The 143,866-nt window shown below is 40.2% G+C and overlaps 8 protein-coding genes across 10 annotated transcripts in view; 3 read left to right on the top strand and 5 right to left on the bottom strand.

The window, feature by feature from the left end:
• The first annotated feature begins 22,691 nt into the window (after positions 1–22,691).
• LOC133984322 (divergent protein kinase domain 1A-like) lies at positions 22,692–24,245 on the top strand. 2 transcript variants are annotated; one of them, XM_062423542.1, is made up of 4 exons: positions 22,692–22,820; positions 22,957–23,064; positions 23,144–23,320; positions 23,433–24,245. In XM_062423542.1, the coding sequence occupies exons 1-4, from the start codon at positions 22,707–22,709 to the stop codon at positions 24,243–24,245; spliced, it is 1,212 nt and encodes a 403-aa protein (XP_062279526.1). In that variant the 5' UTR covers positions 22,692–22,706. The 2 variants fall into 2 exon arrangements, with proteins under 2 accessions (XP_062279526.1, XP_062279527.1); XM_062423543.1 differs by lacking the exon at positions 23,144–23,320.
• Positions 24,246–24,794: 549 nt separating this feature from the next.
• On the bottom strand, positions 24,795–30,677 carry LOC133984323 (large ribosomal subunit protein uL18). Its single transcript, XM_062423544.1, has 8 exons — positions 30,565–30,677; positions 30,005–30,074; positions 29,799–29,914; positions 29,363–29,497; positions 28,815–29,017; positions 26,052–26,229; positions 25,113–25,201; positions 24,795–24,937 (listed from the first exon to the last, which is right to left on the bottom strand). The coding sequence occupies exons 1-8, from the start codon at positions 30,565–30,567 to the stop codon at positions 24,838–24,840; spliced, it is 894 nt and encodes a 297-aa protein (XP_062279528.1). The 5' UTR covers positions 30,568–30,677; the 3' UTR covers positions 24,795–24,837.
• A 6,114-nt stretch (positions 30,678–36,791) lies between these two features.
• Positions 36,792–75,762, top strand: LOC133984731 (EVI5-like protein). The gene is made up of 28 exons (XM_062424191.1): positions 36,792–36,962; positions 43,791–44,014; positions 49,589–49,778; positions 53,501–53,725; positions 53,862–53,936; positions 54,075–54,200; positions 54,320–54,463; positions 54,996–55,085; positions 55,341–55,438; positions 56,606–56,666; positions 56,764–56,817; positions 57,872–57,904; positions 58,348–58,484; positions 59,340–59,460; positions 59,565–59,705; positions 59,936–60,094; positions 60,509–60,655; positions 61,114–61,209; positions 64,843–64,938; positions 67,024–67,303; positions 71,112–71,246; positions 71,521–71,621; positions 71,668–71,905; positions 72,529–72,726; positions 73,384–73,763; positions 74,313–74,450; positions 74,585–74,750; positions 74,986–75,762. The coding sequence occupies exons 2-28, from the start codon at positions 43,860–43,862 to the stop codon at positions 75,162–75,164; spliced, it is 3,963 nt and encodes a 1,320-aa protein (XP_062280175.1). The 5' UTR covers positions 36,792–36,962; positions 43,791–43,859; the 3' UTR covers positions 75,165–75,762.
• Positions 75,763–90,296: 14,534 nt separating this feature from the next.
• LOC133984733 (glomulin-like) lies at positions 90,297–98,226 on the top strand. The gene is made up of 18 exons (XM_062424193.1): positions 90,297–90,335; positions 91,107–91,232; positions 92,211–92,321; positions 92,402–92,510; positions 94,004–94,247; positions 94,512–94,602; positions 94,726–94,892; positions 94,998–95,051; positions 95,145–95,175; positions 95,262–95,351; positions 95,698–95,739; positions 95,848–95,921; positions 96,385–96,469; positions 96,585–96,694; positions 97,551–97,614; positions 97,711–97,846; positions 97,963–98,057; positions 98,149–98,226. Exons 1-18 carry the CDS (start codon positions 90,297–90,299, stop codon positions 98,224–98,226), a joined length of 1,746 nt encoding a protein of 581 aa, XP_062280177.1.
• Positions 98,227–98,468: 242 nt separating this feature from the next.
• Positions 98,469–99,986, bottom strand: LOC133985363 (protein SPO16 homolog). The gene is made up of 5 exons (XM_062424985.1): positions 99,921–99,986; positions 99,585–99,678; positions 99,237–99,408; positions 98,679–98,758; positions 98,469–98,596 (listed from the first exon to the last, which is right to left on the bottom strand). The coding sequence occupies exons 1-5, from the start codon at positions 99,984–99,986 to the stop codon at positions 98,469–98,471; spliced, it is 540 nt and encodes a 179-aa protein (XP_062280969.1).
• Positions 99,987–100,259: 273 nt separating this feature from the next.
• Positions 100,260–126,069, bottom strand: btbd8 (BTB domain containing 8). Of its 2 annotated transcripts, XM_062424718.1 has the most exons (19): positions 125,911–126,069; positions 125,196–125,313; positions 122,238–122,417; positions 120,231–120,355; positions 119,686–119,803; positions 117,684–117,773; positions 116,910–116,990; positions 116,725–116,821; positions 115,853–115,941; positions 114,653–114,755; positions 113,977–114,159; positions 113,723–113,893; positions 110,597–110,726; positions 109,517–109,578; positions 108,268–108,811; positions 107,575–107,656; positions 105,694–105,806; positions 103,687–105,597; positions 100,260–101,319 (listed from the first exon to the last, which is right to left on the bottom strand). In XM_062424718.1, exons 2-19 carry the CDS (start codon positions 125,297–125,299, stop codon positions 100,820–100,822), a joined length of 4,683 nt encoding a protein of 1,560 aa, XP_062280702.1. In that variant the 5' UTR covers positions 125,300–125,313; positions 125,911–126,069; the 3' UTR covers positions 100,260–100,819. The 2 variants fall into 2 exon arrangements, with proteins under 2 accessions (XP_062280702.1, XP_062280701.1); XM_062424717.1 differs by having other exon boundaries at positions 101,262–105,597; positions 125,196–125,309.
• Positions 126,070–129,403: 3,334 nt separating this feature from the next.
• Positions 129,404–139,431, bottom strand: ephx4 (epoxide hydrolase 4). The gene is made up of 7 exons (XM_062424617.1): positions 139,133–139,431; positions 137,384–137,469; positions 135,217–135,374; positions 132,405–132,533; positions 131,924–132,027; positions 130,925–131,073; positions 129,404–129,644 (listed from the first exon to the last, which is right to left on the bottom strand). Exons 1-7 carry the CDS (start codon positions 139,373–139,375, stop codon positions 129,404–129,406), a joined length of 1,110 nt encoding a protein of 369 aa, XP_062280601.1. The 5' UTR covers positions 139,376–139,431.
• A 1,622-nt stretch (positions 139,432–141,053) lies between these two features.
• Positions 141,054–143,866, bottom strand: part of brdt (bromodomain, testis-specific) — a 10,808-nt gene continuing 7,995 nt past the window's right edge. Inside the window, exons 15-19 of the mRNA XM_062423788.1 lie at positions 142,952–143,015; positions 142,761–142,861; positions 142,403–142,593; positions 142,004–142,223; positions 141,054–141,898 (exon numbers count right to left, since the gene is read on the bottom strand). Coding sequence (XP_062279772.1) covers positions 141,833–141,898; positions 142,004–142,223; positions 142,403–142,593; positions 142,761–142,861; positions 142,952–143,015 — 642 coding nt within the window. The 3' untranslated portion in view covers positions 141,054–141,832. The remainder of the gene's footprint in view (positions 141,899–142,003; positions 142,224–142,402; positions 142,594–142,760; positions 142,862–142,951; positions 143,016–143,866) is intronic.

Here is a 143,866-nt window from a genome sequence, read left to right on the forward strand (position 1 = left end):
TATATGTATTTACTTCATTTTTTGTTAAGTTTCTTTTTCATATTACTTTTTTTATGTATTTACTTTTTTTTTGTTAAGTTTCCTTTTCATATTACTTTTTTATATGTATTTACTTTTTTTGTTAAGTTTCCTTTTCATATTACTTTTTGTATGTATTTACTTAATGTTTTTGGTTAAATTTCATTTTCATTTAAGGTTATTATTTTTATTCAATTTTTTTGTTAAGTTTCCTTTTCATATTACTTTTTTGTATGTATTTACTTCATTATTTTGGTTAAGTTTCCTTTTCATATTACTTTTTTATATGTATTTACTTTATTTTTTTGTTAAGTTTCCTTTTTTATATGTATTTACTTTATGTTTCTGGTTAAATTTCCTTTTCATTCAAGGTTATTATTTCTATTAAATTTTTTTGTTAAGTTTCCTTTTCATATTATTTTTTTATGTATTTACTTTATGTTTTTGGTTAAATTTAATTTTCATTTAAGGTTATTATTTTGATTCAATTTTTTTGTTAAGTTTCCTTTTCATATTACTTTTTTGTATGTATTTACTTCATTATTTTGGTTAAGTTTCCTTTTCATATTACTTTTTTGTATGTATTTACTTCATTATTTTGGTTAAGTTTCCTTTTCATATTACTTTTTTATATGTATTTACTTTATTTTTTTGTTAAGTTTCCTTTTTATATTACTTTTTTACATGTATTTACTTTATGTTTCTGGTTAAATTTCCTTTTCATTCAAGGTTATTATTTCTATTACATTTTTTTGTTAAGTTTCCTTTTCATATTACTTTTTTGTATGTATTTACCTCACCTTTTTGTTAAGTTTCCTTTTCATATTACATTTTTAAATGTACTTACTTTATGTTTTTGGTTAAATTTCCTTTTCATTTAAGGTTATAATTTGTATTCATTTTTTTGGGTTAAGTAACTTTTTTTGTATGTATTTACTTCATTTTTTGGGTTAAGTTCCCTCTTCACAGTACTTTTTTTGTATGTATTTACTTCATTTCTTTGGGTTAAGTTTCCTTTTTATATTACTTTTGTATATGTATTTACCTCACTTTTTGGTTAAATTTCCTTTTTTCATTTAAGGTTATTTTTATTCAATTTTTTTGTTAAGTTTCCTTTTCATATTACTTTTTTAATGTGTTTTTATTTTATTTTTTGGGTTAAGTTTCCTTTTCATATTGCATTTTTATATGTATTTACCTCACTTTTTAAATTAAATTTCCTATTCATTTCGTGTTATTGTATTTACTTTTTTTTGTTAAGTTTCCTTTTTATATTACTTTTAAAAATGTATTTACTTCACTTTTTTTGTTAAATTTCCTTTTCATTTAAGGTTATTATTTTTATTCAATTTTTTTGTTAAGTTTCCTTTTCATATTACTTTTTTATGTATTTACTTCATTATTTTGGTTAATTTTCCTTTTTATATTACTTTTTTATATGTATGCACCTCACTTTTTAAGGTAAATTTCCTTTTCATTTAAGGTTATTTTTATTACATTTTTTTGTTAAGTTTCCTTTTCATATTACTTTTTTTTATGTATTTACTTTATTTTTTGGGTTAAGTTTCCTTTTCATATTATTTTTTTGTATGTATTTACTTTTTTTTGTTACATTTCCTATTCATTTAAAGTCTGTGTAAAGTAAGAATAAATATGTGTTCTGAGTTTTACATACCATAGAAAAGTGTGTTGTTAACCACCCTGCCATATTTGAATGATTAAAAAAATCGCCAAATATATGAAATTAGTCTTCAAAGTGGTGTAAAAATCAGCCTCTTTCTCTGCTCCCAAACGCTGTGGGAGTGGCCGCCGAGTTCGCTGAAACCCCGCCCCCTACCAAGGGTCACCTGTCAATCAAAGTCACCACCTCTACCAGAAACATGGACGCTATGTGTGAGAGCTTCCTGCTGCTAACTCAGCTGCTAGCTCGGCAGCTAGCTCGGTGGCTAACTCGGCAGCTAACTCAGCTAACTGGCTAACTGTAGACTGTAGTAGTAGTAGTGTGCGCTGAATGTATTTATACCTCTACAGCAGCAGGGGTGGGTTTGTGCCATAATTTAATGGGCAGGATTTTCAGACCCGCCCATTAAATCCTGAACACAAAAATCTTGAAACACAGTTTGTGAAGCCTAGCTCCACAATTCAAATCTAAATGGTTGAAATGCTTTTTACACCTTTTTTAGAAATACATTTATGACCTATTCCTTTTCATATTATTTGTATATGCATCTACTTCACTTTTTTTGTTTAAGACTCCTTTTCATTAAGGTTATTGTTATGTATTGTATTTATCATTTACTGTCTTGCACTTTGTTTAATTTTGTGGTTTAACTTTTATTTTCTTGTTTGTTCTCTGTTTTTATTTACATGTTTTTTGCATTTGTATTTTTTCATTTTTTTTTCATCTTTTTGTTTCATTGTTTTCCTTCATTGAGCTTCATTTAATCTTGTTTAAGTTTCCTTTTTTCCATTAAGCTTTTCTTATTTTTTAAATTACTTTATTAGTACCTTTCAGAGCTGACCAAAGTGGAGAAAACCCTAATCCAGACCCCCATTCATATCAACAGTGATTTTTGGCATGGCCAAGCAGTGTAAAGCCTAAATAAAAATTAAAAATAAATAAATAATTGAATTGTCTCTATTTACTTTTTAAGGTTTTTGTTTTAGCTAATGTTTTGACTTTTGCTTTAACACATCATTGTATGTTCAAATATCAAAAGGCAACAATAGTTTACCAATAGTAGACTTTGTCATATAATTATTTTTATATTTTAGAGCAGAGGACTTTGTATAATTTTAAAACTTGTACCAGCATTGCAAAATATTTCACCAAAAGTCAAAAGATGGAAGATGTTGACCCTGTCAGCTTCCTGTGTCACACTCACACATGGGCAAAAGTATGAAGATATTTTGGAGCTATACAGGATTTGATTTCTTATCATATTTATCATAAGAATAAGAAAACATAATGTCACATGATGCAAGTAAGTAAACTTGACAAACAAAGCTTTGAGAAAAAAAAGGTAGTGGTGCATGATGTGCATACTCACAGTAGTTAAGTAGCAGGTGTAGCAGCCTCAATTATATTTCAAATTTCATATATTTAGTTGGACAAAACTCCATGGCAACCGCATTGCTGAACTGCTCTAAAAATGTTGCTTTCATTAACTATATAAAACAGCCTATTGTATACTTTTATAATTTTTCAGTCATTTTTATTCACTGTTTATTTATTTTTGTTTGTTAGAGTTTGTTCAATAACAGTAAACCAAATCTGAGTCCATAATCAGACATCACTCAGTATCAGACAGAAAAAGTACGTTAGAACACAGCTGTAGATAATGAATGGTCATAGTCCTGTAATGGCGTTATAATGACTGAGTAATATGTCTAATCCAGGGTCAGGGACTGAAATCCCCCCATAGCCTCACAGCATGTGACACTGTGTGAAACAAGCTGTGCTAAATTAGGTGTGATCACGTCGCAGCCACAGGGAAAACACAAATACAGCTTTCAGATGACTCACCGCAGGAAACAGACAATACTCTATTGATCCCTGAGGGAGTCAAAAATACTGAGAGCTTCCGCAAAACTCTGAAAACATTTTACAGACAAACCTGAACTGTTTTTCCTATGTCAGTCTCACAAATATATCAAGGCTGTTTATCAAACACATGTTCTGTTGATTTAGATACAAATATAGTTAGTATTGTCCAAGAAACAATTCATACAACTGCGTTTAATCCATTTGTAAGAATTTAATAACATCACAATGACAATAAAGTTACAGATTATAATTACAAATGACAACTTACATGTTATTTATTTAGGAGGGTTTGATTTTCAGGCGTTGTAATCTAGGAATATGAGCAAAATCGTGTTTATGAAGCAACAACATGGAGTTGATCTCTGTGATAAAAACTGTCAAAATGAAGTTGATAGTGTGGATATATATTTTTCTTTCATAAACGGATGAGCATGCAAAGATGTATGGAGGTCACCAACAACCCAAAGGAAACACAAATTGATTATTGCCTGAGATAAGAAGTCTCCATGTATCAGAAATGATTTTTATAACATCACAGAGATGTGGAATAACATATGTAAGAATTTAACATTCAGATTCAAACCTGTTCTTTGTCTTAACCGGTGGTATGAGCACCACTGACTTGTAATCATCCTCAGATTGTTTCCAGGACACAGAGAAGCAGGTGCTTGGCACAAACTGAATAAATGAAAAGCCTTCAAAGCCATGAGCCTTAAAAAGAAGAGATAAATGAGAGCGGTGCAAAAATGGGGAAGGAATGAAGGAAGGATATATTTGTACCAGAAGCAGATAGTGTAACAGTCTTTTTCTAAAAATGTCGTTTTTGGATGTCATGGCCTCACTCAGACGGAGGATGAACACAGCAGCTCAAGTCTCTTCTTTTAACCATTTAACAAGAGTGTGGGTGCTGTCTTCTTACCGTAGATGTAATCTCTGCACAGCAGTATGCAAGATGTAAAACATGGGGTCACATATTCAGTTGGCTTAGCATAGCTTGAAAAGGTAGAGGCCCCGTTTCAGCTGGTGGTTCACCTAAGCCCTTCTGCCAGCTTCTCCATTGTGGCTTTGCGCTCTTCTGCTTTCTGCTGTGAGCGGCGCAGGACATTGCGCAGTTCCTGAAGATGGTCCAGCGTTCCCACCAATTCGCCTTTCACTGTTTTCATCTGACTCTCCAGCATCTGCGTGTGATGGAGGGAGTTTCTCCTGTACCGTCTGCTGATGCGCACCTTCTCTTCTAGGTCCTCCACTGCAGTAACCAACCAGAAAACGCAGTCACAAACCACAACCAGCAACAAGTCTTAAAAAGTATGTAAAAGTTTAAATTAGAATGCTGTTTGGGATACATACCCATGTTCTCCTGGTAGCCCATGCTCTCTGAACCAGAATCTGTCTTCTTGTCCAACAAGTCCTTGGTCTGCTGCAGCATTTTCTCCATCTTGACAAGTTCAGCAGCTTTGGTGTCACTGTCTCGACGAATTTTCAGCAACTCCCTCTCTCTCTGAGTCGGTTCACCACCACCCTTACTCATATTAAATGTTAAAAATCTTAAAAGGACGACCTGGAACTCAATACCACAAGACCTCCGTGAACGTCAGATACAAGGATGATGCCTCTGAAAGTGATTTCAACATCAGATGATGTTCCACACTTGAATCCTCTGAACAGTGTAAGCTTCTCTTCTCCTCTGCTGCTGTGCAACATGAAACGCTGGTTTGTTTGCAAAAGTACCGTAACTGCTGGTGATACAAGGCTTTTTATAGGCCGTAACCCCAGCACATGTCTGGAAGTCATTTGAAAACAACCAACTCTCAGTACACACCATTACAATTGGTAAGTCATAAGACTGTCTTCCCTAAGCCCTCGAGCAAAATTGATATTTTAATTTGCATATCGAATTTCGACACTTACTCAATGATGACAAAGTTCTTCTCATCTTGACTCTTTGGATGATTTAAAAGAGGTAAAACATCCACCATTGTCACACCTGAAGAAGAACTTCAGGTAGAAACAATGTGAAATCATAGCAAGGTATACATGACATAATATGAGTGTGAGCGTGATACTTTGAGCATCTAAAACAAGCATGTGGAAGAGGTTAGTCAGCGTGTACATCAGTGGCCTACTTAGAAAGTAAATGAGGAGCAGTCCAGCTTCAAGTGAAAGAACTTAACAAAAGTCATGCTTATTCCCACATGCCATGCCAACATTCATGTCTGCTGGGTGAAGATGATGTGGTTTATTCAGATGCTTCTAATGATAATTTGGGGTCCAGCACAAGGAGAGAGTCTTGTCTTGTATAATAAGTAGTTTGCAATAGTCTCCTTTTGACACACTCTACTTTGCAGATTAAGACTTTAAGCTTTAAGCATTCCCTGACCACTCAGTGGGGTTACCCAGGGTAACCTTGGTCCAGCACACGGTGAACCCACATCCCTGGTGTCCAAAATGAGCATCCCCGGCCTGATCACAGCAACGATCTCTCTATCTCTGGCTCTTTCTCTCTCTCCCCCTCTCCTTCCTTGTGTCTGTACTTGATTGCAGGAGTGGAGACAGATGCCCAGAAGTCAGGCCACCAGCTGCCATCAATCATGATTAGTCCCACATATATACCTGGTTTTGCCCACACCTCATCACCAGATCGTAGACTCTGTTCACTCAGTCAGTCATGTCTGTAGCCCATCTCAAATTGGTTCTGCCTGAAGTCTGCATTTTGTTAAATACTGTTTTCTCTGTGTTTGCAGTTTTGCTTCAGCCTGACTCCAGCCCTGTCTCCAGCCCTGTCTCCAGCCCAGCCTGGCTCCCCTAAGCATTCCCACGGCCCTGCTTGGTCCAGCTTCACACCACAGTCTCAGTCCCAGTTTCCAGACCTTGCCCCAGTCTCCCAGCTACGTTTCTGCAATAAAACTCTTTCAAATCCAGTCACAGCCTCCTGCCTCAGTGTTCTGCACTTGGGTTCCCTCACCTAGCCCCTTAATGATAGTAAATTATTTACGACTTAATATGCAGTTAACAAAGTAGCAAATTATACAACGTATAAATATAGGAAAACCAGAGAAATGAATTTGAAAAACTCAGGCTCTTTAACATAAATTGAGTTCAACTAAACAAACAGCAACTAAGGACAGAACTAATCATAACTGACCTAACAAATTAGAAAGAAATGTTTTATATAGACTAAAGCTGGCCCACACAGACACACACAGGTCATCAGGAATAAAAAATGAACCCTATGGTATGTATAATATCAGTATAAAACCATGAAAGAAAACACAGGTGCTACATAAATGAAGCAAATATCAGATTGAATGATGTTTCACTAAAATGTGTGCACAAAAAAAAAGACTTTGACGTCATTACATGAAATATTTGCAAGTTGACTGTGCTAAAAAGAAAAACTAATCAAAATCATATAATATGGATTAATATCAAACTGCTGCATTATAAAGGTTTCAGATACCATTTGATACTTTAAATCTATTTTGCTGATAATAGTGTTCTAAGTGTTGAATTCACAGAGATAGAGCACGTTTATGTTTCAAGCTTAGCAAAGTGCTTAGTCACATGTGCAAGGATGTACCCAACATTTAAGAAAATCTTGTGCACATAAGCGGTTGGGTAAAGCGGAACATAGGGGAGTAGCTAATCTTGTCACCCTCTTACATTAAATGCATCATTTCAGCAGTGGTACTAATCGACAGTGACACTTTGCACTGCTCACAAATGGAGAGCGGACTGCAAACCAGTTTCTGCATGTCCAAAAATAAATACAGAGTGGTGAGGCGCAAATACAGAAGCTGGTACAAAAAGGATGCTGCATTCTCAGTGACCCCAACAATGAGTTCCAGTCACTCCAGCCAATGCACCCGGTCTCCCACCCCTCACACACTTTAATGTAGTATGTGAATTGCAGTCTGCAGTGACCCTTCATTCATGACTTTATAATGAGAAAAACCCATCATGAAGTAATTAGTTACAACTCGTAAGTCTTTGTAAAGTATCATAGTTATTGTAATATTGCATACATTTACCCATTAAGTATTTACTTATTAGGTTTTAAGGATAAAAACTGCAAAAAAACATAAATAAATAAGATTCTGTTGTTAGTCCAAACCTGTTAGTCAATTTGAGAGTACCATAGAAGGTACTAGTTTTGCACTGTTACAGGGTTGACCCTTTTGTTTACAGTTGAGTCACAGATTGTGCATTTAATTTGCTGCCTTCCTCTACTAAGAGTCACTCTTAGGGCATGTACTTTCATTAAGGGCATATTGTGAAATGGTATTTTCCTGGGGCACAGTGAATGTTTTTCTGGCCTGAGCCTGCTTAGTGTTTTGATGACTGGCTATGAGCTGCAGTAGGAGGAGAGGCACAGCAGAGGGAGTGTGACTGGCAATCCAGCTGGGTACTGCAATTATAGTGTCAAGATTTACTGAACAAATAGCAACAGGGAGCCATCAGTTCATTTGCACGCTGCACACTTGACAGTGCTGTACCTCGACTGATTAAAATAGTAATATGCACTGATATGCCCATATATCTGGTGTCAAGCTTAATCATATGTACTGATTAGAAATAGAAGATTCTCTCAGATAGCTTATATTGTACTTTAATGAATAATTGGTGTTGGGGACTGTGCTCTAAGTTTTTTACTTCTTGTGCTATTATTACTTTGCCACACGTCCCCGCATGAAGGTCACATACCTCCTGGGCTTTCTGTGGCTTCTTGTCTCCTCTTCAGTGTGACTAGGACTTTCTGTGTCTCTACCTCACTTCCTTCAGGCTGGCCGCATGCAGAAACACAAACAAAATAACTTTTATTCTTGCAAATGTTGCACCCACGAATTACACAAGACACAGGATGAACATAATTGGATTAAATTAGAATGCTAGGTTTGTGATACAGACCCATGTTTCCTGGAAGCCCATGCTCTCTGAACCAGGCTGTCTTCTTGTCCAACAAGTTCTTGGTCTCCATCTTGACAAGTTCAGCGGCTTTGGTTGTCACTGTCTGGGCAAATTTTCAGCATTTCCTTCTCTCTCTGAGTCAGTTCACTGCCACCCTTTCTCATATTGAGTATTTGAAAGAAGAAGGATAGTTTTTATCTGAAAAAATAAATGAAAACAAACAGTGATTTGGCTGGTCTTTAGTAGCTTTACTGTGTTTAACTGCCAACTGATTCTAATACATATAGCTACATTAAGCTTGTAAAATAAAGTATAAGAAATGATTTCTAATTAATCAAAAGTTATTAAAAATCATTGAACTACAGTCCTTATGATCAGTATTTTTTTAATAGAAAATAGATGAACCCAAGGTGACCAGATTTCTGAAATGAAAATCGGGGACATTTTCAATGCGTCGGTGAAAAATCATTAAATATTATCATTATGAAATAAAAAATGGGGAGAAGTACTTTTTCATGTATTTTAACTAGCTTTTATTACACAAAAAGACCAGGTTAATAAATCATAATGTCAGCAGCCACAAATGTAATGTATCAGTAGCGCACAGCAGTGTCAAGAACACAAATATAGAATAATACATGAGAAAAAACATCTCTCTTCCAAAGTTAAGTGTCATGTGCAAAGACAGCTGCCAGAGCAGTAGCTAGTAAATATCATCAAGATGTAATTAATAATAATTACGAAGTCAAAACATAAAAAAGAGGTAAGTGGATCACATAATGTGTGCCACTGGAAACTGTGGGCCTGGCCCAAATAGTACAAAAAAGTCACAACAAGAAAATACATCTCTAGTAAGAAGGCTGTACACAAAAGGTTGCAATCAAACAAAGAACAAATGGGTGACATCACCAACCAACCATCCACTGAGGAAGACAAAAATATCTTAGTCTTGTTAGCTTGAGTTAGGATGGATTTTTTGGTCAAAAGTTTCTACTCACAACTGAATACTGAACTGATATTTATGACACAAAAGGTGGCTATCAAAAAATGGGTGACATTACCATGATCCCCTCATTCATCCACCTCCACCTCAGGAGCCTGGGTAGAATAAGAGCAGAGGAGAACATGAGAAAAACTGCAAGAACAGAGCCAATAGTAATAGTTTACTACTGTATTAAAATCAAAGCCTACATTTATAAAATGCACCCACAAAAGTCACTCATCACTCTGTTATTTACTTCTTTATTTCTGCCTTTCCACACTGTTCTCCTGCTCTTTTCCTCTTCTCTCCTTCACTCTGTTGTTTACTTCCTTATTTCTGCCTTTCCACACTGTTCTCCTGCTCTTTTCCTCTTCTCTCCTTCACTCTTTACTATCAGTCTATCCTATACTTGTCTTCTCCCTAATCTACAACAGAGCAACATAGAGATAATATTGTAATCTCATGGTAATCTAATATAACAAGTTACACCTTTACTAACAACAGTGACATAAAAAACAGTGACTCGGGGCATCAGCTAATCAGATGGTCTGCATTTATGACTACTACAGTCATTGGTTACCCACACAGCCCGACACAAAATACAGCAGTTAGCCTAACACACACAACTATCAACCATTGACTTATTATTAATTAATTAATTATTTTTAACAGAGTCTCACGTCCCTATGCCTACAGGAAAATCATATGTTACCAAAGCAGTCTTCCACCTCCCCCTCTTCCAAAACAGAGCCACATACAATGTCATCACCTGGTAATCTCATGCTAACGTTAACGTTACAGCTTCACTAATGACAAATATGAAAACATTGTCATAATGGTAACGTTCACTGACTTTTATAACGTTACGTTAGGTCTTCAGTTCAGATAAACAATACTTACTTTAACATTACATCACTTCACACACACACACACACACACACACACACACACACACACACACACACACACACACACAGCCAAGTCTATTGCCAATTCACATAAAATAAATAAGTTCATACACAACATACCATTTATCGCTGCCGCTGGTCTTCTTTTCTTTACTTTTTGCCGCCTCTAGATGTTATTGTTGACGCTGCTGCGTCTGGTCGTACGTCCTGATAACGTCTGTACGTCATACCACGTCTTCTCTCGCGATGCGTTAAATGGCTACCGTAATAACTGGTGTTTGAGTCTGCGCGGATTTTTCCCCCATTCAGTGTCAAAATCAGGGACATTTTCGGGGACAGCTTTGACCAGGGACAGGTCACCCAAAACGGGGACTGTCCCCGGAAATCGGGGACGTCTGGTCACCCTTACAATAAATTCAGTGTTACGTTTTACAAATTAATTACTTCCTAATGATTTACTAACTACTATCACTACTACTGAATCCTTCTGTGCTAATTACAATGTGTAATATCTGTATTTACAATGACGCATTATCCTGCGCTGCATTTACATCGCGTTGGCCCAGACGTGAATGCTCGCTGTTGCTACGGCAACAAATGATAGCTGGCGTTAGCATAATGCTAGCTGGTTTAGCTCAATAGTCTGACGAACTCACAAAATTACAATTCAACAAATGTAAACAAAAACTACCAACAGTTATGACCCTTACATTACAACCTTAGCTATTGTGCTGTCACAGTCTAAATAGTCCAAATACGAAAAAGAACGGCTTTAATACCTGTGGAGCTATGTTACCATTATGGCCAGTTGTATCCACTCACATACTGACCTACGTTTATCTTACAATAGGCTACACGTCCCCCAAACAATGAAACGAAACATTATAGAAACATAAAAAGAAATGAATTATTAAGGGTCCAGTAGGCTACTGGTAACATTTGTAGGCGCTTTGGTGACATTCGCTCACCTGAAGAAGAAGAAGAAGAAGAAAGAAGAAGAAGTAGCTTTACTCTGTGTGTAACTGCAGCGTATTGCTCTCTAGTGCATTTAAATTAAAATGTGTGTGTGTGTGTGTGTGTGTGTGTGTGTGTGTGTGTGTGTGTGTGTGTGTGTGTGTGTGTGTGTGTGTGTGTGTGTGTGTGTGTGTGTTTGGGGGGGGGGGGGGGGGGGGGGGGGACCAAACAATGAACTATATTTGATGAGGAAAAAATTAAATGTCATTAAATTATATGGGACCTATTTCAGGAAACAAACACCTCTTCCTTCAAGGCAGTTCTGTTAAAAGAACGTCCCATAAAAGGTTGCTGTGTTAGATTGTGAGCGAATACATTTGATACACATATCTACAATGAAGCCATTGTGCTGATGTGCTCCGGAAATTCCCATACATGCACATGACAGATTTTTTTTTTTTTAAAAGCATATAGCATTGTTGATAACATCCAAATCCTCGATCCAGCTGCTCAGTGTCCACAAGCCTGTGATTGTGTCTGTGCTCTGCGTGCAGCGTGTTTTGCTGTATTGTGGCATACCATGAAAATCTTCAGGCTCTGGTGCTTCCACTGAGGTCATGTGTAAAAGACCAGAGCTGTTCCTATGGATGTCCCTCACCTCTGCTATGCCTGCAGCACTTCCATTTGACCCAGTTTTTAATTTAAGTCCCTGTTTATAATGCTGTGGTTAAAGACCTTTTAAAGAAAGTACTCGGTCAGCAAGTTTACAGAATGGTTAGTCACATTCATTCAGGGGGAAATTGTAACAGACGTTCATACACATATACACAAACATACAACAAATGTAATACGTCAATGCATATTGTAGTATTCCTACTAACATAAACAACTATACAACTCATGACTTCTATTTGTGGCACTTGGTCTGTATGATTTATGTCACTTTTCCTAATGTCACTTTGCACTAATCTAAAAAAAATTAAATACAAAAGTACTTTGCTGCTCAACAGTTAAATTTGTCACAAGTTGTTGTTTTCAGAATTCATCACATTTAGAGGAAAGGAAAGAGAGTGGGACATAAAAGGGTCACACTGAATGATACCTCACCGTCTCCATCTACATCCCATCTCATTTACATAAAACACACTGAAAGCAATACATGCCATCTGCTGTGAGCGATAGCAACATATTTCCAGAAATGCTGCTCCATGAATAAATTTGCATCCTCCCATATGGAACGTACAATGTGTTGAGGGAACTTCCAACCTGCAAACCAGTTAAATCTACATCAGACTGGAGAAACTTAAACCATATGTGCCTCCTTACCAGAGATGAGTGAGTTTAATTGGAGAAATTCAGGTTCATACGTTTCATATCTCTCTCCATCTTCATTTCTTGGTATCTGGTGAGCATTGTGCAAATGAAGGAGGAGGTTTCGTATCATCCACAACATTTAAGAGCAGGATTTCATGGTTTCGAAACTGAAATTAAGCAAGGCACAATGTGATAACTACAGTTTTAAAACTGCAATACAGAACTCTCACCATGAGAGGGAAGACTAACAACACGTATATTTTCCGTGTCTCTGCTCTTTCTCGTCAATGCAGATTTGCAGGTTTAATATAGCGACGTTGAAATTTTGTGAATCATTTTCACTCTTAGCCACCGTGTTATGCTTTAGAGTGAGTCATTAAAACCTCAAACATCCACTGTCACCTCATAATCTCTGCTAATGATAATTGCATCACAGGTACAATTTGTTCCAAAAACGAGGAATGTTGACAAGGGAAATGATTTGTGGTGGGCTGTAGGACATACACCTGTCGTTTGTTACCAAGACTACTTATTAGGTTTTGCTGGATGTTAATGGGAGGTCAAGGTAATGAGCAGGTGTGGGCTGTAAGGCTAAATAAGGATTATTGCTGCTGATGAAAGGCAAATTGAATTTAGGCATGAAAATGTGGAATCTATGCAGATGTTCTCCGGTTTGTTAATTCATCTGAAAGGTTATGTTTGAAGACATTAAGATGTACATAATTATCTAGACTTGTCTTGATCAGGCACCTAAACAAGGTTATGAGATTGAATTTTTTCTCCCCCGTATTCTCCATATACTTCAGCCTTCGTCTCTGCATCGGCAAGGTTGTTATTTGTTTGTTCTTATATGGAAATAGAATTTTTTTTTATCTGCCCACTCAGAGCGCCTCAAGGTAATCAGCATTACATAATCACAGGAAACACCTTATCTGTTTCCAGTTTCATTCTTCAAACTCTCAACAATATCTCAGGCACCGATACCAGCTTTGTCTTAATGTTCTCGCCATAAATAATTTCTTTACTCTTGTGCCATTGAGTCTGCTGTATCTAACTGTCAAGGCAAATTGCTCTGCTGTAGTGTTGTCTTATTTGATGGATGATGCTGCATGTGTTGCTCATGTTAATGTACTGTATAACAGAGTGCCCATTATCTTTCCGTGGTGCATTCCCTGGAGACTCAGCTTCGTATCTCTTCATTTGTAAGGTGCCAGCAAGAAGACTCGCATCTCACAGCAGAATCAGGTATAAAACACTCTCTTTCAAAAAAACAGGGTGATGTCATAAACTTCTAAAATTGTACTTTGATATTTATACTTTTCCTATTTTCTATTATGATGTGAATGATATCAACTATAGAGCGTCTAGCAGCATCTTCTGTGAACATAAAGATGAGTTGCCAGGATGTTGTTTCTACTGTTACAAATGGAACAGGAGGAAGCACGCACATCGAATACAGATGTAGCCTAAACTCTGTAAGACATAAATCAAAAAGTGGCACGACACTGTGGTACTGGAGCCGAAAGCTTTCATCCTCCACTCTCCTCCGCTGTTGACTCCAGCTTAATTCCCTCTGAGCCGTGAGAGTTTGGACTCCGTGTCCCTTAAGAGGGCCTCAAGAAATCTGTCCTGTCCTCCAATGAGTCGCTGATAGTCTGCTCCAAATTACTTTTTTTTGTGTGTGTGTGTGTTGTTGTTGTTGTTTTTAAACCAGCAAGGCATTACAAATCTCCCCTGAAGCCAGTTTTCTTCGGAAGTGGGGTAACTTGTGGAGGTCATTTTAAAATTTCTGCACAATTTTTAAGTTCCCTTTATAACCTCAGAGAGCTAGCAAGTGGGTCAGTTCAACATTTCCTCTCCACCTCTGCCTTACATCTTTATATTGTGCTAAATTACATCTTTATCTACAGCTTACTGTTTATTCACTTGGAGAAAATGACTTATGGAAAATGTAGTCAGGCTTAATCACATCCAGAGCTCTCATTATTTTATGTATTGTAGGTCTATTAGTGGAACAAGTTGTAACACGATTTTGACATATTACCACCATGTTGTTATGATGAATGTTTTATAATTGCTTATTTACACAACCACCTGACAGGGAGCAACATTATCATTCATTTGGAGTCATGTTTCTGGCCACCTGATGAATGTAAATCCAATATATGCTTTCCCTTCAGCTCTATCTTGGTTTCTACCAAGTCCTGAGGGAAATATCCTGGTATCCTCATCCTGTGGATGGCATATCTCATCTTGTGGATGGAATTTACATGCACATCTTTCAGCTCTATTTGGTCTATATTTGTCCTATTTGCACTATAGATGTTATCATTACTGGGGTTTTTTCTTTGTTCTTGATCAATGCCTTGTTATTGTCCCCCCTCCCCCAGCTTAGATTAACTTTAATATTTAAATGCATAGTTCTCGTTTTAGTATTTTTGTTTTATCCTAGTCTTCTTAAAACCCTTGCTGCTTTTATATTCAAACACTGAGGTCTGAAATGAACAGCATTTCAATTCTCTATATGTCCTAGATCCACATATGGCAGAACTGACAGTAAAGTTGACTTTGACAGATATCTGTATCTTTAATTACTAAATGCTCCACTGTTAACCAGCTAGTTGCTGACTGTTTTTAGCCAGTTGTGGGCCATCAAACCAAAACAATGAGCTGAGAGACACAGTGGACTGATCAGCTGATTGATCTCTGTGGTTTATTGCTTAGTGCAGCTTTAAATTTCCCTATGGACTTATACAAGTAATATGGCCAGTTAGCATTAGAGGTCACTAAAAACACTGTGCTATATTGTGTGCAATAGGCTACTTCTCATATATTAAATGCTGTTTCACACGTGTTCCACTCACATATGTAATATTTGTCCTTAAACGAAAGTGTGAAATTGGATATGTTACATGCTGTATGTAAAATTTACATGTACAATTTGATAGTTTCCCTTGTAGCAAATAGGTCTGCATAGTATGGTTTTCAAAAAACTGCAAATGGGGAAATCAGCCCCTTAAACTAAAATAATCTGTACAGCAAATCCTCCAAAATAGAGGCAAAAAAAGAAGCTGCAGCTGCCAAATAAATACTTCCCTTTAATGAAAGCCTGGCACCCATAAAGGCATCATGTACGCTCTCTTCTAAACAAGCTGTCACCCATCCTCCTCCTGTAATTGGTCAAAACGCCCCAGAAGTGATCATGGCCAGTATGAGCCTCACTTCTCTGCGGCTCAGCTCAGTGTGCCGCTGCGCTGCATCAAGGCGCACATCCACGCACCCGCCGACTGAATTAATAATGTAAAATATTTGGAAATTTTCCAGGGTCAGTCCAGTAGGCGTTGCCTGACACCGTATGAAGTGTACGCCAATTTTTTTTTTTTTTTTTTAATCCTTTCAGCGGCTGTTGTGAGATGTTCTGCATTTGCCATGGCAAGAGATCTGTTTCCATGGGGGCTCTTCAGAAAGACTCTCCACATCCAGGTAAGCTTCTGGGAAATCCCTCTGATCTGCTGGAAAGTCCAATTGGGAATCCACCCCGGCTCTGTGATTGCGTATGCGGGCTATAGGCTGTCTCTACACACTCGGGTGTTTCGGGTAGATATAAGCGACGATGCGACGGACTATTATCTACTATTTAATCATTTGACCTTCATGTGTTGCATATGGATTGGTGATCATTTGCATGGAGGCTGTTACCGTAGGCTATACGTTTCAGACTGAATCATAAAGTCACTTGATGCTCGACGGCTCGACAGGAATCAACCACCCTCCGGATCCCCGTTGCTGTAGCAACCACTTCCATGATGCATCCAGCTGGTACCGTCATACATTCAAGTGAGGCTGCTTCTTAGGCTGCAAAAGTTTGATCATGGCGTTATATAACAAGAGACGCATATTGATTCAACAGTTTATGTGTGACATTGTGTTTCATATCGAGGTTGAGCGAGAGCGCGCGCGCGCGTGTGTGTGTGAGAGAGAGAGTTGGAGACTGCTTTGCCATCACTTACGCTACTTAGAAATTATTAATAAACGTTTAATGCCAAGCATGCTGCATTTAGTATGATGCGATGCCTTGTTGATCCTCATCTGGGAAGCTGTTGAAGAACATTGTGAAACAGTGAGTGAAATGAGGTGAAGTAACATTTCTCATAATTAGAATAAAACTCTGCTCAGGGAAGCCCCCCAAGGACACCTGGAGGTCTCAGAAACCCACAACAGATCATTTATAGAAATTGTAGCTGAACACATTTTCTGGCTGAATGGATTGGTAAAAAAAAGCCTCCCTACACCACCAGACTACTCTGACTGCATTTATACTCTAAAGCAATCTATTTTTAAGCCAGTCTACTATTTGCCTCACTGAATTTGGTCAAATATAGTCTCATATCAGCTGCCACGTTGCTTCCTGCCTGTGCCTGTATGTTACACGCAAAAAAAACTGTCAAGTGTAGCGAATAGAGGAAGAGACAGCCAGTCTCAAGGGACAACCACTGCATCGCTCAGTTTTTCTAGGCCACCTCAGCCTTCCAGTGACAACTTAAGAAGTGTCATTCAGTGATCCTTGGAGAGAAGCTATTTCCACAGAAAATACAGAAACGGAGAAATGCACGTAAGCCAAGGATTTATTTTTGGGATTTGGTTTTAGTTTTCATAGTTTATACCTTACAATCTAGTACAGATCTCCTCTCAACACGTTTTAAAATGTGCTTATATCATTCTGCAGAGATGCTTCAAACACATGCACACTGTAATTTCCCAGCTTGGCTGTAATTTCCCAGCTTGGGATCAATAAAGTATATCTATCTATGCATTCAGTTTAAAAGTAAGGTGGGTGACAGAATATAATGCCAAATAAGTACTGTACTGTCAGTCAAGCTGGTGCTGAATATTTCCAACTGAGGCTGATCTATATTGTATTAAGAGCTTTACTCTTTCTGGAAATTTCACTTGATATTTCCACAATTACCAAAGTATTTAAACAACATTACTTACTTTGTCAGACTTACTTCATACTATTGTTGTAGTTTGTTTTTTTACTCAGGAGCCCTGCATTCATATCATGAATGAAATGTCATATTGTTATCGTCTATATTTTAAATTCAAAATGACCTACGTGTACTGTTTTATATAAAAAAGTAATCAGCCTTATGGACAAACAATGTCTCCAAAACCTGACTGACATCTGACAAAGACTGTTGCATCATGTACTGATTGAGGATTTATGATGATGGTAAGCATATTTGGTCATAAAAAAAGTGGACAAACTTCCAGCTGTTGACAATGACGTGACATGCTGGCCATATGTGCGTGACTTTTGCTATTTCCTCATCACGTAGACAGTAGAGTGAAAGAGCCTTGTAACTGCAGCTTGAGCACAAACGAATGTAAATTTAAATTTGATGTGTGTTTTGATCAATTTAATCAGCTTTATATAAATATATATAGTTGAGTTGATTCTGATTGCATTTATGCTTGGAGATAACCCTCCAGCAGCCCTTCTCTACTTGGATCTCTTTGCACACTATAGCTCTGACTTGTTGGTTCAGATATGGGAGCGAGTTTCCCCTAGCAGGAAGCTGCAGCCCCCGCAGGAATAACATGTGTCTGCAGTTATTGCGTGCATTGTTTTTGTGTTGACACCCTCCTCTTGGTGTTGGACTGTTAGATTTACAGCATCACCACAGATGGGAAAGAAAGTGCTGATAAAGTATGTGTCGCAGGATTTAGTCAGCATGGAAATGCGTGCTTTGTATGTGTGTGTGTGTGTGTGTGTGTGTGTGTGAGAGAGAGAGTGGTGGGGGGGTTTGCCTCCTGTCTGGACTGTGATGAGTCAGATCTTTGTAGTGTCTGTGCAGACAGTGTGGCATCCTTTTTTTCCCTTTCAGACAGTCTGTGTTGTGTTACAAGCGGAGAGTCATGCCGGGCTTCCGCTTGTGCCCGACTCTCAGGTGGTCGTTTCCATCAACGTTATACCTGCATCGCTGTTTGTGTGTATTCTGCACGGCTGTTTTTATATCTGCCAGGGATATTGTTCACTCTCTCAGCCCTCTTTAGTCTCATGTTTCTTTGTTTTCATGGCTTTCTCTGCCCATTAACTGGCAACCTCTGAGGGATGGCTTTATAATCATCCATAATGGATGAGTGGCATGCAGGCTGCAAAAACCAAGTGTCAGAACAGTAATGTGCTGCTCTTAATCAGCTTTAATCTCTTCTCTGCCTCAGTGGTTCAATAGCGAGTGCTGCGTTGGACCTGTGTAGTACGTGTACTCTTAATATCAGTTCAGCTGTACATTCAGGGTTAATATGGTTTGAACTCTCCAGCTCTCTAACAGGACTGTGGGCAGGTTTCGAGGAGTCCAACCAGAACAGGACAGGCAGGATTCTTTCCGCCCACCTCAGCGTACAGCCACAGTTTCCCAGTCAGTCTCTAATTAATAGCTGTCACAGCAGCCACAATCAATATCGCCTCATTAGCCATGTTTGTGTAACTCTCTCCCTCCTCACATAGGGTCAATACATAATCCCAGAGATAGAAATGCATCGTCCGGAGCTAAAAAACGAAAAGCCACAAGCTATCGATTAGAAGGCAAACCATACATTTGTTTCTCCGTGGAGTGTTATTTCCATAATGCTTCTGCTGTTGATGCATTTCACCTACAGAAAAATCAATGGGAGGTACTCACTTGTGTGGTCACTGCTGTTACATTTTCTGAGGGCCAGCATGGTCAGGTTGGGGGTAAACCAATCACTGCGTAAAAGATGTAGGAAAAAAATCTGATTTGAAATGCATGGGTTAAGTAGCTTAGATCATTTTCTATTTCTGTTGGGGGATTGGAAGATGATTTGTAGCCACATAAAATATATATTATTGATTTTGTCATTAACAGCAATATTAGTTGTCAAATTGTACATTAAGAAGTATCAAGGAGACATATAACATGTTTGATTTTTTTGAGATTAAGTGTTGTAATTAAAAGAGGTGTAAGTAAAGATGTGAGAGGCAATCAGGACTATACTCAGGATTTTAGAAAACCCCTCATTACTGGGGTTGTGTGTCCAAAAATGTAACCTCACCCATCTAAGAAGTTTTGACTAGACACCATTAAAATCTTTGAGTTCAGCAACTTTCCTAAATAACAGTTTACTCATATTTTACCGTATTATGTACAGTACTCTCCATACTGTACATAATACCTTTATTATACTTTATTTCAGTTAACACTACTACCTAGAAATTGTCAAATTTAAAGCTGCTTCAATCAATATCTTTATATTAATAATGATTCAAGTGATAATGTGTATGAAGAGTCAGCTGGTAGTGATGAACCCACTGAGCATTATCACCCGACTCCCCTGAACTCTACAGAGCTTTTAAGCATCTTTTAGCTCATTGCTTCCTCAATGGCAGCTACGACTCTGTTGGCAACGGCAGAGAAATATGCCCATATAGTCTAAAATAAGATTACAGGTCATTGCATGGAGACGAATGAGATTAGAGAGTGGCATATAGAGGCTGTTTGAAATGATTTCTGCATTATCTTTGGTGTCAAAAGCAGGAAATAGATGGAAAATCCATTTGGCAACAGACACTAATGACAAATAAAAATGTATGTTCTATTTCAATGTTGTAAATAAACCTATTTGTGATTTTTTAATTACGATGGAAGCATGTATAAAGTGACCGACAAGCTGTATTGTGTTAAACTGTGAACTTTACTGAAAAGCATCACACATAGATAGAGATAGAGTGCAGCGTGTTACATAAAGGAAAAAAGAACAAGGAGGGGGAGTGAGATAGAGACTTATGCCAATAAAGAAAATTGGAAGTGAAAGGGGCAGAGGGTGGAAGCAAGGGAGTCCATCACTGTCAAGCACTGAGTGCAAGAATCATTATCAGACAGGAAAGCGGGACTGCTAAAAAGTCAGATTCTCGCTAATGTTCTCCAGTTGGAGGAATGCCATTATGGATCGGAGCAGTCTGTATTTATCGGTTGGGGAATTAGAAAGAAAATCAAAAGACAAGGTAATGAGTCTGGAGTCACTCTAAATGTTCCACTGTTGCTGTGCCAGACCACAAACAACATTTACTGTTAATTAGAGAGCACCTATTTAGAAGCAATTACATTAATGATGTACTCTGTGATACAACTCAGTTCGGAGAGTCTCTCATTTGTATTCCACTTACAGGCCCGTTTCCCTTACTGACAGGCCTAATGACTTTATTGTAAACATGAAAAAGTTTGCCATATTGGCTTTTGTGAGGTTTTGATATCTGAAAAAACACATTTTATATATTTATGTAAATTTAGTGCTGCTTTCCATTAACAGGACTGAGATGACAGGAGACAGTCAATCAACTAGGGGTTAAATGACTTGCTCAACAATAAGCAGTGTTACTTTTTCCAATAATATTCTGTTATTTAGATAAAACTGTATTTTAAAATCATGAAATGCTTTAGCGCAATTTTCTTTTGTCATATTTTTATACAGATTTTGCAAAAGTAACAGCTACAGCTACAACATAGCTGAATGTTAGCATTCAAGCTATTGTCTGATATTCTTTCAGTTTGGCCTTTAAATCTTTACCAATTCATATTTCATTTATTATTATTATTATTAATAATGTGTCAAATGAGCGTGTGTATGGTGAAAAGTGTCGCTCTTAGTAACATATCTACTGAGAATTATCATCAAATTCTGCTGTTTCTCTCGGCTCTTTAGCATATCGGCATCTTTCTGCTCATTGTTTTGGTTTTGCGGCCTGTAAAACTGGATCGTTTTGATGGTTGCTCTCACCGTCCTAATCAGCCTTGCTTTCAGACACAGGAGGCGGCTGTTTTCGGTAAAGAAAAGTGATTAAACCCCCCTCTCATACCACTCAGCACACAATAACAGACACATTTTAGCGGCTAGCTGGAGATAGCTAAGCGTTTTAGCTTCTAAACAGTCAAATATTTGCTCAGAAGCTAAGTCGCCTCTGCTGGATGTGTAAACAGACAACCTGTGTGTTGAAAGTGTGTTCCGCTGTCCCTAAGTGACCAACAAAAAAATCGTGAATGTTCCTTTAAAGTAATATGCCTAAATACAGACCTCACATTAGGTTATGCTTTAAAAGATACAATTGTCTAAAGTATCTATTTATTGTCATCTTATCTTTATTATTTTATTAATACTACAAAACATGGTGCAGAGACAATGTTTCCTGCCAAAAAATGTGTATGTGTAGTGTAAAAATCACAGTATTTTAAGAGCACTGCAGTGATAAGTTTGGGGACTTGTGGGGAACAGAATTTAGTCAAGCTAATAGAGATATCTTCACTTTAATGTCCTTAAGTGGGTCAAGCTCCTAAAACGCTGGATCCTACATTTCACATTATGCAACTCTTTCATCTTCTTGCCTGATAAACTAAATATCCGTTTCTGTCAAACTCCTCGACTTGTGCAAGCTTCCCTGTCAGATATTCTACATTTCAAGCCCGAACTGATATTATTCAACTGATGTCACATTTTCTCAGGCTTTGATTTAAAAAATCAGTGGCGTGGCCCCTTTAATGCTGAGCAAAAATGCTAGTTTGGAACTTGTTATTTCCCCGTTGTGTATTGCGCATTCATCCTCAGACTTAACGTTGCTTCGAAGAAACATGCAGGTTAATGCAAAGGTCACTGCATTGCTAGATATAAAAACAACTAAATAAGAAGTGTTTATGTTTAGGGCTCACTGTGTGCTTTTCAAATGAAAGACGCGACTGATGAACCGGCCTCGGGCGACAAACATGACTCGTATCCTCTAATTAATCTCCATCATGATGTTTGTCATCTGTAAAACACTTCTTATCAGGCTGGCCTCAGATCACCCTGCCCATTATATTGTGCCAGAAACATCCACAGATAGCACACTGCACTGTAGATAATTTAATAAACTAGAAGCCAATGCAGTTTTCTGTTTAGAGAAGATAGGACATTGAGTTTGAGTTATGGACTTATTGAATTTAACACTATTTCTGTCATTCTTTGCCGGCAGTGATATAAATCGTTAAAATGTGTCTCCCAACAGGCCAGATTCTCTTACCTGCATATGAAGTACCTGTTCTTCTCCTGGCTGGCAGTGTTCGTGGGGAGCTGGATAGTGTACGTGGAGTACTCCTCCTACACGGAGCTGTGTCGTGGGCACGAGTGCAAAAATTCAATAGTGAGTATATTATCTCCTATAGCCATCCATCCATCCAGATTTTTCAATAAAAAAAAGTGTTCTTGACAAGTTTATAGCCCTGTTTTTACAACTCATACACCTTGTGCAGCTCACCCAATATCCCCATTGTGTTTAGTGTGACAAATATAGAAGAGGAGTCATTGACGGCTCAGCATGCAGCAGCCTGTGTGAGAAAGACACGCTGTACCTGGGAAAGTGCTTCACCACCAAGCCCAACAGCCAGGTCAGTATTATTTTTAAACGGGGACATCGAGATTGATAATTATCCAGCTTCGTCTCATACCTTACTTTGATTATTTTAGGTGTACTCCGGCAGCTGGGGAGACCTGGAGGGCGTCATTAAATGCCAGATGGAGGAGGCTCCTCATTATGATTTGGGAACTGAGATGGAGCCGAGGAAGGAGGCTGTGGCCTTCAACAAGCCCACCAAGGGGACTTCTGTGGAGAAGTTCAGAGAGATGATTTTCAACCACCTGAAGGTCAGGAAGTCCTCATTAACCGGGAAAAAAGTGCAATTGAAGTTTTAAAAAAAAAATCTTCTAGGATCAAAACATAAGAGGTAATAAAATAGCGTATTTTCTTTCTTTACAGGCCAAAGCAGGGGATCAGGCCAACCTCGCAGACCTGGCAACTCAAGTATTGTCTATAGCAGATGCCAACAAGGACGGCCATATCACATTGCCCGAGGCTCGCTCCACGTGGGCTCTGCTGCAGCTCAATGAGTTCCTGCTGGCATTAGTGCTACAAGACAGAGAGCACACGCCTAAGTTACTGGGCTTCTGTGGAGACCTGTATGTGATGGAGAAAGTGCCGCACTCTCCCCTGTACGGCATCAGTCTACCCTGGATCATGGAGGTGTGGATTCCTGCGGGTCTGCGCCGCAGCATGGACCAGTGGTTCACCCCCTCGTGGCCACACAAGGCCAAGATCTCCATCGGCCTGCTGGAACTGGTCGAGGACGTTTTCCACGGCACCTTCGGGAGCTTCCTCATGTGCGACGTGAGAGCCACCAGCTTCGGCTACAACGACCGCCACGATTTGAAGGTGATGGACGCACGGTACATCGTTCCAGAAGCCATCTTCCAAGAAGGCATTAGGCAGCAGCGTTGCAACGTGGACGAGGACTGTCTCTACGGGGCCGACTGCCTCACTTCCTGCGACCTCACCAAGCACCGCTGCACGCCCGAGGTCACCAGGCCAAACTTAGCCAAAGCCTGCGACACACTCAAGGACTATATTTTGAGGGGGGCACCGTCTGATGTGAGGGAGGAGCTGGAGAAGCAGCTGTACGCCTGCATCGCATTGAAAGGTGCAGCAGAACAGATGGAAATCGAGCACTCGCTGATTCTGAACAATCTCAAGACTTTGTTATGGAAGAAAATTTCTCACACTAAAGACTCCTAACTGACACACACTTCAGAGGTACAAAAAACAATATCTGTCACCTTTTAGTTCCAGTAAAATAATGGACTCATTTTGGCATGGAACAGGAAATTATGTAGATAATATATTCTATTTAACATGTATCGGTATTTTATCTTGAAGCAAATAATGTCCCTTTCAGCTTTAATCATGTGTTTCCTAATGTATTTGAGTCAAGTGACAATTTTTTAAACCCTATCAATGGTTAATAAATTTGACTTAACTGGATAAGTCTGACCAGTGAGTGCTTGCTGACACTTGCAATCATTCGTGTGCATTGACTTTATCTCAACTTTCCAGACTTCCTTTACTCATCACTTAACACAAGACTCACTTTTCATGGGTGGGAGGTTTGTCAATTTGCCCAAATATTAGTGTTTGACTAGACACTGTACACTGATGTTTCTGGCAAATTGACAACTGTACACCAATTTCCAGGAACAACTACCAGATAAATGTCAACTTAAGGGTGAGGCCCCTGACATTGTCAACAATAATACATTAAATATAAAAAGTACACGTGAGATTTGACTCTTTTTTTCGATATTTATTAGAACAAATTCGGACCAATGCCTTAATCTTCATCCTCCTTCTCCTGAGCCCGGAGGAAGCTGGCCTTCTTCTGAGCGACACGGTCTTTCCTCTGGGCCAGAGAGAGCTTGGCACGGTTCCACCTAGGTCACAAAAACAAGCACGATTAGCATATGTCCTTTTATAATAAAACAGGTGTCATTAGGCTCAACTTTGATTCCAAGCTGTATTAGTACGATAGATTTATGGGTGTACAAGTCACAATAGTGGGTGAATATAACCTGCAATCTCTATCTCAATCAGGATTTATCATCTTACCTCTTCTTCTTCACTTCTTTGGGTGGCTTCTTTTCATGGACTGGGTTCTCACGAATGGTAGCATGAGCCTTTTTGTACATTGCCTCAATCTGAAAGAAAGATGCAGATAAATTTAGATGAATGAATTTTCGTTGTTGTTCCAGACTTTGGTCTTATAGCTTTAAGATTAGCTTCTGTGTTCTCAGGCGTGTCATTTCCCTCCTCAGACCGCATCATTTTTTACGAGCCTGTATCTCATGTTGCATGATTTAACAAACAATGTGGGATGCCGTTTCCCCACATTAGTCAGAGGAGCCATATTTTTCTCTGCCTATTTGATGGCCAAACCTGCTCTTTTCCACTGTTAACAGCTGGTGTGGCTTGTGGCCCAAATCCCAATACACAAAAAAGCCAATCTGACTGGCACACAGTTTGGAAAAAAATTTTTTTTTTTTTTTTTTTTTTTTTTTACACAAGGCCTGGTGATCTGTGCTGGATTTGTCAACATCTTTAATCTGATGAAACACTTCGTCATCTGCATGAGACAATTATGATACGTCTCAATCTTTATCTGAAGAGACAAACCTCACATTAAGTATGAATTATTGGACAACGAGTTATGAATGAGCTATGGCTGCTTTCAAGCTGGTTGTGGAGGCCAGGATGCATTTGAAATTGTAGACAATGCATATTTTACATTTTACAGACAACCGCATCAAATTCCAATTTTGTGGTTTTCTTTTTCTTCAAATGCGATGGTGTGACTGCACCATGACCCTGAAACTAATGTCAATGTGTGAAATCTGCCACTAATGACAAAGTAATTTCCCTTGATAATTAAAGCATCTTAGCTCATGAACCAATAATTATTAGCTAGAGCCATCTCAAGAATGCCATCTACCTCCTGACTGTTTTTTACATGTTGGAAAGGCAAGTTAAACACGTGTAAAGAGCACTTGCCATATCGGGTGTGACTCCGTTCTTGATGAAGCGGGAGAACTGCTTCTTGTAGGCGTCCTCGTCCTCCTCCATCAGGTAGCTCATGTACTCGGACACGTTGATGCCCATGATGTGCTTGCGGTGGACCTCAGCGTTGAACTCCTTGCTCTCTGTGTCATACCCAGGGAAACGTTTGGTGCTAAAAAAAAGAGAGAAACAAAGCATACATAGGTAAATCTTCCAGTTCAGTGCACCGTAATATTCAAAAATCACCTTGCATAACCTCCAGATGTCTTGTCAGAGGATAATTAATTGAGGGGATAATGAACATAGCACTGCACTTTGACATGTGCAATTAATCTTTCCCCACTAATGTGCCGTTAAAACTGCTTTACATGAAGCTGCAGATGGGTCTCATTTACACCTGCAACTGAAAATAACGTGTAGCTTGAGATGTCAGCAGGAAACATTTCACACTGCATTCATGCCGGGTATTCATTTGTTCTTCTAAACTCTTAACTGTCTAAATATAAGGGGGGAAAAGCAGGTAAGCAGAATTAATGCCAGCTGTTGGATTGCCAACTGCTGTATTCAACGTTTTTTTTAATCTAAGAAGAAAGAAAAGGGATATGAAAAATGACCAAACATATGAGAACTGAAAAACATGCTTTATCCAGCTATAGATAGCATTTTAAGGCTAGGTAGAAGCAAAACCACTGCAAATTTAACCTGAACTGAAACCTCAATTGATCTTTTGGAACCAAACGATTTACATTAAGTTCACTTTGAGGTATTCAGAAACAGGACTGTCTAAAAACCATGTGTTAGTATTTTTACCTTGCACTGACTATTGTTTGAATGTTTTAATGTAGTACTGCCACTTTATACACACACAGTACCAGACAAAGGTAAATCAGATGAGTGTATTCCACATTCCATTTCCTGTAAACTGCACTTAGAGGAACAAATAGCAAATGTAACAAATATGAAAGCTGTGCAGGGTTTTTTTTTCTGAAAAAATTCGTACCCTCATTGCCACTGTTTATGACACACATCTGACAGGATGTATGGGCCAACTGATTCAGAATTCAGTCTTTTATGCCGACAAGTTGATGACCAATTCAACATGTGATGGCAAACAAACTTGCATTTGCGCAGTTGATACTATGCTCTACTATTACCACTCTTATATTAGGAAGATGCAGTAAAACTACTGAACAAGCACCAAACTTCAGTTGGACATATTTATTTATTCAAGCCTGCTGTCAGAGTTTAATCTGTCACTGTTAGACTCCAGCCTGCAGTGGAGATTCATACAACTAAGTGCTAAACCACAACCACCACAGAGCTTTACAGATTGTAAACATCCACATCCAAGGTGGGCAACCTGCAGTCAATCCAGGCTGGGAGAAAGAGTTGGTAGAAAGCTACGATTTTGATATTCCACACAAAAATCCTTAAACAACTAAAAGCAGCTAACCATAGAATAGATGAAACCAGTGATGGATATCTGACAAAGCAGTATGTGCACAACATACATTCACATCGGGTTATAGATGATAAACTCACTACAACCTAACTTTCATTCGCCACACTACAGTGGTAATATTTCATATCGGGTTCAATTAGGACAGGGTGCCTTCAGAGACATTCACTGGTCATGGTAGGAAAGGCACAGGTGTCACTAACATTGACCTTAGCTCTGTTCTATTCAAACGTCCCACTAAACCATGACAGTGTGACAGAGTGCCAGCAGGCACAGCACCAGGACCCTGAAACTGAGGCAGCTAAATGGAATTTAGTCATCATTAATGTATTATGTACACCTGTGTTTCCATACTGTGTCAAAATGTCTACCAAGAAAAACAAAAAAGGTGTAATATCATACCGGAAGAACAGAGCACCAAGGAAAAGCACATGGATACATTATAAAAACAATATTTTTGTAGCTTTTACAGCTGAGAATTTGGCAACGATTCAACATATCAGCCTAGGTATGTCGTGAAAAGATGGCCCATCATTCCCATCATGCATATTTTAGGATGAAACCACTTTTCTTCACAAGAGATGCAGCACCACACACACAGCACTGCCAAATCCTAACATGTTATGGACAAAAGAGGGATCCCCCAAAGAGGGACGGCAGGGTTTTCCCCCGCCTTTGTATTTACTGGCTACTTTGTATTACTGCCTTTGTTAAAAATGACGGCATTTGTTGTGGATGGAATGAAAAGGGCGGCGCAGTACTTGGATGGTCTACAGAGCGCACATGCAGGAGTAAGTGTAGTTCATCTTTAAAAACGGCAGAGGTTGCAAACGAGTGTTTGACTCAATGACAAAATAATGACCTATTTGAGATGAACTTGTAGTGTACTGTGAACTTACTACACTGACTCAGAGGCTAATGTTAGCGGAGCAGCAAACTCCAGCAGTATCAAACTAGACCGGCCGAACAACACACACGGAAGCGTTTAACTCAAACCAACTCTGAGGTGAAGAAAATAACTGGGCTCAGAAATGTTTGCCAGTTATGTGTTGTGTTGTATTTCAGTGGAATAAGGTGAATGGTTTGGCACACAGTACACTGGAGCAAGAGAATAGATTCTGAATCAGCACCCAGGTATCATGATAGTATCAAATTTGGAGGTAAGCATATTGTTTCCGGCCTGTTACTCTACATCTTTTTACTCTATCTGGGTATAAAATTTCAAATCTGGCTGTCAAATCATGACTGTTTTTTGATTAAAGCACACAAACTGTACGAGACACATGCTGGTTGGTTACCTGTGAGGGATGGACAGACCGCCATCTACAGCCCCCTTCAGGGCACCAAACACCTTGTTGCCTGTAGTGGTTCTGGCCAGCCCAGCATCCAGGTAGCAGGTGAAAGCTCCTGGCTGACCGTCAATGCTCTCCACGTTGAACTCGTCACCGGTCACCTCGACCTGGCCGTCGTACACCTTATCCAGGCCAAACTTGTTGAGGAGCTAAAAGGACAGAACATAACATTTACTTAGACTGACAAGATTCTTCAGTCACCACCTCTTTTACACAAAATTTACTTTGACAGCCAATAAGATAATAATTTGCACTAGGGTCAATATTTCATTAATAACAGTTTTGGTACACCCTAGTGCCAAAATTCACCTTTACACACACACACACGTCAATAATTTGCATATTTCTTCCAAATGTATTTTCTTTCACCAAAACCAACTTACATTTATAATGACTCATATTAAAAACCAAATGAAGCTGTCATGCATTGAACATTTACTACCTGGCTGTACAACACTGAAAACTGGGGGTTCAAAAGGGACCAGTATACTTACTCTACGGGCCACCAGCAGCCCAGTGCAGTAGGCTGCTGCGTAGTTTGTCAGACCCACAGAGATTCCGTATTTTGGCAGCTCGTGTGAGTAGGCCGCGCAAACGATCATGTCACCCTCAATCTTGGCATAGGCGATCTGTAAATAATGATGGATAATGATAAATTAACAGTCGTGACCCTGTTTACATGTACAAATTAGACAATGCAAAGATCAGATGCATATAAGAGACTTTGTTAATCCCACATGTGGAAATTACCTTGCCACAGCAGCTCAATAAAAATGGCTTATATACAGAAAAACACACATTGCACTCATCCATAACAATTGCTCTAAGGAATGAATGAAACGTCACTCAAAAAGTTCAGATCTTGCAGTTTCTAAATGAGCGAGTAATGTCTCTCTGGAGAAAAACTGGGTGTTCTCCGTGCATGCTCACCTGGCAGACGATGTCCCTGTTAGAGAAACGGACAATCATCCTGTACTTAGGTGTGTTGTACTTGTTCTTATCTTGGACGACCAGGCGCTTGCGAGCAAAGAAGTCAGTCTTTCCCTCTGGAAGGAACGCAAACCTCAAATGAGTCACAAAATAACTGTATACCCTAACAACTTAACATGAATAAGACACTGTCACTGTCAACTTACCTCTCCTCCTCCTGAATTTGACTTGGTACCTCTTGAAGTAGGCCTTACTCTTTACCACTTTAACAAAACCCTGTGGAAAGGATATGAAAGCACTCAGCATTAGCAATCAACATCCAAATGGAACAAGAGCATCCTAACGCTACTTTCCTGCGTAGTTGTGTTAAATGAGCGCTAGTTAGCTGGACTGTCAGTGTAACCGGCTACACCAGGCTAACATTAGCTTGCTGAACTATTAGAAAATGAACGAGGAGTTAACAACCAACACACTGGCTAATAGTAAGCTTTAATAAAAAGGAAATTCAGGGGTTGTGAACGTTACAACCTAGTGGTCACAAAGTGGTGAACATATCACAGTGAGGTAGTTAACAGGTGACAGGAAGCAGTGAGTTTGTTGAGGTAGCCATTAGGCCACGTTTAAGCAACCCCTGGGTTAGCACTAGCGGGACAGAATCTATGTTCATCTCAACATCAGCGACATGCTTTCACACATCTGACACCACAGAGCACACGCTGGGTGTGTTAGATGTGAATGTAGACACATATTGGGACGGATTACAAACCATTTTGCAGTCTTTTCGTCTCCTTATGAAGGAGCCCGGAGCCAAAGACCGGCGGTTGACTCCGCTGCACTGGAAAAAGGAAGATTCACGTGCGCATGCTCAGTAAATAGCGTGTGACAGGATGAGCCGCACAGAGGCCATGCTGCATAGGATTCATCACTCTGCCCCCTACAGAGCTGGGGCGGACACTCACCCATATTCAAGCCATTCTCAATATCATAATTATGGGTAAATATCACATTCATTCTGTGGCGATATTTGATTTCAGAACCCCTAAAAATAAATAAAATATTATGTTTTTTTTTTTTTTCTAAAAATCATTTTATACAACTTTATTTATTTTGCCAGCCTGTCTGTCAGAGATGGGACAAACTTATGCTAGAGGTTCAAATGGTTTTATTAACAGCTTTAATGTACTTTGGATAGTTCTGTCATTAATATTGTCTTTCCCTCAGGGTTCATTAACTATCTTAGGATCCTCTCTATAGAAATCTGTGATTGTTTATTCTGAACCATTATCATCATACATTATAGTAGACCACTCTACTATGTATTAATATTTATTGTAATTGACGTTATCCAGTGAAATGAGTAGTTTAGCAGGGGGTTTGAACACTTGCAGGGCATTGTATGTCAAATTCTAATTAGGAGCTGAGCCCCCCTAAAGGTCTGATACTAGAATCAGCCCTGCATTCATTCATGTAAATCAGAACCCCTCACTAACTTGTGTGTATAAATTAGTTTTATCTTAACAAATATGAGCTGATACACACTAGCCAGTACAAAATATTTGTCGAGCTATGTCTCAGTTTCTAGTGTTTTGACCAAAATTGTGTTTTTATTTATTTATTTATTCCATATTTTGCCACCACTTGGGTCATCTGTGGGATTAATTGATAAGATCTCTATATATTATTATGGTACAATGTGTATGTTTATGTTCAGATAACTCATTCACTGTGCAATAACCCTGTACCACTATAATGCCCACTCTACCTGTTTTAGCCCAAATTCAAATGTGCAATAAAATTTACTCATTACTGTGTATCAGAACAGGCCGTATATACTATACATAACCAGCAACTACATTTTGTTATTAATGTTTTTTTTGTGTTTATTTTAAACCATTAACTATTTAATATGTATTTCTTCACTTCTTGCACTCTTTACTTCTTTGCACAATTTGTGTCTTGTTTATAATTCACAGACACGGTTTCACCTGTATATAGTCAATACTATATTGATACTATTTCTGAAGACTGTTGTATATTGAGAGCCACTAAACTGGAATCATATTCCTTATATGGTGACATACTTGGTCAGTAAAGATGAGCTGTGATTTAGTTTGGCTGATTGTGACTCAATATATTGACTCATGGAATTTAAAGACATTTTGTATAAAGTATATTTATTTTTATTTTTATTTATATGTGCACTGCATTTACTTTATAGGTATAGGCTACTGTTGTTGTAGCCTTGCTTTTGTGTCAATCTGTGTCTGTTTCTTGAGGAAGGTGTTCCCAAAGGTCTAAATAAAGTTGGGGGGGAAACATTTTTCAAGCCATTCTAATTGCTGTATTATGCTGTTGTTTTGTTTTTTGGTTCTCTCAACTCCTTTGGCCTAATTTCATCCAAACAATAAGACATTTTAGCTCATTTAGAACAAGTTAGAAATAATACGATTAGAAAGAATTTCAACTGTTCAAGATTATTCTAACCTGTCTTCAAGGAGTTCAATTTATTTGAACTCTGGAAGCTCATTTCTCATCTCAGAGGAACAAGGCTATTCTTATATTTCTCAGAGAGTGACAGAGTTCATCTCTGGGGCACCAGCCATGGGAACCACCTGTCCTGCCTATTTCAGACATGAAAGAAAAGGGAAAGCACAGGTGGAAATAATGCTGCCTTCAAATGGAGCTTGTGAGGATATATTTTAAGGTTGTATGTAGGTTAAGTACACTGTATGATTGGCACTGGTTCAAGTCATCAGAACACTGTTGCTAATGGTTAATGATTTGGTATTTTCTGCATTTCGCACAGGTATCCTTGTTAGGACATTGCAGGACTTCCATTAACTGTGGACCGCCTAAACCCAAACCAATTCAGAAAGTTAATGCAACAACAGTAACAGAAACAAGTTAACTGGTGAAAGTACAAATCAGTTGAATGTTTACCAAGATAAGCAAAACTACAAGGGAGGATAACAGAGAAAAATAGAAGTGGGTTCCATGAGTTTCAACAGTTTTTAAAAAGGGTATGTCATGTTAATTCAGCTCAATCTCCATTTCCACATTAATAAAATGATGAATACCACATCAGCGGTTCTATCAAGTGGACTCTTCTCAATAAACAAAGTGAACACGACCCCACAACATTGATGATGGCTCTCCTTCAGCCATCAGTGACTCATATGAATACTAAAAGGGCCCTGGAGCCTTTGTACACCTCAATGGAAAGCAGCATTATTAATTACACCAGTGCTTTTTTCTTCTAAAAGTGGTCTTAATAATCCTTGTGCTGCAGCCCACACAGCTGAAGTATCAGTTGATTAAATGACACCTCATCTCTCTTTAGTCGGCTTCACTCAAGCTCATTACAGCGTTTTTCACAACAGATGTTGTAACAACAAATTTCTTTCCTCCCTTCTTCTTTTACTTTCTTTCAAAAAAACTGATAACAATCATTCTCTTCGTGGTCTGTCTGCTGATCCTTCCTTTGCAGCTTTGAAATGATTACTTTCCTTTCCAGAAATCACACCTCACTTTCTTCAGAAAATGCACTCTCACCAAGTATGGTGGCCAAGATCTCTTACATGCCTAATTGAATTGAAAAGGAAAAAACAAATCAGTTAGGAATATCTTAGTTTATAAGGCCATGATTAGCAAATTAGGTACATTTTAAGGGGTGGGTGTTCCTTCTAGTATATGAAAACATTTTTATTATTTGTTGTATATCCAGTCTTTGTGATTTTCATACCTTAAGGATTGTGTTAAAAAAACAGGCGTTCTGTGTCAATCATGCAGTGTACTTAACCTATTAATGGTATCTGGCCCTGGCATGCAGAGAGTTTCGTTGTTGATGGTATTTAAAGATACCACAATACAAAGGTGAATGGAATTTCACAGCACTGAAAATCTCTACAATGATGTCACCTATTCTCTTACCTTCTTAAGGATTATGAGGGTAAGCATTATATACATTTCAGACTTAGGACCAGTTGATTGGAGACAAAAGCTTTGTCACCAATTGAGAAAAAGGCTGATTTTTGGGTAAGGTTGGGTTAGATTATTGTGAGGGGTAAGCAAGTAGCAGTGATGGTTAGGGTAAGGGTAAGTCTCCAGAAAATGAATGTAAATCTATGTAATGTGCCCTAAAGTGACTGTGGCCTGTGTGTGTGTGTAAAGTGACTCTGCTACAGTTAAAATCCCTGCATTTAAAATCCTACTTAAGTAAAAGTATAGCTTTGTCTATTTGCTCATAATGTGAAAAAAAGTTAAGTCTACTTAAAAGTTCTTGAAAGTAAAATAAAATCAGTTGCTGTGACAGATATCAGTAAAGTCCTCACACATTTATTTACTTACTTTTTACATTTTTCACTAAAGTTTGTTTTTTTGTGAAATATTGGAAAGTTGGAAAGTTTGACCTCAAATAATTATTTATTAAGTGGAAATTTGTAACAACTCAAACATGTATAACCACAACTACACACAGGGGATAAACGTCGTAAGGTATGAGTACTACTGGTTTAACATCTTTTTGCATTTATAAGCTCGTTATATGTTATTTCATGTTGCATTCGTAAAATAAATAGTATACAATACGATACTTCCCCCTGAATTATATCAAGTAGCATAAAGCGTAACTACTCAAGTACTATTACACAAAAACTGTACTTAAATCCAGTACTCCAGTACAGTACCACATAATGATTTTGGCTGCTACCAGCTCAGCACACAGCCACCACAAATCATCACAGTGGAATTATTCCTAAAGAGCTGCACTTTCTAGTAATATTTTTTGCTGGATTTCATTTGATCTAATTTTATTCTTTCAGGGCCTGATTGACTCAGACTCCTTCTTTCAAAAATGTCCTCATTACTGAGAATTACTGTTTGACTATGTGTCAGTAGCTATCTAATTATTTGTGTCTGACAGACTGAGATGTGATTGTTATGACGGTGTATCAGATTCAGAGGCCTATGGTCGCCACGGTGTTGCAGAGTTGAGCCTACAACGTCAGTTGCCTTTTTTCAGCTACTTCTATGTGCAGAGGAGTGTCTAACAATCAACAAAAGATATGCGTCATTGCTGCAATGCAAAACCTGAAAAGTTGGTTTTATGACTGTTTGGTATGTGAATCAAGGCAGTCGTCTTTGTACTTTTACACTGATGTGGTTAGATCATTATGAGTTTCTATTGACTGCTCTCACTCAGTGACGCTGTCAAGAGTAGTGAAGCCGTCTCGAGTTAGTTTCTTGTCAGCTTTAACCTGATGTATTGTATATGTACTAAGGTTTATAGGTTCATTTTGTGAGGACTAACTACATTAAGTAAGAAGAGAGGTTTCATAAGTTATTTTTCTGTTTCTACAATGACAACGACATGCCTTAACTGAAGTGCTGCTGGTACTTGTGGGACGTACATGTTTAAACCTCCAGTCTACTCCGACAGAAGTATTCCTTCTCTCAGCGATGAACTTCAGGTAAGACATTTCGAGGATCAGATGCTGATTAGATAAGCAGTACACACAGAGAGATGCAGGAAGCTTGAGACTTTTCTTTGACTTTAGTACTCATAAAGTGCTGGGCTGAAACACAAACATGGTACATTTGAAAGACTGGAATATTTCTTGACAAAGTAAATCTTAATGTGAGGTTGTATCTAATATATGTGGTGAAAGAATGAATAAGATAAATCAGGCTGAATCTTAGATGCTCACATTTCTTCATTTCTTGCCTCCTATTTCTTTAAGTATCACTGCCCAAACAAACTTTGTAGTGAGATTAATGTGACATATTGAAACATTTAAAACTCTGAAACTATTTTAAAACCAGTTTTTCAAATGTTTTAAGACATGTCACGTTAATGTTTGAATTTGTAATGAGACACTGACACTCAGATGACCCCAATGACACATTCCTAGCTGCCTTTCCAGGGATAGAAAGTACTTTTGCTTCAACAACTGATTTTTAAGGGTTTTAATGTGTTTTTAGAGTTCATTAGTATTAGCAGTAAATCCACTTTTACTGACTTAGATTTTTGATGCTGTATCGTGCTCAGCTACCTTTGGAAAGGGGTAGAGTAGTCACAGTGATGCTGTTATAGTCCAACCAGGAGGACTTCCATCAAATTGTTTTTAGTCTAACTTTACCTCGAAAGAAAAACTGTGTTTGGTAAATGTGATAAATATGATTAGGGTGCCACATTGGATGTGCTACAATTACCAATACATAGCCTAATAATAGGACAGCTATTGTACACTAAAGTAATCATACTGCAACCTGTATGATACAAACACATCCATATTTTAATCCCTGCACTGGTCACGTTCATGTTATCAAACCAGACTTAACATTGTAATTTTGCATACATCCTCCTCTGTTACATAATTGAGTTATTCATTGCACATGTCACATTTAAATTTTACACTTCTGACCATTTTTTGGTCTGTAGTGCAGTCCATATTTCATTTGTACAGTCAATATTTCATTTCAAGTTTTATATCCCATTTCAAAGCGATTATTATCCTATTCTGTAAATAGATTGGACTACTTTGTTTACTTTATTATTTCATTATTATTATTATTACCTTACTCTTGTTATATTTTTATTCTTCTATGTTGTGTTTGTGGGACCAAACGCCAAGACAAATTCTTTGTACCACTAATAAACAGATTGTAATGATTCGGCATAGCTTATAGAAATACACTTCCTTTTAAATAAGATATAACAATAGCCATTACACCCGTGAGGTAATCAAAACTACCTCCCTTTTCCTACCAGACAAAATTAGTCTTTATTTAGAAATATTTCCTTGTCCTGTATGAATAAAAAGAACTAGTCTGTGTTTGAAGTGCAGTTGCTCATCGTGAACACTTGGTGGTAGTGTTGCTTCAGGTTGGGGCTGGTGCGCATGCTCCGTGCGATGTAAACACTCGGTAGGCCGCCAGTGCTCGAGCCGCTCCGCAGACATTAGTGTACACGTATTACGGCTGCATGGGCTGGACCGGAGAGGCGATGGGAAAGAGCTAACTTAACGGTGGAAACCTAGCCAGGCTAACTTGACAAATATAGCTAATGTACTCGGATAAAGTGTGTTTTTCTCATAATAGTCGGACTGTACTTTCGTGCATGGGAAGCAGACGACGTTTGCTGCTGGTGGTTAAACTCGCTTCAAGGTAAGGGATGTTCTAGTTTGTTTTTTTCGGGCTCTGTCTAATCACTGGAGCTAACAGTAACTCACATAACGACTCCTTGTTATCAGTGTTATCTGTTCAAGTGAATGGTGTGACATTTCCTCGAAGCTATACAGAGTATGTCATTACTTAGCTCCTATATTTTCTTAGTCCCAATATCAGCTTGTGTTACAGTTTGTCACTTGTGTTAAATACTTGTGTTTGAACTCCCTAATTGGCTTGAAAAGGACTCCAGCTATTGTCTGGAACGAAGATATTCTACAATGTAAATGCAAAGTGATCTTTTTCTTCTGCTCGATAATGTCCAATAAGCGTGTAAATGTAATATTACTGCATTGTCGTCGACGTTGGAGCAGTCTGGGATAATTCCACTGCATACTGTTGCGTTTAATGCTGGCTCTCCATTTCAGCCTCATAACAGCAGCGAGCCATAAAAGGAAGAAGGGGACTTCTCCCGTGTCTAATGCATCGGTCCTGTGCTCACCGCCTGTAAATCAAAGTGTTTGTGGTAGTCGACAACATGATGTCTAGCCTAAGCAAAGGATTTAAAGCGCTCAGCAGTCCCACCGGCTGGGTTAAAGCCAAGGATATCTTTAACTCAAACTGCAAGTTGCGGCAACAACACAGCTCTGTGACCACAGATGTAGTGGACGATAAACCCATCAAAGTGTAACACCTTATAAAACTGCGGAAGTCCAACTTACTGTACAACTTGCTGCACTTATAAGCCCCATGCTGATAAATAGAACCTATGTTAGGATGAGGCTTTAAAAGAGAATAGGCCTGTGCTGCAGTGGATGACTCTACTTTTTTTTTTGGGAAACTTGGCAAGTAAGACTTGATAGAGTATCTCAGCATGCTGGTGCATTAAAGTGGGGAAATTTAGATGCCAGCTATTTAAAGAGTGGTGCAGAGAAGAAATACCCAACAGCGACCACAAATGAGTAATGCTCCATTAAATGTGTACCACTGGTCAGGTGTGAGGAATGTCCGCTTTCATATTGAGTTTCATGATTGTTGCACATGTAGAAAAAATGTTAGTAGATAAAAATAGTTGAGTAGAAAATGTCACTGTAAATATAAGGTCACAGGAAACAGAAATACCCATGTGAAGTATGCGATTGCGAGTGTGTTAAGTTCCTCATTAAATGAAAGTGTTCAGTTTCAGTTGAGACTGCAGGTACTGATTGTTTTCATTATAGATAAACGTGTTGATTATTTTCTTGATTAATCGATTAGTTTTTGGTCTATTAAAGGTTGGAAACTGATGAAAAATGTGGATTATTGTTTCCCAAAGCTCAAGATGTTGTCCTCAAATTGTGAATTTGGTCCTGACCAACAGTCACAACTCAAATATATTAAATTTTCTGTCATAGAGGACTTTAAAGAATACATTATTGAAGAATTTGGATATTTTCTTTAAAAAAGACTTCAAACGAATCAAATATCAAAATAGTTGCCAATTGATTTAATTAAACCAGTCAGTTTCTGTCATCTTAATTTAGTCACAGTTCCTAAATGAGCAAGTTTAGAAACACTTTAATGAGTCAGACTTCTTTATGTGTAAATAGGTTTAATGGGCGGTCATGGCTAGTTGCAAATGTAACTGTACTACAATACTTACATTTGAACAACTTTTAGACTTTCCATCAGATAGTAAGTTGCATCAGTGAGAATAGAGATGTCATGTCAGAGGATACACTTGTCAGGACTTGTTGCAGTTAGAACAGAAAGCTTCACAGGCTTCACTGTGACCCCCGACACTCAGTGTAGACCTGGAGACGCTGCAGGGGCATTATGATAAATCTTCAGTGAGAGTAAGAAAAAGGGGAAGATATGCACATGTTTGTGTTAGGCTTTGTATCTGCTTTTCAGCTGTGTTGCTTAGTAATTATCATCATCATCATTATAATTTAAATGACACAAAATGGCTAAAAAATGTCGTTCCCTGTTTCCCCAAATCACAGCCTAATCACAACCCCCATGACCAAGTCATAAAGGACTAAAGAAACCAGAACATATTCCCATTTGAGAAGTTGGAATAAGAGATTTTGGCCTTTAAAAAAGCTCTAAACAATGAATTGATTATCTCAATAGTTGGTGATTCATTTAATAGTTGGCAATTGATTGACTAATTGTTGCAGCTTTAAATGAAAAAGGTAAATTTTTGAAGTAATAAGACATGGACATACCCAGATAATGTTTGATGTAATATTATGATACAGTATCAGTGTTGCGTTGAGACTTGTAACATTAAAGGCATTGCAGTGCAGTTATACAACATTCTATTTATCAGACTTTTCTAGCTGACTGAGATAAAAAGGTTTGCACCGATTTACTATTGTTTGCCCATAACATCCATGTTCATCTTTGTTTTTCTTTCTCAGAAACCTTATCATTCACCTCTACTATAGAAAACCATAACAGTCAAGATATGATGGCATTATCATTTAAAACACAAGAACTCTGAACTACAGGTTTTTTACGTTTTAATGCACAGGTGTTTATTAATAACATTAATGATGTCTCTGCTCCACTGTTGCTTCTGGTTAAGCATTGCCAGTAAGCCATCATGTACATTAAGGCACCCTTATTCAACCATTCACTATTCCCTGTATAATAAACACTAAATAGTTCACTCAATAGTGAGCAGCAAATCGAGACTTTGGACACTAACTAATTGTCATCATTCTGCGTCGTCAACATCAGCTGTAGAGTCGCGATGGTATTGTGTACATCTTTAAAACGTGGAGCATTGCATTGTGGGATTGTTAACAGAAAGGGCTCTATATAGTGGAGATATTTACACAATCAGCATTCAGACACTCAAATAAATGGCAGAGGGTAAATGTAGAGTGCTGTATAGTAAATAGGGAGAGATTGCAGAGTCCTGCAACAAAATGGATGGAATTAAATGAAACTATTATTAATGCTATTAATAACAGCAGTGATTTCCTTCCTGCCACATATCAAAATGTGTTCAGTGAAAAAAGGCTGGTAATTCTATCAAACACCACTCTGTTACACTTCATATCCATAACTGCTGAAAATCTGTTTAGGTGCTACATATGAAGCTATAGACTGTGTTAGTTAGCAGATATTTAGAAGCAGTGTGTGGGAGGCCGTCTGCCAGTTACTGACAGACAATGGAGATTACACTCACTTTGATCTAATGCTTTGTAGTTGGTGGTTTGAGCTGTCACTCCCACAGAATAAACTAGTCAAGGCTGAGATTTAAGAGCTGGCGTTATTGATTGAAACTAGGCTGAATCCATCGCATTTGATTCTCTACACTCTTATAAAGCTACTTTTCAGATAGCAGCTTTTGTAGGGTAAATGTAGAATATTAGCCAGCTCTCATCATGAACAGCCTTCAGCAAGACCATTGAAATGCTGATTGTACACTGGGAAAATGTGAGCTTCCCCCTGCCTGTGTGTAGTGAAGTGAAAGGCCTTTCTACCCCAGTGTGAGTGTTATTGTAAGTCAAGGCCTGTGTTTTAGTACCCTCACACAGCACATGGATGGCATGTTTCCCTGAAGACGGCCGAGCTGTCTCCTCCTGGGCCAGACCATTTAGTTCTGGTTCATTGGTAAAGTAGAGTAAAGTTAAATTAGTCTTATTTGTCACCTGAAATAACAAAGAGGATAATAATGAACAAAAGTGAATGTTGTGGTTTTATTTGTCCTGTTGTAAAAGTTTTGAACCATGTTTCCGTCTGCTCTTTTTACAGCAGAGTGAGGCATCTGTTGGGTGCTGTGCATTTTGAATAAGGAGAAAGGAAATGCTGCTCTGTTCTGTCTCCGGTCTCTCTCAGTTCCCCAATCGTCTTGAAGTCGTTTCACTCAGGCTTTCTTCTCGCCTCGCTTTTGGTTTCATTAGCTATGCGCGCCGCATCCGAGGGCCCCCTTTCAGTTCCTTGGCAAACAAAAGCAGAAACAATCTCTGTAGCCAGGATTTATAGGGAAGCCTCGCTTCAGTTGGCCGGGGCCTTGCTAGAAAGAATGTCTTCTCCGGCCACCTGGACATTGGCATCTCTCAAAGCGCGGCCTTCTCCCCCTGTCTGTCCCGACTCCTGTTGATTACATTTTCGGGCCTGCTCTTTTTGCTCCCTGAGTAATGCCAGCCATTTCTACTCTGCTCCAAAAAAAAAAAAAAAAGGATACAAGGCACAGCAGGATTTCATTTTTCAAGGTTTTGTGAATCAGGAAATCAGCTAATAAGTTTCTTCATTAATTAGTCAAAGTAAAAGCACACACAGACAAAGCAGGGTCCAGGACTAACTTCCTGGTGCTTTAACATTCTCCTCTGTGCTTTCAGTACACACACAATGCAGCCTGGCTCAGTGAGTAGACTGTAAAGAAATCTTCATGGAAGATGCAACTTTTCAGGATAAGCACTTTTTGTCCATTTTTCCATATAAGTAACACAGCTGATCCTTTTTGATCTTCTTTTGATATGTAATAATTAGTGAGTGCATTGCAGTCAGCTGTAATTGGATTAATTGGATTCAATTGGCTGTAAGGAAGATTAGAAGTGCTATATTTAGTGTGCTGTTAAGCTGAATTTAGTCACAGTATGACTCTGATTTTTTGTAATATAAGGAATTTGTTTTGGATTAATTAAGTGAAATATTTTATTTTCTGCTGCTGAAGTGGAAAATGTGCTGATCCCCATCTGAGTCCATTTAAGCTGCACACAACAGTTGGAAATTGTTGTTCTATGCAGGATAAATATACCCCTGCAACTGCTGTTATTTGTGTTAATAACAGTCTGAGTGGGTAAATACAACCTGAAGTTTCACATGTACTTGCTGGTTGTGTGAGCGGTGTACTGGAAAATAGATTATATTTTTTTAAAAACCCTAGTACAAATATCAAAGTCTGACCTTTTAATTGTCTAATTATGTGTAGTAGATAATGGTTAGACGATGGTCTGTGTGGTAATGCAAAGTCAAACTGGAACCGTCATTTTCAGCTTCATTACATTTTTCAGTAAGCATGTAGCTGTTTATCTGTAGTGCAAAAATAGCCAGTAAATTGGAAGTAGGTGAATTTGCGGAAGGGTTTTTAAAAAAAAAATCATCATAAATCTACATGTATTTGTGCTAGTGTATTTATTGTTGCTGTTTTTGCTTCTATACTTTAGACGTCATGGTATCATTCATCTGTTTTGATGCTGCGACCTGTAGGACGTACAGGATGAGTATCTGTTAGTTTAGCTGGAGTGTCATACTGTTGATGAAGGCTGATAAATAAGCCCCCCCCAACAGTGTCAGGTAGGAACTGGGTGTTATAATGAAAACAGTAAAAAGATTGGTGCACCAGCTTCCTGTTTTTTTCCTTTCAGCATCAACTTGGTGCAGGAAATTCCCAGGGACCCTTCTATGTGTGTGATATGTGGTAACAGCGGAGTCACTCAGTGTGTCTGTCTGTGCACAGGAGGAGGGGGGGTAAAAAAAACGCTTCGCCGACAGTATTTTCAGTCTGTACTGTAGCACATTCCTATCACCACATTTACCACAGTACTTTCCTCCACCTCCCTTTGTTTTTCTCTTTCCTTCTACTTCATATCTTAGGCCCCCCCTTTTTTTTATGGACCTGATATTCACAATGATATGACTCATCATTTTTATACAGTACTAGATGCACAGCTTCCTCCCTTGGTGGCATTATCCAGACTTCCTGCTGGGGCGAAACCGAAGAAAACGCCTCAGGTGTTCGGTAAATTTCAGCCTGAGTTTCTTGCTGAGTAGAGCAGAACACTTCCTGCTGTACACAGATTTCTGCTGTATACTTAAAGAAGTCCTATCTGCGGTGGAGCACTTTGACCCTTCCTGACAGTGTGATCAGCATATGACCACAAGGCGATGTGTTGTTAGACCGGTCGAAGGTTCAGGAGAGCGGATCACCTTCAGGAATGTCTTACTGACATTTGAATTCAGGTTTTGTTTGTTCTCTTAATGAACACATATTGGATTTCTCATGGAGTATGTTAACAGCTGAAAGCTAAGGATTGTGGATGATTTGGAATAGCAGGTAGGAATGAGAGACACCCTGCATTCAGTTACTGTTTGGCTGTAGGTGGATTGGTGATAGGAAATGGGTCACTGCTGAGCTCTGATACAAGTACTTGTTTTTCATTGTTCATGTTTTTGGTAGTTTACCATGAAATGTAAAATTCAGATTAATGTGTGTGTGTGTTAACAGCAGTAGAACGCTCTGGGATTCATCGTCACCGATTGTGGTTACGTGTCTTCCTCTATAAAAGTGAAATATTAGATATGACAAACAATGGACTACTCCTGCAGCGTATTAAAGGTTACAGGCAAACAAATGTAATTCAAGTGGGATAATAACCTACGTAGAGACAGAATATCACATCATTAATGTCATTCAATCCTTATTCAACACACTATTACTGGAAAACAGGCATGTCATGTGAAGTATTGATCATGCTATCTTGCTGAGTGTTCAAATTAAACAGCTGCATCAACGGTGCAGTTTGAATGACACTGATAATGTAGCTCTTGAGGTAAAGTGTTAGACATCTTGCTGTTCAGTAGCTGCAAGATAAGAACGTGGAACTTTTCTTCCACAGTTCTGTCAGGAGTTAGATGTTTAAATAAATATTTAATTCACTGTGAACAATGTGAGCTTCTTATAATTAAAAGAGAGAGAAGTTGTCTAATTCATGCTAGATGGATCTTTGTGACGATGGTGGAAAATACACAGGTAAACTTATCTTGTTACCGTGATGTTACAACCGGATCACCCCGGAGTTAATCACGCTAATTTTCCGTCCCCTGCAGGTGGCGACAGACAAGGTTGCTGGTAAGCTGAGTTCTACTCTCTCATGGGTCAAGAACTCAGTCAGTCAGATGGCTAGTCAGGTGGCAACGCCCACGTCCCTGCAGACCACTGCCACCACCTCCTCCTCTACGTCCCTGTCCTCGCCTGCCCTCTCTCCGTCCTCGCCGGCGCCGCTCAGTCCAGACGATGTGGAGCTGCTTGCTAAGCTTGAGGAACAGAACAGGTGAGCAGTCCATCTCTGAAGCTTCTCTCCGCCTGCTCCCTGAACAGAATCTGATTTAAGGTTGTGTGGTAGTGGGAGCACTTCCGTAGATACACAAGTAGATGAACATTTTTCTCATATGAGCCAATTTTTTTGACTGTTAAAAACATTGCACGTTTAGTTATTGATTTTCCGCTACATGTGGACAAAATATTGGATATTTCTCTGAGCTGCTTAGACTTCAAAAAGACTTTAGACTTTATTGTCCCCTTGGGGAAATTCCTTTCCACAGCACTGTACATATCAGACAACAGTTCATACAACTATGCACTATAACAGTAAACGTTTTAGTTTTTCCCTACATGTTAAGATAGTGTCAGTGGACAAAGCTTAAGGGAAATTCTTCATGCAAATGAGTCATAAAATAATGTACTGTAGGATTCACTTTTGGGCCCTACTGTATATACATTTAGAATATAAAATACTACGTAGAGTATATCAAGGCTATCAAATGAAATCAGAAACATAAAGTAATATATATATGCAACTACTAAAGCTGTATTCAACAGTTACCACCTCAGCCACCAGCATGATCATCATCCTAATCATTAGCACAGAAGCTTAACCTCATCTTCTTTGTCACAGTCATCAACAAGTGTGTGAGACTTTAACAAGCCGATGGCACAGGACATAATAGTTTGACCTCAATGACCCTTTTTATCTGGGTCATTAATAGCCTGAATGTGAGTTATAGTGTATATAAGTACGATAGAGTGGATGTTCAACCTCCTGTTATTGTGATGCAGGTGCAGACGTCATTATGTTGTTGTTACCAGCAGACAGATAAACATGTTCAGAAATGACAGAAATGTGATAGAGTTGTAGTGTCATTAACTTCCTACACAGAAGACAAGTTAAACTTCCTCAGGAAGTATAACAGCAGTGGGTCTGCTGTGCAGGGTGTGGTGATATATTCATGAACTATTAGCTGTATTGGTTATGTATTATAAGATGTAGATACTACAAGTGCAAGTATAGACTCAAATCAGTATTCCAATATTTTCTTATTTTCATTCTCTTTTCCTCACACCTGCACTGCTCATACTGCTGCAGAGTCATTCTTTACAACCCTACCATCCCCCATCCTGATCCACACGTGTGTGACTTCCAACAGGTCCAGTCTTGCCAACCTGTTAACTGGAGAATACAAGGAGTGAAATATTTCTAATAATCTCCAGTTTGACAGGTTCTGGAGAGTTTTGGTTTTAGGTTAAACAGTTTTGAGTATTTTGGTGTGAGTAGACTCGGATGGATCGGTTTGAAAATGTTCTGTGTGTGTGTGTTGGTTGGCTCACAGTGCTGTAGCTCCGATTGGGACTGACTCATCCTCTGGCTAGACTGTAATAGGCTCATCGTGGCTGAACTTGTGTTTGTTAAACAATGGATGAGCTCCAAAAAAATCCACATCTCAGCATGCCCACTTCTACACAGGTTCATTTTGCGACTGTTGGCCTGCAACAGTGGAGTCTACCGATTGATAGATGAATTGATCTGGTTATGTTGTAAATTGAGAAGCAAACTGTTCATTGTTCACATCAGATTAAAGTACTGTTAGGGGATGATGTAACTCCTCTCCACTGCCAACTTAGGGAATTCTTCACCCGTTGTGACTCTCACCCATGGCTAGTGCTTCTCTGTGTCAGCATGGAAACCAAAGCGTACAGTTCAGAGTTCGGGAGTGTCTCACCGTTAACTCCGTTGTAGAGGACAGCAGAGCTCTGTTGAATGCAGAGGTTGGTGGTGACTCATCGCTACACCCACAGCCACTGCTCCAGAATGCCAAGCGACACTCGTTGTGATACCTTTCCTCATTAATGGAGGAACTAACCAAAATTAATCACAGAAATGTTTCATGTTTTCTCCCTGATGTCTTTTATGGCGTTCTGAGTAGATTCTCCATCTGGTGAACAGAAGTTGTAGTGTCAAGAGGCTCGTAGTTCACCTGCCCTTTGACCCCCACCTCCACAGACAAGCCCATTCACGAAGCACATTTCTCTGCTGACTGACAATGCATTATCTTCTTTCTACATCATCCTGTAGCAACACACTCACCCACTGAACACAAATCTTATTCATTTATCATTAACGTGTTTGCAAGACAGCTGCAACAAAATGTGGACTGCATGGAGGTGGGGGGAATGTATCCTGCACTTGCCCGCCAAGTGTTTACTGTGTGTTTACGGAGGCCTTTGTACCCTACAGAATAGATAAAATCCTCTAGCATTGGTTCAGTAGTGTCACACGGACGAGGAAGTCCCGCATTGACTTCTATAATCTGTAAATCTGACGTGCCTTTGCTCCGGAATTCCTAAAAACCCGAGATATGAGGAGGACATCATGAGTTTATCTTGGTAAGGTGTCAAGTATTTTACATGTGTTATGCAGCTGTAATGAGTTTAAATCTCATGTCATGATGTTGCAACAATCTCACACTTGAAACAGAGTGTGTAGAATTAAATTATTTGGCTTCTTGTCCTAGCTCATGTTTTTATTTAACTTTTCCTTTTTAAATTAATGCAAATGTTGCCGACCGAATGTCATTCTTTTAAGTTTTTTTGTCTTTCGTGCTCTTGAAGTTTCAGACTTGTGTTTGAGCACTGGTGAATTATTAGCAGAGCTGTAAATATGTTCGGGTTCATGTGTAACACAGAGTGGTACTGCAGTGTGTTTGACCACTTGACTCTAAAACGCTCGGAAAACCGGCAACTCCTGTTAAACTTGAGCTATAAGATGTTTCTTTTTTTTTTTTAAATCTTCACGTCGGAGCTGAACACAAGTTTTTAAAAAAAGCTCTCCTGCAGGATGGTCTTTGTGGCGGTGCATTTTACTCCCTCCCACACGACCCAAATGTGGCTGTAACCTTAGCCTTTCTTGGAGCACGCTCAGTGATGTCACAGGATCCAGAGGAGAGGCCCCGGCCTTTTTCCGATATCAGGTGTCCGAGCCTTTGTGTGTGTGTGTGTGTCATGAGCTGTTCTCTTGTGCACCAGGTTGGGAGTCACAGCTTCTTTTCTCTGCACACTGATCCTCGATCTGTAACTCTGTCAGTAAATTTAATAATAAACTGATAAGAGGGATACAGTTCAAAATCAGCCTGCTGAAAAACATGTCAGTTAAGCTCTTCATCTTCCAGAAACACACTTGAGATGCTGGCTGTGGATAAAAAGTGAAACAGACATGTGTCAGGAGTTGTTTTACTGACCTGTTTCAGTCACTTCAAGCTGCTGCCAGCAGAATATAAATGAGTGCCGCCTCTCTACTTTACATACTTACTGTATCGTCTTTCAATCAGAGCACAAGAGTTTGATGTCAGTATTAATCTGCTGGATCATCATTGTGAGAATTTCTTTGACTTACACTAATTGGGAATGCTGCTGCTGGCTAAACTAACACTAGATTACCAGACCTGCTTTTGTTTCACCAGCAGTGATGGTATCATTTATTTTTGTCTGGGCAATTCTTGAATCAAATGGGGATTTTTTTTTTTAGACTGGAGTCATCTGAGAGGGGAGTTAGTCACTGATTACTTGTTAATTGTGGGACTCCATCAGTCAATCACTGTGGTGCGGTGGGTTTCTCTACTTTCAAAGCTATAATACACGAGTGCAAAGGGGCTTTACAAATAAGCTCCTCCATTTTTAGCCCAGCACTAGAAATGAGTGGCTTTGATGTTTACACTGGTCGGCCTTTTTCCATACACACATGTGCTGGCTTGGCTCGCTGTGTTTGACTCAGCGCAGCAGGGATTTGCATCTCCATTACAACAGGACTGCCCGCTCGAAGGTGTGTCTTTAACCGATGACACGCTGGTCTTGTATGGAAAAGCAGCCGGTTGTATACATTATTGCTAGTGGTCGGTTGCAGCTGTACAATGGTGGATAAACACATTGTATTTCTGATACATTCTTCCCAATAAAAGTCCCCTGTTATTATGGTATTTATAAGCTTTTAATATGAAGCAGCAGCAGAGAGAAATATGTTTGCATCAGCATTAACTTAACATGCCTCCGATATGCCTGAAAGCAGTCATGAAATGGTCAAATAAAACAGATATCTGGAAGAACAGTTTCCTCTGAGGCTTTTAAAAGCAGCTTGCCCTCTGGTCCCCAGCAGACATGAGTTGAGTCTCGCTATGCAACACATGCTTGTTGGAGTGGGAGAAGGGGAGGGGGGGTTGGCCACGGTTGATGAGACATCAACACAACCCGCTTCGAGGCTTTGGCCCGGTTCCGGAGATTGTCCAGCTTGGGTGTGACTCTGTGTTTAAACTGGTTATAGAAACGCAAATCAACGCAGCATGGTGTGACCCGACACTGCCAAAACTGCTAATTGAACAACTCTGTTGATGTTGTTTGTCTGTCTGCCTCAATCACAGCCTGCTGACTGTACATTTATCAGAATCTGAGGATCGCTGCTTGTCCAGGACATCCAGCCGAGTCTGATGGTGATGTTACTTTTTTTCAGATTTGGCCAAATTAGATTTAAGGGATAGCAGTGAAAGCCAGCACTCCCTGCTCTCTAATGCAGGCTGGATCAATTTACTAACTCCTTAAGTAGAGAAACACTCCCACACCTGAATGGTTTGAATCACATTAACACCACATGGAGCTGATTATAACCACACAGTTCAGATTTGGATTCATTTGTAAACATGACTTTCTTCCAGCTATTTTTGGTACTTTGCCCCATACTAATCTGTTCTGGCATTGCAAACATGGTTTGAGGAATGCTGCCATTAAGGCCACTGCTTCACAGAAGACTATATTTTTAGTAACTGGACTCAGATGCTTTTAGCTGAGGGGACTTTGCATTGTGGTTGCAAATGTTGTATTGTTTCATAAAGATGTTATAGTTGTTCTTCATTGATCTTCAGAATGTTTGGTCTGTCTCTTCTTACATTGGATGAATTTGACTGATACTGACAGTTCAAAGCACTAATACTGGAAACAGTAGAGCAACATATTGATTTAGCCAGTAGTAGTCATCTCCTAGTTGGTAAAAGATCCAGTCAATTCACACTGTGTGTTAAGAAAATACATGTGTTAATCTAACAAAAGTGTTTCTGTTCAGGGGATCAACATGTGAAACTTAAACCACAGAACTGAAAATGGATCATGACTGGAAACATTTAAAACTCAAACTGAAACAGTTCTTAAAGATGTCATGTAGTCATGAGTGATGTGGTGTGGTTATTTGTTATCAGTGTGAGTTGTTTGTGTTTTGTGCCACTTTGTATACTTTGTAGTTGAGGTTTATGTTTTAAAGGTGCAGCGTATAGTATTTAGTGGCATCTAGTGGTGAGGTTGCAGATTGCAGTTCAAATACAAATAGTGTCTCAGAACAGTTTGATTAAAGGTAACCTTGTAAAGAATCAATTCTTTCTTGTCAATTTTTACAATGTATTCATGTGTTCTTGAATCATGTCAGTTGAGAAGAGGTGTTTAATTGGGTTTTGATAAGCAATTAAAATCAAACATTACAAAAAAGTATTATTTATGGAGTATTAAAAATGCATCCCACCTGTTATCTTCACAGGCTGTTGGAGACTGACAGCAAGTCGCTTCGCTCCATGAACGGCTCCAGGAGAAACAGCGGTTCCTCCCTGGTGTCCAGCTCCTCCGCCTCCTCCAACCTCTCCCACCTGGAGGAGGATTCGTGGATTCTCTGGGGACGGATAGTCAATGAGTGGGAGGATGTGCGCAAGAAGAAGGAGAAGCAGCTTAAGGTGAGACCAGCGCACATGACTGACTACCTGTGAAGTGACAGCCAAGTCTCAGGCAGACCTGCTAAACAGCTTACCCAACCTTGCTGCATTAAGAGCTTACTGCAGCAGATCTGAACCTCTGCTGCAGAAGAGGTTAAGGCGTTTGTGGAGCTATGATTTTGTAGGTTTACTTTTTAAACATGAATAATATTAAGTGTCTAGTATTTGGGGTCCCAAGAGATGGGGAAAAGCTTCTATGATACTATTACTGGCTGAAAATGGCTTTAAACTTCATAATAAAGTAAATATTTAGGCTACACTTTCTATCTTGTGATAACCTTGTGTTTCACAGGCATTTGTATGTAAGCTCTGGCCTGAATGCTTACAATGGCCATATCTGTTTAAATGTTTACCCAGCCCAGAAATAATTTCTATGGCTATCTTTGTTATTTATCTAGGTGACCCTGTAGTGTTGTCATTGAACTTGTTATTTTAGTTCGTGACATTTGGAGCTAATTTTAGGTCACTTGTTTCTACAGTTACTCTCTGAGGCCAGTGACTGTCAAGGGTAGCATTATTGAAACTGCACATGTACAGTAAACAGTGAGCAGAGAAAAAGAAAAGTAATGGCAGTGACTCTGTAAGCAGCCTGTAGTTTCCTCATGTTTAACTACTTAGCGCAGTTGATAAAACATGAAGGGTGGATGCTCCGCTCTACACCTGCTGCATTTGACTTCATTGCTTATTTATCTGAAGAATGTTGCCAGGCATGATATCCACAACAGATAAATAAACAGTGTATATTGTGGATTATTATAGCACTACATCATTTGTCCTTGATTGGCAGAGCATGTAGCAAAAGGGAGGTAAAGTACATTTTAAGCAGTGAGGATAGGAGAGGGAAAGCTACCAACCATCTTCTTTATTCCAACAAATATATTATTCATTGAGTCCATCAGTCTCACTAGGAAAGTCAGTTTCCATCTCATGAGTCTTTGATGATTTCGAGCCAATTATCTACTGTATGTGGGTGGATCTGTAAACATGTACGAGTGATTGCTTTTTTTGCTGCTACAGTTTATATTTACAGGATGTCTCTGTCATTTCTTGTTAATCATTCTGGTGGATCTTACAATAAAGAGACACACACACACACATCAGTGGGATCTGCCACCCAATAATATGCTGCATGATTCTCCAAATACTTTCCTAAAATAGTTGTATCTGTAGGCAGCTCTAAGAAATGCTGTGGTGATTTGCCTCATTGTCCCCACAATTTCTCCAACATGTATGGTCTATTGATATTAGGGAGCAGGGTAAGAAGTAAGAACCCTTTCTCAGAAATGTGACACATCTCTCTTATTCTTATTAGATCTATTACTGTGTTAAAGCCTCCTGCATTCATTAATGTGCTTTGTGTTTCTGAAGCAGTCAGTTCAAGAACATTTTTCATAATATTTTGATCACTTTTGGAGGTATATAAACACTAAGAAGGGCGGTTAATTAATTTAGTGTTATTCCTTGCACTGGGATATATTTGTTCACAGTATACCTGATCTCCCTAACTAATTAAAAATGAACAAAATTATGTAATAATGCTGCAACTCCCTCGTTTGTGACCTGTTTTAAAGGTGCTGTTAAATGTATTCTTCTAGCCAAATGCTTGTTATGTTGCATGTTCATTTTGAAATGGGTGGAGTTCCTTTAGAAACATGATTCGCTTATTTTCACTTCTCATTTTTTGTTATTACTCCACTCCTCTTAACTGGATTATTTAGACAATTCACCTTCAAGGAAGTAACTCTAAAGTTTCTGCATCCCATTATAATACATGTGCCTTCAACATAAACATTTGGACTGTGACAATAATAAATAATATTAACAAGAACAATCAGAAACCAGTGTCACATTGACTTCCAGCTTCAGGGTCTTGCGTTACCCTGCCAACCTCACAAACCTCTTCATATGTTGGTGGTGAGCCTTCCTTAATGCTGTATATGTGGATGTTATTACTGTGTAATCTTCCTTCTAGGTACGTTACTTTGGCTTGAAGGAGAATAAAGCAGAGCTTCCCTTGAATCTGTTAGCTGTCTCTGTTTCTTCCACATGTTGTTCTGCTTTGATTAGCCTCATACTGTGGTGAAAATCCCTGATGACACATTGTAATTTTTTATCTACCTCCATCCAGAAACTTCTGAATTCCTGTTTAATGTCATTTCTGAAGTTTTGTATATCTCTTCCTAGCTTTCAGTTAGCTTGAGCAGTAGTCCTTTTCCTTGCCACCAGCTTCTATTTTCCTACGCTGGTTTTGTTGTCATACGTTGTTTTCTTTTTCTTTTAATTTCCCTGCAATAATCTAGCTTCTAACTGTAACTTAGTGGACTTTAAAAAACTGGGAGAGTTTCGGATCTGTGTCACCATCTTGAAATGCACAGCGGAAGTCCGATCTGTTCAATTGTTACATTACATGTTAGAGTTTGAAATTGCCACCCAAAAGTCCTAAAGTCATGACAACACTGGAAACTGTTTGCTCAGCGTCAATGATTGTGGCTTTCAGTCACACTTGAAGCTCGCTATCTGTAATCTGTTAATATGCAGAAGCAAATGTGGAATGTGAAAGAGTTGCTGTAGCTGCATATATGCATTGAGCATGGGCACAGTTTCTGTTTTTCTCATCGCTGTGTTTATATAAATGGGGAAGTCTTGCTAAGGACCCACAAACATGCATTGGTACTATTATGAAATGTCAGAGAAGTAGTATTGACTGGATGGTTGCAACTAGCTGGGAATATTAATCATCACTGCTGAGGCCTCCACAAAGTGGAGTGCTGTGGCTTGTAGGAAGGAACATTACATTTTTCTGTCTTTGTCAGCAAAACCACCGATGTGTTCATGTTTTCAATACTTCATATTTCACCAAGACTCACTACTATTGAAGAGAAGTGTATCTAGTTTCCTGCACCAACTAAGTCCTGAAATACACCGGACATTACAGATTTTTATATCTACATTGGCGCCTGTCACCGAGTTGTTAAAGTATTGGTGTGGCACATAAAGCGGCTTTTATCTCACACAGCCAAGATATGAGATGGAGCATTGTTCCAGTACAAAGCTTGGTTTGTCTTGTCTGACCTCAGAGAGAGATCCCCTGCTGAAAGCCTGTGTGGGTGGACCTCTGCTCCAGATGCACCCTGGACTGACCAGATGCAACATACACACACACACACACACACACACACACACACACACACACACACACACACACACACACACACACACACACACACACACACACACACACACACACACACACACACACACACACACACACACACACACACACTCTCCTATCACAGCAGGAAAGACCAATGTTCCCTGTCAGCACAGGAAATTGCTTAATCAAATTGTATCAGCAGCAATATATGGAAACAAATCACAGTACCAAGTGGCTCAATGACTAGATTCTATTTGTCAGTAAAAAAATTGTATTATTACGAGGTGCACATTGTGTTGAAATGGGAAAATAAATACTTGAGCACGAAACATGCCTGTTGCTGTATCCTGCTGTAAGAAATGCAAGTGTCTGTTCTTTCTCTCTACGGGAGACAGGAGTTTGTTTTGTCACACACATTCAGGAATGAACAAAGACAGTCACCACATGACCACTTCAACTTTTCCATAAATTCAAGCCAGATTTAAACAGCTAAATTACAAACATTTATTATTATTTTTTCTTCCCCCAGGATCTTGTTAGAAAAGGGATTCCTCACCACTTTCGGGCGATCGTGTGGCAGCTGCTGTGCAACGCTCAGAACATGCCCATCAAGGATCAGTACTCGGAGCTGCTGAAGATGACGTCGCCCTGCGAGAAGCTGATTCGCAGGGACATCGCCCGCACTTATCCCGAACACGAATTCTTCAAGGAGAAAGACAGCCTGGGTCAGGAAGTGCTCTTCAATGTTATGAAAGTAAGTCTCATTTGTGTCTGAGGAGCCAGATCGTACGCTGATAAACTGCTAATCGTGTGTACAGATACAAACACTGTAGGTGGAGTCTTGAAAACACTAAAATAGACTCATCTAAAGCAAATCCCTCTTACTTCAGGCATATTCACTGGTGGATCGTGAGGTCGGCTATTGTCAAGGAAGTGCATTCATTGTGGGACTGCTACTCATGCAGGTAATTATCCATCCTGACCACACATGCACACATAGGTTGATTCATCAGCTTCCAGCAAACACTTTGCCAACTTTTGACTTTTGCAAAGCTGAGTAACAAACAGGTTTGAGGTTTCATTTCATCCTGTTACTTGTCTAGATGCCAGAAGAGGAGGCCTTCTGTGTATTTGTGAAGTTGATGCAAGACTACAGGTTACGAGAGCTCTTCAAACCCAGCATGGCCGAGCTGGGACTCTGCATGTACCAGTTTGAGTGCATGATCCAGGTACAAACCTCACAGCACAAATAAATACTGCATATCAAACAGGTATTTTGATAGTTTGACAGAAATGTTAAGATGTAGTAATTTTATGTGTTGGGTTTTTTTTTATTTTTACCTTACAGGAGCATCTCCCAGAGCTGCACATACATTTCCAGGCTCAGAGCTTTCACACCTCCATGTATGCCTCCTCCTGGTTCCTCACCATCTTCCTCACCTCCTTCCCTCTGGCCGTCGCCACGAGGATCTTCGATATCTTTATGTGTGAGGTCAGTATAAAGGCACAGAGGCAGTTATCAGCTGCTTTGAATGATATCCTGTATTTTCTCAAAGGTATCAGTGTACAGAAAGTGTGTATTTTTGCATATTTGTCATTCTATTTAACTTGGTTGCATTCGACATCAGCGTTCACACAGCCTCATGCAAATGTGAAATGAAAGGAAGAGTTTTTACTTCCAGAGTAAAAGCTTCAAATATTTAGTATTTAAATACTTACATTGAAGGTTAGCATTTCTACTACTGTTCAAAGAGTAATAATAGATAAAATGCTGAAGATTAGGTTGGTATTCATGGAAATGTTATCCATCAGCGCCACCTGTTGGAAAAAAAAAGAATTGCTACAATAAGTCCAGATTAAATAGTCATTTTAAATTCTGTCATTACTTCCTTGAGACACATTGTAACAATTTTTAATCAGTTCTTAATCAACTTTAAAGTGCATTTCACAGCACAACATCACATATGTGTAAGTCATTACTGATAATGATCCTCATTGTGATTACTGGTGATGTCTGCCTTCAGGGACTGGAAATAGTTTTCCGTGTGGGACTGGCCATCCTCCAGATGAACCAGGCTGAACTCATCCAGCTTGACATGGAGGGAATGTTACAGGTATATCATCATAACCTCCACATAACCTGTCATTCAAGCAGCTAAGATTTCTCCTTAAAGGGAGGAACCTTCACCACACCCAGTTAATGATATATGTGAACTCCAGGCTTGCACCTGAGCACACAGTGACGTTTAATCTAGGGCTTTGAGGTCAGCGAAACACCTGACTGAGACATCTAGCATATTTGTTTGAAAGTAGCTGCTTTATGGGTGTGTGCTACTTACCTCTGCTTCTGTTTCTTAACTGCGCTGCAGCACTTTCAGAAGGTCATCCCACACCAGCTGGACAGCGGACCAGACAAAGTCATCCAGGCTGCTTATCAAGTTAAATACAACGCCAAGAAGATGAAAAAGTAAGCACAACTTTAATTTCATCATCCCCCACCGATTCTTTTTTTTTTTTTTTTTTTTTTTTTTTTAAGATTTTTTTCAGGCATAGACACCTTTATTTGATAGTTGCTAGACAGGAAACATGGGAGAGAGAGGGGGGGTGTGACATGCAGTAAAGGTCCGCCGGCCGGGATTCGAACCGGGGTCCACTGCGTACGTGGCATGCGCTCTAACCACTCAACCACCTGCGCGCCCTCCCCCACCGATTCTCAACCCTTTTTATTTATGCCTTTGAAAAACATCATGTATCTTAATAATCAGTTGTCCAAACTATTAACTGCTTTATAAATTTACACCAAATTTTAATCCACTACTTCAGTGACTTATAATGGCTGTGGTTTGCTTTAAAACAATTAGTTCATATGATGTGCTGCCCAACTACATCTAAAGGCAAAAGTGTTCATAGATGTTCCAGTTAGTCAAACTGGAATGCAGGGAGAAATGCTCCTACTGCAGAGAGGAATGTCACTTCTCGGTCAATCTTTCTGCAAGAGGAATTCCGTGTTGTACACAGACATATAGTGACATTATAGTAGGAAAAAAGAGGGCTGAGAGGGAAGTTGAAATGTCACTGTGTAAAGTAGGCATTCATGTCAGAATGTTACATCAGATGACAATTAAGGCCGCAACTAGTTATTGTTATCAATTAATCTGGGGATCATTTGTTCAATTCATCTGTAAATCTTTAGAATGTCAAATAATTGGGAAAAATGCCTGTTTTATTTTCCCAGAGCCCAATGCAACTTATCCTGAGCAACAGTCCAAAACCTAAAGATATTCAGTTTATTATTTTATTGACCAAACCAAACATCAAATCGTCACATTTGAGAAGATAAAACCAATAATTGTTGGGCTTTTTGTTTTATGCTTGAAAAATGAGTGAAATTACAAATTTGAAATTGATTGAGTAATCTGTTAAACAACTAATCGTTTCAGCTCTACTAACAAATACTTTGTTGAAGCATACTGAACCAAGACAGCCTGTAATCATTTTGTGATGATGAAAATTTGAGACTTGCAGGATTTGAACCTGCTAGATATGATCGTAGTAATCTTGCCATTAGTTTGTGTAATGTTAATAAAATGTGTTAAATCAGTACTCACAATTATTTCCTTTCTGATTTTTTCAGGTTAGAGAAGGAATACACTACAATCAAAACTAAAGAGATGGAGGAGCAGGTGGAGATAAAGGTGAGTGCAGGTTGTTAAGGTTGTAAAGAAATGTGAAGAAGGTTCCACTGTGCTTGTTTTCTATTCTGTTAAACATGTTTGTTTTGTCTTTTCGCAGAGGCTGCGGACAGAGAACAGACTCCTGAAGCAAAGGATAGACACACTAGAGAAAGTGAGTGCAACGGTGTTTGTGAGCAGACAGTGCTCCCTGCTCATCAACTTACATTAACCCATCCGTCGGCTCATACATCATGCATCTCCTCCTAATGATGGAGTCTTGTCTTTCACTAACTGGGCTGTGTTAGTTGAAAGTTGTCATAATAAAGTATTTGTTGACTGGTACGATGACTTTTTCCGGCCGTATATAAAGTCGCTATCAGAAACAGAAGCTGGATTCAGATTTCAAGTTGTCTTGTTGCCATGGTGACTGTCTGCGTGGCTTGAGTAACTTTTTTGTAATTCAGCAGACAGCATTAACCGAAGCTGCTGAAGCCGGTTTGGAATGTGAAAGTGGCTGCTTGACTGCTGTTAAAGATGATACAAAAGCACTGCATGCCAAAGTTGCACCGTTTGTATCACTCTGCACCTTTTTTTTTTTTTTTTTTGCGTCTCTTTGAATGAACACTACTGCTGCCAGGTACAAGGCACCATGCATGAGGTCTGCCGTGGATAAGCCAGGGTGTCTGCTGCTCCACGTCTGCTTGTGGGAGGAGCACGGTGGTCTGAATGAGTCTGTTATTTAAAACCGGCTCTAGGCTGCTGCTCTGTCACGTAACTCCCAGAATCCCTTTTTTTTAACTCTCCACTAACTGAAGCTGGAATGAACCATATCAGAAGCTCAGAGCTTAACAACATGTAGCTCCATCACAGCGCTGTTATATACTTCATACTTCATTTCTTTGGCTTGAACTAGAGCTGTTCTGTGCTTCTTCCTGTCTGAAACCTATTGTCTGTGTGTTATCAGCACCGCCTCATTTTTCACTTTGTCACCAGCTCATTTGCACCTGCATGCAATGTTCCTTTTCTGCCCCTGAACGTAAAGAAAAATTGTGGTTTGTAAAAAACCTTCCCCCACAAAAAAAAGAATAGCCGGAGGGAAAATGAACATTGCATTTCTTCTCTAAAACAATCAATTGTTCTTATGTGTGCTTTAAACTGTCCTCTGGATTCTCTCTCTCTCTCTCTCTCTCTCTCTGCTGTCTCTTGTTGATATTTCTGTTTTGTAGGAAAGTGCTTCCTTGGCAGATAGATTGATCCAGGTATACTCCTTATTTTCTCTTTACCCCCCCTTTTTTTTTACTGATGCTGCACCTCCTTCCTCCTCTCTCTCTCTTTTAGCATTGCATGCTCATGATTAATACAATGACAGGACAGAGTATTCATAAAAAATCTAGAAAACTGACCAGTAATTTACTCTCTGAATGAAACTAAACTAGATTATTGTTACAGTATTGAATAAATGCATGGAATAACACACTTTGGCATGTCAGATAAAGTAACAGAATCTACAATGCTGAAGAAGGCTAAAGAATTAAAATGTGATTCATAAATTAGTTAAAAACAAGCTTGTCCTTAGGAAAAACCTAATCCTTCATCTTCTCTTCTGATTTGCCCACCCACTCCGCCTTCTTCTTCTCGTTTTCACTTCTTTGTCGTGCTCACTCCACTCCCTCCTCGGTTGGTTTTTTTTTTACGTCCCAAGGGACAAGTGACTCGAGCTCAGGAGGCCGAGGAGAACTACCTGGTCAAGCGGGAGCTGGCCACAGTCAAACAGCAGAGCGAGGAGGCCAGTGCTCAGCTGGAGCAGGCCAAGAACACCATCAGGCAGCTCCAGCAGCAGCAGCAGCAGCAGCAGCAACAGCAGCCTCACGCGGTAAGGAGGGCCACAGAGTCCCCACCTGGCAGGTTGCATCCGGCTCAGATCCCGTCCAGGAGCCGTGACACTGAGACAGAGCCGAAGCCTCAAGCTCACCATGTAAAGATTATCTGTTGTGCTAGAAACTGACACGTGGAACAATTAAAATGTGTTTGGATGTGTCACGGTTGGCGTATATCATCAAAATCCAAGCAGTGGCACAGCAGGGCTTTTTTTTCTCACTTTGCACACATGCTTTGCGTAATGATCTGTTTGGGTATGCATGAATTCAAATTGGGACATGCAGCACTACACAGTTGAGCCACCATTTACAGCCCTCTGCATTCTCTGAAATGAATTCATGAATTTGTTAGCAGGCTGGTAGATTTCACACATGGCGCCCCGTACACAGAATCCTCTCCTTGCATATATATTGACCTAACAGCCTTAATTATTGATGGTTGTATTCCAGATGTTAATGTGCAAGCATTACCATGTTTTACATAATGTGTAATCTTGTTTCACAATGAGCAGTCATGAATTATTTATGTGTAAGTAAAAGGCAAAGTGGTTGATGCCATCAGAAATTAAGGTTGAGTTCTTTTGTAGTGAAGTGTGAAGATGCACCGAGGTGTGTTTTCTCCACAGGAATATAATGTATGTAGCATAAGATGAGTTTGTTAATAGAGTGGAATTATTTCTGGGCTTTGGTTCATATGACTGGAGGCTATTTTGTTCATCAGTAAATGCCTGACATAGAGGACACACAGGTATCGACACTTGCTCTGTTTTAAAGTCTCTACTCACTCACATGGTGTTTGGTTGTAGAAGGGAGCCCCTCGCTTCTCTGAGGAGTCCGTCCTGCAGCTGGAGAGAGAACTGGTGCAGGCCAGGCTGAAGGAGGCAGAGTCCCAGTGTGCTCTCAAAGAAATGCAAGACAAGATCCTGGAGGTGGAAAAGGTGTGTTTCCTCAGAAACGCTGTTAAATCTCAGTCACCATTCAGCTGGGTTACATCACTGTGGCTGGCTTTTAATAACATACCTTTCTTACACACCTCCATCAGAGAAACACATCGCTACCAGATGACACCAATGTTGTACGACTACAAGAAGAGCTGATTGGGGCAAAGCTGAGAGAGGCGGAGGCTCTGACGGGCCTAAAAGAGCTGAGGCAGCAGGTCAGAGATCTGGAGGACCACTGGCAGGTGAGCGCCGACACAATTTAGACAAAGACAAGTCATTGATCAAACATCTGATTAAAACCTAAAGAGAGATATCATGTAGGGCAAGAGACAGTTAAAGTTCAAAAATGCAAATATGCACACACCATATAGCACAGCTTCAACCTTATACATCAAAGTTCAGAAGGCTGTCAAACAGAAATGGAAAAAAGCACAGTGTAAAGTTTTGCACTGACTGTGACACCTCTTCCCAGCGTCACTTGGCACGCACCGCTGGTCGCTGGAAGGACAGCCCCAGGAAGAACACGCTGGGCGAGCTGCAGGACGAGCTGATGAGTGTGAGGCTGCGTGAGGCCGAGGCTCAGGCAGAACTGAGAGAAACACGGCAGAGGATGCTGGAGCTGGAGACACAGGTCAGAGGCCACATTAACCCAATCACACACATTCTTTGAATGACTAAATATTCGTCCTGCTTTATCAGATTCTTAGCTTTTATGTTCTTATAGTTACATTAATCATAAGGAGTTAAATGTGCATTGTAATACAGACACAACTTGCTGTGTGAGAGGCCATAAAGCTATGGTGTGATTAAGTTTACCTGTCTATAGTATGTCAGACAGTAAATGAGCTGGAAAATAAGTCAATAATTCTCCACCTGTATTGTCACACAGTGGCCTCTAGAGGGCAGCAGTCATCTGTTGCTCACAACTCAGTGCAAGCGGAACTCATTACTCAGCTTTTGTGTTTGAATGTATCCACACATTTCAGAGATTTTAAATTGAAACAAACAAAAAAAAAGTTAAATGTATAACTCTTTGCTCTCACAGAATCAGATTCACAGCAACCACCTGCGACGGGCGGAGCAGGAGAGCAAGAGTCTCCGGGAGCATGTACAAACACTGACGGTGCAAAACAAAGATTTGCATGTGCAACTGCAGGAGATCAAGCGGAGACAAGCTGAGATTGAGTGCAAGGTACCAATATGCTACTGATCTGATTGATTTAAAAATATAGCCTTAGATTTTAAACACTTCAAAGTTCAAAGTAACATGTAAAATTGTATATTATAGATTATTTTACTGTTAGGAGAAAGAAGTTCCGGTTGTGTTAAGTCTTCCCCCTTCAGCCTCATGTTTTTTTTAACTTGACAGTTAACACAAACTCATCACTTGTGATGTCTGTGTGATTAGATCACCATCTAGATTGAGATGGAGGAAGCAACTTGCGGCTGCTGTTAGCAATGATATCTCAGTGCTGATGCTGCAACACTCCCCTTCGCTCAGGGTTTCCCCCCTGAAACATTCACACTCTCACACTCCACAGCTCAATAAGACATGCTAGTCTCACCTACATTTCTAAAGAAAATATGCTGAACATTCAGCATCATAGATCTTGAAACTGTTGTTGAGATAATGTCTTTTGTTTTGTGCAGAGTAAGGAAGAGGTGATGGCAGTGAGGCTGAGAGAAGCTGACAACATTGCTGCTATGGCTGAACTCCAGCAACATATCTCAGAGCTCGAGATTCAGGTTTGTGTGTAACATCAGCACACTGCAGCCTCAGCACACGCAAGCTCTGGATATCATCAACTCCCTCACAAACCACATTTAACATCTCTAAACTTCACACAAATACAGTAATGTCCCACACAGGAATGTGAAAGGACAACGCTGAATTATATTTGCCTCTTTCATTGATGGGATGAAGGTTTGTTGTTAGTGTTTGATCCTAGCCTCTTTACTGTAAGCTGTGAGCCTCTACGTGGACTTTAGAAACACTTGGTGAAGTTAGAATTAGCTGATGAGTGATTTCTGTATTTGTGGTTTCGCTTGAGCTCTTGTCACTGGTTTGAGGTGGGTGGTGCTTGTTGGAAAGAGGGGATGTCACAAATTTCCGTGCACCAATCACAGTATGAGAAACTCAATCTGATAGCAGATGTGATGTTTTCGTTGCTTATGTTGCCAAGGAGACACAAGTAGAAATCAAATCTGATCAAAGCCCACGCACATTGTAGCAGATAAGTAATGCACAGAAATATTTAAAGTTCAAGATGCAGATGTTAGCAGTGGAAATGTGAGGTCAACACCTAAACTGTGGATGCTGTATGTAAAATGGCGAGTACAGACTGGTGTGGTTAATAAAAAGTAAAACTATATCCCAAGCCATGAATTTGTATGACACATAATCTTGGCTGTGAAGTTAAAGACTGTCTGAAGCTGCTTTAAACACAGTGACACGACATTATGTTTGTTTTTTAGTTGTATTTTTGCACCAACTGTAGATATAAATACAACTCGTTTAGGAGTTATGTGTAAAGACATGAAACAGTGAGATGAATGAAGTTGGACACAAGAAGCTCAATATTTATCCTCAAACAAATGTAACGCCACACACAACAAGGATGACAGAAAACAAATACAGGCGCGGCCCTTCATCAACAACACTGAGAGAGAACTGATTGATAAAAGATAAAATCATCTAGAAATCTATCCTGAATTGGTTGAGGCTTGTTTGTGGGATCCAAGTAAGTGTCTGTCAGCTTCTTTTCCTATGAGTGAAGCTTCATTATGAACAGTGAGTGTCAGTTTCAATCTTCTTTATGCTTTAAATTGCAGTAGAGTTTGACTATGTGTCTAAAGCCTTTTAAGGAATTCTTTCTCGGTGGCTAAAGATCTAAGCCGGTTAGAGAACTAAAGGTTTGTAGATGAGTCAGGACTTTTTATTTAGTCACAAGTGGGTGTTTTAAGCTTGGTATTGAACCCACATATATACTGATAGTATCTACATTTTGTAATTTCAAAGGATTTATTTGTTTTACAACTTTGAATCACAGTTTGACTCATTTAGCACTGATCAGCCAGGCAATAGGTCAAAGTGGAAAGAAGTCTTTAGCGATTGGTGGAGCACAAATGTGAAACTCGCAGTGATTGTAATTATATTAACTGTCATCCTGTCAGTGCTTAGAAGCGAGATTGAGCAGAAAAGAAAAGGCCAAGCAAATAAATAGAGATGGACAATTGTGTGTTGATTCTCAGTCAGCAGCAATACTAAGACGCCTTTCACATTTCTGCAGTGTGAATATCAGTTTCATTTAGTGCTGACAGCATTTATTGATAAAAGTGTAAACATCACATTTGAAATCATAAACTGTGACCGAGTTACTGACAGCTCTGTTGGAAACAGTTGTGACTTGGGTCCAGTGGAGGATGCTTTGCAGAGCACTGTTGCACATATATTCCTTAGTTTAAGGTGTTTCAGGTAGTCTTAGCTTGCAGGCCCATACTATTTATAAGTATGACAACTACAAAAACCTCCCCTCTTTTCCCTTCACAGGCACACATAATCACACAGTGTGGTCTGAGGTTTTGTTACTAGGTGATAGAGCAAAAAACATGCAACACCAGAAATTTACCACTACCGCCCTCACACTTTTTAGCATCTGCATAATGAACTGTTAGTTCAGTACATCAAAAAATTTGCAAAGGGTTTAACAATTAGTTTTTCATTCATTTAAGGAGCAGCTTTTAACATGTGTGTATTTTTGTGTGGTGTGTGTGTTTGTGTGTGTGCATATTTTCTTCCTAAGGGGGGGCAATAAAGGTGTTTGAGCTGGTTTTTGAGCTGCAATCAGTGTGCCAGCCTTGGCTTCTTGGTCTGTGGTTTGGTTACCTACTCTGTAAGTTGTGGGGTGAATACTGCGTCAATTGCAAGAAAATAAAGCAAGAAGAACAAGAAGAAGAAGAAGAAGAAGAAAAAAAAGAAAAATCAGGTTCAACGTCTCACATTGTGACGCACACTGGCGGTGACAGTTTGCATCAGGGTTTATATTGTCAGAGGTCGCTGTGGTCAGATTAGCTTTTTCTAAACTCTGAGTGAACAACACAGCCGTGGAGTCTGTCACTTAGAACATTTAGGTGATGTGCACCATTTTTAGTCCTTCAGTAGCTTTGGAGATAACCCCTGCAGAGATTGAATTAACAGCTAGAACAGGCTGATTACATCTGCTCGGTAACGGGGAGAAGATTGTCACTGAAACTCTGATATCTATTAAGGTTTACGTGTAGGACTCTTTCACTATCACAGCCATAGCCTCTGTAAACGCCACAGCTCCACACTCTCTGGGCCTGATAGGAAGTGGTTTCTCATCTTGAAGCTGAGACTCTACCAAAAGTGACATGCATGGTTTATTTTGAGGTTTCTATGACATGCTCAGAGATTTACACAAAATGTTTTAGTCTCTAAAAGACATTGCATATGCTCTGTGTTTGTATTAGTAAGCAAGATTTTAGTTTGTCTCATAGATCCTGCACAGACCAGGTTGAGAAGTGAACGTGTCTGTACTGTATACACACGTCCATTTTCTCCAGCTTTCAGTCACTCTGCTGTTAAAACTAAAAGGTCAACAGGGTTTGAGGGGAGCAGGAACACAAGCTCCTGCTGAGACGTTTGGCGTCCGCGGCCACAGCCTGACACCTGGCGATTCACACAGCTGAGCACGAGGAAGTCATATTAACTGCCCTGCTTTTTACCGTTGCAGTGTTTTGGAGCGGGTAAAACCTCAAAAACAACAGATACATGGAATAATGTCACTTGTTTAGACCTCTCTTTGATAAAAAAAAGAAGCCTACTGGGACATGCCACATTCATCCTCACTTTAACCACAGGAATCAGAAACCCCTATCTGTATTTTGGGGTGTTGGCCAGTTATGGGAGATGTACACACACAGCACTCACAGGGGTGGGGGTGGACTGCGTTTTCATGATGCAACCCCTGGTTTAAACTCTCACTCTACTAACTGGCAGGGTGATGGGCGTGATTTGAGGTTTGAGATAGAGAGAGTATTTGTGCCTGCAGATGTGTTCAGTGAGGAAGGTAAACATCACATGGTCTGTTTAACTGTTAAAGCCGACAACCAGCCTCATCCCCAGGGGAGGAAATCAAGCACAAATGACACTATTGTGTTTCTCTCACATCTGGAGGACACTTTGTGATGCTTTAAAAAAAAAAAAACAACACAATTTATATCAGCCGTCGTGGTGTTAAATATTATTAAGCCGCAAGTGTAACCATTTCTTTACATTCTCAGTATTTAGGAAAACACCCTGCATCACTGAGTACTGTAGCTTTTTCTTTTTTTGTAACTTGTCTCCTGTACCAACAGAAAGAAGAAGGAAAGGTCCAAGGCCAGCTGAACCACACAGACTCAAGCCAGTACATCCATGACCTCAAAGACCAGATAAAAGAGCTAAAACATGAGGTGAGACTAGTAAAAGCACCTACTGTACACATCCATCACTATTCAGACTACCTACTTTTACTACTTTTTTTTTCTTCACTTTAGGGATTCAGATTTATTGTTGCTATTTCTTTGATCTGTCATTTCAGAAGATTTCACAACATTCCCTCAGATATGGTTTTGCTTTGAGGCTAACAGATTAGTAGAAGTGCTAACTACACCCAGAGACTTCCTGTACAGAGCTTGTTTATACCTCCTGAAAACACCTTCATAGATATGTGGCCTACACATCTCTTTACTAGAGAATTTGCATGTATTTTTAAAACTGTTGCATCTTCAAAAAAAAAAGTAGAGGTGTTCAGAGTCATTTCCTGTGTCACTTGGTTTTGCCTGGTGGTCATCTTCGGGTAAACAGCGGTCTGCTATGAATCATTCTAACTGTCTGATGAGCAAACCTGAAAGTTGAGCATTGCAAGGTTCCAAAGCCCACCACCATCTTTCTGTCACGTTTTGAGCCCAAACATGCATCATAATGCTGGAAATTTTGAGATGTTGACCAGATCACAGTTTCCTTTTTGCATGGCAACAACATGAAGTCACACCAGACAGGTGCATTTAATAAGGCTTATTTTTGTTTTTCCATGTTACTGCTTGTTGACGTATAACGTACTCTAAATTGGTCTCTGAATACGTCTGTTTCCACATGTCTGTTGCCCGGCAGGCCGACCCAGGTGAGTTGGTACAGATGTCCGTGTGACTTCCAGTGATTCAGACCTGACGTTGTGTTGACCCTCACCTTTTATGTTCTGTAGCCCTGTTTGGGACTGGAGACAGTCCTGGATGCTGCCACTGAGCAGCTTACAGAAGTGGCTGTTTGCTCTTTATTGTTAATGAGAAAAGTTAACCCAGTGGACAGTTGCCAAACAAACTACTACTACTCAGCACCTTTAGTCTTTTTTGCTATCCTTTAAATAAAGTTACCTTACCTTTGTGTTGTTTTCAAGCATGGCCTGAATGGTCTCACTATTGCCCCTGGTGGTTAATTGGGGGAAACACCCACTACAACTGCAGGGCTGAATCCAAATGTCCAGACTTCACTGCACTTGTAGACTCATGGACTTTGTAGATGCGTTCCTGGGAAGTCTGCAAGAGCTGAAGGCTGTCCAAACGCACAATTCATCAAGTCCACAAGGAGCCTCAAGTGGACTTTCTGCAGACTTCAAGAAAGTCCACTTGGGGTGCAGACTTCTCCATGGAAACACAGGAGGTCTTTAGTCCGTCTCAGTGCATTTTATCCCCTTGCAGCCCAGCACCCTCGCAGACTTGATGTCACAGTACATATGACTGAAGGCCTTGAGTGCTCAGTGGTCAAGTCCAGAGGGTGGACATTTGGATTCAGACCAGTTCTCACCAGCTGCAGTTGCAGTGTACATGCATAAGGTGCAGTAAGTCCAAGTCAGCTTAGTGCACCAGAAAGAGGCAATGTAGAAGTTGAGTAAACTTATTTGGACAGGTCACATAAGTCCAAATAGGTAAGATCTCTCTTCAGAAGTGTTTGGTTATGCATGAGGACGAAATGGTTGTTTTGGCAAATATAATCAGGTTAACTTCTCTACCTCTGATAAAGAGCAGCAAACAGCCACTCCCATAAACTTTTCAACAGGAGGCATCAGGAACCGTCTCCTACAAAGTCCTAAATGGAGTGATCTCTGCTCCATCAAGAATAGCTGTGTCCCAAATCAAAACTACATACTGTTAAGTATGTATTGCATTAACACTGGAAAAGTGACAACATTAAGTAAACAAAATCCTGTATTTAATGGACACTATTGTTTCAATATGTTAACTACAAAAGCAGTATATGCATACTATATGCAGTATGGAGGTGGGACACAGGTCATATGTTATCATATTGTTCCCATTTGGTTTCTGACTGTTACATTTGTGAAAGACATCCCATTGTGTTTGTGTCAGTGATACTGCAGAAATGTCACTGATGATGTATTGATTCATATCATCTCTGTCAGTGTGTGTTTGGTTTCTATTAGCATGCAGGATTAAACAGTTTGTGTTGCCCTCTAACACTCCTTATATTTATTCCCACAGATTTGCTGCTTAAAAGGGCAGAGGGGCATGGCCAAACAGGCCGCTTTTGATGGGATCCACATCGTCAATCACTACGTGGGGGATTATGAGTCTTACCACTCTTCAGATGAAGATGGAGTCAAGGACCCCACCCTCCAGGACACCCAGCAGAGGAGCGGCAGTGGTGGCCGTATCAGACTGCGCCCCAACCTCGGAGACACGGACAGCGAGGATGAGGACGATGGGGAGGCCCTGCGGCTCACCGTACCTTCCAGCGGCAGCCACAAGTCCACCACCGTGTGACGAGCACCCGCTGGGTGCCAGAGTCAAGACACAGGCTGTCAGCACTCAATGAGGAAGAGAGGGTGTTCCATGCAGCCCATTTCAGAGGAGAGGTGTGGATCTGGAGTACTGAATTTCAGAATGGAAATGCGTCATCATTTCATATCATAAGAATCACACTTATAGATTTAGTTTTTCTTTGTTTACCTCCCTTCTGTATCCTGTGTTTTCTGCTGGAGGCCAGCTAACAGCTCTGCACCTCAGCAGAGAATGAATTAATGTGGAGCGTATCAAACCCGACTGGGTTACAGAGACCAGAGGAAGAAGGGCAGGGTGTGGGGTTAGAGGGGGTCAGTCTATCACTCCTCTGACCCCCTTTAGCTAGGTACAACACAGAGAAAGAGACTGTGCAATAAAAACATTTTATGTTATCTTACACACTTCATCCTATGTGTTTTTATATTTTTAAAGCATTTTATAAATGAACATCAAAGATATATTGATGCCGTTACTACTAAGTGTCCATCATGCAGAGGCAGAATTGTATGAGTGTCTGTGCATGTGTGTATGTATGTATGTATGTATGTATGTATGTGTGTGTATATCTATTGTCTTGATGAGCTTGATCAGAGCATGGTATCAAAGCCGCTTGGATCAGCCAGTGTTGACTTTTTGGCCTTAGCACATGCTGCATGCCTTTCACCAGGGCCGGTGCACCACGACATCAATGGTGACATCTGCAAACTTGTAGATATGTAAATGTGTATTATGTCTTGTTTTGTTTTTTGAATTCCCTTTGAACTTGAAAATATGTATCTATTGCATATGTTTAAAATATATTGTACAATTAAGAAAAAAAAGGGACATGTTAGTTTAAATGATAAATCCTGCTTTAGAGACAGCTGAGGAGAGAGTCCGATAAGAGACAAACACTCAGCTTTTCTCAGTAGACGGCTTCAGATGAATCGGATGTTTCTGAGCAGAAGAAAACAGGACAGATTTATTTCTTAACTACTGTTGCTGTTCTCTTGAGTTCTCTGGAAGCATCGCAACTTTACTTTCAAAATGAGCCCCTGCAGAAAATCAGTTCATTGAATACTAATTGCTGTTTCGCCGATAAGTCAAACATGACTAATGTCTATCATATGCTTTGTGTCACAAATTTGCACGGAAATGGATGACAGGCCTAGGGAACCTCAACTGGCTGATAAAAGCTGAGAACGCATCATAGTACACTTTATAACACAGTATGGAGGGGAGGCGATGATGCTTTTTAAAAAAATCAAGTGTACCAAAGTAAGCACTATATTCTGCATTGTGCTGTCCATGGGCCAGTTCCACTCCATTTCACACACAAAGGACCTGGTAAATGTTTGTCTGAATGTCTGTGTTGAACACTAACTCCTGTATTCACTGACAGACGTGGTGGAAGTGAACGCAGCAGTCTTGGGGCTGTCATGTCCAGGAAACAAAAAAAAGATTCTGACTATTCTCTAGGTGATGATAATGTCCCCTCCATGAACAAGATATCCTGTGTCGTTTGATGGGAGGGGAGATCATGTTTTGGCACTTTTTTTTTTTTTTTTTGAGTCTGCATTGCAGTAAGGACACAAAGGCAACGCTATGGATGGAGCAGTCAGCACACTCTGGAGACTACATGAGATTGTTGTGTGTGTGTGTGTGTGTGTGTGTGTGTGTGATGAGTTCACAATAAAACGTTGAATAAACTCTTCCATCTGCCTTTTTTTCTTTTAAAAATTGTGGCTGCAGACTTCTAACCTGAATGTATTCACACTGAACCAAAATGCATTCAGATGAGTGTGAGTTCATGTGGGATGTTTTGTCTCAACGCTGCCTTCCTTTGTGAAGATTCTTGCTTTAGATTGAGTGCTTTCAGGAAGTGATTTCTCGCGGTTTGTAGAGCTAAGCCTCAACTAGTAATCATTTCATGCAGAAAACCACATTTTAAGAGCTTTTCACTACGGGCACTTTGAAAGATTAACCAGGTTTGTATTTTTGCCAAATGCGGCTGATGATTTTTTCTATTAGACACTGAGTGTAGTGTAGTAATAATAGCTAAAGTAGCGTGAGCTGAGTGATTTTATATTTAAAGCAGTGATTGATGTTTGTATATATGTTGAACAGCACCAACTACTGTCCTTGAACGCTTCTAGCGGCGCAGTGACAGCCAGTCACTCCATGCTGCTTGTGATGCTCCGGCTGTGTAAAACAACTATTTCACTTTAACTATAGTTTTTGTCCAAGTGCTACAAAAATCCGATTTAAATCATTAGTCTACTAATTAAATCGGTGTATAATTGTAATAGATTCGAATTTAACACTACCCGAATATGAGATCAAATCGCATTATGTTAGGTTTAAACAGATAACAGAAATCATAATACAGCATAGATTGTGTTACAGCTACAGTTTTGATTTATTTCTAAATGTTGAAACTAACCGTAAGTGTGTCCACATTGAATCCTGTAACGTTCATCAGGACGCATTAAGGTGTGACGCTGAGGAGCAGAGTGGTGCACACATCAATCATTTTTCTCACACGTGGAGGCGTTTTAAAAAAAGTGAATTTCACCAGTGAATGAGAAATATTTAAGTTATTCAGTAAATCAGATAAAATGGCATTCATGCAAGCGATCAGAAATACTTTCTACTTTGGCTCCTGCTAAACTACAGGTGATTAAAAAAAAAAACGTGAAATAATGTTTTATCCTACTATTATCGGTGCGTTGTCTTTAGGTTGATAACAGGACTGTAGCTGTCAGCTGTGGTGTGTTATTAGCAGCAGTGTGTGGTCAGCAGGGCTTCTGCTTTTATCTGCTCGTATCCTGACCAGCACCAGCACCAGCACCGCGTCCGGATGCGACCGCCGAGCTGAGGCGTGTGGCGCTTTGATTTCCTGTCTGTCATTTGGCCTGCTGATAGCTGCTCAGTCTGCAGCGTTAACGCTGTCCTCACTGATCTTCTGTCTTCATAGAAAAATGCATTCATCATATCATTATGGATATATATGATCTGCTGTGTCCTTGTGACTGAATGCTCTAACTGACAGCCGAGTGAAGGAGTCCCTGAACCTATCAGGGGGCTGCAGATGTGTGTTTTAGTGGAGACATCTTTTACAGATGTGGAGCTCATTTACATGCTGGTGCAGGAGATGTTAAACTCACCGTGCAGTGTATGAGGACACTGTGCTTAAAGTCGTAGCTTAAATGTATAAAATAATAAGATGTTCTAAGCAGTCATTGGTTGATATCTACATGCTGTACAGTAAATCTAGTGTTTTTAATGAACTGCTCTTTAAAGAAGGTTCATGTATTCCACCTGCATCAGAGGCATCTGGACGCGCACCTCTATTGTTCAGTGCGTAATGACGCTAAACAGGCGCTATTATAATCTGCGCCTTGCAGAAGACAATTTGTCTCTGTTATGGGACTCTTCCCTTTGAACGTAACGTCCAGCGTAATGTGAAACTGTCCCCGCAGGCGTGAGAACGTCAGTGTCTGTCACATAATAACAGTGTATGAGCTCATCTGACCACCAGACCGGGACAAAGCCTTCCTAACGTGTGAGGTTTAATCACAGGTGATCATTTTATTACACTGGATCATTGTAATTACTGTCAATCACTAAATATGTCACTGCCTTTTTAAGGAGTAAAACACACTGCAGACACACCTGAAGGGAGACTCAGAGAAGTGTTGATGAAAGTCTATTTATGGATGCATATATAGGCTGTAGCTGACTGTGGGCTAGGGCCTAAAATAAAGCAGTCAGAATTTCCCCCACCCCTTAATTTACCACAACTGCAGGGCCCAGAGAGTCTAGGCGCTCCTCCGTGTTTCCTCTCCCCACGTCCACCTCCACGATTGAGCAAAGAGCTGATAAAGCGTGGAGCCTATCACTCCTCCTGATGGCCCCGGGCTCCTCTGGAGACACGAGCCACTGTCTGAGCCGAGGGGCCACCAGCAGCTACAGGCTTTGGCCTCAACACTGCAAAAAAAAAAAAAAAAAGAAGTCAGACTCACATTTATTGTCGGGTTTTTGTATTTTTAAGAAAAGGCTACTCATAAGACCACGGGTGTTTTTCTTGAAAACAAAAGCAGAGTAAAGGTAGATGTGTACGTCACAGGCTGCTTGAATGAATAAGTTTTGAGATGAGTGAAGCTACTGGGGAGGAGTCACTGCACATCTCCCACGCTCACACTGTTCTCTCATTAGTTGTGACCACACGACGTGCTGGCTGTTACACCACACACAGGATATTCTTTGCAGTGTGGTGGGCTGGACTGACACCTGTCCATGGCAACACCTGGCAGACGGTGACGGTGGCTTTTGCGCATGCTCTGTGGCCAGGTTGTTTAAAAGGCACTTGCAGCCGCATCGCTCCAGCAGTTGAGATCTAATCTTTACGGGGTTCAGATCGCGCAGCTCCTCTATACACTCACTCAGACGGATTATTTCTCATTGATTTTTGTTGTGCACAGCTCAGAGATGCCTCGCTCCTTTCTGGTGAAGAGTAAGAAAGCGCACAGTTACCACCAGCCCCGCAGTTTAGACGATGATTATAACCGGCTGGACACTATCCTTGCAAACATATGCTCAGGTATGTGCACAATGATGCTGCTTTGACTTATTCTAAAAATAAAATGTTTTTTTTAATGTTAAAAAATTGACCCTATCAGAGGACATAACATGGAATTTCATAAGACTAAGTTTAAGTTTTTATTTATTTACAAACGTATTATTAAAATCAAAGGTATATTAAGAGAGGAAACAGAAAGTGGAACACGCGTCAGCAATCTAACAATTAAAATAACTAAAAAAAAACAACATCCGTTTACTTTATTGAAACAGGCCTTAAAACGTTTTTATCCCAAAAATGCTGAAACAAAATAAAACTAAATAAAACTAAATTTAAAAAATCAAAAAAAAATCCCCTCTCTCAAATTTAATTAAACATCATAATATTTATAGTGATGTAATCATTACATTTGATTATTGTATTCCATTATATTTCTGTATGTGACTCAATACTGGCCTCCGTGTGTAATAACTCTTTAGAGCCCTAATAAATCTAAACGCAATTTAAACGTAATTTATGGCCATTTTTAAATGTCCTCTAGCAGCCTGATACTGCAGTGATGTAGCAGGATTAAAACCATCATAGTTTTATCTTCTTTATTTGTTTATCGTTGGGATGCTGACAGTGTGTTTGTGTCCGCTCAGACGCAGATAAGCTCCCAGAGGAGGCGGACCTGTGTGTGGATCTGTCTGTGGACAGGTGCGGGTTCTCTCCAGATTCTCACCCGGTTGATGATGCTCATTTCTCCCCCAAGTCTCCTCTGAGCTGCGCCGACAGTCTGTGCGCTCAATCCCCGGACTACGAGGACTTCTGGAGGCCTCCGTCCCCCTCTGCATCACCGGGTACATAAACACACAGTTCCATCACTCCTTTTCATTAGCACTGCAAAAATCAAAGGCCCAGAAGAAGAGATATAACAGTAAAATCTACAGGAGAGGAAGAAATAACACAGATGGTGGCGGTTATGTTTAACGCTAGTCTGGGTTATTATTACAGTGTTACATGAGGTCATGTCTGTCTGAAATCTTTTGTCAGATTATTTTTTATCTTTGAGCACATTTTAAGAAATGACACTTCATGTTTGGAGGATAAGGATTATCACATATGTATAAAAAGTATGAAGCCTTGTTGGTAGATTACATCTCAGTGAGTTCACACTTTCTCCTCCATGTATCAACATATTTTAAACATGCTGTAACATTTGTGTAGTAGCCTGTCTAGAACTAATTAGGCTACTTTTAAAATATATTTTTTTATCATATAGTTTGTTTATTTTTTTTTTAAAATGTTTTAGGCCTTATAAATAACTTTGAGAGTGCCCTTTTATCTCGTATTCCTGGTTTTCCCAACAGTCTCACCTTCTGGGAATTCTCTAAGAGAACATTACATGACTCCTTGTAACAGTCCTGTGGGGCCCTGGGAATGCCCCCCTCCCCTCCCTTCAGCCATGGCGATGGTGTCATTAAAATTTCATCTGACCTCTCTGTTTCTTCCTGCAGTTGATTCGGAGAAATCGCTGTCCCCTCTGGTGGATGACATCCAGCCCTACACCGTCCCCTTCCGGCCCTATGATTGGAGCAGCTACACAGGGCCCGGGCTGAAGTCCCTGGTGCAGCAGGCCCTCCATCCGGGCGTGGAGGTGGACACTGGCCCGGCGGCTATTGCCTTTTATAGGGACAGAAACTCCCTGTACACAGAGCAGGCTCTGGGAGAGGAGACCTACAGCGAGTACAGGAGGCAAGCTGCTGCTGCTGCTGCTGCTCTGCTGTACCCTGAGAGAAGCCTGCATGGAAAAAAACCAGAAGTGAAGGCCTCGTCTAACCTGCTGTGCTCCAGTCTGATCCTGAATGGTGCTTACAAGTGTGTGGAGTGCAGTAAGGTGAGATGTCTGCATAGCTTCAGCAGTGTAGGGATAAATCTATGTATTACACAAACTACAGTCTGTAAACTTCAAGGAAAACAACAAGAATTTGATAATTTGTCATTATTTGATGTGTAAATTAAATCATCCCAAATTCTTACTGTGGAACTAAGCAAACACACACTGCTGGAGTGTGTGAGGATGACCATGCACTCTGTGACCGCTGACCTTTCTAGAAGGGGGAAATAAAGGGAAATCCCACCTGAAATGCAGTTAAAAATATATACACCCATCTAAATGTTTGGTGGTGTTTGTACAGTATGTGGGTGTATGTATATTGTTTCAATGCTTGGTGGGGTTTTTGACAGATTGTGAAAACGAATTTCCCCATTGGACAATAAAAGGCTATCTATCATCTATCATCTATCATATACTGTCCACTTGCTGCTGTGACAATGCAAATTTCCCCATTGTGGGACTAATAAAGGAATATCTTATCTTATCTTATTTTAATGATTTATCATCTCCAAATCTTCTTTAACATGATGATCTCTGTCTGTCCACCAGGTTTTCTCCACTCCGCATGGTCTGGAAGTGCACGTCCGAAGGTCTCACAGTGGCACTCGGCCGTTTGCGTGTGAAATCTGCGGCAAAACGTTCGGCCACGCAGTGAGCCTGGAGCAGCACAAAGCCGTACACTCGCAGGTGACTCACGCGAAAAAACCTCCGATTTCACACCTTTGCCGTGTTTCTTCCTCTTGTTGTCGTTCTGCTTTCCTGTAAGGGCTGCACCGCTTAACTTCAAGTCCTCTTAACCTCGCCTCTGCTCACGTTTTCAGGAAAGAAGTTTCGACTGCAAAATATGTGGTAAAAGTTTTAAGAGGTCGTCAACCCTGTCGACTCACCTCCTCATCCACTCTGACACCCGGCCCTACCCGTGCCAGTACTGCGGCAAGAGGTTCCACCAGAAGTCAGACATGAAGAAACACACGTTCATTCACACAGGTAGGTGGAGAAAAGACAGAAAGATGTAGCAGTAAATGTGGTACATTAGTGGAAATTAGAGGATGATTACGCACGGATGCGTAATCGGGCTCTCGCCTGTGCGTAAAAGTCCCAAATGTTCCTGATTTTAGTACATTTTAAAGCCCAGATTGGAAAAACGATTCATGCTATAATAATATGTAATTTAGTTTATATACCTCAAACTAAATATATTTTAATGTTTTTCTTTTTTCAGGTGAGAAGCCGCATAAGTGCCAGGTGTGCGGGAAAGCGTTCAGCCAGAGCTCCAACCTCATCACGCACAGCAGGAAACACACCGGATACAAACCTTTCGGCTGCGACATGTGCGGGAAAGGCTTCCAGAGAAAAGTAGATCTGCGGAGGCACAAAGAGACGCAGCACGGACTCAAATGAAGGGCCGAGTGTCCCTTTCACGGACAAACCGCGCCTTTCACCGCACACATCATGTCATATAATCTGAGTCCTTATTTTTTTTAAATAGAGAGACAGAGAGAGAGAGACAGAGAGACATGAGACATTTCGCTTGAGGACATTTTTTTGGATCCACTTTTAGCTTCATAAAAACCTCATATATGAAAGTGCATTGGATATATAGAGCTTTATAATTTATTATAGCCTAATAATGTATTACCTACAGACTTGTTTGCAGTGTGGAGACCATCAACACTACTTCTTCTACTAACTTTCTGCAGATCGTTCCAAAGGTCCAACAAACCAGAGATAAGCTGCGAACTGTCAGACACGCAGATCAGACAGGTTGAATTCATTTCTCATGTTTGTATGTCGACTGATATGAATCATCTTTAGAAAGGATTTCAAACCCAAATATTTGTACTTACACTTTAAATAACCGGATCGACAATAAAAACACAAAGAAGCAGTGATGGAAATCTGCATCTGTCCAAAGAACAGAGGAGCATTTTGTTTTCAGTTCGGAGCTGCTGGCAAAACAGCCTGAGACTCACCAAGCTGGTATCTCACACATTTTACATTTTGCACTTTTTTTTCCTTTTATTTTGTCGTTTACAAAATATTTTTTTTCATTTTTTTCCCTGTTGGTATTAAGAGGAATTAAAAAACAATGCAATAATAAACTGAAAAAAATGACAAATGAAAATGAGCTGAGGTGACTTTTTTTTCTCTTCCAGATGATAGAAATGGAGAGAGTGAATAAAACAAGTGTAGAATTATTTCCTCACTTTCGCTAAAATCAAACACCAAATGAAGCGCTTTCCTCGCAATTTGCAGCCTTTACGCCAAATCCAGAGTCATTTATCATGTGTATAGTGTTCATAATATATTAGAAATATTGCTAATTAATATAATCATCATTGTTATTATTATTATTGTTATTATTTAAATTAGTATCGAAATGTGCTGGTTTAATGTCATAATCACAGTTAGTTCGTGCAGTAATTGAGTAAGCTTCCACCCGATAATTACAATAAATAGGCCAATAATAATAAACAAGCCAATAGGCTCTTTGTTTTCGGAGGTGTTTCTGAAGATGAGTGAAAGCTGATTTTAGACATTGGAAGCGTCATACTGCTGTGATTGGGAATGCCCACAGGCTATAGCTCCTGTTTGTTTTGACCACTGCAGCCTTGTGTTTCAACCTTAAACAGTCTGAGCTGATTTAACCGTTAACCAGATGCTTTTTCACCCTCATGGCTGTTATTGAAAGAAAAAAAAGAGAGAAAGAAAGAAAGAAAGACAGACAGGAAAACAACAAAAACCAAAACGAGTTTTGGCACCACATGCAGCAGCTGTTCTCTGACAAACTGCTGCAGAGAAGGACTTTACCTTTGGTTTATTATTCATTTGTTGAGTTAGTGATGAGCAGAAATAGTCACACTGGGTTTATAAAGGTGGATCAATTTGGATATTGTTTAAAACTACCAGGAAAATAAAGTCATATTGAGAGACTGGCAAATTACAGCAAGTAAAAGAAACTGCCAGCATGTGAAGCCTTATTACAGACGGTGACACACACACAGTATGATGATAAATAAAAAGGTGTGATTTCCATACAGTCACAAATCTCAGAAACAAATCAATTAACTTATAAGAAATGAGTTTCCATTTCAGATCATTATTTTCATATAACTTCCATCACTTTGTTCCTGTGAATAAAAACAGCTCTCACATTAATTACTCATTTACTCTCACCTTTTTTTTATTACTCAAAAAAAAGAAGAAGAGGAACAATCAGTTAGTCGTCTTCCCCTCGACATTGATTGAAATCACTGACTCACAAAGATTTTCTATGCCTCACTTCCCTCAAAAATCGTACAACATCCAGGCCTGCGAAAATACTGAATATTTTAAAGCCCCAGATGAACAGACTGAAGGAGAACAGGGGGAAGGCAAGCTCATTTGAAGCTGGAGGGATGGAGATGTAATGCAAGACTTACTGGAGCTGTGCACCGTTGCTGCTGAGAGAAGCCACTTCATTTATTATCTAGAGATAAAAAGAAAAAAAATATATTTCATGCGGAACTGGCTTGTGTTTTTTTTATTTCTAAAATGAGTTAAAAATATATGTGTCATCACTAAGAGCAGCTCACCTAACAGGAAATCTGCAGACTATAAAGGAAATTGCTGCACGCGTCAGAGATAAATCACCAAGGCGAACGCTGCTGTCTGAAAAGAAAAAAGGGCACGCATTGTGTTGGGGTTGATGTTGAATCACAGCACAGGGGGATTTCCTCCTGTTGGAATGAAGAGGAGTTTGCTGTTAAGTGCCTTTAACCCTCTGAGGCGGCCCCGAGCCACCAGCGTGACCACCACTCCTTACAGTAACGGGCAAAGTGGTTCCTCTCAGGTGTGACGTCTCACTCTTTCTTAACTTTTGACCAACTCCTCTCATCACTTCCTCATGCAGCTTCTTTAAAACGACGGCTTGTTATTTACAAGTTGAATCATTTTTGTCTCTTAAGGTGTTGCGTGATTCCCTCAGAGAGAAACTCCTCAAGCACAATCTCAGAAAGAAGGGGGAAAAAATCTTCAAATGAACCATTAGGCTGACCAGATTTCCTCCAAGGGCAGGGGTGGATTTTTTTTTAAAGCATTACCCCCACTGCCCCGAGGCATATCAAATATGAATAGAATAGGGCTCGATCAATTTGGGTGGGCGAGTAATCAGAGCAATGCAGTCTAAAAGGCTCAAATCTTTGGCCCTGCGTCTTGGTCCAGGAGTGCACGCACACGCACACACACACGCACACACACACACACAAAGAGGTAGTGAATTAATTCCTCTTGACAGACATCGTTGTGCAATTAGAAAGTTCACTATTCTGGTTTTTGTGGGTTTTTCAGATTCATTATTAATCTGAAATTAAACATGAATTATAAAGGAGGGATTTTAGAGGCAACACTGGTGTTTGATTTTTCTGTATCTTCCACACTTCAAATAAACTGCATGAATTCCAAAATCTGGACTCAAATGAGAATATCAGTTCTGGGTTTGACTGTCAGATATGTGTGACAGGGACAGTTGTTTCACAAGACTGAAGAAAAAACTTTAATATGACATTTTTATCCACACTAAAGTTTGAAATGTGACATGAAAACTGTAGAAGAGGCGCGTAGAGATTACTACAGGTCAGCAAGCTGCAACAGCTTTTGAAACCAGACACCATGTCCTGATTTACAAATGTGATATGTGGCCTGACACGCTAAAACATCACATGCAATAACCTCCAAAAAAAAAAAAGTAAAAATCAAGATCGAGATCGCACGCATGCGGCCGAGAAGCATCAATATCTGGAATGAGCAACATCTGGTTAATGTGCTCGTGAGAGGAGATAAGGATGAAGAGAGCTAATGTGATTATTCCCCTGAGGGGTGAGCAGGCCTGTTTGTGTGTGTGTGTGTATTGTGATAATAATGTGGGATTTGCTCTCACGCTCCGTTCAGCAGATTTCACACAGGTTTGACAAGTTACATGCAGAGAGATAAGGTGAGAGGGGTGCAGAGTTTCTAACGGCGGGCTTTGGAGAAAAAAGCACTGATTAATACGATGTGATGAGGAGCTCCTGAAAGATAAAAAAGATATGAAATAAGATGTTTTCATATGTTCTGCTTATATGTTTCATTTAGGAAAAGTTTGTGCGTCAGAAGACTTTTCAGCTCACCTGTCCCCTCCTCAGTGGTTGACACGCCAACTGAAGCCGGGACAGACGAAGAGAGGCCGGGGCTCATATAGGACACGGCTCTTTTGTTGCAGGGGCTTATTCATTATTCACCTGATCTGAAAAACAGACTGCAAACCTTCTGCACGGCTGTCATCAAGCAACAAGGCGTAGACACAAATTATTCATGACTCTGGAAAGAAAAGGCAGCAGAATGAGAGGAAAATAATAACAAGAGACACCAGCGAGGCAGCTGACGGGCTGAACACACGTGTTTGTGAGTGTGTGTGTGTGTGTGTGTGTGTGGGGAGGGGGGAGAGCTGGCCTTCTCTGGGCTGACAAGCTTCCTCCTGGAGCTACAACACACTCCCCCTGCCTGCCCCACACCGCTTTCACACACCTACTGACTTTTACACTGTGGCATGCAAATGTGTGTTTATGACTTTCATAATGTTTTAGTGATTTTTTTCCTAACATTTATTTCAAGTTTATGCGTCAGCAGTGACCTTAAGTGTTTCAGTTTAGTATCTTCTGATATATAGCAGCTCTCCTGTTTATTATTGCAACGCTCTTTTCACCTGCTTGAATTTAAAAGGTCTTTGACAGATAAAGATGTACAAAACTCTGCTGAAACTGAAACCTAGACCTGTGATCATATTACACCTGTTTTAGCGTCTCTACACTGGCTGCCTGTTAGTTTCAGACTTGAATTCAAAGGTGCAGCTTTTAAAGCGCAGAGCCACATTACTGAACTGGTAAAAGATGCAGTGTGAATGCAATTTGGTGGCAACTAGCAAAACTGAGTTGACAGAAATGGAATATAATATTCATAAGTATGTTTTAATTAGTGTATAATCCTGTGATATTAAGAATGGTTGTGTTTTTATTAGCTTAGAATGTAGAATATATCTACAAAGGGAGGAGGGTCCCATGGGTGTATTATAAGGAATGGACAGAGTTCCACTGCTCAGGTTTGCAGCCAGTTTTTCCCGATGCAGTACTGCAGCTAAAAATCCTCCTGCTGCCAAAAAAGTGTTTCCACCTTTCTTTCATGAATTTGTTTTTTTCATATTTGTAAAACTTTCCCAGAGACAAGATAAGTGAAAACTCTATGACATCATTACAATGTAAAGTCTATGGGCTGGGTGGGAACTCGTGGGCAGGCCGGTGCCCGGTATCCACCTCTTATTATACGTCCATGGTGGGTCCTCTTCCATGGATGCCGCCATGTTGCACCGCCATGTTTCTATAGTAGCCCAGAATGGAGTAGGAACAAGAATGGAATAGGATAGGGAGAGGGAAGCCAAACTTTTTTTTTTTCCTAGAATGGCGAAGTCATGACCTGCCCTATTCTGCAGTTGATTGGCTCTTACTCGTTGCCTTCATTAGTTGGGTTTAGGCATGAGGAGTTAAATTGGTTATGGTTAAGGTAAGAATATCAGGGTAACCCAATCAGAGGCAGAGTAGGGAGGGTCGTGAATTTGCTAGCCTGGGAAACAAATACTGCGAGGGAGACTCAGGTACTCAGTTTGTTGCAATCTGCAACCTGGCCACTAGATTACACTAAATCCTACACACTGGTCCTTTAAGTCTAATCAAAAACCTCTTAAGGTCCTCTTAAAATCACTTCACATAACATAATGTGGCACATTCATGCAGGTCTATGCAAGAGTGTGAGTGTGTGTGTGTGTGAGTGTGTGTGTGTGTGTGTGTGTGTGTGTTTGTGTGTGTGTGTGTGTGTGTGTGCAGGGGGGTGGACAGTGTTTTCAGTCTTCAGGCTTGTTTATAATGGCATGTCCCAAGGTGTTTGTGCGTGTGTGATGCTAAAGCCGTGACCACACACACACACACTCACACACACACCAGTGAGATCAGAGAATGGTGGAGGCCAAATGAGAGCCGACATATTTCTCCCGGCCGCCTTGAAAGCTTTCCATTAGCTGAGCTCTGTTCTGAGGGGTCTGGGGCCCTGAACAGCGTGAGTCCGTGTGGGGGCTGGTGGTGCAGGGGCGGGTGTGTTGTTGTTCGGGTGAGGGGGGGGGGGGGTGAGACGGGGGGCTGGTTTGGTATGGGGGGTTGGTCAGGCTGTCCGCTCATTTAAAGACATGTTTACCCGGTTCATTTAGCATTACATATCAGTAGACGATTTGGATGTGAGCTGTCAGTCAGGGACAGAAAAGCTGCTCTGCTGCTGCTCACATAGAACTGGAGTGTGTGTCAGCGTGCTCTGCTCTCTGTGTGGTTTTACACCAAAGATTTGATATTCTCTACAAAAAAAGAACCTGTGTTCAATCCTTTTACTGCGTCTGCTGCTACATCACTCGCCTCTCTCTCTATAGCTCTCTCTCCTAGTTGGCCTGGTTTTGTCTTTTATCCAAAGTCATGTCTAATAACAGATGAATCCTGAAGGTGACATTAAAAGGATGCACTCTGGGTTGATAACAGAGGATTCTCTTCTCTTCGGGGGAAATAAAACACGTGAAAAAGAAATCTTCTGAACACAAGTGACAAGAAAGAGCAGCCTTTTAGTCTGTAGTTGATATTCTTGTTAACACAGAAAAGGCTTTACATCACTTAGAATTTGTGATGAGGTGAAGTGCGGAATATAAAGCTGTGAGATTCATGCACAAATCCTGACAGGCTATACAGTTTATGTGCTAATGTGAGAATCAGCCTGTGCAGTTAAACACTACATGCATTATTGAACTAAATAAATACTATATACTGTTTTGGTTCAGTTGGAAACATTTTCTTTGAGTAAAAAACTGACATGTACTTAAGTTGACACCAAGTTCTTAGTCTTCTTAGTCAAATTCTACTATTTAAAAAAAAAAATGTATTTTTTGTCCAGAAAGGTGTGTGAAAGTCATTTTAGTTCAAAGCCCACTTTGATCTCAAATGGGCCGTAAAAGTTAAACCCTCGCATAATAACCTATGAATGCTATATAATGTATATGATATGTAATATAACTTTACTACAATAAATCATCTATTTACATAACAGATGAACAGCCTGAGATAAAGCAAAATAAGTGAAATTTCTATAATATTATGTCTCAGTCTTTTGCTGATTATTTTTCACAGAAGTTGCAGATTGATAACATTTTGTATAATGTTCAATATCTGAATATCTGACCACAATATGTTTTAATGTTTTTTCAGAAAAAATTTCTAGCCAGGGTGGAAAAATGTCAGAAGCAGCATTTTACATGAAGTCAGTTCCTCACAGTTTATCCTGCTGCCGTCATACTTTACAGAGTTATCCAGTGGGCCGGATTCGACCCCTTTGCGGGCCGGTTCTGGCCTGCAGGCCGTATGTTTGACACCACTGTTTTAGACCATATTTTGTACACCCGCCTTCATTCAGAAAAAAATGTATCATTTGATGAAATGTTTAAATGTAATCAGTTTAATGGTATTTAAAAAATAACATTTTTGGTGTCAGGTATAGTATCCACACTGCTATTGAATATTACCATTGATACCAAGCAAATACCAATACCAATGCAAAGCTCAACAGTTGTATTGATATCACTGATCCTACCACTCAAAAGTGTAAAGCATATGTAAATGATGATGTTCTTATGCATAAATAAACACATCATATAGAGTACAATCCACTGTTGTGTATCTAAAATGTTAATGAAGTGGTAAACTGTGTTGTTACACATCAAAGTTTGGCAAAAGGCTCTTTCTGCTTATATTATCTATGCAAACAGTGAATGATTTGAGCGAGCATGGCAGCACAAGCTGTTACTTTGTGATACAGTCGTACTGTTAACCTGGCCTGATTGCAGCTATGAATCTTTCTAAAATATTCATAAGATCCATTTCACAAATGACCGAGCCAAGCATGTGCCTGTATCTGAATAAGGAAGAGAGAAAGCGAGGCGAGGAGGATCTATAAGAGGAGCCCGCAACCGGAGGAAGGAGTACAAAATGACAAAGATTTATTCTCAGGCATGATCAAATATTTATGCTGAGGCATTCAAGTAAAGTTACTTTTTGTGTTCTGATTTAATGAATGATTTGAGCGGTGGCAGTGCTGGGAGGCACAGATGTTGGGTTTGCTGAAGCCTACGCTAATGCCCATTCAGGGGTCTGTGTGGTCATGTGTCAGACTGCAGCAGGATCAAAGCAGAGTAATGCCATTGTGGGGATCACAGCATAGAGGAGTAGGATGGTAAGTACTTCCACAGCCCCAGAGGTCTGAGCTGGGCCATGCTGAGGAAGATGAAACGAGAAAGGAGAGGAATAATGACTATATTCATATTTTTGCTTTGTTTTTAAATCCTGAGAAAGGTTTTTAATGACTGAAGGAAGAGGTGTTCATGAATGACCTTTCTTGTCCAGTATTTCTTGTTCTTTTTATCACGTGCCAGTACGTTGCCAATCACTCCATTAGAGATGAGCTGCTTTACAATAGGCCTGCATACGGTGGGATTGATCCAGAATGACAAAGCCACAGTGAAAAGAAATGGATCCCGGCAGTGCAGTGACTCTCCCATTCTCCCTCTGGCATCCTCTGAAACATTAATGACCCCAAGCTGAATCTGATCTGGCCTTCTTTACTCACTGTTTTATCTCTACTCTGAAACCGTCTGCCCACTAATAATATTAACCCAACATCATCTGAGATAAATAAGAAGTGTTGATTGGTTGACTCAAAAAAATTGCTACACTTTTCAGGATAGATTTAATCAAATTGAAATGAGAGCTGGCTCAAATTGAGTAAGAAGAAAAATAATTCAGTGTATAGGAAAAAGTTATAGTTCATAACTGTGAAAAGATTACAAATAAAGTTGTTGTTGTTAAGTCTGCAAATTCAAATTCAGAAAGGAAGCTGTGAGTGAGCAGGAAGTGCCAGGAGACGTCTTTGGCAGGTGAAATAGAAATTGTAACACTCAAGTGAACACTTAAACGGATAAAGGGAGTTTCGGGAAAAAGGAGAAAAAAAAAAAGGCTAAAAGCCTCCATCACTTCCAACAAGACATTGGTACCCCAAACACAGTGTGTCAGCATCTTTAAACACCGGAGAGAAGGGGAGATGACAAAATCGTTTTGACAGCCAGTTCACATGTAACATCTCCGATTCGTTCACCTTGGGGAGTTGCCGGGCAGTTTTACCCTGCTGCCGAGGGGAAAGCAAGCCCTGTGTGCCATAGCAGAGTGGGCAGGGCCGAGCTTGTGCGCCGCGCCACGCTCCGCTTATTGATCAGAGTCAGACAGGGTGTCGGTCTCCACAGCCCTGAGATACAGCAGGAAAGCAGCAGTTATCTGTGTCTATTAAGGCGTCCGCTCTGTGTGTATTGATTGGGAACAACTCAACACTAGGAATTGTCATCAAAATGCCGATTTACAAAAGGTTGAGCAAGTGGCGGAGAAGTCTGCGCGGTCCAGGCAGTATGGATTTGTTGCTGCAGTTGGCCCAGCGGTGCTTAATGGTAGACAAACGTCCGGCCTGCTCCTTTGTCTCGCCTTGGGAGCTTTCACCTCACAGTACACTGGTACATAAAGCAGCATTGCGCCATGTTGAAAGATGTGAAAAAGACTGGACTACATTACTAACCCAACAGCCTTTGCCAGAGCACAAACAAAATGTTCTCCAAACACACTCAGACCACACCCGCGCAGCCCCTCCCTGCAATTGTTTACCACGGGGGCAAAGCTTTTACAAAAAGGGGCCGAGGTCAAGGGTTTCCCTTGTGAGACCAGCGTCTCCATTAGCTCTCAGTTCACTGGGGTATCCCTCTCTCCCTGAAGATATTCTACTTCTAAACTCCTGCTTCCAAAGACTAGCATCATCAGGGAGAGGGTGAAAAAGGAACACATATCTAATGTCAAATCATCTCCACATAACTTGTATACAGACTAGTGATAATCTAACCATGAAGATACAGTAGTTTCAGTTTCATCTGCTGATGTTCTCAGATATCTGTTTCCATCCAAATACAATAATTCATTTAAGTCACATTTAAAAAACTGACAAGCAACTTCTTTTTTCAGAAATACAATGTCAGGGTATCTAAGGAAAATCCACCAGCCTCACTTAGGACAATTTTCATCTGAACTACACTCTATCAAAGAATTACCCTATAAAATGTCCCTTAGGTCTGCAGATTATCCTGATTAACCTGCTGTTGAGTTTTTCATATCTTCTTGTTAATGCTGTTAACTCATTTTGGCAGGACAGGATTGCAAGAAAATGCAAAGCAGCCTTCATCAGTGTCACCTCTGTGTAGAACAGAGGCCACTTAAATAGCAAAGACACAAGTGAACCAATTTAAGTTAACTGGCATTACACCTGGCAAGCAATCACATATTAACATTGCAACAAAATGTGCACACAGTCTACTAAATCTACTCCATGAAACACATTTATAAAAACACATCATATCTTAATGCATATCCAAATATGTCATATGTAGACACTGTATAGCTCCCTAATACACAATTAAGACAAAATATCTACATTGGGAATTGAACAAATTCAAAATATGAAACTCATTTCTTTTTGCTTGAAAACGTAAAGCAGCAATCACAAAAGCAAATCTGGACTGTATAAAAATATCTTAAAATCAAATTCATGTGCGGGGCTCAGAAAGCAGCAGTGTAGCTGCAGCGGGACCCCCGGGAGAGGCCCTAAACATGCCAGTTTTTCTTGACAAGCACAGCGGGGGCCTAGGGAGGTTTTGGGGCAGACAGGAGCGCTGGCAGCAGTCTGCCGAGGCCTCCGGGGAAGCCGACTGGATAAATAGTTCACTTAGAACCTCTTGCTCTCTAAGAGGTCACCAAGGAAATATGGGATGGAGAGGGAAAATGGAGAGGCAGCTTTAACCGGCTCTCATAGGATTGCTGCCTGTTTGTGTATTAGACTGCTCCATAAATACTGCACTATCTGCTGCACTGCTGAAATGAGATACAGTCAATCATGTTTCCTTCCTGCTCTTCTTATTCTGTTTTCTGTGTTCCTGTTCTCTCAATCAGAGAATAAACTCATTTAACCTTTCTCAATCAGGAAATATCAACATGTAATAAACCTTGATCTACATCCTCAAAAACACATACTGCACCTTTAAACTTAATTAGATTTTTTAAATTTAAAAATAAATAAAACTCAAACTATGATCTGAAACTGATGCATAGTATTTCTCATACTAGAGTTTATAGAGGGCCATCTTCTACCCACCGTGTCCCACAACTGTGTTGTTGTAGTCCAGCAAATTAAATATAAATGGCTATGTGATATCAGTGACCTGAGATATGCCTCTGAACACTGCCGACCGCTCCACACATGCCTAGACTGTCGTACAGAATCATCACCTGACCTGAAGATTGATCAGGATATGCATCCATGGAAATGGATACTAGAGTAGAAGAAATATATCCTTCAGAATAAATTCCCCTTCTAGTGACGCTATAATAACCTGCAAGTGTGAAGTGCAGATTGTGTCAGATATCATGCAGAAACATTTTTCTCCTGAACAATGACGTAGGTAGTAAGATGCATTAGTGGCTACACTTTATTAGTCACTGTTATGTGCCATTTAATTGTAAAAACTAAGCAAAAATATAAGTACACCCCTGTGCATCTTATAAGTATTGTAATATTTATAGGGGTGATGTGTAGGATATTTGATGTTATTAGTAATTAAAAACAAACAGTTTAGACTAAATTGAAAATAGGACTCATACAACAGCTCAGATTTCCAGTTAAGTCTTTTTGTTTGAACAAGGTTATAAAGAACCTGTCAACACCACAACGTTCTCAGTTGTCCTGGGTTGTGTCTAATCCAACATGGATCCACATGGTTCCACAAGTATAAACCAGACTGACTTCAGATTTCATAAAGATGGACGCATAAGATCATCAGTACAAGATCATCAGTACAAGATCATCAGTACAAGATCATCAGTACAAGATCATCAGTGGGCTACTGAACAGAAACCAAAACACAATTGCAGCAGTGGTAAGGAAGTACAGGATGACACATACAACCGACACAAGAGGTGCAGTGGTTATCCACAAAAAATGACAGCATGCACAATTCACTAATTATGCAACCTTGCATTGACTTGGCACAAGATCATCTGTAGAATGTGGTGCGATGGTGTGACGGTGTGACTACTGAAACAGCGTGAAGGACACTGCAACATCTATGGATGACGCCCATGAAGAAAACCATTTCTCAGAAAACCATTGCTCAGAAAACCATTGCTCAGAAAATGGCACAAAACTGTAAGATTAAACTTTGCCAAAGATCATGAAAATAAACCTGATGAATACTGGCTGCACATTTTTTGGTCAGATGAAACCAAACTAAATGAGTTTTGATCAGCATGTTTGGTATAGACCTGACCAGGACTACCACAGTGGCTGCATAGTGCCAGCTGTGAAACACATTTGTGGGAGTGTGCTGATATGAAGCTGCATGAGAGCAGAAGGTATAACAGAGATGGTATAGATGGTACTTTGAATGCAAGTCTGTTACCCAGATACTGAAAGAAAAGATGAATCCCAGTCTCAAGAAGGTTGGCGGGAGAGAAATGTACCCACATGACAACTATCCTAAACACACTGCAAACATCACATTAGAGTTTTTATAGAAGAACAGAACCATCTGTGAAGAACGACAGAACATCTCTCCACAGATTTAGACTGCTATCATCCATGACCAAGAGGATCACATGTGGCTTAGTTGTAAGTTTAAAAAAAAAAGAAAAGAAAAATAGGTGTCATTTCCCTGCAAGTGTGTGTGCACAGCATAGGAAATAAATGTTCCAATAACAGTGGGCCTACAAAATATTACAAAATAAGAGACTGGAGTCTCACTAATGAAGGGTGAGCTGACCTTTCATCATCACAAGTGAATTGACTCAATTCTTCGAGTTTTGGCAAAAAAAAAAAAAAAAAAACTGTATTAAATGCAGGATGTGTAATTACTGGTGTACTCAGTTTTGTCATTTCCTGTAACCACATACATTGACTCAGGTACTATGAACAATTTAAAGGTACTTATACTTTACTTGAGCATTTCCATATATTTGCTACTTTATATCATTTGCATTTCAGATGGAAATACTGTATTTTTTTTATTCCACGTACATACACAAGTTGAACTTAATGGCAACTTTGCATATAAAACGAAAAACATATCAGCTAAAATTCTATGCATTGTTATTGCTAAACTACAAAAATGAAATTAAGTAGTTAGAATGATCTCCACTCGGACCAACAACATTACAATGTATTAAAATATAAGCATAACAAGTTCTTTTTAATTTTAATTTTTTATTTTTGTCAATTCAAGTACATTTAGTTTTTTACTTTAGTACAAATTTGAATGCAGGACATATTTATTGTACATTGTAGTCAGTCCTGCTGGCTGAATCCACAGATGGATCCTACAGTCATGCAAACGGTCCCCCCCCCCAGACAAACAGTGCCCCCCTGAGTTAGAAAGTGATCACTGCTTTTGCTGACTCATCTGGACAGGACAATTAAAATCCAAAAGTCCACCTTTACAGTGGTGAATTTGAAAGATGAGCTCATGTTCACTCTGACACACGGCAGGAGTTCCATTTCAATGAAAATCATTTCTTTTTATGGCCAACGGTTATTTAGATGAGTCAAAGCTCAATTTATTTGTAGTTGAATTATTAAAGCACACATTAAAAGTAATTAATTGGGTGTATTTGGTGATTTGCTTCACCTCAGCAACTGCAGGTATAAAAAGCAATGTATCACTTTTCTTTATTTATCCTATATATCATATCAAGCTATATCATAACACATGCGGATCCTGATCCTAGATATTATTTTGCATTTCCTACACTTAATGAGCCGTGTCAACACAAAACCTCATCAGCCAGTAATTAAGAATGACTAAATCAGGTACCAACACGGAGCGACTGTGGTCTCAGTTCTGTATTTGCTTTGTGGCTTTTGTCTGAGGCTTTCATCACACGGCAATACCGAGAGCAAACCTGAGCGGCAGATGTTGGCTAAATCCGGCCGTTCAAACACGCTTCTCTGCCTATTCATCTCAAATCAGGACTAGAGCTGCTCCTTCACTGGGGCAGGAAGTCAGTGATTGTACGTCTATTATATTCCACATGCACGCGAACGCTGGGAGCGAGAAAGATGAGCTGGAGCCTTTGAAGCCTTTGTGTTTACACAGAGGAGCAATATGTTGCCATTAAGCAATCATGGAGAGTCATTCTTAATCCGTGTGCCTCTCTGTTCAACAAGCTGTTCCATTACATTATAAAAACAAGTGTGCAGCATACAGCAAGTGTCCCAGGTGGATTCATTTGTCTAATAAACTGTCAAAGCTGCTTGTGGTATAGATTCTAAAAAAATCTTCATCTATAATAAAATCTATTTCAAAGGCCCATACACGAGTCTGTTTACCAGTCAATTTTTTCTTCTTTTTTGTTCCCTCATCGCTTATTATTAGCTTATCAATCAACCTGTATGAAAGGTGCTACATAAATAAAGTTTGATTGATTGATTGATTGATTTATACAAATCATGTATACATCACATTATTGTTGATCTTTTCCTGAAGCATGCCATTGCAATTTACACTAAGATGCCAGTTTATTACGTTCACCTAGCTAAAAGTGTAAATAACAAAGCTCAACATTATAACCTTCCTGAAGCTAGGATTTCATTTGAGCTAGTTGTACCTTTCAAAACTGCAAAGTAAATATAGGTCATCAAGGTTATCATTGCATCTTCTTTCAATGTTATTGTTTAACATTTCTCCTCAAACCTCAAGTGGAGGTGATGGGCCTTTAGCATGTAACCACAGCAGATATGATGTTGACTGTGATGGATTACCTAATGCAAGCAACGCATCACCATGCTTTGGAAAGAAGAGGATATCTTAAATTAACTCAAAGCAAAATCATTTTTAAAAAACCCCGTTAATTTAACGAACACAGAGGATGCTGGTGCAATACGAAAAAACGTATGAGTCACAGACGGCGCTCATCTGGCATATCCCCACCTACAGTACAGGAAATGAGGCAAGTATTTTTGGCAGTGGATTCCCTGGTGTGATATATACTTAATGCGTAATTTGGAGCTCTTCCAAAGAAATGTCGAACCTCTGCAGTGTTTGTTTCGCAGAACTGGAGAGTGTTACTGGACTGGATCCTTCCAGACACTTCCAACATTTTCTGTGCTCTGGTTTAATCCTATTACATGTGAAGCACAAAGGGAGATAAGAGGTTTATGTTGGGGACTGAGTGTCTTTCTCCTTCGAGGCACCGGGAGAGCTACATGTTCGGTTTTGACACACTATTTTCAGCTGCCACAGTTGCTATTGTTCACTGAAAATAAAGACATATTGATAATAGGATTGTCTTGTGAGGACTGACGATGAATGAGGATCAGGTGAATGACATAATCAAGAGATGGGTAAGTCAACAATATTCTACATCGCTGCAATACAATTTAGCTGAGGTAATCATGCTTATGATGGCCTGTGAGGATCATGTGGGAGCTGAATATCTGAAGTACAATGTATTTCAAATGTTACTTTTTTAAACTTATTACTTTCATCCTGGTGGTCCAGAATGCATTGTATACGTCACCCTAACACTTCTGTAATCTATTCTCATAATACACAACAAAAGGGGGGAGCATCAGTGCTGGGAGAGGTAGAGTGCTTGTTCTTCATACTATGATTGCCTGTATTTGTGCATTTTCAGCATTTTGTATTTTCTCCTTTTCCATATTCCCTTCCTTTTTCCTGAATATTATTAATAATAACAGTTTTTACTGTTTCCTGTGGATTCCTGGAAATATAATATAAATAAGACTTAAACAAACAAAACAAAAAAAGCCAAATTAAGCTATATCATTAAACATATTTTTTATTTTATGGTTTCTAATCTTTGATTTAAAGAAAAAAACAACATTTTAGCTTATCATCAAATTTCCCTTTGACAGTTTACGTTTCGACTATTACATTTTACTCAGTTCAAACCTGTTTATGTCGAGATATTTCAGAATAAGATACATGGAGAGGTTACATTTTGATGTGACATGGTAAGCAGCAGAAATGTCAACACCAAATTGTTTTTCTTCTTCCAGTTTCATGCAGCAAACACACATTTTCAATACTGTGTATCAGACAAAGAGAAGAATCCATTGTGTTATTTGACAATCCTCCATGCTGTATTTTAGAGACGTACTCCAGAACAAGATTTAAAGGCAGAGGACTACCAGCAGTTCAAGGATTTGGGATCTGCCTGCCTCACTCAGGGAGACGGCCAACAACTCCTGAAGTTTCTTCAAGATCACAAAAACCAGGTATGTTCCTCCTCCATCGCTGACAGATGTTAAAACACTGACCAGATGCAGTCACACCTTACAGATGTGTTAAACTGTCATACAAGACTAAAACCACATAGCCTCCTGAGCAACAATAGTCACGTATCTACTGAAGCGAACAGCAGCAGCCACTTCCCTTCACTACCCAACTATGCTAAACATCAACATGCAGCCGCTACTCTGTGCTCGCTGGCCTCTTGACCCAGAGGTGTGGGGAGGAAAACGAGCAGATATTCAGTCAGATTTCTCGCTCCACTGATAACCTCCTTCGGTACGGCGCTCCTCTAAGTGCCCTTGGTTGTCCCATCTCTCCACGCGACGCGCAAGTGTTGTTGTTGTGCGGCGTACTTTAAGAAGCATGTGTCATCTCTTACTCCTTCCTCTCTCTCTCTGAAGCGAGAACAATCTCGAGGGGTTCAGATGATGATCAAATGAGAAATCCTTGGCTTTCAACATGCATGTAAAGAAAGATGTTGGTGCATGGTGTAGGCGTGGTGTAGAGTGACACATTCTTACAACAATCCGATAAATTATCTTGGGATCTTTTGACATTCTTTGCAGCGTTTTAATGCCGGAGCCATTTGGTAGCAGAGGAATGTCTTTCAAAAGATAAACGAATATATCTCCAATATTCCTATAACAAGAGCTGCCTCTCAGATAAAGCAACAAATCTAGCCTACAATGAATTTGACTAACACATCCATTGTAGGCTTTGATATCTTGCATCTCGGAGAAGCCCAAACCTACCCTAAAAAAGATATGCAACTTTGTTAACACCTTTAAGCACTGCTGGTTAACAGTTCAGATGCAACAAAACTGAAACTGTGAACTTGCTCAGCCCTGTTGATGTAGCAACACATGCAAAATGGAAAGGAAAGGTTTGCTGAATGTACAGCAGCAGGGTTGGTTACTGACCCTTCGTGAATTTAACCACTGTGTCTTCTCTCACATTTGCAGAGTATTGTCACGTCAATGGGTTGTGTTCTCTTGGCACCTTTGCTAAATGAGGTAGTTAAGAAAGACAAGGGCGTCGATCGCTGTGAAGCTGCCATCACACATTTGACCAAGGTGGGTGGGTGCAAACAATTCATATATATATTGAGACATGTTTTCTGTGCATTAAGTCTAACGTATGCTCTGTTGTCTAGACTTGCAGCCCGGATGAACTCCTGCATTGCTTGCTTGGCCTAATTGAAGACATTAACCCAGCTGCCATATCTGAGACCATCGTGGCCATCGTTCCACATCTTCAAACAGGTATCAGCTGTCACGATAACTACTGTTGTTGGGTGATATCTTGTCTCAGAAATAATCGCGATAAATGATATAATTGTCATTTGAAGATCATTTTATACCACTGATATAATGATAATATAAATAGCATAATAATGCAAGAGGGGCGGGGGGTGGGATTGGAGAGTGGGCGCTACACTTCTGTAAAAACACAATGATCCAAACCAAATAGATTCACACAACTTCATTAATCCCAGAAGGGCAATTAAGTTCCATAGCCTACCCAGTACACATAAATAAATACAAATCTCAATCTAGCCACAGCATTCAAGCATCCACCTGCCAGTGACAACAGATCAACATATGGGTAAAAAAAAAAATTGCAGTTCGCAGATGTTTAACCACAAGTTTTAAAAGAGGTGGCCTACATTTCAATGACTACTGTTGGCATCCAGCAGCCTTATAGCAGAAAGAATGAAGGAAGTAGAATAGTGGTTTGCTTTCCTAAGCAAATGCATGCTAGTGTCAGCCTGAAGGCGAAACATGGTCAGTTTGATTAATAATTCTAATAATACATTTGCTTTTTGAATCACACATTTATTCCATAGGGAGCACAAGTCTTTAAATAAAGGATACAAAAAATATAATGACAAACACAGAAAGAGTTAAGCTTCCACATTAAGTAGATTCTTTGTTGTCCACGCTTGACAACTGACTCTGCATTAGCATCAAACTTAAGTTGAGAGTTGAACACTGTTGCTAGATACTTTAATGCATCTACAATTTGGTTATCTCTCTGCATATATGCATCCATCTGTATAGCTTTAGGTTTACCTCTGTTTTTCCTTAAATAAATGGTTATTTACACACTCTAAGGTCAGGGAAGTTTAAGGAACTCTTATGTTTCACAAAATAAAGCATAAAATCTTCACGTTTGAGAAGCTGAAGCTTAATAATAAAATATAAAAATGGTAGCAGATTAATTTTCTGTTGATCAACTAATTGTTACAGCTCTAGATATGACAAATTTAGTTTTAGTTTAGTTTTATCAGTCATAGTATTTATTTCAAACCTGTTAAAGTAACAACATAAAATATATAGTCAGCAAAACAAAATAAAATAGAAATGACAGCAAACTGTAAGATGAAATAAGAAACTTTTCTAATCATACCCCATTTTGTTAAGAGTTTAAAAAAGGATTAGAAAAGTTCTTATTTCGTCATTATTTCAATTGGTTATTTTGTTTTTTAATTAAGTGTAATATGAAGGGCTGTAGCAACTCTTATAATCAATTATGTAAGTGCTATAAATCTTATTCCCTTAGCAAAAATGAATGAGCCTTTCCTGTATTAACTATAATTATGGCAAACAAATATATATGCATTAGTCTCACTACATGACTCTGTACTGTGTGTACTCATGAATGTTTTAGTAGTGATAAAGCAGTTGTTTAAAAACTGGTATTTGGCTCCCCCTGCTGTATACAGTGACTAACACCAACACTGTCTTGAAAACAGTGCTGCAGCGGTTGGATGAGAGAAAAGCATCCTCTGTGGGTCTGGCTCTGTCGGCCCTACAGAAGCAGCTGTCTCTGCTGCCTGTGCCTTACACCCGGCAGCAGGAGGAAGCTGATGAGTACGGTCTGTGTCGCTGCTGCGCCGCCTTAGCCCAGCTTACAAAGCCCTTCATAGAGGAGCTGAAGAGGAAAGACGGGAAATGTGTCGCTGAGGACGAGGAGCTGAAGACCGAGCTTCTCAAGTTGTAAGTTAATGTTTGGTTGGGTTGATAGAAGAGTGATGATGAATAAACATGAGTTGTATATGTGCTTATTTAAAGGTCAACAAGGTCACTGAACTAATAGATTTGTCATGGCTTACTGGGGAAGTTAATGAATCATGTCTCACACTTCAAAATGTCTATCTATTGGTTTTAGTTTGTTTTTTGTCATTTCTGTTGATTATGGTAGTATTACATTTGGAGGTGATGGCTGTAAAAGGTTTAGAGCTGATCTCTTTTTCTGTGCAGCTGCATGAGGAGCTTGAGACAACCTCTGCTTGAGGCTGAACTGAGCCGAGACAGAAAATCTTCGCTGTGGCTCTTTGCGACAGAGATAATGGTAAGTGCTTGATACTCTCTTCTTCTTTTCCCCATCAAAGGAAGAACAGTCATACAGTGGAGGGCTTTTCAGTGCGATATATATATATATATATATTTTAACAATCACTATCCAATCCATCAGTTCATACTGCCTGCAATCCAAGAGTCTCTGTCAGAGCTCCTGTTCTTCACCTCACTGAAAAGAAAAACCCTGATGGACAACAATCAGTGCAGGGAGTCACAAGCATGTCTGGCCTATCTGCTGTTTGTCCAGCTCATCGCCATCGACAGATTCCCGGCAGTATTCAGGTGAAATGAGAAGCCATAACTTCACACGCAGGAGACTATCCTCATCCTCATCTCAACTGTACTGTAACAATCTATTTACATTGTACTTTTTTCCTGCTGTTCCAGCCCTGTGTTTGTCCTTCAGTGCAACATGGAATACATCAACCAGCTGCTCAGTAGGTATGCTGCAAACACAACATGAAGTGAAGGTGATTCTTGTTTTAAAATGACTTTTTTTCATGTATTATCTGTCATATGTTATTTCTTTGACAGCAAAAGGGAATCACACTTAGTCAAAGGACTGGTAAGAGCTCTTCAATATTACTTTGATTTCACAGAGGTGAGATTGGACTGACAATTGAGAACTAAAGTAGTTTTTCTTGGGCTCAGGCACTGTATAGAAAAAGCTTGGAGAGTGTGCAGGACAACAGCCTTCCAGTGAGTCTACTGGAACTGAAGAGCTTCTACAGTGTGCCACAGGTAAGACTAGCACCACGTCAGCTCAAGTTTTAGTCTTAAATGCTACATCCAGAATTTTACTGCCATATATCCCAAAATGACTACAGTTTATCTGCAGGGATCTAGGTATCAGTACAACTTAGCACTCAGCAATTACTTTTCAAGGTAACACCTTCATTTGGAGACAGGGGAAAGGTGTTCAGTTCAAATTGTTCAGTGTCAGATCTGTATTATGGCAAATTATGAGCAAATACAGGTCATCTATATACTGCAGGTCAATAGTCATGGTGATCAAATGATACACTTTCACCAAGTATGATTATTTTGGGCCAATCAGTGACATTCATGGTGTGCTGCAAATTCACAGAACCTGCGGCTACTTCTTACCGACTGCCCGATGAAACATTTGGTGAGTATATAACTATCTGTGATGATAATGAGAATATTTTCTGTAGCAGTGAAAATATGAAACACGTGCATTTGCTGATTTTTCTTTGTGTGATCTCTGCTTCCTCAGAGAGAATCGGGACTACAGGTTTTCCAGCTCTTCATCGATAAATTAGATGCTGAAGCAAAGCACAAGTTCTTCAGGTGAGAGTCTCATTGAAGAAGAGAGAAAACAACAAACCATGAGGTTATAAGAGTTAATAGTAGAAAAAAAGGCCTTTTAAAAGTTGTTACGCTTACATACATATGATTTACTTAACAGATACATGATTTAAAAAAATATTCCACTGTCAGATATTTAGTATCTTCTATACTGAAGTTTCTAGATTTACTTCATACTGAATATTTGTTGTATTTTCATATTATAATTTAAGTACATTTTGCCAGCTATAAACTGAACTGCATCTATTGTTTATCATACATATTACCATACATCTTCCTGATACTTTTTTATTAATAAATGAATGAATGTGCCTCAGTGTTAATAATGTTTCATATGTTTATATAAATCCATTAAACAGAGATGTATCTATATTCTATTTCCAGCTGCTGCATCCTTTACTGATAATCTTGCATTTATTATCTAAAGTCACATTTTCGTTTGCAGGTGCATGTTAAAAACCAGCAACCATTCAGGAGTAGAAGGTTTTATCATAAAGAACATCAGGAAACAAGTAGAGTTTTCCATGAAGGTGAGTATGGGCTTACATAAGTCAAATGGCTGTTTTTGCACAAGTTTTTGTCTTTGTATGTGTTTGATGTGTTATTTAATTTGAGAGTGTTTAACCTGTGATCTGACTCCTCTAGCCTGGTAATGCCAGTGATTGGTTCCTGGGAGTGGAGTTCCTCTCGTTGCTGGGACTGGGGTTATGTTTGCCACAGGGTGCTGAGACTAATCTGCTTCACGACATGGACAGGTGAGTGAATGAACAAGGGTTTTACTTACAGATGGGCCTTCTCATTTGTCACTTCTAAGTCTAGACTAGACATATCTATTAACTACAGATGAATATTTTACTGTTTTCCAAAGCAGGCCAAAAATGTTTGCCAGACTGAAGGCAGAGCAGTCTGGAGGAGTCAAAGTGTGTTTACTGACAGTCTGACCGTCTGAGACACAAAGTCTGGACAGTCGCCAGAAAGTCCTACACATAGCTGCTTATTTCTATATATAAGGGATACAGCAGGCTATAGACATGTATCTGCAGTATGTTGTAGCTTACATTAAATAAATGGAAACTGTATCTACAACTATAATGAATGCTGCATTTCATGAAATATGGAGCTAAATGAATGTAGATTAAGATGTAAAATGTTACACAATGACATAATCAGACACACTGAATGTCTAGCTTCTTAAAACTCTTCTTAAAACTTTGTTCTTTGTGAAAGCTTTTGGAAATGTTTGAGTTGTTCTATTTATTATTTTTAAACCGATTAATAGATCTTGTTCTTTTAACTGTTTTTACATAATGTACTATTACTGCTGTGCCTCTGTCTTTACCTCTGTGCTCCTCGTTGCCTTATTTTTATCTGCCTTGTTTGGTTTTATTTCCTTATGTTAAACAATTTGTAACATTGTTTAAAAAAGTGCTATACAGATAAAGTTGATTATTACTAGTATAATCAGCTTCAGATCCAAGTTACAGACTCTGTGGCTACTATTGAAACCTTTTGAAATGTGGCTTTCCCGCAGAGATTGAAAGACAAAGTTCTGTAGATGTGAGAACATCTCTGTCTAAACCATTATGCAATCCCCTGTCTCTCTTTATCCAGGGTAATGGAGTGTCTGAATCTTCTACGCTACCTCGTTATCAGACACAAAGAACTGAGGAGAAATGTAAGTTAAGTCTAATTCAGCACTTTCACTGCTCTTCTGCCAGCCAGCCTGGTTAATACAGAAAGAAAGCTGATGATCCTCTCCTCCTACCTACAGGCAGATGTGTGGGAAGAGCTGTGCAGGATCAAAGACAAATATCTCAAAATGCTGCGTGTGTGTATCAGAATGTCGAGAGTATATTACTCAACTGAGCTCAAGGTGCTGAAGGAGGATCAAAAGCTAAAAGCAAAAGGTAGGCATTAGCTGCTAATCTGTGCAACAAAATCATATCATATCACCCTGCACATGGCAGTAAAACATTAACATTCTGTTTTTATGCTGTTTCCTGTTACTACCGTCTTCATTTAGAGGCCCGAGCGTCTGCTAGATCCACAAAATTGCTCAAAAGCATAACAGTGAAACATGAAAGGGTATCTGATATGTCTCCAGAGGCCCAGCACCAGGTACAGAAACCTTCATTCTGGTCACATCTCACAGGTGTTTTGATTTTGACTTCAGTACTATTCAGCTCATCACGTGTGTCTTATGTCTCAGGTGTTGCAGAGTGCTTTGGTGACATTCGACCTGATGGAGAGTCTTATTGTCCGCATAGAAGAGATCACAGAAGAATAGTTCAAGATCCCAAATGAGGCTGAATTTTCACTACAAACCATTGAGTTACTGTCTACACGTGTCTGTTTTATTTTATTTGACCTAATTGACCAACAAAAACATTAAAATCATAAACAAACAATATTATTCTCTGTCAAAACTCTTAAACTCAAAACTGAACAAACTGTGCTGACACTGCACGTTCAGACACGTCTTTTACCTGTGACTTTTTGTATATTCAATGTTGGAAAACATGCTGAGGTTTACAGCATGTTCTTGAGCATCTCCCACACAGGACTGCTTTCAACGATGTGAGCCCGAGCCATAGACATCCGGTCCCGGATACTGTCCACGTGGGGCTTACTGGTGGCCTGCACACACACAAGCCTTTATTTACCTTCAAGTATCACAAGAGTACAACAGAATAGTCTTATTTATTATACAGAATTAGCATTTGTTTGCTGTTATCTTTACCTTGGCGATGGTCAACATTCCTTTGACGATCTCGGCATTGTTTCGCACAGGCAGGATCCTGAGACTGCTACCGAAGAATCTGAAAGAGACAAAACAAGACTCAGTAACAAAATCAGACTCAGTAATTATACATGCATGACTGAACAGATAACATATGTTAGAATCAGTGAGGCAAGTTTTAAAAAAAACCCTCAAATTAACAATAATCCTAATGTTAATTAACTGACCTGAACAACAATTTAATTCCACTTTTATGTGTTGTGATGTTCAGTTTTCTACTTCCTCTTGTGTTGAACATGTTTTATTGAGACTTGTGATATGTCTTCATGTGTATGTTATGTTTTTGTTATGTGTGGACCTCAGGAGGAGTAGCCGCTACCTTAGTACTGACGGGCTAATGGAAAGTTAATGAGGATACAAATAAAGAATAATAATAGGAATTACAATTCATATGAATCATAGTCACGATAGAGCAAAACAAGGAGTAAAACCTTCCAAGATGACAACTTGAGAAAGTGACTGAAGTCATTCAAAAAAAAAAAAAACTATTTATTTACCTGTGCTGAATCAGAGACAAGGTTTCCAACTCCCTTTTCCCATTGAAGGGGGCATATAGGAGTAGAAAGCTGTTCCTGTGGACTTCCACAAACTTCTTAATCTGTTCAATAAGTCCAGACTCCTCACAACGTTCTGGAAGATCTTGAGGGTCAACGAACATAAATGCAGTGCCTAAGCAAAGAAGTTATAAAAGCCATAATTTAATAATTGAAATTTCAACACTACAGGCTTAGTATTTGTAGTATGTTTTTAATTTTTGGAGCTTAGTACTAATGTAATATTGTGTATTTAAGACAGTAAGTGTATTGTCCAACAGCTCTATGGGGACAGTGTTATTATGCGTTTACCTGACTGAGGGAAGATAAGGGCTCCACACTGCACACTGTGAGAAAACCTGACGCGGTGTTGCTGAACGCTTAGCATTCTGCTTAATTCATGCTTCTGCCAAAAAACAAAAAATACACATAACCATATTAACTTATCTCACTAATTAAAGGCAGATACGCGTGAATGAGTAATGTAAGGGTAGAGTAACGTTATTTTATAGTTTGTTTGGGTAGTACATTAGCAAGTACGTTAGCAATATGACGCTAGCTAGCAAACCTAATGTCATGTTGTAAAAATGAACAAATAACTGTAAGAAAATAGTCAAAATGTGTGACTGCTCAACATTTGAAGCCAACCTGGAGAGAAGTGCTGACTATAATGGTTGTTTTCCACCGAGGAGTCGTTTCTTTGAATGTTGACATTTCAGCTACTGTAGAAACGCGTCAGTGCTAATATAGCGGGCCTATAATTTGAGTTTGGATACAGGTGTGTTAATTAGTCAGGTTCATTTACAGCAGCTGTCGTTTACGTATTAAGAAATACGTCACCTACAAGCCTTTTTCACTAAGCCTACAGACATTTACTTTGTCATAGAAGTTTTAATAAGTGTTCACATTAATATTCTACTCAATATGTAAATGTGAATTAATGTTATTAATTACAGCTGGTACCTGCTTAGACATCAGTCTGTGGTGTAAAAGGTCTTTTGTGTTCTGTGTAAAAACAAAAGAAAAATGACAAAAAGACAACACAGTATTGAAATTTCATCAGTATTCTCTATATTTGTGTGTCTCCCAAACAAATAATCCCTCAATGACAGGACAGTGACAAGTTTCCTTTTCTTCAGAAACACAAACCTTTATTTTCAATATGACACTAAATGCAAGCCAGTGGGCCAGTATTGTTTTTCTTTAAGAAACTCCAGTCAACCATGTTATAAGAAGACTGCCATGAGAAAGAAATTTAATTTTTTCCCCTTAATCTTATTCTTTTCTAGAATTTTGAAGCAACATCAATTAAACAGTCAAACATATAAAAATCAGCATGCATAACAGCCCGTTTGTGTCATGAAACAGACCGCTGAGGGCGTAATGGGGAATGCAAATAAGCTGCTGCAAAGAATTCTGCAGTGTCCAGATAAATACAGAGAAATCATTTCTTATAAATTATAATAAATTAAGACAAAGTTGATGTAATGATATTTCAAAGTTTATAGAGAAGGTGTCAACTGTCCGGCAGGCTCTCCTCTGTGCAGTCAGTGATGAGTTTCAAGTTCTACGATGGTCCACTCCCCCTGTGGAGAGGCAGCGTCTTCTGGGGAGAAGCTGGTCACAGTGATGCTGGTGGAGGAGTCCTCCGTGGGCGAGATGAGCTCTGCCCAGCGCTTGAAGGTCTCCTTCTCTGGTGACAAGAAGGCCTGCGAGTCCAGGCAGTCACGTGACAGGGACAGTGTCTGCTTGATAAGGTATTGGGCCAGGTTGAGCTCCTCAGGCACGGGGTTTATGACGCCCAGATTGGACTCATGGTCTGAGAGGAGCTGCCTGAGCAGACTCCAGTCCCGCTCCGCAAACTCACTGCTTTTATCATCGTCCCCTATCTGCTCGTCTTCCTCTGCCTGCAGTTTAACATTCCTGTCCTTGTCCGAGCAGTGCTCAAAGGTTTCTCCCACATCCATCTCGTAAATGGGAGAGAGGGCTTTGGACGGTCGGCGGTCATGTTTGCAGGTTTGATCCAATCTGTCACAACCATTGTCCCCTAAAAACAATTGACAATACTGCAAAATGACAAAATGATTCACTCCTCCACAGTTCTTTTTTTTCTTTCAATTTCAGAGACTAAGCACTGCCCACTACAATAAAACAGATTACTGAAATTTTACCCTTAATGCAACTGTGTCCTTTCCCCACAGTGACATCAGATGAAGACAGCACAGTGGGGATGAGGTGACATTGACTTTCACATTATAGTCATACAGTTTAATTTAATGATAGTAAATGATTCACTTTCAGTCACCAATCACTTGAAAGAATGATGTCAAGGGTAGACAGTTGCCTTAAAGGTAATGCACAGAGGATGTTTTTCTGAATGCATCTCTTTATCCACCTGTTCAAACAAAGTAAGCCATGCATTGCCAGCACCAGTAAACTTTGTATTTGTCAGTAAGTACCAGTGATATGTTTAGAGGTTTACGTGCAGGTCATTGAACGAGCAGACCTAAAGAACAGTACTGTCACAAAAAACCCTAAATGCAAGCAACAGTGATTTACTTAGTAGCACAAAAATGGCACACCACCAAGTTTCTTTTGACATTCTTTTTTGTGTTTTCTACTTTTAACAGTTTCAGCAAACGATGAAGTGACAAAAGAATTGACATGTTTGCGTGGGGATATACCCTCGGTAATGGTGCAGCAGGATTTCTTTTTCTGAATATGACTGTGAAAAAAGAGAGACATGGCAGAACCATGACAGCTGCCCTAGAAACACATCACATACTTTACAGAGGCGACTACTGACACTACACAAAACCTACTGAACAAAAGCTTATAGACAACAGAACATAGTTTTCTTAAAAAGGTGGACATCTACATATCTAGACACAGGTCTACTGGGCATGACATAAGGTAATGGCAAATGAAAAAAAAAAAAAAAATACAAAAAATAACGGATGGATGTAAAGGAATAACAAATTAATTTTAATAGTAGCATGCATGTGTGCAGTGCAAAACGGAAAAAAAAACAAAAACAAAAAAACTCAGGAACAGGTACATTCTCCAATAGAAATAAAGCTAAACAACAGCAAGGAGATGCAAGGGAAAGTTTCCCAGCAAAACACACTTTTCTGAGAAGCAGTGGCAGTTTAGTGTCGTCTGTTTTGTACAAACATGTTGTATTTGACCTTCATGTCAGGTTGTCACTCTACAGAAATTTGAAAAAATCATTATTTGCTTGTCATTTACTTGAACACAATTTTTTTTTTAAAAAGGGGCAACATATAGCGTTTCAACATCAGCTAATCTTTCAAAATGAATATTGACATGTTGGTACAATTACTGTAAACAAAAAGACCATCACCAAGAGGCCCGGCCCCATCTAGTGACGCTACATTGTATCTGACTTTGTGTACCACCATGTCAAGATGTGCTTGTAGCTTACGGGGCTGGAAGTTTGTGTTTCTTAAAATGCCGACGGTGTAGAGAATGAAAAGCCAACCAAACATATTTATCCTTTTCAAAAAAGCAAAAAAACAAAAAAAGCGACACACATGGAAACACAAAGAAGAGACTCGCTGTAGCAACATCTTCTGTGATAAGATGCGATGGTGTTCGTGGTAAATGTAATCTTAACCATTTTAAGAAACACAAGCTTGATCAATATCACTATCAGCAGAATGATATAGAATTATCCCAGCAATGGTTTAATTGTCAAAGTAATCACACTGTACCAACAAATCAATCCATTTTCAGATGATATGTTGATGTTCAAGTGCTATATATAGCGCCTTCGACAATGTCAAATTATCTATGGCTTAAAAAGACTGTTCCACTGCATAAAATAAATGACAAAAATAATCAAAAAATCTTATTTGTATGTACATAAAAGTGCACTGGTATAATAACTATGTCACAGGCCTTGTCACAAGGCAGATTCTTTTTGACAAATACAATTCTATGATCAGTCTTTGTGAAATGTACTCTGCTTTCCCCTTTTTGTGTAAACTGAGTTACCAAGGCTTAAATGCCTCTACCTAAAGGTAATTCAGTTGTTTAAAATGTACTGTTTATGTTAACTGTTTGATTGTTTCAAAGGATATTAATGTTGCAAATTCAAATTTACAACAGATATACATTCAATGCGTTGAAATGAGAGCAAGCTTTTAGCTATGAAAATGATGACTACTGATTTAATTTGAATTTGAACTTGTGTTTATAACTAGTCACTAAACTAGTATGCTGAGTAATATCCTTTTTCTGAGAGAGGGATAGTTATATATGCTGGACATAGGTAAGGTCTAGGGGTCATAGCAAAGGAGAATGAATCTTGCAGGGATAAACTATACCTTCACTGATGGAGTTTAGGGGAAAGAAGATGGGATTGGATTTGGGGTCTAAGATCATACATTACCTGCTGGAGATTGTGCAGCATGTACAGGAGAGTCCCCTGTCAGCTGAGGCTCATTTAAGTCTAGATGTAAATCAGCTTTCTTGCTTTCTGGGGGATGAGTGTGATTTTTTCGCAGCCCTCCATTGCTGTACTGTTCAGTGTGCCGCAGATCCAGGTGACATGGCCGCTCCTGGGGAGGGGTTTCTCTAGTGTCGGTGTCCAGGGGAGGGCCGCTGGACTTCACTCCGTCTGCTTGAATGTGATAACTCTCCTCCTGCACAGGCTCCTGAATCTCTGTAAGGAATACGGAGGATTTTTCTTCCTTTTCCCCGTTCTGTTTTTTGTGTTTCATACCTGCATTTTCAACATGATTCTGTTGGTTACTGGAAGGGGCATGATTAGACTGAGGAGCTGTAGAATCAGACTCGAAAACATCACAGGGGGTTACAGTGCCGGCCTGTTGAGGTGGAGTCTGGACGCCGCCCTCCTCTGAGCCCAGCTCCTCACACTCATCGACAGACAGCAACACTGACCGCCGGAAGTTAGAAGATGATTGGTAGTCGGGCTGCTCGTTATCCTGTTCCACGCCATCGTCGTCGAAAGCTAGGTTGACGATCCCCTGAAAGTTAGGTGAGGCATCAGTGGGTGGTGTCGGGTCCTGACCTGGAACCACCTCAACTTCTGACCTCTCATCTTCTGTCTCCTCTTCATCGTCGTCTTCCTCTTCCTCCTCAGAGGAGAAGAGCTGGTGGTCGGGGACGCTCTTTACAGTAACTGTGGCCTCGATTTCTGAGTGCTCCTCCTCTAAAGCAACCTCGTCTCTTTGCAACCATGAACGGGGACGTTGTCTTACTCCCTCCTCCTCACTGGTGGTCTCTGCCTCTCGCCCACGCAAATGCACCTCCACTCTCAATCCGGACCCGCCTTCGTACATCTTTAACTCCTCGGGGGTACTCGTATCACTACTGCTGCGACCCAAGAAGTCGTGACAGCGCATGGTGCCGCATTTAGACACGCCTCTGTCATTGGAGCAGTCGTCATCTTGCGATCCCCCGGCGTCGTAGTCCTCCGAGCGGGGCTTGATGTCGTCGGAGGAAGTGGTGTGCGTGCTGCCGGTCTCAGACTCTGGGCTGACCTGATGGTGGATGCCACTCCAGGAGTCCTCCAAAGGAGTATCAGTGCTCCCCATGCTGCAGGGTGTTTCTATTGGGCGTTCGGTATCTCTCGGCGAATTCGGCGACCTGACCTCGTGAACTTGCCCTCCGCTGATGTGAGCAGGGATGACACTGCTTGGAGACTGCTTCCCTTTATTCCCCTCAGACTGTTTGCAAGCATCTGTGGTAACAAATCTGACATGATGGGGGATGTTGTTGGCTGTTGGTGTAAGGCTGGTTTCATCTTCTGCCTCATCGGTGTTTCCTGATTGTATTTCAGTTTTCTGAGGACTCTGCTTAGGGCTTGATTCTTTAGAGAGGCTAAGTGAACCCTCTCCAATTTGGCTTGGTGGCTGCTCAGAGGGTGCTTGCTCTGTACCAGCTTTTTGCTCTGCAGCATCACCAGTTTTTTCAGTTGAAGCAAGTTCTGTTTTACAACCTGCTGCCTCTTTTCCTTTAGCTCCAGGCTTTTTAGAGGCCGTGGCAGCTGAGGTTTTGGGAGATCCTACAGATTTCGGTGAAGACAATTCAGTAGTACTTTTCAGCTTTGGTCCCGACTTGGCAGATGTTACTGAAGGCTGCTTGGAGAGGGCTGAAGAGGCTTTTGCTGGTTTAGTACTCGATTTAGTTGAAGCTCCAGTTGTTGAAATTGGTTTTGTGATCTTCTTCTTAGGCGCTTCACTAGCTGCTTTGTCTGGTGCAGAGGATTTCGACCCATCCTTGCTGTCGTCTTTCTTGGGGGAAGAAGGCTTTTTCATGGAGGGTCCATGCTTGGAGACTAAATTATACAGAGAAAACAGTGTGAGTACGACATTAATACTTTGCAACAGTGTAGGTACAGATATTTGAATTAAGCAGACTTTGAAAATCTCACCGTGGCTGTCAGGTGTACTTCTTCCCTTGGTGTCTGCTCTTGCTGCCGTCGATGATTTCTCCGCCGCAGTCTTTACTTTGCCACTTTCTCTCACGCTTGACTTATTGGTAGGACTGCGATAATAGAAAGGCAAAACCATAAAACAACAAAATGACCACAGATGTTTTACCACAATGTCCCCTTCAATTAATACCTCTGACCAACATCATCATAAAAAACATTTATGAGCTGAGCTGCAAAGGAAAGTAAATCAGGAATTCATATTTAACACCAGTGGGGGGCAGCAAAGTTTTTTTTCTCCCATTTTGTCAAGGGCAAGCCTCTGAGACATGAGGTGGTTATCAATGCAAAGAATTTCAAGTTGATACTTGTGACCTTGTGAGGGGTGTTCTTCCCAGGTTTTCAACAAAAGCTAACCATGTGGAAGCTGAAAACAGCATTTGGTAAAGTCTGACATTCACTGTGTGCCAAAGGTTGATGGAATTTGAAATCTCTTCATTGGTTGAGATCCCAGAATAAAGTTTACCCGATGCAGGTTTACTTAATCTGCTTTAGATGGGCATGATTGTTATAATAATATTAGAGATCAGGTTTAAAAAGTACATAATGTACAAATGATTACTTTCACCACCTACATTGGTGCAATTTAAGGTTTGTGGGGAGTTTAATGTTAACTACTCTCTCTACACTGACAATCAAACAGTTAACTTTATAAGGCTGGAACACACAAATCCTGAAAAACAAAATTTGGACACTGTATGGATCAACTGTTACTGTTGCCATCTTTTTCTTTGCCAAAGATGTCAATCTGGTGTGCAATAAGGCTCGTATTTAATATACTTTATTAGGCTATCAACTATATTTTGGCTATGTGGTTGGTTTCCATGGGCGAGTATTCAATATTAATGTGCTGCCAGAACAGATGGAGTTTGGATGATGCCTGTTGTAAAAAACGGATATTTTTAACATCTTTGAAGGACAGATAAGAGGCTTGTCTGAAAATGCAACACAGCTGCTTTCATCCTCTTGACAGCAGCCTAAAAACAACCAGGTGATACTATGCTGCAACATCTGCCTCATTTTTCCTACATTTAGATTACTGAGCATGTATTAATGTGTATATTTGGTTTGTTTCCAATGCCCTAAATGTTGTAAGCTCTCTAATGATGTTGGGTGTATTGGCAATCAGCTCATATTGCAACATGGCCGGTCATGCTGAAAATGTAGTGAGGGTATTACTGGGATTCAAATGTGTTCAGACTAAAGTTCAACCTGCAGCCATTAGTTCATTTCTTCTAGTCAGAATGTTTTACTCATTTGTACATGTTGTATTTCATCAGTTTCTTATGATGACAGAAATGTATCAGCTGTTAGTTTAGCTGAGGATTTGGATTCTTGGGTTTCCCAGTCACTACTGTCCCTCTGATATTTCCATATACTCACTTGTCAATATAGCATTGACATACAGTATTACACAAAGGCACTTACTGAATGGTTGGCAGAGTCTGAATAGTGAGCAGAGCTGAGCTCATTTGGCTCAGAATTGAGAATAAAACATCACAAATGGATTATTTACTCTCTGAAAGTTGTTCATTTACAGCTGTAAAGTGCTTTTTTTCTAGATGTTGGATCATGCACAGACAATAACAAACACTAGTGGACTGTACTGCTGCATATACTGCACTCGATGACTGGCTTTCACCCTTAACAAGAAGACTCTCCCCCTTAAATCACTTTTTGAGTGTGGCACCACCAAGGAGAAACTGACAAGGACATGAATTAGTGCGGTTCGATGTTGTGCGTAGCATTTCACTGAAAACACAAGAGCAGATGAGAGAGAGCATACTGATGAGCCCTGCGAGTTATGAGAGTAGAGCTCACCTGCTGGTCTTTGTTGAATCGGATTTCTGAGGTTTTGTCAGCAGGGATTTGTTCGCCACTTTAGTCTGTTTGGGCTTTGCTCCTAAAACACAGAAACATAAACCACACACACTGTTGCAAATGGAAGTTTGTCAGGGAGTACAGTTTTAAGAATAATCAGCTAAAAGGGTAGCATGAGCTCACATCACAGATATTCAGCCAGTCAGTTTTAGGGCGGGGTGCAGAGACACATGCTGCTCTCTTGCTCTGTTCCTGTCTCTTTTGTACCAGCAGGACAGACAGCTGAGGCCCGGTTCAGCAGTGTACACGGGTATCAGTCGGGATTAGCCCACCTCCCTCAAACCCATTTTAGCCACAAAGGCTCAAAGTGATCAGTCACACCCCCCCTGTGTGACAGCTGTACAGGGGCTTTGACCTATGCTGTTTGACTGTTTACTGATACCAGCAGGCTGTTGAGCACAGCCTCATGTGCTTTGTTTTCCCAATAAATCAACATTTGTGCATGACACTATTCAAAAAAACCCTCTTGGCTATAGCATGACATTAATCAGGCTGCAGGTCCTTTCAGATCTCTGCTACTGTATTACGCCTGAAGCTGATTGGCAACGCTACACTTTAAGCTGCAGCAATGTCCCACACTGTAATTGTCAGTCAAAATGATTAAACATAAAGAAGTCAATAGAGAGTGTAAACCTGGGATGGAGTGGGAGTCGTTGCGAGGGCTGCTGGCACCGTTCTCTGGTGAGGCGCTGCCTGATGTGGATGAAGCGTTGGGCTGAGTTTGGGTGGTGCCAGCAGTACCATCAGCCTTTCCTGCTGAGCTCTTCTGAGCCTTCATTAACGTTGTCTGGCTCGTAGACGTGCAGCTTGGGGGAGAGGTTTTAGGTCTCGCACCTGGGTTTGGCTTCTTGTCTTGCTCTTTAGCCCCGTGAGAGCTTCTGAGGCCGTTGGCGCTGGCGACATCCCGCCTGGCCCCCGTGGCTCCCGTGCCGTTGACAACCGGTGCGCCTGTTGATGATGTCTTTGCTTTGGCTCCGACACTCCGGTCTCCTGGCTTCTTCACATTCTTCGCCTTGGACGTGTGAGCGTCCCCCGCTTTGTTAGCCGTCCCCAGTCCATCAGACTTCATGGCTGATGCAGTGCTACGGGAGGAAGAATTAACGTAGTCGGATGCCCTCTGGGTCCTGCGCACAGGAGGACTCTCAGGTGCAGATGAAGGGCATTTCACAGCCCTCTGCTGCAAGAAGAAACAAACAAACATATTACTTATGTAATTCTAAGAGCGGATTAGTCAGCAAAGGGCATTCTAATGAAACTGAGTAATATTGGGACAGATTAGTCAGAGCCACTGGAGCATACTTTGATTTGTTTTTTTTTCTTTTTTCAGATATTAATGGTGCTTTTTTCTTACTCTGATTATGTTTATGAACATTTGTAAGTTAACTAAACTGAACTAAAACAGTAATTTCTTATTGCATTTTAGCGTAGGTGAAAAACTGCTTCTTCCAAGTTCAGAGAATTAACACGAAGAGCCTAAAAAGTGACTGTTTCTACCGCACTGGAGCATTTTCTCTGCAGTCTGTAGAAGCTTCGCTGCTCTCGACCAACTGCTGCTGCCTGGATCCCCTCAGCCGAGCTCATCTTAGCTATACATCTGTTTAGTGAGGCCCTGCTGTTCATGTCATACTATATCTCTTTGCTATGAGGGTGGGGCATTTATGACATATGGCCTGCGATGGCCAGCGACTGAAAATCACCAGCAGGGATTATACAAACTTGCATTGGATTTGGATCTGAGCTAAAACATAAGATCATAAGATCACATCATCGGGAAAGTTACAGTCAGAGATTTGATTAAAGAGTAAAACGATGTTTTCTGAAACAGAAATATGACTTTAAATGATAGAACGAATGTTAATACACTGTTGAATATTAAAATTACCTGTGAGCTAGTGAATACAGGCTTTTTACCAAGTCTCCGACTGTCCCCTTTATCAATAGCATCTGTCAAAACAGGATAAAAAGGAAGGTAAAGATCATCAGTTAACCTGCTCATATTTCCTGTGAAAGAGAATATTCAAATACGGGCGCAACACAGATGAAGAAGGTTGCGCCAGTGTCTTTCCAGAGGCTGCCTGGCTCCTTCATTATGTTGGCTGTAGGAGTTGTTCTCCTCATTCACAAATTCCCATTTCCACACCCAGTGTTTTGACGCTTTGACCGAAAGGAAACAAACATTAAATCAATGGGTCGATCAGTCCGCCATGTCTGGTGAGCCCGTTCAAACAAAGCAAAGCTGTTTTCTTTACTTCATATACAACCACTTTGAATACATAAAGATTTGTCTTATTTAATAAAAGAAGAAAAAAATCTGGTGAAATTTGTGCCTTTATAATATTTGCATCTGAGACCTGGAATATGATTACACTGGCAAGATATAGACCAGTAATACAGTAATAGTCACAAGCTGATACCAGCCAAATCAATTATTCATGCGGTGCATTTCAGCACAAGTAGTTCAACAGTGAGGAAGCAGCATATTATTTGTATTTGTGTCTAAACATGTGCAGAATCACAAAGACAGAACATTTCAGCCTCTCACTCCCACCCATTAAAAACAAGCATGGCGCGTCTGCTGCATTTACCCTATTAGCGTGCACTCATCTGCCCAACACAGTTTAAAAAACAAAAAAAAGGTACCTCAGAAATGAAGCAAAAACATAGGAGAGAATAACTAGGCACATAATAAATGGGTTAGTAGTGGCCAGGCTGCTATTAAATGTTAAATGGGCAAGCACCATATTTTCCAAGGGCTCTGGTTCATCTCTAATGATGCAGAGCCGCTGCTTCAGCACTAGGCTGGGTTAGAGAGAGAGAGAGAAAAAAAACACACATCCACACACACACTCATACACAGAGACACACAAACCGCAGCATGAATATCCTGACAGGAAAAAGAGAGCTTCACACACACACATACACACACACACACACACACACAGCTGCAAGATTTCTCCCTTACCTGCCAGTATCCTCTCTCTGTGTTTGGACGACAGGGTCTCCCATCCCTGCGTGTGGCGGACGGCGTAAAAGGTCTGAAGCAGGAAAGTCCACAGCCGCCCTCGTAGCGTACAAATCTCTCGCCTGAACGGCTGGCGGTAAGAGAGGAGAGAGTGAGAGGGAGAGAGAGAGAGAGGGGGAGAGAGAGAGAGAGGGGGAGAGAGAGAGAGAGAGGGAGAAGAATGGAAAGGGGTGCGCTACGGCACAAGCGAATCAGCAGCTGCTTGAAGAACCTTTCACCATGGCAACAAATACCCCTCCCTCCTCCCTCCTCTCTGTCTCTGTCCCCTACCTCCCTCCCTCCCTCCCCCCCCCTGTCTCTGTTGCAGAAACCACTTGAGCTCTCTTGAGCGAAATCAGTGACGTCACCGGCTGATGCCCATACTCCTGTTTCCACGCCTGATTATAAAAACAGGGCTGGAAGGTAGGGAGGAGCTATATCCACCTCCTCTCCTCCTCTGCAACTGACCACACACACACCCTTTCTCCAGCACATACACAACCAGATTAGTGGAGCCTAATCCATTCTGCCATACTGTACGGTATTTAGCGGGGGGGGGGGGGGGGGGGGGGTTATGCGCTTTAACTTGTGCAGCCAGGTCACTTTCCCCTGCAAGTCATCTGACGTGCTTAACCTGCCTCCTCAGACAATAGACTTTATTACTGTGACTGTTTTGTTGACTGATTAGATTATCTTATCCTCAACATGGCTGACTAAAGTATTTAAGATTTTAATGGTATCATTTTAAAATACAAACCACCATTTCAATACTTGTTGATGCATCAACTGAGAATCCCAGCTAAGTCAGTTTACGTGACATGACAAATGACAAAGCTGTTGATATTCTATACTTTTGTTATGGTCAATAATTCCTACATGAAAACAAAAACCAACACTGTTCCAGTCTGTCTCTAACTACTTGATGATTTCTCCAACCTGGGGCCAGACGCATAAACAATGCATATGGACAAAAACCATCCATACACCATTTCCTGCACATAAACCTATTATCTATAAACACAGAATGTGCACACACCCTTCAGACCAGACACACACATGTATTTCTAAAGTGATCTGAGGTTGATGGGATGAGGTGGAGATTAAATATAAGGTTTGTGTAGGTTTATAACTGCAGCAGCTGAACTGATGGTGTGTTTTTTTATTAAATTTTTGCTTCTACACAGATTTGTAAAATGTCAATCAAAGGCACATTTATAAACGTAACACTGATTAATTACTTTTGTGTGATTCATTTTATCATTTTTTAAATTTTCATAGGAGTCCACATTTTATTTTCTCTCTGAATATTCATTTTACTTTATCCTTTGTTGTGTCACGACTCAGTCAGTTTAAATAAGAGCTCTACCAACTAATCATTGATTACATTTCAGAGATGGTTTACAGTCCATGTGATGAATTAATGATATTGATGGTATAGCCCCCGGTGCAACACTTCTTTCCTGTTTGTTTCATTGACAGATGTTAAACTGGTGGAGCGGGCAGTGAACTGATATGATCCATTCATGGCCAATTGTGGGAGTGGAAATGAAGCTCATGCCCAGTTATTCAATGACTGAGATGTATAAAACAGAAGCATGTCCATGTGTATGCACAGCTTTAATATAAAAAAAATGTGTTTGCATATCTCTGTTAACTTTTTTGAAAAGGTTAAATTATGTCCTAAAACAGCTGGTCAGAGTAGTTTTTTTTAACAGAAGTTTCTCACTACAGTGCATATGTTCAGTTGAAGGAATTATGCATTCTGTCACTGTGATCTGACATTTAAAACTTAACTTGTTATAATTAAAGGTCAACGTTTCTAACTTCTACGGGTCAAATTTTGATGGAACTTGGAGGGATGATGCTCTTTTTACTCACTGGCCCACAGGATGGCTGCATCTTTTTAGGTCATGTGTTGTTAAATTTAATGTGCGGAAGATGAGTTTTATATAGTGAGGCATATACTAATGTTGTTTTTTTTTAAACCAACACTTTTTTAACCCTAACCCTAAATCTTTCTTTGTATCTATTGATAATAGATTTCACTGACGACATGTAGTTCTTTCTACCTAAATATAAAATAATACTTTTTATTCGGTTTCTAATGTGACAGTTGTACTAAGATAAACACTGAGCTAAAGTTATTGGTTCAATAGACTCTTAGAAACCTTTGTTCACCATTTCATCAGAGCTGCTCCACACCCTCGATAGGAGCAGGGTTGCAAAGCCAGGTTGGACACGCCACGCTAACCCATTCACTTAAATTCTAAGCACATGTTTACCCCTAAGGTCCTCGCTTTGGTCTGAAAAGCCAAGCAAATGTGGAGTTTGCTCCTCCAAAGCTGTGAGCTACCCTGCATCCAGAACGAGGCGAAGCACATGAAGACATAAGGATGTTAGTAAAGATTGTGAAGTAAGTAGTTGCAGGAAAGAGGCAAATATTTCAAACAAAGTCAAAGCTGTGTTCACAACTATGGTTCAGATCAAAGCAAAAAAACTATACTGTCGCCTTTCAGTACTAGTCTGCAGTATAGGCCTCATGACAAATGAATTTAGGACTATGAACTCCAATCAGAAACATTATTGTGGTGACTGACAGCTGCTCAGGCTGTGCTGCAGTCTGTTTGAAAGCCTTATTTCTCTTCTCTAGACAAATAAAACTCATAATGCTCACACATAAATAGCTACATTTGAGCATTATTCAAAATGAAGAAGGCTTTATCTGTCATAAACAGCAACAAAAAGACAGAGAAAAACTAAATCATAACTCAGGGTCTACTTACTAGTTTTTCTGTAGCATTTAACTGCAGCTCACATTCTTCCTCAATGGATGGAGTTACATAGTTAGATGTTAGAAGTTATTTTCTCAGAGGAATCCCATCACTGACTTACATCAGAAAGTTGGAGATTTTTAACCCCAAACTCCATCCAATTAGGTGGACCATGACATAAGTCCAAAAGAAGCTAGTAAGTGGACCATGAGTGAAGGTTTTTGGGGTTTCTGGCCTGAACATAATTAGATGTGAACACAACTTAAGGGTCAGAGAGAGACAAAAGGCTCAGTAAAGAGAATCTGCTTCATATCACCTCCTCTTGTCTTTGCCCTCCCTGCTCCGAGGGGAAGTCGTCCTCTCCGTCGTCTCCACACAGAAAGTGCACAGCGGTGAAAAGTTCACAGCAGTTGTCCACAGTCACGCCTTCTTTAACAGCTGAACACAGCTTCTTCAACAAGGTGGGCTCTCGGGTCAACTCTTCCCTCTGTAACGACCAATCGGACACTGAGAAAACGACCTTTTCCGAATACCCTCCCGGTAAAGAGGAGCACGCTCTCTCTGTCTTACCCTGCATAGGTCCTGGAAGGCTTGCGTGCAGATGACTCTGGGGAGGTTTTGGACGATGACCTGCAAGCTTTCTTCTTGCAGCTCTGTTGCGAGACTCCTCACCTGTTGAGCCCACTTGACTTCTGGGAGGCTTCCGATCAGCTGCTCGGTGCCGCAGAGCATGGTTACAGCGTTCTGCACAGTCTGAATATAAAAATGTATCAGCCAAACAAACTCTTTTAACTGAGAACACAAAATAAAATGGAATGAACACAATTCTACACGAAATCCTGCTGTTACTCCTGCCAGAGATCTTACAGATCTGCGAAGGGATTCCCCCGAATTGTGTAATAGTTCTTGGCCGGCTCTGAATTTCAGTACTTTGCCAAGAGCGAACAACAGTGCATTTGTCTTGCTTCGCGCACCAGAAAAGAACACCACCATCTTTAGCAATGATGCAACATAGATCCAATTATGAATAACAAGCCTGGACCACTGCCCATCCGTCTGTCCACATCATACTCCTAAATTAGCCTGTCTTTAATAACTGAGAATTTAATAAAAGGTCGTCTTTGATTAGATCACATTCAAATGTCCTTCCTGTGGAAAAACGCTGCAGAAAGACTTGATGGTATTTAGTGCAAATGACATGAATACAGCATGTATTCATGCCTCCCTCTGGGAGGGAGGAACTCACCATGGTTTCAGTTACAGCGGTTAAACAGGCTCTGTGGAGTTCAGGAGGCAATAGGGAAAAGTTCCTCTCACACCAGGTCTTCACATAATGTTCAGCAACCCACCTGAAAATATGCAAATGATGTAGTCTTGTAATCGATTACTTGATTTTGTGTGTGTGTGTGTGTTTTTTTTTTAACAGTGTAGCTTGGATTCTTAGCAATTTCACAACATTTCCCCTCAGAGTCAGAGTCAGATAAACCCATTGATGCTTCTTTTAAAGTCTCTGCAGAGAAAGCCCGAGAAGTCTCAGCGGCAGGCAGAGCTTTGCTTGAGGGAACAGCAGAATAAGTGAGGATGAGAAGGTCAGTAACGCACCGCTGCACAGAGCAGCGCGGCCAGGCTCCCCCGTCATACTCGCGTGACTCATCAGACTCAGCAGAGACAACACGGCAAGGCCACGTCTCCACCCACCCCCACCTCCACACACACACACAGCACTTCAAATCAGAACCAGCTCACAGTCTCGCTCCACACATCCTATCCTCCTGACCTACATTCACACTTCACTTCTTGGCTTGCTCACTGCAGTGTGCGACACAGCGGTTAGAATGCAGTAGTATGAGCTACAGGAAGTCTCAGATTGAAACATTCATTTATCCCCACGCAAATCCCATCTGACCGCACTAGCAAGATTCTCTGAACTTGATGCAGCAGTGTATATGTGTATATAAAAAATACAACACTGACTAACAGCATCATTTCAATTCAACACATAAATTTTAATTTTACAATTAACTGCGGAATGTAAACACACTTTGCCAGAAATTGCATGGGTATTCCTTACAATTACTTAGTCATTTGTCATGGTCGCTTATACAGATTTATGAAGCTGCATGCTGGTTACCTAGCAACAAGATGCTGATGTAACTTGCCATCAGGTATGGCGACAGGTCTGAATCATATGACGTAACCCAACAACTTGCATGTTTGCAATTTTGGTGCACTTTTACAAATAGCATGTCAATTTATCATTAAAACTTGATAAAAATAAAAGGACCTTTCTAAATTTGTATAAACAGTGGGAGGCATGTTAAATAGCCTAGTCATATTTTCAGGTGATCATAGATGACCCTAAAACATTTTTACCGACTTACTGGCAAACTCAGCTATACTACTTTATGTTCATCTGAACTGTGGAACAATTAGTCCTGACACTCACCTCTTACACAGCATGTGGAGGCTGTGAAGTCCTACGGCATGTGTGAGGGACAGGCACTCCAGGACCGTCCTCTGAACCCCGTCAATTGGCTGCAAGCACAGTTATTTTAGACAGTGATTCCCTAAAATGATACATTGAATAACAGACGTATATTAAGATGGTAATTAAACAGAGATGCTGTTACAGACTAACTGACACTGAGCATGCAGGCACTGAACAAAGTGCAAAGCAAAAGGTATTACCAGGGATTTGTTGTTGGTGTTTTCAGATGTGATCTTCACATACTTCTACATGTCCTGCACTAAGACCACTGTGCTGAAAATCCTTATAATGATTTGGAACATTGGACTGGGTACAGTATTGACACTTTGATTTTAGAGTGCATGCTATATACTGTATATCAACTGAGCACTCTCTATTGACTGGTGATGCATCAGCCTTCATTTCAAGCACACTTTAAGTGGATTCGGCTTCACAAACTCAGTAGTTCCAGTTCCCAGCACACCTGCAAGTGCAATGCAACTGGATTTCTACATATGTGTTAAAGCTTTTTAATGCATGCCATGGTGCCATTCTGTTATTACCATGTATTATTTTAATTATGCTTGGGTTTATACAGACACGCTGTTTTATTTTAAGTAATTATGTTCCGTATCAGTTTTTTATTGTTCAAATTTTAGTTTCCAAATCTGGAAGAATAATGCTTAAAATAATTTTGTATTTATTCCAACCTTAAATCCAACATATATATTTTAAACAATCATACATTCTGCACATCTTAAAATTTGGCAGGTTGCTCTTTACATCACACACACACACACAAGCTTATGTGCTTTTCAGGCATTCACTAGTTTTTCTCCAGTAGAGCTGACCTTGGGGAAGAAGCGGCAGCAGTCTCGGGTCAGAACCATCTGCACCACATCTTTCAGCCCCTCCAAACCCAACATGTCTGCTGCCAGCACCACCTGACTACAGGACAGGATACAAATACAGGTCAGGCTGTCTTCTGGGCTAGTGTGCTAATTTTGGATTTAGTCTGTTCACATATATATAGTACCTGGCGCTGGCTCCGGAGGGCAGATCTACAATTGCCCCGTACATGAACTGGAGCAGGATCTCCATCTCTTCCGGTCCTAAGCTGTAAAGGTTGACATTAAAAACTGTTAACAAGCACGCAGCCTGATATTGTATGTGTGAATTCAGTCAAGTGTAGCTGTATTCTCCCTGTCAATACTACAACATCCACCCATAAACACAACTGAGAATGCTGTAAACAACATCCGCGTATCATGCAGCACTCAATCCACGTGACTGCAGCCCGAGGGCCACTTCACAGGTTTCCCCCTCCACCCCCACCCTTCAAGTCAGCCCAGCCACTCTTCATTCTGACAGCTACGTCTTCCCCTCCCGTTACCCTCAGATCAGTAATGTGGAGGCGAGTGGCATGTCTTTCCCTGGAGGAAAAAAAGAAAGAAAAAGTGGGCTTCATTTGCCTCTGCCTGTCTGAAAAGAAGACTGCGGGTGGTAGTAAAGGGGGGTGGGGGGGGTCTCTTCAGCAGGCAGTGGATGAGATGACATTTGTGTGCCTCGCAGATGAAGACAGGGTAACCTTGGTTGATAGAAATCTTAGCAAGTCACAGCCTGTGTGTGTGTGTGTGTGTTTGGGTGTTGTGAGTGAAACCTCATATTGTTGCAGGCCCATGAATTATTAATGCAGTATATGTAGAAATTCAGCAGATTGTTGGGGAATGAAGCGTCACATTGTTTAGACCTGGACTGTAGGGGTTGTATTATTGATCCCTGCTGATGCTGATGGTGAACCCGGTCTTACCCTTGCAGAGTGATGCACTGTCTGGAGCTCTCCATCCAACTCCCGCTCAGCATGGCTCGAAAGTACTGTGACCGCGCGCACAGGATTGCCCTAGAAACCCAATAAAGCAGGCAGTTGCATGTCAGTTCCACCCACAGTTTTAATATTTCACATGTCATCTGGCGGGCCGGCGTGTACTTAAGTGGCTTTGAAGTGACAAGAAAGAGGACACACACACACACGCACAAAAAAAAAAGAGTCTATTGTGTGTTTTGTGGTCTCTGGAGACAGTGTTTTATTCTCACTGGCGTCTCTAGACTGGACTGTCATTGATAGGGAAATACATGGCCGCTGAAGTGTTTCGAGCACATAATTAGCTACATTAAAAGGATAAGACTGTTTTTATTATTTATCTTACTGTCAACAAAGCCAACAATGAAATGATCCTACTAACAAGAACTGTCTACGTATGCAAACCCTGATATATTTTATTCCTCTGAGCCACGGAGCTCCATTACTGTCTAAAAACTATTAAAATAACATCAGTGAGTGTTGCACTGGGTGACATGCTCCTTCATTACTGTCAACACACACACACACACTGAAATGTATTATGACTCAATATACACATACACCATGCTGCTGCTGTAAATACTCACTACTACGTTAAATGAGCAGTGATCCATGGCTGAAACTCGTCCCAAAACAAATGCACTGTTTTAGGACATCACTTATCTTTTTAAGTGGGTAAGTGATATATCTTCAGTAGAAGCCAATGGGCTATTATCTTCTGTAACATTGTGAAATGTTGACATTTTTTTTAGGTGGAGGCTCCAAATAAGCCCATTCATGTATTCTCCCTTCCCCTGCACTGTATCTTCTTGGTTCTTTGTAATTTTTGGCTTGCCACAAACAGAGTAAGAGAATCTCAAAGTACCAAGATAGACTAATTCATTCATATTCTGGTCTTTTCGACTATAAGAACAATATAGAATAACACCAGCTTTATCCTTTAAAAGTGTGTCAGAGCCTTCATGTCATGGAAGTCAGTTAATTCTGTTGTCGCAACCTTGTAATCACTTTTCCCTTCTGCCCTACCTCACACTGCTAATCCTCTGATTCATTATTTGGTGCAACAGTGTGTGACCTTACTACGGGTTGACAATATGGATCAAGTCCTGTATCAAAATACTTGTCATTTTAGACCGCAACAGTGGTGTTTATGTATATGGTGATAGGTATGTAATAGGTGGCAAATTAGCTTTGAGAATATTGACACTCACTCAATATCAATATAAGATGTCATATAATTTGGGGATAACCAGTAGTGCTTTGGGAAACATTCTAAAAATAATGTGTAATGTAAGTTTGCTAAGATGAGCTCAGAAAATACTACTTCTTATGTTTAAAGCAGCCTTAAAGAGCTAGAAAACAACATTTTCTAGCTCAGATATTAAATCTTTTTCATATTATATTTATATATTGATAAGTATCATATTGATTCATAGTCTGGTTCTACTGATCATGACGTGTAGCAGATATACCTCTTGCTGAGTTACATCAACAACTCAAAGTAGTGAGCAGCAGTCTTTCCTACAGTCATGGGGGAGGGGGGAGGGGTTATGGGCATGGTTCAGCCTCTGTTAGTGAACAGCAGCAGCTAACACTGGGCCGTCATACAGATCACTGCTGCAGAGCAACCAAAAAAAAAGAAGCCCAGCTTCTTCCCTCTGATAAGCTAGCTGGCTGCTCCCCTGAGCACGAACTGGGAGAAGCCAGTCTCCATGGTTACCGGCTGCTACTACTACCACCTCTGCATCACTGAATGACCACCCACAGCTGCTTTACACTGGCAGAGTCAGCTGCAGATGTGCAACCACCAGCTGTAGTGTGCTACATGTGAGACGCAGTGAAGTAAACATGATCTGACCGTGCCTGATGACATTTTGATGACTAAAGATTTTCTGCTTATGTATTCCAGATGTTTCTGTACAGAGGTGTGAGAGCGGTAAATAGTTCTAACCTGTGGCAGGAGAAGACCTGCTCCGCCACTTGGATGGTGATGTCACACTGCTCTCCCCTCGTGTACAGATCCAGCAAGTCGGCTCCGAGGCCCGACGCTGGCTCGAGAACAACAGTGTCTGAGGAGAAGTTGACACGATTAATGAGGAATGACAGGAAGGAAGGAGAGAGTGATGAAGAGAGAGGCTGTGTGTGTGTGTGTGTGTGTGTGTGTGTGTGTGTGTGTGTGTGTGTGTGTGTGTGTGTGTGTATGGGCATTTGTGTGTGGGGAAAAAGCAGTACTATCTCTTATTAAACCCACTTCACTTAAAATACTGACAAAAAGTTTTCTGAGGCACAGCTAAATCTTAAATCATCCATAGCACTGACCGCTCTGCAATTAGCAGTAGCGACAACAGGGATCCAAATGCGCTTAGTGGAAAAGTGGATTATGGCTGAGATAACATGATGTGAAGAAAGCGGGAGGGAGGGAGGGAGGTGACGGCAGCTGAACGGTCACATAACCAAGAATAAACCCACCGCGGAATAGAGTGTTGATCTGTTTACCTGAGTCAGTGGAACTATGAAGGTCTGCTGGGTCAGGAGCAGACGCCATACTTTCTGGCTCACGGCCCTCCGTGTGTGGGATTATTTGAGCCGAGCGCATGCTCTGGTCTGCTGTGTACACCCGCCTGCAGGGGGAGAGACGCTAAAGGTTAATGAAAAAAAGGCCTTTTAAATTGAAATCCTATTTGATGCACTGTGACTTCAATGACACACCTCATGAGTTGGCAACTTTCTGCATTAAAGGAAACCTGTAATACTTTTACCTTCCCTACTTTAAAATCATGCTGTAGGATTCTGGTTAATTCCTTACTGTCTAACCCATGTGTCCATTTTCAAATAGCTTGTCCTGGTTATTTTAACAGTGACAAAAAGGTGAGCAGAGCAACCCAAAACATCTTTCTCCCCCAAGCTGCTTCCTCTGGACCCTACTGCAAGATCCCCAAATGCTCCCAAAACAGGATGGAGATGCAACCTATTCTATCACCTTCCAGGCAGTTGTGCCAAGTTGTGCCACCGGAGTATAAAAATAAGTATCGAAAGTTGGCATCAAATGCACGGTCAGCTTCTTACTGGGTGTTCAGACCGAAATAAAAATATTCAAGAGGATGTGTTGTTGGGGGCATGTTTTTTCAGGTATTGATGAGGTGTAAAGTCATATTTAAGCTATACAAATGTGTTGTAGAGCTGCTTGCATTAAAGCAAGGATAAAGTTTGTTTTGATGTATTTTGTTGAAATCTTACCATTACTGAACAAAGACCAAAGTTCAGGTGTTATAATCGTTCCTAATCAAAGAACTGACACTGAAAAAGTACCTTAAATAAACACCCAGCTTTTGTCTGGGACCATTCTTACCATGAGTGCAAACTTCCTCAAATAGGTAAAGGTGCAGTGGGTCTAAATCAAGGTCCTCCTGAATCACTGAGCACTTCATTCTTTCTCTGATTGGCCAATATTGACTATAACTAGGTAAGAATTCAACTAGAAGACTTATAACTAAATTGTCAATGTCACACACGTGTCTGATTTCAATGCACATAGACAATCTCTGCATTTTTTTATTTGCTCACAGTATTTTTTTTAATGGGTTACAACAATTTGATTTTATTCAGGGCCATTTTTAAGAGATTATTTTATTATTAGTTATCTTTAGCTGCTATGGGGAATTTTCACAACCATTGGCAGTGTTGAAGCAGTGGAGACTCTCCCAGCAGTGTCACTCTTGTTGTGTAGTGCTATTACTGTAATTTGCCAACATGCCGCTGTTTGCCAACAGTGCTGCCACCATGAGGAGTAATAAAATAAGCATAAACTATCTCCAGTAAGTGATGCCCTGTGGTTCAATATACACTCATTTTTGACAGTCGACCTGTAAAAGCCAAAAAACCTCTACCTCCCCTGGACCCCCTCCCCACGATTCCATGTGTGAAAAGAGCTCTGAACAAACTTTGACTCCAGGGTCGTGTAACAAACAAAAACAAGGATGACTCTTCCTTCTACTCCTAATTATAAACAGCTAATGAGACAAAGACACAACTCAGTGGATCAAAGCCTTTGTGCACTCCGAGAGACCACAGTGCAAAAGCCTTGATGAAAGTAGGCAGTTGTTACATTAGAAACTTAGACTTACTGCAGTTCATTAATAACACTGATTCAACTGGGAGAATTGTGTCTGAACACCGACGTGAGAATGTGATGTGAAATGTATTATTTAACAGCATTGCAGCATTTGCAACACTCCTTGAAATCAACATACGGCCCATGCAGCAGCACATCCTGCAGATTAAAGATGGTTCACATGGCGCCCTCTGTCAGAGAGTCACTGAAACTACAACTCAAGAGAGAAGGATCAATGGGGTCTCTTAAGGTCTTGTCTAAAAAAAGCACATGTGGCGTTAAGGCTACAAGAGAAGCTATTAGGAGGTGCTTGTATTCTAAAAAGCAATTCGAAGATTTTTTAGAGGAGCAAGAAAATAGACTAAAATAGATAACTTGTTCCTACTGCCTACCTGATGAAATCTTTCAGCCCAGACAGTTCATAGTCAGGCAGATGGATGGTGTTGGGGTCTTTGTGCATCTGTCCCTGCAGGACACTGGGAACTCTGGCCAGCAGCACAGCTCTGTGTGCTTGGAGTGAGCCAGAGGCGGCACACAGACAAACATTAGCCTCCAGCTCCTCCTCCAGCAACCTGGGAAAACACATTACAACACTTTAATGAGAGGGAACTTGAATAGCATTCTCTTTTCTTACTGATTAAAGAAGAAATACCAAAACTATGTGGAGACAAGTTGGCAAAAAACTTCAAACAATGAAATGAGGCCTTGTTAACATCTCGAGTGACCTCAAAGATTTATGAAATTCAAAGATTCATCTGATGGCCTATTTTCTCCCCACTTCAGAATAACACGAGCGCAGTCCTGAGGCGCTCTCCATTTCATCTTCACCATCATTAAGCTCGCGCCTCGATGACTGATATGGGTGACCCAGAAATCAGTCCGCTCAAGGCCAATTTGGACGGTACGAGTTCAAATGCTGGTGCTGTGTCCATTTCGGTAAGTGCTCAGATTGATGAGCCACTCGTGCAACAAGGAGACCCACATCCTTGTCCACTCAAGTTGTATTATCCAAGGATCCTATTATATGAGGAGAAACTCCACCTTAGGCTGCTACTTTTGTGATGAAGAGCTGGATTTGCACAAGATTCCCTCAACTGTTTTGTCTCTGCTTTCCTTAGTTAGTGAATTGATATGGGATGTTTCACAGCTATAGTTTGTTTTGTCTGGAGCAAGAGGGAGAGATGTTTTATTCATTCTGTCTTGTTACAAATACACCAAGAGCTGAAACATGAATTATATAAACTGACAGGTAACTCAGTTTTTGCCACTGTCATGCTGCATCATCAGTGCTACATAGAGAAATCTAATTCTGGTGTCTGACAGCAGGTCTCGCTGCACTTTCATGGTTCTTTTGTGTTTTTTTTCCTGTGGTGTCACAAAGAGATTATGAAGAAAATACTGATTATGAAAAATATTAGATACTGCATCAGGACCTGATTTAATAGAATGTTTTGAACAGATAGAAACAGTAATAATGTTATCACGGGGAGAGATGCTAGTGTGGCACAGGCTCAACACTGCAATCTCATACTTTAAATACATACACGTTTATTGTTGTTTTTTTGTTATTTGTTCTGAGTGTTTTAATATTCTGGATATTTGCATAGTTTATACTAGACTTATTTAGAATTTTCTTTTTGTTAGTTACTTGTTTGGTTTATTTAGATTTGTTTTCTAAGGACACACTAGAGCACTAAATGCTCCTAATGGTTTATATAGGTGGTCAGGAACAGCATGCATCTGGGAGGATCTGTGTTTTTTGGGAGGGTTTTTCAATCAGAGCAGGAGAGGCAGCAGGAGCCATTATTTCTTTAATAACCCAAAATAAAGACTTTTTTGGACTTCTTCTGCCTGAGTGTACAGCATCCCTGTGGTGCATCAGAGGTCATTTGATTTTCTAGTTTGTTTCTGATTATGGACAAAGAGCCGCTGCACCATGGTTACAAAATAATTTACATAAAATGTACACAAATCAGTCGCTTATGCAGACTTAGAGATTTCTTACAAGATCTCTTTCTTCACAGTTCAGGGCCAGAATGATGCGTTTAACAGTAGTTTAACTGCTGAGGTCCTGCTAAAATCATATATCTATTATCATAGTTGTCACTTTCACACCACAAATAAACCACAGCAGAGTCTGCTTGGAAGAGGACTGACACAAGTGGTCTTTTTGGTCTGGCTTCTTGGTTGGTTTCACATTAATTTGTTTGGGTCATTGTCAAAATACAGTGGATTTTGTGATAGTAGATGTGTGATTTTAGCATTAATTCAAAGCTAAACTACTATTAAATCCATCTGCTAATCGTGAACTAACAAGGAAGTGATCTCCTGGCATGCACTTACAATGTACAGCCTGTAATTACACAAGATCATTTGCTCATCATGGTAACACGCAAGCATGTGAGTGCAGGGATGTTCTAATAAACAATAAAGTGAGTTACTTTTTCCATGTTTCCTCTTCTACAGAGAAAGAAACACTAAAACACGCTGCTAAAAATTCAGTTTCTTTTTTTCTCACACGTAACTGTGCTGGACACATCTCAGTGTGACACCAAACCTGTAATCAATAAACCTGCCAGACAGGCAATGGTAGTATTTAGGACGACTGTCAGTGTTTCCCCTATCATTGAACAGGCCTGGCGAGCCACCCAGCCAGTGAGAGGCTCATCCCCTCCACACACACACACACAGAGCGGAGCAGAGGAGAGACAGATGAAGTGAAGATAACATTACTCGACTTGACGACAGCTACACTTGATACGTTAGTTGTTGTAAGTGCAGTAACAGCTTTACAAGTAAAAAGACAACAAGAGTAATTTATTCATGTAATCACTCAAAAGAAAGACAGATCTCGACCCCAAACTTTTAATTCAAATGTACCCTACTTGAATCTGGCTACAGTGGCAGGAATGCTAGAAGTTAGCATGACTTTGTTTATAAAAATGCTCCAAGTAGCTCAATGAGAAATAAAATAAAATATTTAAAATATAACTACTTTAATTGTTTGTGGCCCAACCCAAAGCAGTCAACCTAGAAGAATCACTGATGATGACGTGGTTAAATTCCTATAAAAGGTTAAAAGAGGACTGAGTGAAGAACAAGTGTTAGACTTGTTTTAAAATGACTCTAATTATCATAATTAAACCTTGTCTCTCCGCACTGGTTAACCTTTAGTGACTGAGTACCAGATTATTCAAATACCTGCAGCAGCAGTAAGAAAAGGTCAACAAACTCTTGACAAGCTCACAAAATCTGAGTTTGTGTGTGGCAGCCTTGTATTGATTTGACTTGGGTGGGTTAACATTCAACCCAGATCTAGTCAATTCAATGCATACTGTTATGTGTCTTACCTGAGCAGGTCTGCAGACAAAGCAGATGATAAACATCTCTTGAGCTGCTCTTTGTACTTGCGCTCTTTGGCGTGGAACTCCCTTGCAGCCTCAGTGGTGATCATGGTTTATTTCCTGTCTAAAACAAAGACAAAAAGCTCAGCCTGTAAAATTGTAAAGCAGCTCTAGACAACTAAGTCAGGTGAGACAAGGCCTACTATATGAGAAATGGCAAAAAGCAGAAATTGTGACAAATATGCCAGCCTGCATTGCTTTACTATTAAATATGATAGAATATTACAAGCCATGTGATTCAATTTTATGCTATACTAAATTTTAATTATAGGATACGGATGCCAGCTTCACCTAGCTGCCCTCAATGACTTAACATGATTGCGTCTGCTGCCAAAAGTGCAATACCTTTCTTCACCACATAGGTTGACTTAAACTTAATAACCGTTACAACCCAGAGGGGCGCTGTTTCACTCATTTCATGAGAATCAATGAAAAAAAAAGAAGAAATGTACAGTCACTGCCATGTGACCTGGAATATGATTTAACCTAATTATTTTATAGACTTTACGAGCTTCAGTAACGGCGGAAGACTCCCTTATCTTTCGGGAAAAAACACACAACTGATAACATCACTAACAATCAGCTTGTTTTTCCATTTAAAGAAGAAGTTTCATTTATTCATAAGCAACCTTCACCCAAAAAATAAAACACACTCACATACCTACGTGGAGACATATATTTGGTCTCTCTTTGCAGGACACGGTGCTTGCTGTAGGCTCAATTTTTCAAACACTCTCATTTTCTTCGCGCGGCTAGCATGCTAACGCTAGCTGTACACCAGAGCCACCGCTACGAGTTTCTTAAGTTCATGAACCTTACACTCTGAATGCCTGCTGATAAAACACAGAGCTGTAGGAACAAACTGCAGTCTGTCAGTAGGTGATGTGTCCACAGGCACCAGTAGTATCTTCATTAACGGACTGACCCACTGACCAATGTTGTTGACATCACCGCTACACGCTGGTCACCACCCACCAGGACCAGGACTGCTAAAAGGACAGGGAGCGGACACCTCGTCGCTGCCTGGACGCTGTTGCACATGCGCAGTGCAACTAAGAGGAGAGCCATGCCCCCAAATGATGCCTTCAGGTGCTCGAAACTGTAAAGAAAACATTAGGTACAAAAGTAATATATTTGGTCAATGATAATGGGAAGATTATAGGGTGGAGTAGTGAAATGTGGGACATTGACTAAAGTGGGACACCTAAGCTCCAGTGCATTTATCTCTTTTTCTACCATATTAAAGTGATGATTGGTGTTGAATCCAAGCAGGGGTGTCATGTAATATAAATCATGTGACTTTGTGGGTCTTATATCATAAATGGGGGTAGGAAAATAGCTACACACGAAGTACCCCTTATGAAGTCCACTTAAGGGTCAGTGACAGGATTTATACAAAATCAATATTAAGGATATAAACTTTTCATGAATAAAACAATGTTCTTAATTTGTATATTATGTTTGTAATGTATTTGTGCATCAAATGATGCATAAGCCTAAAAACTAGTGTCCCAGATTGCAGCATGAACTGTCCCACATTAGAAAATCCACAAATTCAGAAATCATTTGGCACAAGGAACACTAATATATGTGTCACTTTCCTTTTGAGTACAACATCTACAAATTACCTTCTGATTAAACAAGGAAACATCTTGAGGATTTCATTATGATACAAGGTGTTGATATAATGTATTGGATTCATATGTAAATATAGTACACAAGTCAGAATGGCAAAAAGTGTCCCACATTACCCTACTCCACCCTATGACATAGGCGTCCTCTGGTGGTGTTCTTCCTAGCTCAGAGAGGAATGGCTCATGATTGCTATTAGGCTGCCTTATATAAATTGTATTGTTACCCTGATATTAATTGTGGTATCAGCAATGCCATTTATGTCTGAAACTAAGTATAGCCTATTTGTTTTCCAGTTAATCAGGCTAACCTGTTTTTTGCATTGTTTGCAACGTTTTTTAACTATTGTGCTGGAAAATATTTATTCATTCAACGCTCATTGTAAAGAATGATCCACTTATGACATCAAGCACATAAGAGGTGGAGATTTTAATCATTTTCTTGGCAGAAAACTCAGCCACTGATACAGACAGGGTCTAAAGGGAAAATAATCTGGAAAATAATTGTATATGCAGCGGCAGCATGGATTGGGCAAATGGCTGGGCTATTAGAATTTTAACACATGTAGGAATAAGACAATTCATGACTATATTCCTACTCATGTGTATAAACCTACATGTTTATGAATTAAACAAATCATCTTTACACTCCAATCTGTACAATGTTCACTTGAAATACTGACCTGCTAAATGTCCTTTATATGCCCCCAATTGGAAATCTTATTATTTCCTACTGCCCTGGAAGGCAGCACAAGATACCTGCTTCTGACTGCCGTCGATGTCATTGTCTTCTCCTACATCACTACTCCTCTTGAATGATGTCAGTGCAAAAATTGAGGGTAAATGTTTGAATCAGCATTACACAAAAGCTCCAAAAAACCCTCTGTGGTTAGACAGTGATACACTGCAATGCAACTACAATATCATTACCACTACCACACTCTGTTCCACTGCTGTTCCTAATATTTTGTCCACTCCATTAAACATACACGGGGGTCAAAATAGTAGGAACATTTTTCAATACCATGCACTCCAGTACACCACCATCACCCACTATGACCTCAATAATAAACATAAAGTAGAATGATCACCTTCTTGACAATGTCAACAACAACTGAAAATGTATAAACATCATAAAAGTAGAATTTATAGCAGAGCTGTTGTATTGGATTGAATTAGATAGCACAGGTGTTGCTTATAGAGTGGCCAGTCAGTGTGTAATACTAATAAAGCCTACATTATAGGGTTAAGTTGTAACTAATGGCTTTTAAATAATGGATGAATGCTTTATAAATTATAAATAATATTATAAATTATAAGGAGAAAAAAATGTTTTTTTTCTGCTTAAAACAGAAATATATATGCAATGCCTGAGTGCTTTGCTTCTTTAACTGGCTCAGCAGTGAATGTGTGTGTGTGTTTGGCTGTGTGCTGGCACAGCACTAAACCCTGTTTATATAAGACTGTCTATCTGACTGATGAATACACGCCTCAACATGTCTGTTGGCATATAATCACACGCCAAAGGTTTTAATATAAACCATAAAAAATATCTAAATGTTTGTTCTACAGACTAAACCCAAAAATAACCAACTTCAAACGCTTTGTGACTGTGCTCAGAGCTATTTATAACCGCACATCTTTGACTATTTCTGTCCTTTTTTCATCTCCTCTGCATAAAAGCGTGCAGTGACTGTTCTGACGCGGTGCCAAACACATGGGGGGGCATGAGGCGCACCGCAGAACTTCAATCACCCAACCGGAAACTCTAAAGAGCTGTGTAGTCCAACAGATTGACACTTACTCCGTTTATTTATAAAATCAAATGGTGTAGATCTGGCTCAGTGAATTTCAAAATGCAGTGTGTAGGAAGAGATACAAAAAGAGTACAATAGTCAACCATCACTGACATTTCTATACAGGAAGTTCAAGATAACAACATTCTCTACATTTGAGCAAGTATCTTTGAGGAAAATATAGCAAAAAAAAACATCCTTTAGACAACACTACCTGATAAAGGGAATTGGGAGAATTACGGCTCCCGAAGAAGGACTGTGCCCAAAGTAGAGTGTAGAGCGACCCGGTGAAAACACACACGTATAGCAAACGACGACACATCCCAATCTCTCTGGACATCTTTACACTGCGACAACTCGAAAGTTAAAAAGGCACCACACAATACAAGTCACGAGGAGATACTGCAACACATTTGTAATGCTGTAACCGACAAACTTTAAGGCGGATGTCATGTGCAAAAAACATCTTGAATATGTGTCACGCGTACTGCTCAGTGTCCTCTCCGCCGAAGTGTGCTTTGTTTCTTTCCTTTTACTGCTGACCTCTTTAAAAAATATCTGAAATGTGTACGAATTTTAAAGAATGATTGCATTATCACTATGTTGCTTGGTATCACAGGCATATTCCAGGCTTCCGGGGAGTGGCAGGTGAGAGGGGAGGTGGGAGGTGGGGGAAAGAGGGGAAGAGAAGGGGGTTTGGCTGGAGGAGGCCTCGCCGTTGGTGGGTTTAGTTCCTGTAGCTTTTACGTCCCTCTCCCTCCTTGAGGAAGGTCCATATGAGGGTGTTCACGATATCGGGCTGGTCCTGCTGCAGCCAGTGACTGGCCCCGGATATGATGTTGAGACGGAAATGGTTTCTGATGTAGAGACGGCACGACTCGGCCATCTCCTGCTCCAAGAAGGCGTCGCGCTCGCCCCACAGCAGCAGAACCGGGGACCTGACGTGATTATGGTGCAGAGGGAGGGAGCTAAGGACAGAAAGAGAAGGGACATTTGTTTTGTTTTTTAAGAGGCGAAGCATTCTCTAAAAGATCATTTATGCCGTTCCTGTTGTCCTCAGGTCAATTTTGGCTGAGAGGACAACAGATGATAACTCAAAAATGAGGTATATTCCATTTAAATGAGGCCTATTGACCATCATTTCAAAATATATGTGTAAAATCTGTGGTAATAAGTTGGAAGTTGGCTAAAAATGTCTAAAAAAGCTCTACAGTTTTGGCGCAATAAAACCTAAATCAGTGAGTATTTCCACAAACTAAGAGGATGTGACAAGATATCACAGTTACGCTGGCAGCAGTAAGTGCCATACACCCTGACATTTACTGCCTCCCACCTAATATAGCGTTTGTGTTTTCATCCTGTTTCTGCAATGAGGAAATGTGTCTCTGACAGCGTGAAAGGTGTTTCAGGCTTTTCTTGTGAAGTGGAGACGTGTAGCCGTGACGACGCAGAGCTAAACAACCTCAGATCAATGCGATGGTGTCAACTTTTCTACCTCAGCCAAGAGCGTAAACTGTTTTGGGATATTTCTCACTTTTTTCTACACATTTCTGACATTTTTACTTTGTTTTTTTATGTGCTTAAAGGCTGGTTTCAACTTTAAAAAATTGGACCTCATCATTGAGTATATGAGAACTGCATCTCCAGCTGGGACAGACTCCAGCCCCCTACAACCCTGTACAGCAAACATGAATATACAGTAAATAAAATGAATGGATGCTGCTGTGAGTTTATCTATTTGTGTCCCTGCTGCTTCGATACATTACGAGCTTGTGAGGAGGCTAATTGGGCATGGGTCAGTGATATTTTTCTTTTTATATAAGCCTATAAAAGCTATTCTGAGATAACTCATTGCTTGAGAAGGGAGCAGATGGCGCGCTCAGCCATGCATGCACAGTTCACATGTCAAAAAATGCATCCACTGACATTTTTTTCCTTTCTTTTTTTTGATCTGATTCGTGGCGATTACTCTTGGCAGGCTAGTCAGTCAAACACGAAACAGTGAAGGTGGATGTAAATGTAAATATTTGACTGCATCGTGGCCCCTCACAGAGAAAGGTGCTGTTTAGTTTTGTGTCCCTTCTGTGCTCTAACAGTAGAGGGCGCCAGGAAACATGACTGGTGCAACATCCCTGTGTCATATCTCCAGAAATCAATTTAAGTTACGCACATATCAGCATCAACTGACAATTATGGTTGCTCTATCATTATACTTATCCATCATTTAGTGTGTGAGGTATCCTCCCACCTGAAGACATTCCTGTAATAGTTGAGGGCTCCGGTCAGAGCTCCCGGCTGTGACAGCGCATACAGATATGCCTCCAAGTCCTCCGCAGTGAGCCACCGGCCTTTCCTCCCGATCCCAGTGCTGCGGCTGGTGAACAAGGCCTTCAGAGCCTGCGAGCCAGAGACAGCAGAGAACAACAGGGGTGACTTTGTGCGTTTGATCGGTGCAGTTTGATTTTCAGAAGGTCGTCCATGTCACCGTAACACGAGTCAGAAAGTGGTGAAATCAGCTCTCGCGACCTTCAGTCAAAGCTCTGGCATCGCGACTTACTGCTGGCTCAACAACAATACATGCTGTGCTTTTACTCCTAAAAAAAAAAGTCCAGCATAGGCATATGGGAACATGGTGTAGTTTTAGGTTTAATGAGGAAAAGTCTAAAATAATGGTGAATAATCAATAATAATACAGATTTTAACAGACAGCTGTGTAATTGGTGTACACCTTTAACATGATCATAAAACTCATGTTTCAATATGCTATAAGTAATATTATGGAATTTTAATAGCACATTTTAAACTGAAAAACAAAAACAATTAGGTTGATTAGGTTGGGGAGATATATAGCCTATATATATTTTCTTTTTTGACTTGTAATTTTTTATTTTGTAATTTTCATATCAATCGTACAACATAGTGTACATAATGCAAACTGTTCCAACAATCAACCAACCCCCTAACCCCTACCCTTACTAACAAGGTCAACATGTGATATGCTAATATTCTATAATTATACATTTTCCTCAGCATTGTTGATCATTCTGATTACTACAAATAACCTCTATCACAGCAGGCTATTTTTAGAGCTCACAATGATGCAAACAGTACAAATAGACATGCAACAAGCACTGATGCACATGCATATAGACACCCATGCAGGCACACACACACATACACACACACCCACACACAACCTTGACCTTGAAACAGCTTAAGCCCCCCCCCCACACACACAACAGAGCACCTTGAAATCATTGATGGAGAGCATGAGCTCTGGGAAGCGGGGCAGCTGGAAGAAAAAGAAATGACTGGATTTCAGCAGCTGGCTCGGGTGACGCAGAGCGTAATCTGAAGGAGGGAAGAGAAGAGAAGAGGAGAGAGAAGTTAATTTGACTGATTGCAATTAAAGGCCACGTTTACGCACACACGGTGAGGTTGTGGACGTGATAACTCTCAGTGACTTTGCTTTTTCTTATCTGTACCCGTTAAAGCAGCTGTTCCACCTTCACATTAGCCTCCTATAATGAGCTTCTCATCATCTTCCCCTTAAGGTAGATGAGGATTTGCCAGATGGATGCAAAGACGGAACTGATGTAATAATACTTCCTAATTAATGATAATAATTACTGTAATAATCCGAGAGCCAAACCAGAGCCTCTCTAATTAGAACGAAGAAAACTCACAACATTAAAAAGAATGTCTGTTTGTTCATTTGTTCATCATACCTGCGTACACAGATGGATGGGGACAGTTGAGGACAATGAGTTTTGTCACCATCTCTGGGTAGTGAATGGCAAACAGCCACGCGATGGTCCCACCCCAGTCGTGGCCGACGAGGCAACATCTGTTGTACCCTTGGAAGCAAATCAAATGGATTGTTATTGTAATAGAAGAGCAGGACTCTTGACATTTTCAATAGAAGTTGGATGGCGGTGCTGATGTTTATTAAAGCATATCAGTGCCTGAATACTGTTCTCGCTGCTTTATTGCCTGCTTCCACCCTCAGAGGATGTTTACACCCATCAAATGGATGTATTTCATGACACACAGCCAAATGCAGATCAAGGTCAAGGCGTCCGTCTGAAGGAGTCTGATCACATTACTGATCCACTCCCAACATTACACCCGCCATACCACCAGTTACACCCACTGGTATGAATCATGTTTGCAAGTCTAATCTCAACATTGAAGTGACAGGGGTAGTAGTCCTCTTACAAAGTTTGAAAGCCACTTTCGGGAAATGACAAGAAGGCTACGGCTGTTTCTGCTGTCTCTTTCATTGTCTTTCTAATACTGGTTACCACAATGGGAAAGGGGATGGTTAAAAGACAAAGCTGTGTGCACGGCTGGGTGTGAATATAGACAACAATGTGGGCTCTGTAGTCCATCTGCAAACTGGACTACAGCAGTTATCACACGTTCTCAGAGCATGTACATTTTTTATGAGAAACACGTTGAAAAGCCACTTGAGCATATTTAGAGGCCATTAGACGCCTCTGGACATTCATTAGGTTGGAATGGTGGAACAAAGTTAAAGTTATATTTAAAGCTGCTCTGCTTAATATTTTTTTATATGAGCAGTGGGCTGGTTGGCTATGTGCATTGTGAAAGGGGTCACTCATAGTGATGAACCCACACCTACAGAGAATTATCACCCCAGTCTACAGTTCTTCTCAGCTCTATGGATCATTTTAGCGTCTTTCAGCTTATTGTTTTGGTTTTATGGTCTGCAACTAGCTAGCTAACTAGCAGCTAGCTTAAGAGTATAGTTTAGCATTTAACAGCTAAATATTTTCTTCAGGGGTTGGTTGAAACCAAAATAGAGCGAGAAACAGAGAGATAATATTGGACTTAAATTCACCAGGCACACATAAACATGCCTCCATGTGAATGCTAATGTTGCTCACTGTCTGCTAGATGTATAAAAAGCCACCTGTTTGCTAGCATGCAACGGCAACTTTATAAGGTATGAGAAATGTCAAAAGAGTGCCCAAAAATCAGTTGGGAAGAATGCAAGAAAGGTTTCAATTTTGCTTTGTTATAACTTGGTTCCCTTCGTAATTTTGGCCATCATTTCTATCAGTTATAATAACGCTGTATTCATCCAAAGTAAGATGAGATCTGGGAACAAGACACCATCGCGAAGACAAGTCCAATGGGGCAACACACCATTAGTTAGACAACCCAAAAGGTTACAGTTGAACCATGTTACCTAAACCACTTTAGCTAATTCACTTTAATGTCCTCATGGAAGCACTACAGCTCCCCTGAGAAAAAAAAAATCGCTACTCTTGTTCTTTTATTCCTTTGGCTATCAGGCTGCTAAATGCTAACTATAGTCTTTTCAAACGAATGTCCTTAAATCACTGCCTTATTTATTCTTTACTTATTTAATTTAAACCAAAATAGTTGGTTTATATCGTGTTTTTACTTTCTCACATGGCTGGTATGGTCATTCATTGAAGGTAACATTGCGCAATATATTTTAAAAATGTTTTTATTATTATTTATTTACTTATTTATGCTTTGAATGTCTACTTTACTTGCCCGACCCTTGTGTGAGTCAGTACGTGTGGGCCACACAAGGTGTCAGCATGTTCTTATCGGTTGTCTCTGGCACAACCCACTACACCTGTTACTTTGTGTATTGTATAAGGTCTGGGTAGACTGTCAAAACTGAATTGCCGTCTGGGATACATAAAGTCATCTGAATCTGAATCTGAATCTTGAAGTTGGCAAGAAAATTCCTTGGTGTTCTCTTCCAAATACTCTCTGATCATCTGCTCATGTTCGTTCCCCCTCTGACGTCTTTTTAGAGAAGTCAACACCTTTCTATATCTCAGCAATTAACCTGGTGAGTACAATGTTAACATTAATGACTGGAATTATGGCCAAATCTATGAAAATAAGCTCCACGTTGTAAAAAGCTGTCCTTTAATAAATAATACTGAACAAGTGGTGACAGTGCAAATGTGTTTTGACTCCTGTGCTTGGCAGCAAAGTGTAGTAATGTAATTAACCCCCGTGACAGAAGCTTTAATATACTTGAATATGAGGGTGTGAAGGAGAACATAAGAAAGCAGCTCCTTGACACCATCTACTTTACTTCTAGTCATTATTATATCCTTATGTTTCCATGCTGAGACAGGTTATCTGATAGTCTGTGTAACTAGTGCTAAAATAACACCAAAAACTGTGATGTGTTGGCCAGCAGATGAGCAAAAAACTGTCACTCAGGCCAGATAATTATGAGTGGATGCTGGTGTGTGCTGACAGCCTCGGGGGCAGCTATGGAAGCATCCCTGTAGTGTTAGCATGCAGTCAGCAGGCTGTGGGCTCTGAATCCACACAATGTCCCATAGTCAGTGAATAATGAGTCACAGGAAGTTTGTCATGCCGTGCTGCAGGCCTGAGAGCTCTGTGTAGTTTAAGACTGATAAACAAGTTTATTTTTGACTCGAGATACTGTCAAAACACGTGTCCGCTCCTTGGGGTTATATCAGAGTGCAGATGCACGGTTCTCCTGTGTTCCCTCACCTAGATACTCCACAATATCCTTGATGTCGGTAACAAGGTACTCGAAGCGGTAGCTTTCGGCCGAGAGCGGCAGGTCGGACTCCCCGTAGCCACGCATGTCGATGGCCACCACGCGGAATTCACTCTTAAACTCCCGCAGCTGGTAGCGCCAGGAGAACCTGAAGCACACAAACAGATACAGAGATTGATTCTTTTAGCTGTTATTTCTTTGAACTGCTTACATACCTAAAGAGACAGTCCTCTATTTGAATATGCACTTTTATCTTAATACTTAATCTAGTCTGGAACTCATCACTCATCTCCTTTGTTTCACCACATATTGACATTACTGTTCTTTTAAAGGGGTAATGGTAAAAGGACTGGACTTACATAGCACTTTTCTAGTCTCTCTGACCACTCAAATGGCTTTTACACTACTTGTCACATTCACCCATTCACACACATTCATACACTGATGGCAAGAGCTACCATGCAGGGTGCCAATACTCATCAGGAGGAAACTAACATTCACTCACACATTTATACACCATTTGCACAGCCATCTGGAGCAATTTGGAGTTCAGTATCTTGCCCAAGGATACATTGACAGGTGGACTGGAAGTGGGCAACCGCTCTACCTCCTGAGCCACAGCAGCCCCCTACAGTCCCCCTTTAACCTTAAACTGTATATTTCCATTTAAATGAGGCCTATTGACCATTATTTCCAAAAATATGTGTAAAATCTGGTGTACTGGGTGATGATTTATACCTTTATAGCTTTATAAACAGTCAAACCAAACCGGGTCAATTTTGACCCAGAAGGACAAACGTTTAACGGTTGACAGGAGGACAACAGGAGGGTTAAACTCTTATACCCTCCAAGGTATTTCTCTAATTTAATATTGCACCTTCATAAAGTTGGGGGACTCAAAAGAGAAAGATTCGTAAAAAGAAATGGTCAAAATCTGTGTGGCAGAAGACAACATATGATGACTTGTGGTCCCAAGTATAGGGTCAAACACCCCGAAAACTGAATCCTACATTTCCCATAATACAATTTGACAGTGTTTTGCATTTGTTCTTCGCTGCTAGGTAAGTCTGCATGTCTTTTGAACTCATTGCCCCTAGTTTGTCATGCAAAATGTGTACTTTTCTTCAAGCCCAAACGGGGACAACCCCGATTACATCATCAGAGTTCTTTCTTTCAGACTCAGGCTGAGTAATGCTCTGCATGACAAACACACTGTATTTGAAGTGTAAAACCATTTCAGTCCCCCTTTAAACTCTTACACTGTCCAAGTTTGAGGACATGTACGAACTGACTTTACAAACTTTTTTTTATCCAAAGCTACCACTCAGCTTTCTTTCCAGCTGAGTGAAGGTCACCTCAGTATAATAGAAGCTGTTTTAGATTCGAATCTGCCCACTGATCACGTGGATGACTTCCTAATTGAAGATCTTGTCGGCTGTAGAGGCTCTGCATCAGGACTGAACCCCCCCTCCCACCTCCTCCTCCTCCTCCTCTTCCTCCTCCGCTGCAGAGCAAGGGGGGGAAAACAAAATGCAGAGCTCTGACTGTGATTCTGATGAGTCAGGATAAGATCCCAGCACTGAACCCTCAGATCTTAGAATATAGATGAGCTTTAAAGCAAAGTAAGCCCCTCTATGACACACACACACACACACACTCTACATTCTCATTTCTAAGAGGGAATTAGCACATTTTAAAAAAGTGTTGAGACTTCTTTTCCAACCATTTCACTCTCGGCACAGTCGAGTTCATCATTCCTGCAAAGAATACGGCAAGTGAAGCAGAAACAGCTCCCCTCCATACACTAATTAATCCCTGTCCTGTCTGCAGCTCAGATAGTATGTTACAGATATGGATGGGCTTACAGCTTTTGACAGCCTCTTTGGCCCCGATCCAGGAGTAACGACACAGTTTTTTCATTTCACATCAAGGGGGAAGAGATCTTGAGCGGTTTGGACCATTTGGCCATCCCCAATGGCAAATCATGTGACTGGTGTGGATTTGTTTTTTCAGCCCAGGAGCCAGAAGAGATTTAACTGTCCTGCCAGAGAGCCAAGCACTTCTTATAGTCAGGGGAATTTATTTTAGAGAGGTGACTGAGCACTGAGCTAAACAAAAACCTTACAGTGTGTTTGTCTGTAACTCTCTTTGACCTACCAGAACTCGGGGAAGCCGTGCAGAAACAGCATGAGTGGCTTTCCTCGCTCTCCCGCAGCAACATAGTGGAACCTAAGGCCGGATTCCTGAGTGGAAAGAGGAAACACACACACATACACACATAAACATCAAGCGAGCACTCTTAGCCGAAACCACTTAGAGGGCACCAAAAGAACAAGTCAGCATTCATAAATGACTATTACCTCTTGTAAGTAAGCGGACAACAATGGAATTATCTGAATCAATGCACAAATGAGTATCAGTATATGACAATCTTTCAGAATCATGCATATTTGTGCATCTGACTTAGTATATTGTCAAACTGTTCTTATAGGTTCACATTTGTTCAAGTAGACAATACTGACATGCCTATACTGTAGATGTAAGATGAGTTGATGGTCAATGCAGTTCTTTCAGTCCATACAAGCTGCAAGTTTTCTCCCTGTTGTCCCAAAGCAATTCCAATTAAAGTGATGGCATAGAAACAGTTCCCCGTATGAAATGCATTGAAAAGTTCAATTGAATATATATCTCCAGGCTTCCTCCCACAGACCAAAAACATGCAGCTCAGGTTAATTGGGGACTCTAAATTGCCCGTAGGTGTGAATGTGAGTGCGAATGGTTGTCTGTCTAATCTATTTTAGTCCTCTGATGGACTGACGACCTGTCCAGAGTGTACCCTGCCTCTCACCCGATGACAGCTGGCATTGGCTCCAGTCCTCTTGCGAACCTCTGTAGGATAAGCGGTATGGAAATGAATGAATGAATGACTGCATGAATGAATGAATAAATAAATGAATGAATGAATAATATATGAGGCTTATGCAGTCAAAATGTGTCATTAGTCTCCCCTGACATTGTTTCCTTGCAGACCTAATGTAGAGTAACTGTATTTCTATTCTGTGCTGCTTTGTACTTCTTCACAGCATATCAGAAGGCACTTTTTAAAAAAACCCTCTTTCTACTACATTTATCCAACTATAGCTGGTAGTTACTTTGCAGAAACATTTAACGCATAAAAGAAGAACATTTAACACATAAAAACCTATGATCAGCTCATTAAATGTGATGCAATATTATAGATTATTAACTTGAAAATTGCTTCTTACAATGTCAAAAACAATCCTGCTGCTTACTGAGCAGCTACTATAACTGTTGATACTTAAAGTTCATTTTGTAAGGATGCTGCGACTGGAGATATTTTGGATGAAGGACGCATTATTTATATATTGCAGTACTGTATTGCGACTCTAACCTCGGTTAAAGGATCTGAATACTTCTCCCATCACTGACACTGGGTTCTTTTTTAGCAGACACGTCGTGGTATTTAATTACATAATGTTAAACACACACAGTGGGCTGTTAGTTAGAAGCTGGCAGCCCGCTGCTCATTATCTGCATGTGGAGACGTGAGGCGGAGGAGCTGTTCTTTCAGCACCACCTGAGCGCAGCGCCAGCATAACCGCCGAGCCCTCCGAATAAACGTCTTCAAAAAAAAACCCACACAGACACACAAACACACACCTCATCATCAGGCCTGTTTGGATTTCCACGACGCAACATGGTAAGCAAGGTGTAGCATTTTTAACAGCTGAACACACACACACACACACACACACACACACACACACACACACACACACACACACACACACACACACACACACACACACACACAATGGGCTTTTTCCCCTTCACAGAGACCAGACACCTTTCATGTCCAAGTGCATGTGTGTGTGCGCGTCTTACCTTGATTCTAACATAACAGTGGGTTCCCAAGGACGTGTCATTCAGGCAAGCCGGGGGAGTTTCACGAATCACCCATTGGAAGGTTGTTGTCGGCCTCAAGATGATGTTCCACCAAAGTTTGAGCAGGGCTACGATGGTGCAAAAAGCACAATAACCGTATATCAATGACCAATACCCTAAAAGTCTGATTTTCTGCGCAAGTCTGATTAGAAATAAGAGCAAGTTGTGGAGCACTCTCGCCATCTTTACATTGCCACAGGAAATCAATCCGGATCAGGTTACCTATTGATTTCTTTCTGTTAATTGGTCGTTTCTGTTTAAGCACTGCGCGCTCTCTCTCTCTCTCTCTCTCCCTCTCTCTCTCTTTCTCTCTCACTCTGACAATGCCGTTGTTTCGTTACCAGCGCATACGCACGACTGTCTGAAGGGAGGATCCCAACAAGCGGTTGAATGGGACGGTGGCAAGAGCATCACGTCAGATTTCACGCTTGCGTGTGACAGCAGTGGTTGTTTAGCAGGAGACGGTGTTGTTGACTATACAAGGCAAATCCGAAAATCAAGCAATAAGGATAAGATGCGGAGATTTGAGCGCTGCCGAGAGGCGCTGCGAGGCTGGGAGGCATCTCTGCACACCAGCAGGGCTTTACACAGGGGTTGATTAGAGAGACAAGCACGCACATGGTCAAATATCATCTTCATCAATGGAAATAACTGCTATTATTTCCCATTATATCACCAAGCAGGTTTGGAACAATAGTCTGTGTCAGCGTCACGCGGTTTAATGAGCAGGTATGACTGGTGTTGTTCTCATCAGGTGTGCTATTGTTAGGTGCAGACACTGGTGAGCACTTGAAGTTTCTGTTACAAAACACAAACTAGTGACACGATTACACACAGAATACAGCCAGTTACCCAGCTCAGATTAGCCTAATCTCTCACGTGACTGGATATGTGACAGAGTAAAACCTTTGCACTCTTCATCGCCAATCTATGGAGCCCCGAGGGTGACAAAATATAGCTGACTACATGAATACAATTTTTTTTAAAGGATTGTTAAAATAAGTAGCTGAGCTAAAGCTTTCCAGGATGGAAAAAAAGCATTGTTTTTTAAACATTTAAACTTAAAATTTAATTGACTTCACCCTTCATTCATTTTTCTTCTGCATATTTATTTTTGGGGAAAAGTATCCTTTTTAAAACATTTTTTATTTTTTTTATTTTATGATCTTGGCACACATTTCATTTTTTTATTAATTTCTTTTTTCCCAAAGCAAAATTTGTTGGTAAAAGAAAATGTTCTTTTTTCTTAAACTGATTGCAGAATAAAGAAAAAGTATAAAAGCTTTATATTTCTTAACACTTTACATTTGAATTATTTAACCGATAGTATTATTTATTGTATTTAATAGTATTTTATTGTTTATGTATTCAGTCATATTCTTGACTTGTGTGATTACATTTCTTTGTTTTACATTGTTTCAATTTCAGACACATTAATAAGTGTCATGCAGCAAAACTGCAATATCATACAAATTCTATATACTATGGGTAAAGTATTTGTCACTATTAATATGCACTTGATATAAATAAAAGAGGAGATCTATATACAAGAAGGATGACAGCTGTGTGCCTGAACATACCATTGTTCCTCATAGACCAGGGCGGGGCCGCATCTTCAAAATGAAGGAGGGGCTTTAAGATACAATGTGGATTCATCAAAATGGGCTTATTTGCTGGAAGAAAATAAAAACATACACTCAAAAACCTTGCACTTGAGGTCAGGTAAACATTTCAGATGCAATATTTTGGGGTGTGCCATTCCAACTGGACGTAATGATGAAGTGATGCAGATCGCTTAGTGAAAATAGCTTTATTATTTTGAGTAAATAAAAAAAATACTCCTATTCATCTTAGCATATACAAACTGGAACATACAGAATATGCTGATAATGTCCAAAAACAACTTTGGAACAGCCAGAACTGTATGGATAACAAAGTGCAGTGCATGTACAGTTAACACAATGTATGGTATCTTCAAGTAGTCAAGACAAAAATAAGGATCTGAGATTCATTCAATCTCACATTGGAAACATTGGCGAGGACCAAAATGTTAATCTTCTTTGCTTTTTACAGAACAAAAATAAAATAAAAATCACAGGATGTGTGCATGTAACATCAACATGTAAACAAGTATTTTGTCAACAGTATATTTTAGAGTCAGGATGAACATACATATGGTGATAAGGGTTCACTGACTGGGATAACTGCAAAACTAGAACGACACTGCACATTTCAGAAAACATGACAACAAGGTGGCGTCTTAACTACTTTGTGTGGACACAATAATCAGCTTGTCATGCACAACTGTTAACTGTAGGAGGACTCATTCAAAATGTGAAAAAACAGAAAAACATGCAGGATTCAGGTGTGAATAATGACAGTGCTACACCCAATCATCCCAAATTAAAGAGTGCATCAGTGCAGACATTTACTAACCATTTCAAATATGAATTAAGGGCAAGACCCATTTATATTTTATTCAATGTTTTTTTTCTTTTTCACAATTTAATCTTTCAGTCTCAAGAACACACATCGGCTTGTTGAGGAGTCGGCTCTTGCGCCCAGGAAAGTTATTCACTCAGACAACAAATAGAAGTTTTGCACAGGTAATTTTTCAAGTAAATCCCAGGTGTTTTTTTTTTAGTCCAGGTTAAGCTCAAATGTAGTCATGATGTCCCGCTGCATAGACATATCAATACCAGACATCTATAGAGAGAAAAAGAAAACACAAAACAGTAATTAAATGCCATTTTACTAGTACCAGGAAAAATAAAAAGCACAATAAAACAGAGGATGGACAGAGACACTCACTGCCTCTCGCCTGCGACGCTCTTGCTCCCTTTTGCGGGCCATCTCTCTTTCCTGATCCACCGAGGACTGCGCGATTCCGAGTTGTGTTTCCGCGGGAGACTTCGGCTGTTGCTGCTCCAAATCTTCGGGAACATCTAAGGTGACCTCTGTGCAAATGCTCTCCGGTGAATCAGGATCTTCTTTAGCAGGTTGTGCATTTTTTTCTGTTTGGCCTGGAAGGCTAAGAAGGACAATGTCCTTGTTACTTCAAAGTTGCTCTCTTTAAAAATCAGACCTTAAGCTTATCGGTTTGGATTTGGACACTGATATTAGACAATGATGTCTTTGCAGCTATTTCAGCCTGGGAAATAAAATGACTATGAATCTAAAGAAATGCATTATCTGTATATGTAGAAATACCTATTTTCAGGACTCTCCCTCTCCTTGTTTTCTCCCATCTGTTTTTTCTTTAGTGCTTTTTCTCGTTCTTCCTTTTCTATTGCAGCCTTACGGAATTGCTGGAAGCTCTCCTTTGATGACTTGATTGCAGCTGAGTTGACTGACTGTCTCACCAGTTTGGCCCAAGACTCAGCATTTCTCAGAACAATGTCCTAAACAAAAAAACAAAAAAAGGCCATGTGCATTTGCCCACCAACAAGGATCAATTAAAGCTGCCACTAGGGGCAGAAAACATCACAATCTTAATCGTAGTCCTCAGTTTAAAATACAAATGTTCCTGAGCAACCAGGAAAATTATACTTCATTAAACAAAGCTAACCTTTTTGGGGAGTTGGGTTTTTTCCTGCTCATCAGCTTTACTTGCTGTGTTGGTGTAAGGCATGTTAGTAACCGGACTGTCAGGAAAATCTTCAGGCAAATCTGAAATGATGGTTTTTAAAATGAGTCTTCAGCAAAACTATTAGTCATTTTAGAAACCTGATAAAGACTTAGAGTCTTCAAGTGACTTACTGGACGTGGTCTCTTCTTTGGGCTGCAGTGGGCTGTCTGTCAGAGGGGAGAGCACTGGACCCTGCTGAAAGGTGACATGTAGTCTGACGTTAACAATACAACTATTATTTAAAGCTATTCAAATCCAAACAAATAAAGGTCTTATCATTACTATATATAAAAACAGAGAGCCTCTGGACACAATTGTGAGAATATGGTCATGTTGTATTTGGGCCTTTAATCAATAAATACTTTTCAGACGTGTTGGCTTCTTTGTGATTCTGATAAGACCTGATTAAGAGTCAAGAAATCTAATTAAATATATAGGCCAAATTTGTTGACATTCACACAGCTGATCAAAAATAACTACATGATGTCAGAGTGGGCACCCAGATGCATACCAACTAAACCACTGAAAAGGGAAAGAGCTGGAGGACTTTTTGCTAATTGCTAATATCCATGCTGATTAAAAATCTGCTTAGGTTGAAGTTGGGTGGAGCAATGTTCACAATTACAGTGTTAACTCTGTGTGCACGTACAGTCCTTGGAAGAGATCTTATCAGCCAAAATAGGTGAAAACACCTGTGTGGCTCAGGCTTCAAAAGACTCTAGGCATATCGTACGCCATCGGACAAGATACAAGGCTTTACAAGCACTGAGATGAAGATCAGTTTGTTTGTGATGAATCCTGCATAGCATGTATTAAATAGTTGTATGAGTATCCTTTAAAACACTACTCATTTAACTGGCTGCATTGAGCAACATTAACAAAACTAGAACAGCAGCAACAAGGCAGAAAATCAAGTTTTGCTTCAGATCATTTAAACATTATATGTTCAGTGTATCTGCTTTTATGAACTATATGTAAACAATAAACATGCAAGAAGTGTAATGCACTCAGTCTGGAGATTTCTGCTCATCTGCTTGTAAAAACCA

The sequence above is a fragment of the Scomber scombrus genome, chromosome 8 (genome assembly GCF_963691925.1).
Source record: "Scomber scombrus chromosome 8, fScoSco1.1, whole genome shotgun sequence".
In the NCBI taxonomy this organism is placed as follows: Eukaryota; Metazoa; Chordata; class Actinopteri; order Scombriformes; family Scombridae; genus Scomber; species Scomber scombrus.

What these genes read in the sequence shown, in the direction of transcription:
- LOC133984322 (XM_062423542.1), top strand. Translation starts at nt 22,707, where the DNA reads ATGAAGTACCTGTTCTTCTCCTGGCTGGCAGTGTTCGTGGGGAGCTGG. An exon ending in CCACCAAGCCCAACAGCCAG is followed by an intron (nt 23,065 to 23,143) that starts GTCAGTATTATT and finishes TGATTATTTTAG; the next exon opens with GTGTACTCCGGCAGCTGGGG. An exon ending in TGATTTTCAACCACCTGAAG is followed by an intron (nt 23,321 to 23,432) that starts GTCAGGAAGTCC and finishes CTTTCTTTACAG; the next exon opens with GCCAAAGCAGGGGATCAGGC.
- LOC133984323 (XM_062423544.1), bottom strand. An exon ending in ACAGGGACATCGTCTGCCAG is followed by an intron (nt 29,498 to 29,798) that starts GTGAGCATGCAC and finishes CATTATTTACAG; the next exon opens with ATCGCCTATGCCAAGATTGA. An exon ending in GGTCTGTCCATCCCTCACAG is followed by an intron (nt 26,230 to 28,814) that starts GTAACCAACCAG and finishes TCTTTTTTTTAG; the next exon opens with CACCAAACGTTTCCCTGGGT.
- LOC133984731 (XM_062424191.1), top strand. Translation starts at nt 43,860, where the DNA reads ATGGCTAGTCAGGTGGCAACGCCCACGTCCCTGCAGACCACTGCCACC. An exon ending in GGATAGACACACTAGAGAAA is followed by an intron (nt 56,818 to 57,871) that starts GTGAGTGCAACG and finishes TCTGTTTTGTAG; the next exon opens with GAAAGTGCTTCCTTGGCAGA. An exon ending in CCACAAGTCCACCACCGTGT is followed by an intron (nt 67,304 to 71,111) that starts GACGAGCACCCG and finishes CCACAACTGCAG; the next exon opens with GGCCCAGAGAGTCTAGGCGC.
- LOC133984733 (XM_062424193.1), top strand. Translation starts at nt 90,297, where the DNA reads ATGAATGAGGATCAGGTGAATGACATAATCAAGAGATGG. An exon ending in ATCAACCAGCTGCTCAGTAG is followed by an intron (nt 95,052 to 95,144) that starts GTATGCTGCAAA and finishes TTTCTTTGACAG; the next exon opens with CAAAAGGGAATCACACTTAG. An exon ending in GCTTCTACAGTGTGCCACAG is followed by an intron (nt 95,352 to 95,697) that starts GTAAGACTAGCA and finishes GCAAATTCACAG; the next exon opens with AACCTGCGGCTACTTCTTAC.
- LOC133985363 (XM_062424985.1), bottom strand. Translation starts at nt 99,986, where the DNA reads ATGTCAACATTCAAAGAAACGACTCCTCGGTGGAAAACAACCATTATA. An exon ending in TAGTCAGCACTTCTCTCCAG is followed by an intron (nt 99,679 to 99,920) that starts GTTGGCTTCAAA and finishes GTTTTTTGGCAG; the next exon opens with AAGCATGAATTAAGCAGAAT. An exon ending in TTGTCTCTGATTCAGCACAG is followed by an intron (nt 98,759 to 99,236) that starts GTAAATAAATAG and finishes TGTCTCTTTCAG; the next exon opens with ATTCTTCGGTAGCAGTCTCA.
- btbd8 (XM_062424718.1), bottom strand. Translation starts at nt 125,299, where the DNA reads ATGATCACCACTGAGGCTGCAAGGGAGTTCCACGCCAAAGAGCGCAAG. An exon ending in CTGTATTCACTAGCTCACAG is followed by an intron (nt 108,812 to 109,516) that starts GTAATTTTAATA and finishes TTCTTCTTGCAG; the next exon opens with CAGAGGGCTGTGAAATGCCC. An exon ending in GATTCAACAAAGACCAGCAG is followed by an intron (nt 105,807 to 107,574) that starts GTGAGCTCTACT and finishes CTATTATCGCAG; the next exon opens with TCCTACCAATAAGTCAAGCG.
- ephx4 (XM_062424617.1), bottom strand. Translation starts at nt 139,375, where the DNA reads ATGGCGAGAGTGCTCCACAACTTGCTCTTATTTCTAATCAGACTTGCG. An exon ending in TCTCCATCAATGATTTCAAG is followed by an intron (nt 131,074 to 131,923) that starts GTGCTCTGTTGT and finishes TCTGGCTCGCAG; the next exon opens with GCTCTGAAGGCCTTGTTCAC. An exon ending in TATTACAGGAATGTCTTCAG is followed by an intron (nt 129,645 to 130,924) that starts GTGGGAGGATAC and finishes TTCTGTCCTTAG; the next exon opens with CTCCCTCCCTCTGCACCATA.